Source organism: Carettochelys insculpta, chromosome 12 (genome assembly GCF_033958435.1).
Source record: "Carettochelys insculpta isolate YL-2023 chromosome 12, ASM3395843v1, whole genome shotgun sequence".
Lineage (NCBI taxonomy): Eukaryota > Metazoa > Chordata > Testudines > Carettochelyidae > Carettochelys > Carettochelys insculpta.
Genome location: NC_134148.1, coordinates 22,553,298 through 22,670,394, shown reverse-complemented (window position 1 = coordinate 22,670,394; position 117,097 = coordinate 22,553,298). Strand labels below are relative to the sequence as shown.

At 44.7% G+C, this 117,097-nt stretch overlaps 1 protein-coding gene across 2 annotated transcripts; it reads right to left on the bottom strand.

Annotated features, from left to right (window-relative positions):
- Positions 1 to 47,920: 47,920 nt before the first annotated feature.
- LOC142019702 (tropomodulin-2) lies at positions 47,921 to 105,557 on the bottom strand. 2 transcript variants are annotated; one of them, XM_075006891.1, is made up of 10 exons: positions 105,469 to 105,557; positions 85,730 to 85,927; positions 82,184 to 82,340; positions 67,734 to 67,856; positions 64,879 to 64,965; positions 59,221 to 59,351; positions 56,613 to 56,720; positions 54,372 to 54,515; positions 53,926 to 54,070; positions 47,921 to 51,749 (listed from the first exon to the last, which is right to left on the bottom strand). In XM_075006891.1, exons 2-10 carry the CDS (start codon positions 85,853 to 85,855, stop codon positions 51,715 to 51,717), a joined length of 1,056 nt encoding a protein of 351 aa, XP_074862992.1. In that variant the 5' UTR covers positions 85,856 to 85,927; positions 105,469 to 105,557; the 3' UTR covers positions 47,921 to 51,714. The 2 variants fall into 2 exon arrangements, with proteins under 2 accessions (XP_074862992.1, XP_074862993.1); XM_075006892.1 differs by lacking the exon at positions 56,613 to 56,720.
- Between the last annotated feature and the right edge of the window lie 11,540 nt (positions 105,558 to 117,097).

The following is a 117,097-nucleotide window of genomic DNA, read 5'->3' as shown; positions in this document are numbered from 1 at the left end:
ATTTCTTGCAATGAAGGGGGTTATCTCACTCATTTACATAAACAAAAGTAACTGAACCAAGATTTTAACTGGCTTCTGTATATGTCTCGGGGCTTGTGCAAACGTGAAGAGCTCCCTTATGAACTATCCCTAATTAATTCCATATTAGTGTCAGAGGGGTAGCCACGTTAGTCTGTGTCTGCAAAACCATGAGAAGTCCTGTGGCACCTTGCAGGCTAACAGATATTTTGGAGCATAAGCTTTTTGTGGGCAAAGACCCGCTTTGTCAGATGTGGTATAGCTTGTCATAGAATGCTAGGGCTGGAAGGGACCCCAGGAGGTCACTGAGTCCAGCCCCCTGCCCAAAGCAGGATTGTCCCCAAATAAGTCATCCCAGCCAGGACCTTGTCAAGCTGGGACTTAAAAAGCTCTTGGGATGGAGATTCCACCACCTCTCTAGGTAACACATTCCAATGCTTCACCACCCTCCTGGTGAAGTAGTGTTTCCTAATATCCAAACTACTCCTCTCATCTAACTTCAGACCTTTACTCCTTGTTCTGCCATCCGTTACCACTGAGAACAGTTTCTCTCCATCCTCTTTAGAGCTCCCCTTCACGAAGCTCAAGGCTGCTATTAAATCACTCCTCAGTCTTCTCTTCTGCAAACTAAATAAGCCCAGATCTGTCAGTCTCTCCTCACAGGACATGTGTTCCAGCCCCTTAATCATTTTCGCTGCCCCCCCCCACTGAACCTGCTGCAGCCCATCCACATCCTTTCTATACTGGGAGGCCCAAAACTGGACACAATATTTCAGATGTGGCCTCATCAGTGCCAAATAGAGGGGATTAACTGTTTCTCTAGATCTGCTCATAATGCTCCCCCAATACACCTTCTTGGCTACAAGGGCACACTGCTTACTCATATCCAGCCTTTCATCCACCATAATCCCTAGGTCTGTTAATCCCTCTGTGTTACGATTCATAATCCCTAGGTCCCTTTCCACTGTACTGCTGCTTAGCCAGTTGGTCCCCAGCCTATAACAATGCTTGGGATTCTTCTGTCCCAAGTGCAAGACTTTACACTTTTCCTTGTTGAATTGCATCAGATTTCTTTTGACCCAATCCTCCAATTTATCCAGATCACTCTGGATCCTATCTCTGTCCTCCAATGTATCTACCTATCCCCCTAAATTATTCTCCTATCCCCAGCTGGTCCTGGTGACTTATTTCTATTTGGTTTTTCAATTTGTTCCAAAACCTGTTCTAATGACACCTCAGTTTGAGACAGTTCATCATATTTGTTACCTGAAGAGAATTGGTCAGGTTTGGGAATCTCCCTCACATCTTCAGCCGTGAAGACTGATGCAAACAAATCATTGTTTCTCTCCAATAGCCTTTTCATCCCTGAGTGCTCCTTTAGCATCTCAATTATCCAGTGACCCACTGGTTGTTTAGCAGGCTTCCTGCTTCTGATACAGATTTTTTTGTTATTACTTTTTGACTCTGGCTAGCTGTTGTTCAAATTCTTTTTTGGCCTTCCTAATAACATTTTTACATTTCACTTAGCAGAGTTTATGTTCCTTTCTATTTTCCTCACTAGGATTTAACTTGCATTTTTCAAAGATGCCTTTTTGTCTCACTGCCTCTTTTACTTTTTTGTTTGACCACAGTGGCATATTTTGGTTCTCTTACTACGTTTCCTAAATTCCTTAATACATTTACATTAAGCCTCTGTTATGGTGTCTTTTAAAAGTTTCCATGCAGCTGGCAGGGATTTCACTTTAGGTACTGTATCTTAATTTCTGTTTAACTAACTTCAGTTTTGTGTAGTCCCCCTTTCTGAAATTAAATACTACACTCTTGGGCTGTTGTAGTATTTTCCCAGCCACAGGAATGTTAAATTTAGTTATACTGTGGTCACTGTTACCCAGAGGTCCAGACACATTCACCTCTTGGACCAGATCCTATACTCCACTTAGGACTAAATCAAGAATCTCTCATGGGTTCCAGGACTAGCTGCTCTAAGAAGCAGTCATTTAAGGTGTTAAGAAACTTTATTTCAGCTTCCCTTCCTGAGGTGACATGAACCTAGTCTCTACAGGGAAAGCTGAAATCACACATTATTATTGGTTTTTTTTGTTTTGATAACCTCTCTAATCTCCCTGAGCATTTCACGGTCATTATCACCATCATGGTCAGGTGGCCAGTAATATATCCCTACCATTTTATACTTATTATTCAAGCATGGGATTACTACCCAGAGAGATTCTATGGTGCAGTTTGGTTCATTTATGATTTTTACTTCAGTTGATTCTACAGTTTCTCTAATGTAGAGTGCCACTCCCTCTCCAGCTCGACCTGTTCTGTCCTTCCAATAAATTTTGTACCCTGGTATTACTGTGTCCCAGGGATCATCCTCATTCCACCAAATTTCTGTGATACCTACTATATCAATATCTTCATTTAATACGAGACCCTCTAGCTCACCCATCATATTATTTAGACTTCTAGCATCTGTATATAAGCACTCTTTAGCTGCCTGCCATTAAATGATGTAATTAAAAGATACTCTGTTTTACTTGAGTGTTCCTTGTCAGATATTACCTGTGTTTTATCATGTTTCCTCCCCTCCTCCTTACTAGGACATAAGTATCTCCAATAAGAGATCCTGCCCTACGAAACACCACTGTCTGAACCACATGTGCCTCTGCACTTGTCAGCTTTCCCCCAGCCCATTTTTTCAAAACTGCTCTACAACCTTTTTAGTTTTAAGTGCCAGCAATCTGGTTCCATTTTGGTTTAGGTGGAGACTATCCTTCCCTTAATCCGTGATGCTGGACTGAAAAGCAACAGCAAGCACAATGAGTCAGAGATCTCCCATTCATATTCGTAACACTGCCAGAGCATTCCAAAGGAGACTATTGTACTGCGCAGATAACTACAGGGAAATGCCCCTGAGAGTTTGACTAGAGCTCTGTCAATTTCACAGCCATGAAAGGTATGTTATGGACTATGAAATCTGCCCTCCCCATGTAGGTATGACCCTGGGGCACCCAGCTACATGTCCGTCCAGGCTGGGGAGGGATGGGAGTTGTCCTTCCCCCTGTGTGGCCACCCTTGTTAGGGAGATCAGAGCCACCTTGAGATGCGGTGTGGTTTGGACCCAATGAGGTTTGGAACCTGTTCTATCCCTGCCCTGAAGGCTGCACAGAAGTGAAGGTGGCATTCTTGAGACCATCTCCTCACAACAACTTCAAAAACTCGTCCCCCAACTATGCACAACACTATTTTGGATCAGGACTGCCATGGTTAGGGCACCATGAAATCAGAAGCAAGCATCTGAAGTTGTGAATTTGACCAATTTGGAAAACCTCTGGGTGTGAAATTGATGAGACTGCATGGTGAATTTGGCAGGGCCCTATCTATGACTGATTTAGTGGCAGTTCTGGGAAGCAGTCTGCCAGAAACTTTTGGCCATGTTGGACATCAGATTGCACTTAGGGATTCCCCAATGACCCTTTCTTCAACTGGGGTTCCCAACCCAAAAGAGGGTCACAAGGCTAGGATAGCTGGGTTGTGAGTAGGGTCACTAGCTGTCCAATTTTTCCAGCCATGACCTCTTTTTTGGTCTTCAAATCTTCTTCCAAGCAAATTTTAGAACTATTAAAATATTTGTGATTTTCCTTGGCCTTCCAATCTGGGTGGCAGAGAGCAGTGGCCACTGTCTGGACACCCAGTTCAGATGGCAGTGCTACTACCAGTTGCAGCAGAGAAGGAAAGGTATCACGTTATAATATTCCTTCTGCACTTCTGCTGCTAGTGGCAGCACTGCCTTTTGGTCTGGGCAGCAGCAGAGCAGTGACCACTGACAGGCCACCCAGCTCAGAAGTCAGTACCACCACTACCAACAGCACAGAAGGAAAATTGAGATTATGGTATTGTCTCCCCTCTTTCTGCACTGCTGCTGGCAGTGAGGTTGCCTTCCGAGTTGGTTGGCTAGAAAAAAAAGAGGCTGCTAGCAAGGTGTGCAGCTCCAATGGTAGCATCTTTGTTAGCGGCACCACAGAAAGAAGGGTGGCATGGTATGGTATTGTCACTCTTACTTCTCTGCCACTGCTGGTGGTGGCACTGACTTCTGATCTGGGTGTCCTGTAAGTGGCTACTACTCTTTGGCCACCTTGCTTGGAAGTCAGTGGTGCTACCAACAGCAGTGCAGAAGCAAGTGCAGCATGTTATGGTATTGCCACACTTCCTTCTGCACCATGGCTGTTGGAAGCAATGCTTTTCAAACTGAGGGGCCAGAGAGTGGCAGTTAGTGGCAGGTCATCCATCTAAGAAGTCAATGCCGGCACCACCAGCAGCACCACAAAAGAAGCAGGCGGGATGGTTTGTTATTTCCACTTTTGTTTCTGCACTGCTGCTAGTGGCAGTGCTGTCTTTGGGTCTGGGTGGCCACAGAGTATTGACCTGTGGTCACATGCCCAGTCAGATGGCAGCATCACTGCCAGAAGCGGCACAGAAGGAAGGATTGTATGGCATGGTATTGCCACCCTTCCATCTGTGCTGTTACTTGTGGCTCTGTCTTTGGATCTGGGTGGCTGCAGAACAGTGACCACTGGTAGGTCACCCTGCTCGGAAGTCAGTACCAACTCTAGCACAGAAGGAAGCTTGGAATAACATAGTATTGCCTCCCTTCCTTCTGTACTGGTACTGGTGGTGGGTGGCCAGAGTGTAGGTGCCACTAACAAGGTGCATACCTCAGAAGGCAGTTCTACCATCAGCAGCAGTGCAAAATGAAGTGTCTCATTGAATTTTATTGCTGCTCTTCCTTCTGCACCATTAGTGGCTGTATCTTTCCAATCTGGGCAGATTTAAAGTCAGAGCAGTGATGAGCAGTGGTGGATATGGTATTGCCTCCCTTCTTTTCATGTCACTACTGATAGCAATGTTGAATTTGGAACAGGGAGACCACAGTGTGGCAGCCTCTGGCCAGACACGTAGCTTGGGTGGCAGCACTGCCACCAACACCAGCACATAAAGGTTGGCAGGTGATGGTATTACTGTCCTTCTTCTCCACCACAGCTATTGGCCCATTTTTAAGAAGTAGGGACACCTGCAGGAGGAGTTAAATACGGCAATGTCCCTTTACAAATGGGACAGCTGGTCCCCCTAACTACCAAGAATGTTGACCCACCATTTGACCCAGCCTATAGACTGTGAAGCTGGCCAAATTTCTTGCCATGGTGGCTATATGCTGCCTGTGTTGCACCACCATATGGAAGTGTTGAGAGCACAAGTGCCCAGGAGACATTTAGCTCACTGGTTACAGGGATGCCCCCTACCCTTTCACAGACAGTCTGACAGCATTCCAAGTGCAGAGCTGGCCTTGGTTATACAATGAGTCATGCCATTACCAAAACTCTTTCAGAAGCAAACCTTCTCCAGGGACCTGCCAGGAACTATGTTGATTTTGCTGAATGGGCAAACATGCCTATCCCGCAGCACAGGTGGGTATAGTCCTGCAGTTTTCTTTAGGTTGAGTCTCAAATCAAAACAATTGACTGCACAAGTGGAGTGATAAGCTATAACTTGGGTCATCAATTGAGTGAGCAATCTGTACATAATAATCAGAAAATCAAAGCTCTTTCATGAGTGAAGCTGCCCCTTTTTGTGCAGGCACAGAGCATTGCAGATTGGACAACTTCCCGTCAGTGCAGGACTGGATAAATACTCTGCCTGGGTCTAGTATCATGGAAAGTGCCCATCAGCACAGCCACACAAAGGATGGAGAAGAGGCAATAAGCAACCTTGGTTGCTGCTGCTGGTGACTTGAAAAGAATATTGTCTTTGCCATTTTCCACCCCTCAGGCTATCATGCCATTCTGGAAGGACTGACTGACCAATGTAAGCTTTGCAGGACAGCCAAAGATGAGTAAAAGTTTCCAACGTCCATCGTGATTTACGAAGTTGCAAGCTTGAGCACAGTTGGTGGATAACGTGAGCCAAACCTGTCAAATCATTTCCCTTCTCCGATCTCCACAGGTCAAAGAAGCTGATTACCACCTGTGTGGACTGAAGATAGCATTAGGACACACATTAAATCCATAGCCAGTCTTCATCCTCTGCATTACTGGGCACTGTTTCTCAGAAGACTATTCTTTCTTCCACAGCGTGTTTGAAGAGGACACCAAGGACTGCAAATGCTGTAGGGGGTAGTGCGTACAAAAATGTTAAGTGTATCTGTAAAATGGATGGAGAATTTCAAAGCAATCCTGCAGCAAGAGGTCACCTTTGTATCTCATTTACACTCCTGACTCATGAGAGTATGTGATATGGAGGAACCTGCACAGGGGTGGATGGTGCTCTCATTAACTTCAATGGGAATTTGCTCCAAGAGGACACAAATACAGTCAAGTGTACTAGTACAGTGGTAGTCAAACTTTGCCCAAAAAAAGGGCTCCACTAGCAGATAGCCAGGAGCTGAGGCCTCAGCGTACATTTGCTTAAAAGCAGAATTGATTACACTTGCCATTGTCTTAAATACAATGTGCGGCCCATTTAGCCAACACTAGCAATGCTATCTCTCAAATCAACATAGCTATGTGGCTGGAATCCTGGTGAGTCTGTGCCTCTGCAGTACAGAGGCAGCCATGCTCAGTCCACCCTGTAAAACTGCATGGGTCACCCTCAGCCTGTGAGGCCAGGGTCGCTGCTACTGGCATAGTTTGATAGGGAGAGGATTGTCACTGCAGCAAGGCAGGAATCACAAAGATAGCCTAGTGCCCCACTCCCCCCGGCCCCGCCAGACTGTGGTTCCAGGTCGGTACACTCAAATGTCTGTGTTTTGTGTGTGTGTGTGTGTGTGTGTGTGTGTGTGTGTGTGTATATATATATATATAGCGCCATTTTATCACTTGCCAACCTTTCATCTGAGTCTGGCACCTAGGATACTAGATCGTTTACGGCTTTTTGTGGTCAATGAGCCCTCAAATGAAGAAGGCAATGGAGCAGAAGGTGGAAGTATTTGGAGGCAGCATATGTTCATTAGCCCCATAAACAATAAAGTGCTGGTCTACTCTGAGAAGCGATTTTTAAAATAGGAGAACATGTTTATTGTTTGTCAGTGAACTCCAGTCTCAATGTGCTCAGTTGACAACTAAAATAGCCTGGCTGACCTCTTTCCTGGATTCAAGAATCATCACTAGAAATGTATCCTCTCTTGCCATGCATCAGAAAGGCACACTTCCACTAATTCTTTTATGTAAGTATCTAGTCCAACATTCTGTAGTTGGATCAAAGTGACTGGTGATGGGGAGTCAATTAGAAATGACACATTTTGACATTCTGGTCCCAAGCTGAGTTTGCAGATTTGCTGTTAAACAGCATTATTTTCTTTGCATGCTAGACCAATTTAAACTGGAGTAATAGAGATGGTGGGGTGAGATTCACAAAGGTGTTTAGACACTTAATTTCCATTCCTACCAACGTGTTTGATTCTTCAAGACCTCACATCTTGTCATCTGCTCCTGTGCCAAATAAATGTAAGATGCTCCTGCATCTGAATGGTAGCAGTTTACACCCACTTTGGACAGTGGAAAATGACTAGTGCAGCAGGCACAGGGGCGAGAAGACAGAGGCTCAAGAAATGAAATAGGTTGAAAATTTTGAAGCAAACTTTCTTTGACAAAGGGAATATTTTCCTTTTCCCCGCTCCCCAGATATGGAACCCCATGATGCCATTTTACAGGCAATTTCTAAAGCAGGAATGATTTGTGAGAACTCAGTCTGAGGGGGTGCTGGAAATGTCAAACACTGGTGGTTACTGTGCAGCAAGGAAAAGTTTAAACTGTCTTTAATTTAGATTATAGTGTGATAGGTTCAATCACAGAGATCCCCTTGAAATGGTCACCTGATGGGCTGATCATATCAGCACGCCCATCTACCTACCTTCCCAACCTTTTCAGTAACATGGCACACTTCAATAAGGTGAACAATTCCACAGCAAACCCTTTTTTCAGCTGAATGGATTGCTCATGAACATCACATTTACTAAGGATACAGTCTTTCGAGAAAGGTTTGCAACACAGCAGTATATACAACAAGCTAAACAAGGATCAAATGCATTCATATTTCAAATCCACCACAGAATACACTATCTTAGACAGCGAGCACAAAGTCATTTTCAAAGTCTGCTCAACGCCATGCTAGGGGATGTTGGGTAAATGACTAACCAATGAAATTTTCAGCAGCTACTTGATTACTTGTGGGTGGGGGAGGTGGCTCTGTAGCTGGTTTGGGCTTTCCAGAGGGGTTCCTCCCCCTCTGGGTCAGTGGACAGCCACCCTATCCCACTGCCATGGGTCCCACAGGAAACCCCCAAGTCCCTAGTTCTTTGATTCCCACCTTGCCTCAGGAGGGTGAGAAGCGACAGTTCAGAAGCCCAGCCTCACTTCAGGCAGGTACTCGGGAAATTAACTCAGATCCGGACAGTGCACACATGCTCCCAATGTGCACAGCCCCTAGCTCAGGGCAAGGCAGTAAACAACCAGTCTCAGGAAAGCCTGGCCCTAGCTCAGGGTGGCAGCAAACCAGCCATCTCAATGAGCCCCAGCCCTAGCTCAGGGCAGGGCAGCAACCAAAGTTTAGCTGGGGAAATTAGCTCTGGACTTGCCGAAGGCCCAGGCCCTAGCCCAGGTTGGGGCAGCAAACAACCAAGACAGCCCCGGTCCTGGAAAAAAGTGGGGCAGGCCCAGGCCTTGGTGCAGGGCAAGGCAACAATCCAACACTCTGAGAAGGCCCAGGCCCTGGTACAGGGCAGGGCAACAAGCCAAACGGCTCAGATGGCCCAGGCCCTTGCTCAGGGCAGGGCAGCAAATCAACGGCCTTAAAAGGCCCAGGCCCTCGCTTAAGGCAGGGCTGCAGACAGCCAAGAGAGGCCAGGTGCAGGGCAAGGCAGCAAATGCACCCAGGTTGTCTCCTTGCTCAGGAGATCCCCAGCCCTATCTCACGGCAGGGCAACCAACCCAGTTCCCACAGCTCCACAATGGGCACGGACACTTGGCCTATGCTGGTGGAGATGGGGCAGACTGCCACCTGGCAGGTGGATGGGGTGACGCAGGCCCATCCACTCCACTGCATCCCAGCCCAGGGGCCCTGGTCACAGCAGCACAGTTGGCTGCAAGGGTCAGTGGGAAATTCACACTGCAACACACTGACCCATGGACCTTTAACAGTCCACACTATCCCCTGGGCCACTGCCAGTCTCCCCCATAGCACATACACAGGGTCCAGTTGACTTCTCAGGACTCACAGAGTTCCAGGTGACCTAATCCAGGTCTCCATGGTCTGTAGTTTGTGCAGGCTGAGGCCCATACTCAGGTCAGTTCTCTAGGTCCAGCTAGTCTTCTGCATCAAGCAGGTTCTGCTGGGTCCACAGGATGCCCAGTCTAGGCCTCAGCCTCATTCAGCAGATCCTCAGCCTCCCCACTTGGGAGCACAGAGCCCTCCTCTGGAGGCTCAGCCCCAACTGAGTAATCAGACTGGGGTTTTATAGTCCTGGCCCTGCCTCCTGACTTCCAGTCAGGTGACTGGGAAGGGTCAGGCTCAGTACAAAATGGCTCCCGGAGGAAAAACTAATGAAACTTCATGGCACACTTGGACAGTTCTCATAGTGCACCAGTGTACCACAGCACCCTGGCTGAAAACCACTGCTCTAGGGCACCCCATCACCCTGTCCTGCTAGCCCAGAGCCTCTGGTCTCCCCAACAATGGCAGCAAGTTGGGGTCACAGCCCATTGCAAAGTACCACACACACTTAGAGCAGATCAGCTCAAGGAAGGCTCACTCCCAGGGACTAGATGCAGCACCCATGTACACAGCCCCACTGGGATAAATCTGTCATACTCTGCACAAAAGTTGTATACAGAGCAAGTTCATAAGTTGTTCATTCCCTTTATCAATGAAAAAAGATATGCACACCTGTTGTTCCCTCCAACTATAAATTATTTACACTGGATTTAATAAACATGTTTTTATTAAATATAAAATTTAAGACTTAAGATATCGCATGGGATAAAAGACAGATCAAAGTAAATTACTAAGCAAAATAAAGCCAAATGCCAGACATGCTTAATACTCTAAGGCTTTGTCTACTCTTAAAGGTTTAAAACACAGTTATGGCCTGATTCACACTGATGCTTTACTGCTCGGTAACTTGCTGCACTCAGTGGTGAAGGGGTTCAAATCCCTGAGCCAGAAAGTTTGCTCCATGCACAGCAGTTTATTTGAGAAAGAATCACACAAGCTGTAAAGATTACATAATACACATCTCCCTAATAAGCCTCAATTCCCCAAGCATAAACCCTCAGAAACTATGTTCCCCTTATGCCGTATCCTGCAAACAAAGTAAGCATAGCTACCAGTCCTGGATGAAGACTTCACTCCCTTCAGGTGTTTGGTCTACCAAATGTCCCCAAAGCAGTTATTGGTTACCATGAGGCCTTTTACTTCAAATATCCTACAGAACTTCCTGGCAGCAGAGTCTGGACTACCCTGACCCTGTGTCTGACAGTCTCATGAACCTCTTTAGATATTAATTAGGGAACTAGCTAACATACTGTCCTCAGCATGTATACCTCCCAGTCTCAAAGGAGTCACATGGCCCCAAAATATACCCCAGGAATGCTTGATTTTCTATTTAATATATTTTAGAAGGGGACTGCAAAACAGAGACAAAAGATCAGTTGACATTATCCCTTTCCTCAATCATTCACTTGGGCTCATAGTGCAGTATCACCCAAAAGGTTAATTTTGATGTTGGTCAGCCTGGCCCAAACACGTTGATGGTGTGTTCTTGCATTTTCTTTACTTTGTGAACTGGTCAATAGGCTGACATAGTTCAAAGTCTCATGTTGAAACCCGCATAGATGGACCCTCAATTAACCATTCAAGTGCAATTTCAGTACTCTCAGTAAATTTCCACACGGTCTGATGCCGAAACTAACCCAGAATCATCCAGCTAATTCAGATGTATGAAGTCATCCCAAACTCATGTTCATCACATTCTTTCATCCCAGCTGCGGTAGTTCACAATCGTTTGGCACCATCCTGACACTGTTGTGTCCCGCAGAAAAGTCAAACATGCAGATAGATTTATTTTCAGTGAAGTGACCATCTCTGGCGTCACTGCAGTTTTCATTTTGAAAGAGCAATAAATGCCACAAATTTAACTGTAACTGGCTATTCAACAGGGCCTCCATTAAAATGTAAACAGGTAATAAACACAACAGAGGCACCTGTGCCCTGGGGAGCAGCCCATGTAACAGGGGAAAGGTAGGGGGTCGACAAAAAGAGTCACATGACCCCCAACAATGTGGGGACAAGGGACTGGCAGCCAGCAGGCAAAGCCGGGTTTGTCCAACTGCCATGAGCTGTTCATTTTGGGGATCATGTGGGATTTAGGAGCTAGCACCAGCCACTGGGTTCTCCCCCCCACCTCATTGGTGGCAGTGGGAAGCAGAGCAATCCAGCTTCAGCCTGCTCTGCCAGCTCCCAGCTGCATTGCTCCATTTCCTGCCACTGGCAGGTGCAGGGGCAATTCCACCCTTCCCCCAAGTTCTCTCCCCCGCCCCCAGCAACGAAGCCTGGGGGCCTATTGGGGACCTGGCACAGGCTGCAGTAGGTCACTCCCCTCACACTCCCTGTCAGTGGGAAATGAAGCAACCCAGCCTACACCACTCCCCGCGTTGCTTGGAATAGGGCTGGAGGAAGGGGTGGAACATCCCCCATGCTCACTGGCCTTGGGAAGTGGATCCACAGGATTGGGAGTCAGTGGAGTGGAGTGGGCTGTGGCTGAGTCGCTCCTCTTCCCACCGGTGAGTGCAGGGGGTCCCTATCCCTGCTGCTACTGCCAAGGCTCCCCCTGCTTGTCCCCCAGGCTGCATTACTTGGAAGGGTTTGGTGAAGGGGTGAGGCTGGAGAGAGGGAAGGGATGGGGCCCTGCCCCCAGGTTACAGGTAGCACAAGTAGGAGTCTCATGGGGTGCAATCGTATGACTGATGCCCCCCTTGTCTTCCTTCCAAGCAATTGTCGCCGCCATGTAAAATAGCCAGAAGGAAAGACACAGGGAAACAGAGTTCCCCCTTCACCCAAAATATCTCGACTGATATTGGGTGGGAGGACAGAAGTTATTTTAATGACACATTTGAGGGTATTTATCAGATTATTCTCTTTTAGCCTCATAAGCTGTTTATAAGTGGGTTACATTCTCCATTTGATTCTAAACAGGTCTGATTCTCCTCTGCCTTTCACTTACTGCATCCATTTACCTCTGGGCAAAGTGGGTTATAAAATCATTGTGATTTGGTATTGTTTTGCCTCTTGTTTGAACAGGTGAAAATGTCAGGATGAAGTGGCACACTGGGGTTTCTGGGTGCTATTTCTTACCCTTCTAAGGAGTTTTGCCCCTTCATTTCTTCTTATTCTCCATTTAGTAACACTCTTTCCATGGAGGAAGATCTTCTCAAACACTCTTTGAAGCGTGGGGAGAGGCAACTTAACATTCTAACATGCAAACAAAATCTCAGATGATAAGAGCAGAATTAGTTTGGAAGCTTAATGTCCTCCTCCCATCTTTTGTCCCTTGCACTTACTGAAATACTGCCCCCACATCTTGTGGGGGCCTCAAGATTGGCTAATTCATCCCACCTGCTTCCTCACTAGACTCTCTATGTACTCTTTCAACGTGTTTCTGAGTTACAGTTTCTTTTCATGGTTAGTGCCCCAAGACTCATTTAGGATCATTGTTCTTATTGAGCACTGTCTGGAAAGCCTCTCTTAGTTTAGTGAGGTGCATATGTCACTGCTAAGCTAGAGCCATCTGTGCCCAACTAGCATGTGCAGTAATTAATCATAAGTTTCCTTGCACTGTTCCAAGTCCGCTTGTGCTGTGGCAAAACAGCAGCTTTAATTTCCTTTGCAGCAACAGCTTATAATGGCAGGGTCTTTAGTTTTTATTAAACATTATAGAATCAAGATTCCAGTTCTTTTTTAACAACTGCATCAACAGTAAATTTAATCTGCTGCTCTATTTGTGTATAGGTCAGTTTTCAGCTTTGGTTTTGAAAATATTACTTATTATTTATATGAGCTTTGCATGGAGAAACATGCAATGCGTTTAGTATGTGAGGCTCTCTGTGAGCATTTGGGATGAAACATAAATGTAAAATATTACTTTTAAAATTAACTCTTCATTAAGATGGCTCTGCTGAAGGCAGCAAATACTGTACCACTGCCTCAGAAATTATTACTGCTTATTCCCAGCTCGTGGGAGCACCTTAAATCAAAGCCCTGAGACGAGAAGGTGCTGTACAGAAAATAAGACCTTCACTGGTCATTTCTACACTTCATGATATTTACACAGCACTAAGTAAGTTCCTGCAGTTCTGTCCATGCTGAGAGTTAACAAGGAACAGACTGTCTGGATTGCTGTCTTTCCCTCAGCTCTTCCAAATTCAGGGATATAAAAAAGAAATGCCCAGAAAGTTAGAGTTGCAAGTCACTGCTGAGTTTTGCAGTTTGATTATGTTGACTTTGTTTAACTTACCCCTGCATAATTTAATGCAATCATAGCTGTGTGGGTCCCAGGGTTTTAGAGACAAGGTGGGCAAGATAATACTTTTTATCAAAAATTAGTCTCTCTCACCAACAGAAATTGTTTCAATGTAAAATATGACCTCCTGCACCTTGTCTCTCAAATATTGATGTGTAAATGAAGTTCTAGTAACTATATCTGCTTATGTTTAGTGTAGAATGGCGATAATAATATTACAATAAACTCCTTCATATCCAGCAGCCCTGGGACCGGGAGGTTGCCAGATATTCAAATATTCTGGATAATAGAGAGGTATACCTAGCCATGCATAACACTAAAGAAAAACAGGACTAGATATTAAGAAACAAACAAAAGTGTATGCAGAGTTCTTTATTTACCACCAGCAGTAGTATTATACACTGTAAAATTATACTGTACTTCCTGTATTTATTTGTATTTACTTTCACTATACTGTACTTATGGAAAATGTAACTAAAATTTACTTATGGTTAAAATGCCAGTTATTTGGGAGTTCCGGATAATAGAATGCTGGACATGAAAGAGTTTACTGCAGTTACTAGTACAGGTGTTTGTTGTAGTCCAGTGTTTCTCAATTTTATTTGGCCATGGAACCCTTTTAAACTGAAAATAATGTTGCAGAACCCCATTCCCATTCTCTACACCCCAACCCCCATTTCCAGATCAACCCCCCCTTCCCCAAGCTTTTCCCCCATCTCCCATACCTGCTATCCCCTTCCCCAGGCTTAACTCTTCTCAGCTCAAAACCTGCCCTCCCCCATCCCCAGGATTAACCTGCCTCAGCCTCAAACTGGCCCCCAGGACTAACCCATCCATGATACTGGCTGGAGAGCCTATGCCGAACAACGGCATGCACTCAGCGGAAGGAAGGAAGGAAGGCTGGCATGGAGGTGTTCCACTGGTGGGGGTGTGGCCATGCAGGTATCGGGGTGAGTGAGGTTCTCTCTGCGGCTCCCTGCCCTGCTGCTGCTGAAATAATGGAACTAAATTCAGTTAGTTTAACTGACGGATTCCTCCCACCGCCCTGCTGGCCGTTAAACCAGGAGAGGTGAGAGAAGGGGTGTCCTGCTCCCTGGCCTGAGGGGTGGGGATGAGAGGAGGGGCACCCAGAGTCCCAGACTGGGGTGAGGGAGTAAGGAGACCCAGCACCCTGGCCTGAGGGGAAGTGTGAGAGGTAGGTGTACCCAGCGCCCTGGCCTGAGGGGTGGGGAAGAGGACGGGCCTGAGAGAAGAGGTGTGAGGAGGGGTGTCCAGCTCCCTGGCCTAGGGTTGGGGGTGAGAGGAGGGGCACCCAGAGCCCTGGCCTGAGGTGTGGCAGGAAGGAGACCCAGTGCCCAGGCCTTGAGGCAGGGATGACAGAAGGGGTTGCCAGAGCCCTGGCCTGCGTGAGGGGAGAGGGGGAGGGGACACAGAGTCCTCACCTGAGGGGTCGGGAGGAGGTAGGGACCCAGATCCCTGGCCTGAGGGGTGGGGAGGAGGAAGGGGACGCAGAGTCCTGGCCTGAGGGGTGGGATGCAGGTGGAGGAGTGCACAGGAAAGAGGGGACATGAGTGGAGAAGTGCACAGAACTCTTGGTCTGAGAAGAAAACACAGAAGTATTTGCTTATATATTATTTTTATAATGCTCTTGGCTGTGTGCACACACTCTCATTGCATTACTCAGTGGCTATAGGTGTGAAGTTTACCATAAATTACAGTGGAGCAGGGGATAGAGCAGGTGGTGGGGCTGAGTTTGTCTTTTGAGCCCTCACTTTCTCCCTGCCAACACTGGGCTAGAATCTCTCCCTTGGATGTTACTAGCTTCATGAGCCTGTTCCCTCTGCAGCTCCTCTTTTTTGAAGAGGCCATTGCATTTTGATATTGGTGATCAGCATGTGACATTGTGGCCTGAGAACGTAACTTGCTTCGGTCAGTGTGCATACACCCACACACTCTGCAGCAGAGGAGCATGCAGAGTGTAGCTCAGGAAGGGCACACGGAGTTGGGCCTTACACTGAAGAGACACTACTGCCCAAGACTATGTAATCCTGTCCCTGGAGCTGTGGCCAGGTAGGATTCCTGGCAATGGGTTTCCAATGGAGCCATCCAGACAGGGAGAGCCACCGTGGGCCTGGGGGCAAGGTGGGAGAGAGGACCGTCTCCCTACCCATGGAAGGGGTGGGGCCAAGAGTGGAAGGGGCAGGGGCTTAGGGCAGTTGGCCCCACACTCTTTCAGAGCTGCACACGGAACAGCAGAGCAGCGCTGCTGCAGTGTTTAAAAGGGGCCTGGATTTCCACCTGCTACTGCCAAAGTAGCAGTGACAGTAGCTGGATCCCTGTATGGTTGGTCCTGGTCTTCCTTAGGTCCTGGGGGGAACCACAAAGTTCAGGGATGGCCCCTGTGTGATCTTTTCAGTGTAGCATGAAGGGTTTCCTACAAGGAGATCCTAGCAACATCTTCTTCCTTCAGAACTGCATCCCATGGACTTTGTATCAGAGGGGTAAGGATTCTGATATCTGGGCTATATTAGGCAGGAAATATTGTTAGATATGACCACATGGAAGCCATAAATTGAAGACTAAAATATACAGAATGTAGCGGCTTCCTTAAATGTTAAACGGGCCCACTTCTTATGTGCTGTACTCAGTCAGTTACTGCTCTAACAACAGCACCTCTTGCACCTGTGTTCATCTCTTCCTTTACAAACAGTTCTACCCAATGTATTTCTGAAAAAGGCTCACGTATCTAACCAGTAGTAATTTAAGGCCGTGTCTACATGGGCGCAAATGTTTGAAATAGCCATATTTGTGCCCATGTAGATACACCCTTCTACACTTGCATTCTTCTTTTGAAAGAGGTATGCAAATGAGGAGAATCAAAAAATGCAAACGAGGTGTGAATTTGCATATTCAGTGCCTCATTTGCACACTATAATTTCGAAAGAGCGTCTTTCGAAAGAAGAAAGCCAGTATAGACGCTGCTCTTTCAAAAGTAAACCCCATCTTCAAAAGAATCCTTCTTCCCATTGTCAAAGTTTGACTCAGACTCACAATTTATTAGACCACTCTGTTTTATTAGCAAAGCCGCTCTGCTAATACATTTAGAAGTGAGCCCCCCGAGTGGGGCTTGTGTCTCTTAATTTATACAGTTTTTTGGAGAACAAGTTACAGAGAAGTTACAGACAAAAGAAGAAAAAGATTTTAGTTACCACCCTTCGAGATCCCTGAGACCAGTTACATATCTTCAATTACCTGCCACCCTTAACGATCTCCTTTAACAGCTTCCAGTTAACTTAACTAATTGCCCTTCACACCTTCCATTCTGATGCCTGCTTCTTAGACGTGCTGGCTCCATCTTAATTGCTTCTCCATTCAAAAGCTAACTGTCCCTACGTGTGCTCCCTTAGATACTTTGTAACATGTTCTGGCATGCCCTCTCATATACAATGTATCCAGCATGTCCCCTTATACAACGTTATACTTATACAATGTTATACTTCCACAATCCCCCCTTTTGGACAAGGCTATGCCCATGACCAACGACTTACTGGATTTTATACATTAATCGGGTTTTTTTTTATTACTTTTACTGGTGACATTTAACAACATTAGATTAGCACTCTGGTTTGATTCCAGGTTGAGAGGAAGTTTATTTCTCCATACCTGGTTTGCCATTTTTTAACCTTGTTTGAATAGTTTCATACATCATGGGACACGCTGTATTGGAGACAGCTGCTCCTCCCTAGATTCAGCCCTGTCCCATAACACACCCAGCACTAGTGGCCCTTTCCTTTCACCACACTTATAAGTTTAGGAACATATGTTTTTCCTAGCCCCCAAGTGTTATTTTCCTTCCATGTCCTTTTAAGTGGATAGGGTTTTTTAGCAAGCTCTGAGGAATTCAAAGGGATTGCCATGGTGGGGATACTAGCTTGTGAGTGAGCTGGGATGTGGCTGCAGACCCAGCAACTAGAAATATTTAGGATCTGGGCTATCTGCACCTGTTGTTGGATGAAAGAATTGTCACTGTTACTCTGGATTTTCCAGACCCTCAGGACACAGTAGCTGAGGATTAAGCTTCTTAAACGACACATGTTCGAAGCAGGACCCTTTCTGGTTCCGACAACCCCTTTCGAGGGAACCGCAGTCACGGTTTTACGTCCACCAGGCAGCAGGCGCTAGGCTCACTACTGCTTCTTGTTTGTTGGGTCCTGCTGTCTGCTTACCCTCTGCTTCTGGCAACCCTTACGAGAGCGCAGATTGTAAGGTATTGCAGGCTGTTCCTCTTTGTCTTCTGGGGTTGAAGCTGGTTCTGCGTGGTCTTGCAGAGGTGCTTGGTCCCCTGGAGGTGGCGCTGGCTTACACTGTGAGGCGTGGATTCATGCAGCGATGCCGGATAATTTCACTGCTGTCTGGGTGGTGAGCAGTACCTGGTATGGACCCTTCCACCGGGGTTCCAAGGCGTGCTTCCGGAGGTGGTGCCACAGGTAGACCCAACCACCAGGCTCAAGAGTGTGACAGGCAGCAGAGGTGGGTTCCGTCGGCCAAGCTGCTCGCACCTGCGAATGGAAGGAGCTCACAGCTTGCATTAACCCTTTGCAGTACTGGAGGAGCATGCTGTGAGTTAGGTTTAGGTCTGGGACTGGGGTAATAGTAGCCATTGTTTGCATAGGGCATTCCATGATGATTTCAAATGGACTCAATTTGTGTCTCTGGGATGGGGATGACCGAATTTCCATAAAGGCCAGTGGTAAAGCAGCTGGCCAGTTTAACCCTGTGGAACTACAGATTTTTGCCAGCTTATTTTTAAGCACACCATTTCGCCTTTCAACTGCCCCTGCACTCTGTGGATGGTAAGGGCAGTGCAACAGGTGGGTGACATGTAATACCTGGTTTAGATGTTGAACAATTTTTCCAGTACAATGTGTTTCCCGGTCACTAGACAAAGTGGCAGGAATTTCCTTGGTAGGGATAATGTGGTTTAACAGACATTTTGCAACAGACAATGAATCAGCTTTGCGACAGGGAAAGGCTTCAATCCAACCCGAAAATAGACATATTATAACTAAAATGAATTCATATTTCTGACACTTTGGCATTTGTACAAAATTAAGTTGCCAGTGTAGGAAAGGTGCTTGAGGCAAACCCCGGAACCCTTGTGTTACTTTTACAGATTTGCCTACATTGTGGCTTTGACAAGTAACACAAGTGGCACAGTGGCGGGTTGCAAAGGAGCTGAAATGGGGAGCCCACCACCCCGCCTTACTCATAGCAGAGACCATCCCCTCCTTGCCGACATGCGAAACACCATGTAGCAGGGCGGCTAGAGACGGGTAGAGTGAGACGGGGGGCTACAAAGGTACCGGTGGGAGATTGCCAAAGGGAATTAGAATGCAAAGAGCAACCCAAAGCACTCCAGGAGTTTTTCTCTGTTTTTGGGGCAGAATCCTGGAGCTGAGCGAGATGAGACAGGAATGGTGGCGTTACTGAGACAGAGAGGGGACCAAGAAACGCTTCTGGTGAAGGTTTTATAGTGGCGGCATGTTTTGCAGCAGCATCAGCAAGTGCATTACCTTTTGCCACCTCAGTGTCTGCCACTGAGTGGCCAGTATACTTAACAATTGCCAAGGCAGATGGTAGTAAAACTGCATACAGGAGGGCGGCAATGTAGGGGCCATTTTTGATAGGGGTATCAGTAGAGGTAAGAAAACCTCGAGCCTGCCAGAGGGTGCCAAAGTCGTGCACAACCCCAAAGGCATACCGAGAATCAGTAAAAATAGTGGCAGAGAGCCCCTCGGCTAGAAAGCAGGCACGGGTTAGGGCAATCAGTTCAGCCACCTGGGCAGAGGTCACAGAGGGTAAAGGCGCAGCTTCTATGGTTTCAGAGAGAGAGACCACAGCGTACCCTGCAAGAAGGTGGCCTTGGTCATTTCTATAACAGGATCCATCAGTGAATAATACCAAGTCAGAGTTAGGGAGAGGTACATCTGAAAGGTCGGGGCGCAGGACAGTGATAGCAGAGACAGTTGCAAGGCAGTCATGGGGTTCACCATCACTAGGTAAAGGAAGGAGGGTAGCAGGGTTTAACCGGGAGCAACGCTTAATAGTGATATGTGAGGCTGAAAGCAGCAAAAGTTCATACCTAGTGAGGCGAGCAGAGGAGAGGTGAGCAGTGTTGCATTGCAGAAGGAGAGTTTCCACAGAATGGGGAACCATGAGAGTGAGAGGAGAGCGGAGGACAAGGGACTTAGACATCTCGACCAGGCGCGCTGCAGCAGCTACAGCGCGTAGGCAAGGGGGTAAACCCTGGGCTACAGGGTCCAAGGTTGTAGAGAAATAAGCCACTGGGCGATTTCTGTCACCGTGCTCCTGAGTAAGAACCCCAAGGGCACAAGCAGATTGTTCGTGACAGAAAAGGGTAAAAGGCTTGTTATAGTTAGGTAATCCTAAGGCAGGGGCAGAGGCTAAATTCTGCTTAAGGGAGATGAAAGCAGCATTTGCTTCAAGTGGCCATGGCATGGGGTTAGGTACAGAGGATCGAGTGAGTTCTTGGAGTGGTTTAGCCAGAGAAGCATATTGGGGAATCCATTGCCTGCAGAACCCTGTCATGCCTAAGAATGTTCTGACCTGGCGTGGAGAGCAAGGCTGGGGAAAGCTAAGGATGGCTTGGACCCAAGCTGGAGAGAGTGTACGGGAGCCCTGGGAGAGAAGGAAGCCTAGGTATGTGACAGAGGTTTGGCAGAGCTGCAATTTTGTGCGAGAAGCCTTATGACCCTTGTTCGCTAAAGCTGTGAGAAGTGTTAGTGAATCAGTTTCTGAGGCAGACAGAGAGGGGGAGCACAGGAGTAAGTCATCCACATATTGGATCAGTGTGGATCCTGATGGGAAAACCAGATCAGCGAGATCCCTGGCTAGGGCTTGAGAAAAATAGGATGGACTTTTTGTATACCCCTGGGGAAGGGTAGTCCATGTATATTGCTGACCCTTGTAGGAGAAGACAAAGAGATACTGGGATTCAGAGTGAACTGGGACAGAGAAGAAAGCGGAGCACAAATCTACAACAGTAAAGTGGGTTGCATTTGGAGGAATAGACGCTAGTATTGTAGCGGGGTTAGGAACCACTGGAAAAGAAGGTATGACAATACGGTTAATAGCTTGAAGGTCTTGAACAAATCGCCACGATTTGCCATCAGCCTTTTGAACTGGGAGGATAGGGGTGTTACAGGGGCTGGAACAAGGGACAATAATTCCTTGTTCTTTTAATGCAGATATAACTGGAGCAATCCCAGCCTCTGCCTCAGGATTCAAAGGATACTGAGACAGGCGAGGCAGAGGTTTGGAATTGTCTACAGTAATCCGAACTGGGTTAGTATTTAATCGGCCCACTTCAGATGGGTGAGATGGCCATAGGGAGGAAGGAACCTGAGAGATTAGGTGCTCTAGGGACGGAGTTAAGGGACAGCAAGGGACCGGAGTGGAGAGGGAAGTTTCAGACAGCAGGGAGGCTACAGAATCACATAAGGAAGACTGAGGGATTTGCAGATAGACACCATCTGGGGAGCAGTAAATAGAACAGCCAAGTTTGCATAACAAGTCCTGTCCCAGAAGGTTTGCAGGGGTGGAATCAGAGAGGAGGAATGCATGTTCCTCAGAGAGAGGACCGACCTGAATAGACAAAGGTTTTGAGAGGGGAAAGAGGTAGGGATCCCTGTAATGCCAACAGCAGACACAGATTTTCCAGATCGGGGAACCACAGGCAAGTCAGTGGTGCGGATTGTAGAAAGAGAAGCTCCAGTATCAACAAGGAAAGGGAGAGAGAGATCATTTACAGTCAGGACACATTCTCCAGTAGGGGACAGAGGTAATAAGGGAGCTAAAACTTTCTGAGGTTCCCCAGCATCCCGTCATTGTTGGGGTGAAAAATAGGGTTGGGGATCAGCTGGAGGAACCAGCGGGGGGTTCACTTGATTTCCCATACAATTATTAGGTCGTCTTGGACACTCTTTTTTCCAGTGTCCAGGCTGTTTACAGTAGTTACAAACCCCAGTTAATCCAGCCCCCCGCCCCCTTCCGCAACCCCGTCCCTGTCCCCAGTGTGGTCTGCTTAGTCCTGAATAATGCTGTATCTGCAGAGCCATTAACTTTTGGGAGGACTGTTCCTCCTTTCCTTTTAAAGTGCGGTGGCAATGCTCTGCTACTGCCAGCAATTTGTCCATGGTTTCAGTCTCCCATCCCACACTTATTCGTTTTAACATGCTGCCTGTGGCAGGGAGAAGACCATCAACAAATGCATGTGCCAAGGCCCCCTGCCCATTTACATCGGGCTCTTGTATTTCTGAATGTTGTAGGAAAATATCAGTTAGCCGGGACCTATAGTCGCCTGGGCTTTCTTCTTGCCCTTGCTTACAGCAACGTATTGCTGTCCAGTTTGTTTTAGGAGACCACACTTTGGGAATGGCTTGATGCAGGTGCTTCCACAGAGCCATACACCGGTCTCTGTACACCGAATCTGGGCCAGTACTTTTTATGGTTGAGTGGCGTGCCTCAGCTGGCCAGTCTGCGGCAGCCAACCATTTATCATAATAACTGGCAGGAGCTAACAATTTACACAGTTGGAGGAGATCTGTCTCAGAGGGTTCATAGGTTTCACAGATTAACAGAAACTCCTCAGCAAATTTGACAGAGTTTTCCTGTGGTTTGGGAAAACCTTTAACTATAGATAAAAGTTCCGTACGAGTCCAGGGCTTATAATCCCATATGGACTCACTTTCTCCCATTTTAAGGACTCGTAAGGGTGCCACAACAGTTTGATCAGAGTCTCTCATTAACCTCCCATCAGGTTCTCTTTTCCAAGAAGAGATGTCAAGAGAATCTTTGCAGTCTGCTTTGGATTTCTTTTTCATAATATTTTGCAGAGCTGCGAGGCCAATGAGGGTATCTTCTTCACTTTCATTATTTGTAGTTACTGAAGATTTTTTTTTTTCTGATTTCTTATTTGCGCAGGAGTATGGTGGGGGTCGGGTTTGATCCAGATCATTGCACAGGACTGGGCAAAGGGGAGCGCTCGGACTAGTGGTGGGAGAGACTGCATCCAATTGAACTTTTAGTTTTTTGCTAGAATTTTTTAAGAGAGGTGAGTTTTGACTCAGTTCATCTACGATTTGCCTCTTCCCACCACTGCATGAAGCAGTCTACTTCTCCTCTCTCCAATTTGGTTTTTGGGAGGACGAGTTTGCTTTTTAAAGCGTCCACTCAATCCTTGTCCCAAGAACCTAACAGTGGCCACTGTAATTTGGGGTTCTCTAGAGCTAATTTGGACCATTTTTCAAGAAACCTACAAGAGTCCGGACCCCTCCTAAAATACATAAAATAAGCCGGAGTTCCCTTAGGGAACTGTTCTACCTTAGACTTCTGATTACCCATCCAGGAGGACTTCACACAGCACTCACACAAGAAGGAAATTCGGGCTCGGCAGAGCGGTACCCGGTGCAACACACAGAAAGGAGCCCACAGGCTACTGCCTCAACTGCCCTTGCTTTCACACCAGGGGTTATACCCAAGGTGTGGTGCGGCTGCAGCTGTGCAGATTCCACTTATTCAGACCGTGGGGACGGGGACCCCTTGGTCAGCCAGTCTCCGGACAGAGATGGCTCCCAGATTCACACACGCACCACAGGGAAGACGGATAGACACAAAGACAAGACAGTCCTCAAACCGGTTAAAGCACAAAAATAATAATTACCTGAGACGTCTGATTCCAGAAGCTGGATCCAAAGGCCCCTACCCGAACAGAGTGGGAACCAACAAGTTCAATGGCGTAGACTGCGCTGCTGCTGTGTACCTTTCTGTCTTGTGGAGGATCGCTTGGACTAAGCGTCCAGGCGCCGACTGCCACGATCGTCCTGCAAGGCAGTCAGGGATCACACAGCCTCAGCGAAGCCGCTTGCCATCTCGGTGGAACCTCCAAATTGTCAAAGTTTGACTCAGACTCACAATTTATCAGACCACTCTGTTTTATTAGCAAAGCCGCTCTGCTAATACATTTAGAAGTGAGCCCCCCCGAGTGGGGCTTGTGTCTCTTAATTTATACAGTTTTTTGGAGAACAAGTTACAGAGAAGTTACAGACAAAAGAAGAAAAAGATTTTAGTTACCACCCTTCGAGATCCCTGAGACCAGTTACATATCTTCAATTACCTGCCACCCTTAAAGATCTCCTTTAACAGCTTCCAGTTAACTTAACTAATTGCCCTTCACACCTTCCATTCTGATGCCTGCTTCTTAGACGTGCTGACTCCATCTTAATTGCTTCTCCATTCAAAAGCTAACTGTCCCTACGTATGCTCCCTTAGATACTTTGTAACATGTTCTGGCATGCCCTCTCATATACAATGTATCCAGCATGTCCCCTTATACAACGTTACACTTATACAATGTTATACTTCCACACCATCAAATAAAGGGAAGAAGGATTCTTTTGAATTTGGGTTTACTTTCGAAAGAGCAGCATCTACATTGGCTTTCTTCTTTCGAAAGAAGCTCTTTTGAAATTAGAATATGCAAATGAGGTGCTGAATATGCAAATTTTCAATTTACCTCATTTGTTCCTTACTCAATGAGGCCACGTCTACACAGCCTCTGCTCCAGATAGGTCATGGTAATGAGCAACGGGGATTATTCAAATGAGATGTGAATTTAAATAATCTCACACCTTATTTGCATATTCCCATGATATTTCGCTTCCGGAAGCTACAGAGCTGCATAGATGGGGCCCTTCCAGAAGGAACCCCCTCTTCTGAAAGCCCCCTTATTCCTGAAATGTTTGAGATATAAGGGACTACCACTATCTTCGAAAGTGGCATGGTAATACATGGCCTGAAATATGCTAATGAGGCAGGGATGCAAATTTCCCATGCCTCATTAGCATACGGTCACATCATTTGCAGTCCGGAAGACCGTCCTTCTGGACTCCAAAACACCACTTAGAAGCGTGGCTCCCAGGTGGTCTTCCGGAAGGAAGTCCTTCTTCCGGAAGCCCCTTCTTCCCAAAAATTTTTCGGGAAGAAGGGGCCTCCGGAAGAAGGACTTCCTTCCGGAAGCTCCCTGGGGGCTGCACTTCTACACTGCATTGTGGAGTCCGGAGGAAGGGTTTTCCGGACTCCAAATGATGTGACCATATGCTAATGAAGCATGGGGAATTTGCATCCTTGCCTCATTAGCATATTTCGGGCCATGTATTACCATGCCACTGTCAAAGAAAGTGGCCTGTGTAGGAACAGCCTAAGAGTTTAACTCTGAATGCAGAGTAATCACAAAAGAAGGCTGTCTTTAAAAGATGGGTTTTATATACAAATGACCTTTCCAGCTTTAAAGGAAATTTTGATCCTCTGATCAGAACAAGTGAGCTCAGAGAAGACATGCATTCAATAGCCTAATTTAAAATCTCCAAGATCATCATCATTATCACAGAAGGCTAGAAGTACTGTGGGTACAAAATAATGTTCTTATCAGGCCCATTTCATAAAGTGGTGTTTTTCCCTCATGGAAACCAACTGCATTTAATAATTTCTATAAATATTTATAAAAATGACTCAGGGACACTGCCATGAAAGTGCAAAAGGCATAGGAGGCCTGGTAGACAGGGATCAGAAGTCATTTTGAGAGTAAGGCTGTGAATTTAAAACAACCTAAATAAGAAATTTTGCATACTATATTTTGGGTGAGAAAAGACATAGATTGTAACAGGAAGATTTGTTCCTTACTCAATGAGGCCACGTCTACACAGCCTCTGCTCCAGATAGGGCATGGTAATGAGCAATGGGGATTATTCAAATGAGATGTGAATGTAAATAATCTCACACTTCATTTGCATATTCCCATAATATTTCGCTTCTGGAAGCTACAGAACTGCATAGATGGGGCCCTTCCAGAAGGAACGCCCTCTTCTGAAAGCCCCCTTATTCCTGAAATGTTTGAGGTATAAGGGACTATCAAAATAGGGAGTTCCTTCCAGAAGAATTCACACTCAGGAGGTTGGAATGTATTTCTTGGCTCTGTCAGAAACTTTCTGTGTGACCTTAGGCAGGACACTTAATTTCTCTCTGCTTCTGCTTCCAAATCTGTAAAAGGAAAATAATAATACTGCCTTTCTCTCACCCTTTGTCTGTCTCGTGTGTTAGTATTATTTATGTAATTCCTAGTACTGCCTTCCACCCATGATTTCAGCAGGGACCTCTAGGCACTTCTTATGTACAAACTGTGCTCATAAGCATATATCCTTGCCTTTGTAGCTATGGGCTTTGAACTGACCCAAGCAATTATCTGAGCTATTGAGCACCATCTGGCCGCTCCAGTGCAGACTCATCTCCTTGAAAGCTTAGTTGCAAATCATACCTGCCTTTCCTGCTGACTAATTTTTCATTGAACAGCATTGCAGGTCTTAGTAACAGAGAGGTAGCGGTGTTAGTCTGTATTCTAGCAAAACAAACCAGCTGTTATGTAACACTTTAAAGACTAACTAAATAATTTGTTAGGTAATGAACTTTCATGAGGCAGACCCTCTTGTTCAGATCTGGAGATATAACATTTCCAGTACAGCACTGATGGTTTTATAATACAGAGATTCAAAAAAAAATTGAAATAAAAACTAATAAATCAGATACATAGAACTGAAGTGGGGGAGGAACTGAAGGGTGTGAAATACTAAGTGTCCTGCCTGAGATCATTATGAATATCAAAGTTTGGGAAACTGTCTTTGTAATGCGTGAGGTAATTGCTACCTCTATTAAGGCCAAGATTCAATGTATTGAATTTGAGTGTGAACTCCAGTTCACACATCTCCCTTTGTAACCTGCTGCTAAAGTCTCTTTGTTGTAGGACGCATATTCTCGAGTCTTTTAACAGATGGCTCACTCCACTGAAATGCTCACTGACAGGTTTACGTGTTTCCAGATTCCTAATATCTGCTCTGTGCCATTCATTCTTTGGTGAAGTATTTTTCCAATTTCTCTGATATACATAGCAGAGGGGCATTGCTGGCACTTGATGGAGACACAGAAATAGGAGCCCCTGATCGTGTAACTGGCTTGGTTAGGTCCAAGAGTAACAGAGAGGTAGCCATGTTAGATTGTATTCTGACAGAATAAACCAGCAGTCATGTAGCACTTTAAAGACAAACAAAATAATTTATTAGGTGATCAGCTTTCATGGGACAGACCCACTTCTTCAGATCTTTACCAACAGATTACAAAGGGAGACATGTGAACTGGAGTTTATGTTCAAATTCGATACATTGAATCTTGGCCTTAATAGAGATAGCAATTACCTCACGCGTTACAAAAACAGTTTCTGATCTGAAGAAGTGGATCTTTCCCACAAAAGCTCATCACCTAATAAATTATTTTGTTAGTCTTTAAAGTGCTACATGACTGCTGGTTTGTTTGGTTAGGTCCAGTGATAGTATCTCCAGAATAAATATGTAGACAAAGTTGGCACCGGGGTTTGTTTGCAAGGAAAAGTTCCAGGATTAGTATTACTGTGGTATGGCCTGTGGTTGCTACTCAGAATTTTCCTGAGGTTAGGTAGTTGCCTATAGGAGAGAACAGGCCTCTCACTTAGGGCCTCTCGGAGTGTAGCATCATGTTCCAGCACAGGCTGTAGATTTTTGATGATGCGCAGTATGGTCTTGAAATTTTACAGGCCAAACCTCTTCATGACTGCTCATTTTTGATGCATATCTATCCCAGGAAATACATATCATTATTCCCCCTTGCTTGGGCTGTCTCACTGATTCCATCCTTGTAACAGTACACAACATACAGTAAACTCTTTCATATCTGGCATTCTATTATTCGGAACTCTCAAATAACCGGCATTTTAACCATAAGTAAATTTTAGTTACTTTTTCCATAAGTACAGTATATTGAAAGTAAATACAAATATATACAGCAAATACAGTATAAGTTCACAGTGTACAATACCACTGTTGTTGGTAAATACAGTAAGCTGCATACATTTTTGTTTGTTTCTTAATATCTAATCTGTTTTTCTTTTGTGTTATGCATTGCTAGGTATATCTCTCTATTATCCAGAATATTTGAATATCCAGCAACCTCTCACTCGAAGGGCTGCCTGATATGAAACACTTTACTGTATCTCTCCATCAGTAACTTCTTCCCTTGTTGGTATAAAGAGGGAAGCTTCCCATATTGAACGTTAATTCTTACAAAACAAAAAAGCAGTCAAGTAGCACTTTAAAGACTAACAAGATAATTTATTAGGTGAGCTTTCGTGGGACAGACCCACTTCTTCAGACCATAGCCATACCAGAACAGACTCAATATTTAAGGCACAGAGAACCAAAAACAGTGATCAAGGAGGATAAATCAGAAAAAAATGATCAAGGTGAGCAAATCAGAGAGTAGAGGGATAGAAGGGGGGGCGAAGGTCAAGAATTAGATTGACCTCCCCCCCACCCCTCTACTCTCTGATTTGCTCACCTTGATCATATTTTTCTGATTTGCCCTCCTTGATTACTGTTTTTGGTTCTCTGTGCCTTAAATATTGAGTCTGTTCTGGTATGGCTATGGTCTGAAGAAGTGGGTCTGTCCCACGAAAGCTCACCTAATAAATTATTTTCTTAGTCTTTGAAGTGCTATTTGACTGCTTTTTTGTTTTGATAGAATGTAGACTAGCACAGCTCCCTCTCTGTTAATTCTTACAAGTGCATAAAGCAAATGCAATGTGTTTAGCTGTCTTTACTCTAGTCTCCTAGGATTAACCACTAGAAAAGTGATTAAATATAGTCTTCCAGGAAGTGATGAGACTAAAATATATTTCTATTTAATGGACTTTGTCATGCCACTCTTGTATCTTAGTCACCTTTTTAATAGCATTCATTGCACAAATACCATAGTAGTAAATACATTAGCTTAGGAATGTGATTATCCTGTTTGTAAACCTCTAAGCTTGAAATTTCTCATTAACTTCTCCTACCTATGTTAAAAAATCATTTTAGTTGTACTTAAAATACACAATGATTCATTTTAAGGTGGTACTTATTATGTTAGGCTGTGTCTATATATGCCCCCTCCTATCGGAAGGGGTCATGTTAATGAGGCAGCTCGGAAGATGCTAATGAAGCGCTGATGTGAATATGCAGCACATCAATAGCATAATGGCTGCTGCGTGTGATTCAAAAATGCTGCTTTCGGAATGCATGCTCCCTGTGTAGATGGGGGCTTTCAGAAAGATCCCCCCTGACTTCAAAAGTCCCTTTTTCCTATTTTGTTTTATGAAGAAGGGGCTTTTGAAGCCAAGGGGAGTCTTTCAAAAGGCCCCCAGTCCACATGGGTGGTGTGCGTTCTGACAGCAGCACTTTCGAATATCACCTGGCCACAATTATGCTAATGAAATGCTGCATATTCATGTCAGCACCTCATTAGCATGTTCTGAGCTGCCTCATTAACATGCCCCCTCCAAAAGGAGGGGGCATTTATAGAACAGCCTTCAGTTAAATGGTTTCCCACTGCCTCTGCAAGCTAATACAGCTATCATTTCTCCGATACTTTGGTGGTGTACTATAGCAATTTCTTCCTGTCTTGGCATATCATGTTTTCTCATAAATTTGTCTTTTCATTCACCTCTACTACAAAATATGCTTTCATAAAGCTCATTGTGCTGATGTGAGCTGAATGAAGAACAAAGGCTAGCTTCTGACCCCTTTTATACCTGTGCAAATCCAGAGTAATTCAAGCCAGCAGCATTATTCATGATTTTCACTGGCATAACTGGGATCAGAATCAGTTTCTAAACCTTTAAACTTTAGCAAAAAGCTTTTTTCTTCAGCTGCACTGGTAGTGAACGTCCATTTCACTTGTCATTTGTGAATGCAGGAGAAGAGGTATGCTCAGCCTGTAGGATGAAGGAAGACAAAGCATCTGTAACCCTCCCTTCTGGTAGCTTTAAGAAATAGCCTTGCTTATCTCCAGAAGGAGACTCAGGGAGCAATTCCCAGCCCAAGGGAAGGCCAAGAGGAACCAAAAAGCATGAGACAGGTCAAGAAAGGGTTCTGGACTGTTCTCCCCGGAATAGCTCCTGCCATCCATCCCCAAAAGCTATGCTGTGCTCCAGGACTGGTAATTACTGCAGCCGTCAGGGGGCCCTTTCCTGCAAAGTGCAGAGTGTTCTTATTCTCGATTTCAGTAGGCATTGAAGGAGTAAGAAAACCCTCTTTCTTGCAACCTGTGACCACTCAAACATGCGCATAAAGTCTTGGAAGCCAAATAAATATGCTGTGATTCCTCCTGAGTCTTTTATCAGAGAGGTGGTTGTGTCAGTCTGTGTCTTTGAAAACAACAAGTCCTACAGCACCTTATAGACTAACAGATATTTTGGAGAATAAGGTTTCGTGGGCAAAGGCCTGCTTCATCAGCTTTGCCCACGAAAGTTTATGCTCCAAAATATTTATTAGTCTATAAGGTGCCGCAGGACTTCTTGTTGCTGCTGAATCATATTGCTCCACTGCTAGCTGAGATAGTCACCTGTGTATTTACAACAAACTCTTCCTTTACCTGTGCACTTTGCGGGCATATGGGGGAAATGGACAGTGCATGTCTCAGGATGTGGAAGAATCAGACCATAACAGATTTAGCAGTCATGTCTTTTTGACCATGTTTAAAGCCATGGCAGACCGCATGCTTTAAAGGGAAACCTAAAATGAAAGGTCTATACCCAAGTGGATCACTAGACAGTGCTGTTTATCATTGGTGGTTGGTCTGAGGGGATGGTTTGGGAACTGTGAGAGTAGCTGGCAGTAGGAAATCTAACCTGAAACGAAAAACGAAAAATATCAGTGAAGATATGGAGAGAGAGCTACTGGTGGTCTGTGTGACTGAGGAACTTTTCCAGCATGAGGTATCTGGGTGACTGAAACCAGTGTTCGTGAGATGGAAATAAAGGGTAGAGGGTGCTGTATTTTATTACTGTACATAGGTACATCTACCCACCCCTTGTGCTTAACAACAACTTAATTAATGTTGCGACTTTCAGATAAATCAGAAATAGACTTCTGTCCAAAACCAAGCCTGAAAGGGTTTAGAATAGAAGACAAAAGCAGTAATTAGGAACATATGTGGCTCTTTTGCAGTGAGCAGTCTTAATGACAGTTCCATTAAGCACCCCAAGGCGAAGATGATGAAGCAAAATGATTGTAAAAAGTGGGGGCCAAGCACTCTCCTGTCACCTGAGTTGAGGGGAGGAGGAAGGGTTTGGGCTGTGCTTCTATAGCTGTCAGTGAGGCATGTGGAATTAACATCTGTGAGGTCACCTCAAGAAGAAGCAGAAAATAAATTGCACTAGGCTTTAATTATTTTATCAAAGTGTTTCATTGTCCTGTCTCCCCCAGAGGTGGCTTGCGCACCTCAATTACTACCTGGTTAACCCATACCTCTGGGAGCTCAGCCAAGATGATAATCTGTTCCCCTTGAGCTGCTAATTGAAGATCCTCATTTTTGAGGAGAAGCTCTTTTGTGGCTAATCGCATACCTTCTCCCCGACTGCTGCTGTTCTCCTCCCTGGAACGTCCTGTCACCCTCTACTCTTGCATTCCAAAGAGGAGTTTCCATAGCACCTGTGATAACCCGCATTTCCTTTCTTATGGAGCTTTTTCCAGCTAATTATCCTGACCATGAAGGACAGATTCCACAGAATTAGCTTTCCTTCTTCCCTGTTTGACATACATTTTGCATGTCCTCTCTCAATCAGCCATCTGGGGTAGATTTCAGACCCTCTTCAGCCCTTTCCTACTGCTTCTTCCATCTGAGCACACTCTTTGTGTACATAATCCCAAGGGTTAGTGCACTGGGGGATACAGAGTTGTCATTAAGCTGGTGTCCCAGAACACAAGAATGGCAATTGTCTCACGGTAATAGGACTCTCTGCAGCATATTCCACTCCCTTTCTCACCCCTTCACCACCAAAACACCTCCTTTTTATGCCATAGCTAGCAGACTTATCTGGCATAGCTTGGGTCCTTCAGGGCAGGGGGCTGGCAGTGTGTGGAGGGGTGCAGGAGTCAGGGTTGGAGGATGCAAGGAGTATCTCAAAGGAAGGGGTTGGGAGTGCAAGAGGCAAAACAGGGGGATAGGGAGGTTAGGGGGTTCAGGGGGGTGGGGAGGGGCTCAGGATAGGGGCCAGACATCTTCTCCTTAGGGCTGGCCTGGAACAGATGGGGCCATATGGCGCAGCTGGTGGCTGTTCACTGGGGATGACCATCATGACAGGATCCGGCAGCTGTTCCCTGAGGCAGACCTGGGTGGCAGGGACCCTGCTGCTGGCCAGCAGCTGCTTCGCAAGCCTGGGACAATTGCTGCCCCCTGTGGTCATTCATTATTCTGACTGTCCTGCTATCACATTTCTCCCTTTCCATTTGATATGAGTCACATTCCACTGTCCTGACACAACCAAACTGTGACCTACTTTAAGTTAAGGTAAGCGGAAGCTGCATGTCAAATTTGGTAGTTCTAGTTCCTACCATTTAGAAGGCGTTCTTAAACAAACAGACTCACCGATGGATGGGCAGGCGGACACACAGACAGACAGATTCACAAACACTCTCAGATATATACCATATTAGCTAGTCTGTTGTGTGTTGCCAAACAAAACTAATGGCTTTGTAGGAAGCCACAGGGCTTATTATATTTAAACCCCAAACAGGTTTTTCCAGTTAAAAGTACAGTTTGCAGAAAACAAGCCACAACCAATGTGTATGGTATGCAATAGTAAATTGATGCCGGGTTTTAATCTTCTGGGGATGCTGCATGTAATGTAAGCCCTGCTCTCAGCTGTGAGCGCCCAGGCCTCACTGACATGCCTGCCTGGATGGTACAGGTGTGCATCCACGCCCACTGTATATATACTGTAGTCTCTTTCTCCTCAGCAGTCAGTGTCTTTGGAAATGGTTTCAATTTTAAAAAGAACACAATGCCATTTTGTTTCACATTAGTCACTAAACTTCCTTTTGTGTGCTGCCCCTAGCAAAAGGAAAATGTTATAATGTGGGGACATCAACTGAAAAGCTCGATCCTACAAGATCCTGTGCACCTTTGTCTCTTTCAAGTGACCATGGATCCTCAGCATCTTTGAGGATCGTGATGAATCTTTCACCTTGTGCAAGTCACTCAATCATCAGTTTTCCCAGACAGACTAAATCCCAGCTGTAGTAGCTCTGTTTCAGGCTGAATCTGCTCTGAAGAACCCAAATTATTACAGCAGTTGAAAAGACCAAGAATCCCAGCTATTTCACCTACACTGGTGCTTAAATGCAAGCTTTCTGGAGAGCTGCACAGAGCTGGGATACAGTTTATTGCAAACTGCTGGGTGTGCAGTGGAATTAAAGACAGCTGAGTGACTGGCAGCAGGTGCTGAGTCCAGAAGAACTGACACAGACCATCTTGTGCCCTGAGATACCCCTGCCCTTATCAAGAATAATGGGACCATGTGCAAGCATCAGAAGGCAGAGTTTGTACCCTAGAGTGACTGGGGACAGATGAGGTGAAACTGTTCCTGGAGCTCTCAAGTGTTGATGGAAACATTCCTTGGGAAAGAGTGTTGGTTTAAACCATAACAAAAAGTCTGGGAAGGGTGATAAAGCTGAGGGTTAGGAAAGAGAGCTTTTGTCCCTTCTGGACACCAGGATTAGAGAGAGCTGAGAAGCTGAGGCCATGTCTACACTACAAAACTATCCTGACCCGCGTTATCCTGGCATACAGCACCAAAGCAATTCGACTGTTTTTGTGTGTTCACACAATGCTGCTTCTGTCACTGGTGCTCAGCCTCACCAGCAGCACTTGTTTTGATACAGAGAGCCATGCGCTGCAAGTGCCCATCCTACTGTGCAGCATTGCCACCATCTAGCACAGGGTGTCTTGGGAAGGTGTGACAACGCCTCCCGGCACCAAACAAGTTGTACAGGGGTCACTGGGAACATGATTCCAATCAGGAGCAATGTATGAGGGAGCATGAGGAGGCACATGGCCCCCAAACAACATTGGAAGGAGGGGCAAGGGTCCAGCCAGCAGCCAGTGGGGCTAGAGTCCCTGGGCAGCCTGAGAGCTAGTGAAGGGGGGTCTGGTGCCTGCAACAGGGGTCCAGCTCCCCACCCCACTCACTGGCAGTGGTGGGGGAAATGGAGCAACATGGCCCCAGCTCGCTCTGCTCTCCCAGCTGAGTCGCTCAGGGAAGGGGCAGGACCACCCTGGCACTCACTGGCGAGAAGTAAAGTGAGCTGGGGCTGCATTGCTCTGCTTCCCTGCCACTGCCAGTGAGTGCTGAGGGGCTGGACTCCTGGCCCTGCTATCCTCTGGGCCACATCATTTGGGGGAAGAGGTAGGGTGGGGGCAGAGCAAGAACAAGGAAAAGGCAGGGAGAGGTGGAGCTTGGGACAAAGGGGGGTTGTCCTGGCCCTTGCCCAGGTGGGGTTCATGTGGCTGGTGGCCCCCCCCATACACCCCCTCACTAGCTGTTCCTGATTCCAGTCTCCTGTAGGGTAGAGGTCTCCATGCCACAATGCCCTCTGCATTCCCTAACGTTTTGTAACCTCATTTCAAAAATCCCCATGAACTAAAGCATCCCCTGGCTAACTGTGTCAGAAGCCTGAACCTTGCACTGCTCTGCACTCTTGCGATGAACATAGTGAGCACAGAGCGTCTGATCCTGTTGAATGTGCAGAGCTGTCAGAACAGCAGAGAACATGACAATTCCTTGGAGGTAGATCACTGTGGGACATTAGAAACAATCCAAAGTTGTTGGTGGCATTTGCAGGGCAGCTGCAGATGGTGCAGCACCAGTTCTGGGTATGAGAAAGAAGGTGCCCCCTCTCCCACTGAGACATGCAAAACAGCACAGCAGCATTGCTGTGGCAATTCAAAGGGGTCTGGAGCTCCAGCCACTGCCATTACCAAAGTAGCAGTGGTAGTGTCCAGAGCTCTGGTCCCCTTTGAAACATCGGGCCCTGAGGCAGCTATTGACATACTTGTGTGGACCTAACTATGCAGAGGTAGAATTAAGTCATGTGGTGGGCAAGTTACATTGACAGGAGTGAAATTTAAGCGTCAATGCTTACAGAGCTAGGTCGATGTAGGTTGATGCAAGGCAGCCTCACTCTACAGTGTACACCAGGCCTATCATGTGCCCTTGTACAGAATTTACACAGCGCTTCATTCCCAGCCATGTCCATACTCACAGCTCCCTCCCTGGAGACTTTTAATGATGGGCAAACTGCAGTATGAAGGGGTGAGAGGATGGTTCTCTCCAGATCCATGTGTGGAGGGAAAACACAAACTCTAAAATGTCTGTGTCACTGCCTCCTGGACATCAGGCACCTCCTTTCTGGGATCCGGCCTGCGGCAGGCTCTCCATAGGGCCCCGTGTCTGCATGAATGGTGGGGAAAGGACAAAGTGGCTGAGGGAGGGATTGTATTGAACACACTTACCTTGGCATGTGCTCTGCTTCAGGCCACCAGCTGTACTTACAGCTGTGTGGTGGACACCTCCATGCCTAGCCTTGCGTTTAAGGGGGATTCTAGAAGCAGTGACTTGCTGGAGGAGCCCTCTCATTAGAATGAAGGTCAGACTTGGCCTTATGTGGAAAGCCTGTCCAGCTTTCCAAGACCAGCATCTGATGAAGTGAGTCTGTGCTCACGAAAGCTCATGCTCAAAACTTTTCTGTTAGTCTATAAGGTGCCACAGGACCCTTCGTTGCTGTTGCAGATCCAGACTAACGCGGCTACCCCTCCGATACTTGTCCCCTGTTTAGTGTCTCTCCTTAAACACCAGGGCCTGCCCTCCATGGGCTAAGGGGGGCTGATTGCTGTGGGGCTGATTGTTGGCTGGCTGGTTAGACAACTGGACCAGGCTTTGCTTGCACTCTGAATGGGGTGGGAATATTAAGAAAATGGAGGGAGAGAAATCCAGCTCTTAATTAAAAGCTCCAAAATCTGGATAATACAAAGATACTGAGTTAAAAGCTCCGTTGTCATGACAACATCGCCCCCAGATGCTCTTGGATGAGTCATGCTCCCTTTACTCTTCTGCTTATGTTCAAAATCCATTTGCATATGTATGTGATGGGAGCTAATCTCTCAGCTCAGCCGTATACAGTGAGCACAGGCTGCACTGAACCAGAAGGGGGAAAAGAGAAAATATGGCTGAGAGCAGCAATAATTATAACGGAAATAAAGGTATGGCTGGTAACTGAACTTAGTCTGCCAGTGTAAGGTACCCGGCAACACAATCTAGTGGTGAGAACAGGGAATGGGGATTGAGAGAGCTGGCCTCCATTTTCAGATATCTATCTGTGCCTGTGTGAAGCTGAGCAAATGATTAAATTGCTCCATGGCTCAGTTTCCCCATCTGTACTATGGGAAGGGTACAGTGCTCCCTTTTGTGAAACCCTTGGACATCTTTGTGTAGCACTTTTCATTGAGGTGCAAATCATTGGCATGTATTAATGATCTAGACCAGTGATTTCCAACCTGGGGTCCATGGACCCCATGTTGCAGGGGGTCTATGAATAAAAAATAAAAATGATCATAGAGAATAAGTTTAAATAAATTTCAAAGTTACAATTATTATTTTCAGTGTCTTTATTGTAAAACAAGAGGAGCCAGTACTCAGCCAGCTTCCTGCCCCTCCCCACTGCCAATCCCACTTCTGGGGCTGTTGAGGTGCTGGGACTCAGGACCAGCAAGTACCAACACAAAAAAAGCACTGATTGTTTTTAAATTAAATATCTTCCAATAATGTTATTAATTGCCATCTAAAAAATCTATTTTGTGGTTCCCTTTTTCTTTTGATAAAGTGTACATAGCTGCTAGAACTGGCTTTGATGGGGGTCTGTGGATAGTTTGGAGGTGTGATTGGGGGGTCCACAAACAGTTTGGGGGTGTTTGTGGGGTCCACACTAGTGAAAAGGTTGGGAACCACTGAACTAGAAATGCCCGGAATAGTCAAATATGTTATCCTGATGCCTGTATCAGTCAATTGCATGCACAAAATACAAAGTACAAGAGAGAGTCACCTCCTTTTCTAGGGTATTTTAAAAATTAAAACTGTGTTGATCTAACAAGGATCTAGCCCTCATCAGAGGCTGTGTCCTAGGGGTCAATGAACAGCTGGACTTGGTAGTTTCCAACCATTCCTCCAAACCAGGCCATAATCCCCAGAAAATACACTCAATATTTATTGCAATGCTCAATAGCTGGACTCGACATAGGAAAGGTGAGAGGGAATATTTCCAGCCTCAAATGCTCAAAAACTGAGTCTCTGTTTTCAGTCCAATGTCTCCTCCCCACTCGTTAATTCATACTGACACATCCTGTAATCCTGTCCCAGATGCTGCTTTGTCTGGCAGAACGTACAGCCAGACCCCACTAACCTATCACCACTCCCAGCTGCCCTGAGGAATCATTTCTTCAGAGCCCAGAGAACCATAGATTGTATGGTGCTAGATGGGACACTAACCCCAGCACTTGTTTCATGTCTGGCTCTTCTTGCCTCGCTAAATGTGCTGTGCTGATTCCTTCCCAGTGTTTCTTTCCAATTAGGTGACAGTAATTAATGCTAGGTGTCAGGAAAACTCCAAGGGGATTCCATGTGCATGCACCCCAACTATGAAAACCCAAGGAGTGGATCCACTTTTATCCTGTGATAATGAATAGCAGAGAGAGCCATAATGTGGTGCTCACTTGAGTTTCCCCTTGCAGTGAATGAACTGGTAAGATTCACATGCAGCCTGGTAACAGGAAATCCATGCTCACTACTCTGCTCTAACAGCAGGAAGGGTTTATTTTAAACTCTTAAGAAGAGTTGCAGTAGGCTAGGGCACTATCGGCCCCCACAGCTCTGGGACCTGATCCAATACCCTATGTCATCAGTGGAAAGGTTCCCACTGACTGCAGTGGCCATTAGATCATCATCCATCAGCACTGCAGATTGAGAGGGGAAATTCCATCCCTCCCAAACTCTGCTGTGTGCAGAGGGTGTGATTTTCATCCTCAGGGTCCCAGCTAGCAGATAAAGCAGATTGGGACAAAAACTCCCTTTGGCTTCAGGAAGAGATTTGCCCAGTTTAGCATGGCAGGATCAAGAGTCAAACCTGGCTTGCACATTTCTTGGCAGGCTGAGCTCTCACTTACTAGGTTGAAATTTTAAGCATCCTGAAAATAGGAGCAATGGGTTGGTCAACAAAACCTAAATGAGAACCATACAAACAGCTTTGCTGTGGCCTAACTGGTCAGAATTGCAGACCCTTGCAAATCCAGATCTATGCCTGTACAATTACAGCCAAGGGTTGGATAATGGTTGTAATTATGTATGCAAGGCGTCTTTGAGGTGGATCAGCTGACTGTCGATTTTGAATGGCAGCTAACCGGACATTTGCCTGTGCAGCTGCAGTGATTGTATGCGCAGAATCGGGGTCTGAGCGGTTTTGTAAATTATCATCTTGTGATGGCAAATAATGGGCCTGATCCTATCTTCTTTGGGCCCCTGAAACTTGAAGGCCTTGTTCCAGTAAAGCAGCAGTAACGCATTCGAGTGGGAGTTTAACGTTAAGCTCATGCATATTGCCCCGGAACTCAATAGGATTATGTATGATGTTCACACTTAACGTGCAACATTGTGCCCAACTGATTTCAAAGGAGTGCAGGATTATGCTCTCTACCTCTTGATGAAGGACAGGGTTTGCATTACACGGCTGTTAAAACAACTGTCCTTTCATATGAGCACTCCAGTAAAATTATGGTCAGTTGTACAAGCAACTGTTTAACAACTAAGCACATTTGTGCACTTTCCATAATAACTGTTGAACTGCTTTTAAGATGAGGGCTTTAATACAGCAGCACCAATACACACTGGCATTTGAATTAAGGCATATCACCATTTTGGTTCTCATTAGCCTGCCCAGAAATCATCTTTCAGAAGAGGTACCCTCCCAGTCTTTGTGAGGAACATGGCAAGATTCACATGCAGGCCAGCCACAGGAAATCCACTCAGGCTCTGTGGTCTAGCAGCAGGAAGGGTTTATCTTAAACCCTTAAGAAAAGGTTCCATAGCCCAGGGCGCCGCAATGGAAGGGGGAGTGTGGACGATAACATTGCATTGCCTTTCTTTCTGTATGTGCCAGATACTGGATGCTCTTGTCTGACTTGCTTATGCATATCAGACTTTCTTTCTCTTGTACGAGCTACTGCATCAGGTCTTCCCCAGCAGCGCAGATTTGTGATGTGAGCCTGACAAGGAGAGGGGGAGAATTCAGAGCTGGGTTAACCAGCTACGGTTTCATTGACTTCATTGGAGTGTTGCTTGAGCACAGTAAACTCTCCATTTAATGGACCAATGGGGGGAAGGGGTGTCCATTGATGCCCAACGTGGTGCCCTCAGCAGCTCCTCCCGCCCCAGCGGCCCCAGCTGCTGTGGTGGCCCCAGCAGCCCCAGACGCTCCTGCAGGCCCAGTCAGTCAGGGGGATTCTCCAGCCCCAGTGGCCCCAGACGCTGCAGTAGCCCTGAGTGGTGGCTCCAGCTGCTCCAGACAGCAGCGGCTTCTCCAGCCCTGGCAGCTCTGCTGGTGGCACTGGTGGCTCTGGTGAGTTGCCCGCATTTATTTGTGGGGGAGGGGGCTGGCAGACAGTATTTGTTATTTCCGAAGTCCGTTAAATCGAGGGTTTAATGTACACCAGAACGCTGGTCTCCCCCCACCTGAGGTACCGTGTCACTCGAAAAGCACGACAGAGCCAATGGCTCAAAACAACAGCTCATTGACTCAAGTAACCTTCCTCATACAATCAGCAGCTTCATCTCACTGAGTAGCTTGTTTAGAAGGGGGTTATTTTGGAGAGATTCCCTTTTCCTTTGTAAAGGTTAGGCCATTCCTCCTCCTGTGCTCTCCCACTGGACAGAATGAAGCTAAAAATGGTCGTTGTTATTGCTGTTTTTAAGTCTGCAGGGAAGTAGAAAATAGACAGTAATGTAGTAAGGTGCTTTTTTGCCCCCTAGTGGGCAAAGGTGGGTACCAACAGTCTTTGTCAGGTGAGAAGAGGAAGGTTGTACAGGGTGAGCTTTGCCGTTGTGTGTTGTTGGTCCCGGGGAGGCAGGGGCGGACGGGCGGGGGAACACGGAAGGATGTATCCCTCTCTTCTGCCCAGCAACTACAGATTTCGCGATGTGGTTGAAATGTCCCTTAAGGTTTATTGGAAGTCTAAGCAATGTGTGAAATGAGCACCCAGAATGAGCAAGCTGCGGCACTGCGTGTGTGGACTCGCACAAAATACTAACATAAGCCCACGGAACATGTCCCACTCAGTCCTGTCCTAGCTCTGTAGACTCATTATCCCGCAGCTCAGAACTCTGGCTCAGCTACTTTGCTCAGAGGGGAACGTGATGGAGTTATTGGTAGATCCTGGGTAGCTTTGTTCATTGTTTTCACTGGCACAGCTTGACTCTCCCTCCAAAGAGCGTCTGAGAGGGGGCCAAAGCCAGGATGCAATATCTAATTTGAACTAATTGAATGGCAGATTTCAGATTCTGCACCACACAGTCCAGCTTTCAGTACCAACTGAAACCAGCAAACACCAGAGCAGCAAACAGTTTGTGCAATTGCTCCAGCCTTGTGGCCTTTTCTTACTCCCCAATGGGAGTCTCTGTAACGTCAGGCTTGATAAAATCAGGCAGCTGGTTGGAGGAGGCAGCCAGACCCTCACTAAGGGAGTCCCCCCATGCTGCTTTTGTTCACGCTTATCTGGTTTACTAGACTAGACAAGCATAGCATGAATATTTAAAGCATTTCATTGTGGCTTGTCTCCTTCCCAGCAAAACTTGGCTTTAAAATGCCACTCAGGAAGGAATGAGATGGAAGTGGGGGAGTGGGGGGGTTTTTTTGGGGGGAAGGGGTCTACTGCAGCAACCCACTCGGGTAGCTCAGTCTCCTCTATTTCATCTATAGTGGATGCTCATCAGTTTTGTGGTGAAGAGAAAGCCTGTTATGATGGAGATTTACTGATTTCTGTGCAGAGATACTGGCACCTACTGGAATTTTGGTCATTTAAAATACAAATGTTAGACTATTTATAGGAAAGCTCCATTACCCAACCCCTGCCCCAGCAGAAGTGAGAGCTGAGCTACTTTTTGGACTCCAGCCTTCAGAGGGGTTGGCAGTAACTTGTTCCTTGGCACTGACCACGGTGCCCCGAAAGCATACAGAGAAATTGAGACACACAGAGACAAAAAAAATTGACCAGTGTGACTTTAAATACCACAGACCCCTCGGCAAAGTCACATCCCTGCCTCTGGTATGTTACCTTCAAGCTACATTGAATGTTTTCTGTCAGTACAAATTGATAAATGTTTTGGCTTTTTCGTCATTAACCAAAAAGACGAGGCAGAAAGCCTGTACTGCGGTTCATGGCAGTAGGGGGAGGTGAAGTCCACAGGTAAATCCAGATTGCTGCATTCATGCTGCCCTGAATTTCACTCACATAGGAAGGATCCTGCACCCTTTACAGAGCCAAAACTTGCACTTGATTTTACTTTGACCTGTGGGTGGAACCCATATGACATAAAGCATGTAATGAAGGCCAAGCAAACCCATGCTGAGATCTTACGTGGAAATGGTTTCAATCCCTTTTTCTAATCTAGGTGAAGAATTGTCAGCTGGTTTTACATTACTCTAATTAATTTTGAAAAGCTGGAGAAATAGTGTGCAAAGCTAGCTCCTTTTATGGAGAGCTCTGAGTGAGAGCTAGAATAATCTTTGAGACCAGTCTGGTAGCCCATTCACAGCCAAAACTCGCAATAACTTCAACAGAAGGAGCCATGTAGCAGAAAGCCCTTTGCTCGGTGTGAAAGAGCCAAAGGCAGACAGCAATAGTCTTACCCCCAGTGATCTCAAACCATTTTCCACCAGCTTCTTCTTGCAACTCACTCTCCCTTGCGTGGGCTGCTGCAGTCGCTGCATTAGCTGTTTTCTGACATTACCAAGTGCCCCTCCTATAATTTTTTGAAGAATTCATCATGTCTTCTGTCTGTTTCTCTGCAGAGAAGTGAAGAAGGAGTGCCAGAATGACACAGCAGCTACGCCTTGAGATGACAGAAAGCCAGACAGATGGCAGTGAAAGCAGGCAAGGGAGTAAAGGCAGAAATTAGGTCAGTGAAGATTTTTTCTTGCCTGTCTCCTCACAGCTTGTGTCTGGGTAAATGTGTGGGAGCTGTAAGCTGTGCACTTCAGCAGCCACCCAGGAGAGACTCAAATGATGCCCTGCTGATTAGCAGAGTGCCCACAGCCAGAAGCCTGTGTTTCTACTGGTGGTGCACATTCACATATGCCTTTGTGCACATGACAGTATTTATTCTGTGCATGGACGGAAAAAATTAGAGGGAACATTGGGTGGGAGTGTCATTAATTGGTCAGGGCAAAACCAGGCCTTCAAGCACACACACCATATCTCATAGAGCTGAGAGGGACTTGAGGAGGTCATCAAGTCCAGTCCCCTGCCTTCTGGGCAAGACCAAGCACCAACCCATTCCCCCCCGCCTTCTATTTTGCCCAGATCCCTAATGGCCCCCTCTAGGGTTGAGCTCACAACCCTGAGTTTAACAGGCTAATGCTCACACCACTGAGCTATTCAAAGCTGCAGTGAAAGGGTCTTGGTAACTGCAGAGGCCTGGAGTGAAGGAATGCCCCTTAAGCCCCTTACAGTCATCTACAGGTGTGCAGTGTTTCCCATCGTTCTGTCAGAGCACAAGCCTGTGCCTGACACACCATAGCTGCGTCTACACGTGCACGCTACTTCGAAGTAGCGGCACCAACTTCGAAATAGCGCCCGTCGCATCTACACGCGTCGGGCGCTATTTCGAAGTTAACTTCGACGTTAGGCGGCGAGACGTCGAAGTCGCTAACCTCATGAGGAGATAGGAATAGCGCCCTACTTCGACGTTCAACGTCGAAGTAGGGACCGTGTAGACGATCCGCGTCCCGCAACGTCGAAATTGCTGGGTCCTCCATGGCGGCCATCAGCTGGGGGGTTGAGAGATGCTCTCTCTCCAGCCCCTGCGGGGCTCTATGGTCACCGTGGGCAGCAGCCCTTAGCCCAGGGCTTCTGGCTGCTTCTGCGGCAGCTGGGGATCTATGCTGCAGGCACAGGGTCTGCAACCAGTTGTCAGCTCTGTGTATCTTGTGTTGTTTAGTGCAACTGTGTCTGGGAGGGGCCCTTTAAGGGAGCGGCTGGCTGTTGAGTCCGCCCTGTGACCCTGTCTGCAGCTGTGCCTGGCATCCCTATTTCGATGTGTGCTACTTTGACGTGTAGACGTTCACTCACTGCGCCTATTTCGATGTTGGGCTGAGCAACGTCGAAGTTGAACATCGACGTTGCCGGCCCTGGAGGACGTGTAGACGTTATTCATCGAAATAGACTATTTCGATGTCGCAACATCGAAATAAGCTATTTCGATGTTGGCTGCACGTGTAGACGTAGCCCATATGAGCTGGGAATCCTGAGCTGGGATGTGCCCTATATCTGAGAGCTGGGCTGGGCTGGGCTGGGCTGGGCTGGGCTGGGCTGGGCTGGCCTGCATGGAGTCCACAGTAGGTCCAATTCAAAATGAGGATTACTCAAACTAGCAAGGGTACAAAGAAATAAATGGTTAGTGGCAGACACTGCCAGGGCTTAAGCAAGGTGGGTCCATTTGAGTCTAGTTACAGTGACTAGGCAATAACTTGTGTTTCTAGAGAGCATCTTACTACTTCCTTATGACCCATTCAGCCAGCAGGGGGACAACTTCTATTTCCCACTTTCCCCTCCCCCTAGGAGGTTGTGAACACCTATAACTGCTCAGCCCTTTCACTGTCTCCCTGACCTTTACGTTATTGCTTATTGCTACTGTTCTGTTATTGCTGCCACTCCAAGCCCCTGAAATGTGTCCACTGAGACAGCACCAAGGAGTCTGAGAGAACTGGAGTGACTCACATGACCCTACTGTTCACATGCTCTGACAGCCCTAGTGAGCAGTACAACCCCCACCCTGGGGCTCACGTGGGGCTGAGAACACTCCCCATGCTGGCTCCTGGCTGCCTGTACTCCCTCCTTGCCCTCCTTCCCACAACAGAACCACAGCCAGGGCTTGGAGGGATGAGGGGGGATAAGGAATTTTGTACCAGGGGCTTACTTGCCCTAACTCCAGATAGAGCTCTTAACTGCAACACAGCGTGAGTGGGGTATGTGATGAATTTGGAAGTTGGGAGCAGAACAGCCTTTGTGGCAGGGAGTTTGTTTATGAACAGAGGCAGGGGGATTAAGATAACAAAAGGCTTGTCATTAAAGTAAACTAAAGATCATCAGAGGATCCCCAAAGCATTGTTGGGCACACCAGTTAAAAGATAGGAACCAATGTGTGGGCAGAAACTGTCAGAATGGAGAGAAGTCAATAGTGGTGTCCCCCAAGGGTATTTACTGGGACCAGGGCTATTCAACACATTCATAAATAATCTGGGAGAAAGGGTAAACAGTTAGCTGGCAAAATTTTTGCAATGACACAAAATTTATTCACCATAAATCAGACTGCAAAGGGATTTCACAAAACTGGGTGACTGGGCAACACAAAGGCAGAAGAAATTCAATGTTGATAAAAATGCAAAGTACACACATGGCAAAATATAATCCCAGCTATACATATAGAATGATGGGAGTCTAAATGAGCTGACCCCATCAATAAAGAGATCTTGGAGATACTGCAGATAGCTGGCTGCAAATATCTGCTCCCTGTCTAGTGGCAATCAAAAAAAAAAAAGAGGGAAACAAAATATTGAGAATCATTAGGAAAGGGATAGGTAATGACACAGAAAATATCATATTGCCTCTATATAAATCCATGGTGTGCCCACATATGGAATACTGTGTGCAGATCTGATCACCCCATTTCTAAAGAAAATGTTTTGGGTTTGGAAAAGGTACAGAGAACGACAACAGAAATTATTTGGTGTATTGAACACATCCCGTAAGAGGGGAGATTAAGAAGACTGGGACTTTTCAGTTTGGAAAAGAGGTGACTGGGGGAGATATGACAGACATCTATTAAATTATGCCTGGTGTGGAAAAACTGAACAAGGAAGTGTTATTTACCCCTTCAAATAAAACTAGAATTAAGAGTTAATGAAATTAGTAGGCAAAAGGTTTAAAACAAAGGAAAGTATTTCTTCATAGTCGACCTGCGGAATTCTTTGGCAGAGGATGTTGTTCAGGCCAAGCCTATCACAGAGTTCAAAAAAGAACTAGATACATTCATGGAGAATAGGTCTCTCAGTGGAGATCAGCCAGTATTGGGCAGCAATCCAACACCGCCTTGTGCATATCCCTTAACTTCATTTGTCACAAGCTGCGAATGGGTGATGGGATAACTCATTCAAAGGTTACCTGCTGTGTTCTTTCTCTCTGAAGCACCTGGAATTTGCTACTGTCAGAAGACAGGATACTGGGCTATATGGGTCTTTGGTCTGACCAGTAAGGACATTTTGATGTTCTTAGATAGAACCTGGATTTATCTGCCCTTTGTTGTAACCCACTAAACCCCATTCTCCTCCCAGAGCTGAGATATAACCCAGGCGTTCTGATGGAGTCTCTCCCTCTCTCACAGAATAGTAACAGAGAAGTAGCCATGTTAGTCTGTATCCTAACAAAACAAAAAAGCAGTCATGTAGCTCTTTATAGACTAACAAAATAATTTATTAGGTGATGAGCATTTGTGGGGCAGACCTACTTCTTCAGATCTGGAAACAGTGCTGCACTGGAAATGTCCAATGTCCATTTCCAGTAAAGCACCATCTCCACATGTGAAGAGGTGGGTCTGCCCCACCACAGCTCATCACCTAATAAATTATTCTGTTAGTCTGTAAAGAGCTACATGACTGCTTTTTTGTTCTCTCCACTGAGTTAGTAACAAAGTAAGGCTACATATTAGAATTCTGAACCTAACAGTGTTCCTTATGTGACTTCCACAAGATGTCAGAACATGTTACTATCAGAGCTGAGTGAGTCTAATATTTATTTGTCTTTCTTTTAAATAGGAATTAGATACAGGGTTCCTGTCAGCGAACTGCTAAATTATCTGCCAGAAAACTAGAGTTTTCAAGAGTCTAAGTAGCTTCTAGAATCAAAATTAAAGTTGCTCCTGCCTTGACTAACCAAAGGCTTAAATGATGCCCCTGATGACAGCATTTCTGCCTTATGGCCAGCAAGTGTGGGAAGCAGGAGTTTGATTTTTCTTTCCATTTTATATTGGGGCACCCAAGCTGCACAGCTGCCTGTCAGCAAGGTTTTCAATAAGAGGGCAGATTGCAGCTCTGTTGTTGTCTTTATACAAGTAACTCTAGCCCATCATCCTGGTACTAATGAAAGCAAAATAAAATCTGTTGTGGTTGAACTGAGGGAGGATCTGTGACTATTTCATTATTAATGTCATGGGGGCAAGGTGCTGAACCTGCTGTGACAGGAACTCAAAAAGGCTTGCTCCAGCTAGTGTGAGTTGGAAAAAAAAGTGAGTTACTCAACACAGAGACTGCTTTGTCTGGAAATTTGAGACCAAACACTTGGAAAGTGTTTTTGAGATTGTTTTTTCTATTAAGAAAATATCTGTAGCGCAGGTTGGCTCAATCGGAGCTATTTCACTGCTGTAGGCTATTCCTGGAGCAGGTCCCTTGAATGTAAAACTTGCTTCCACCTTGGTCTGCCTGATGTGATAGCTGCGCACCTCACTGGGCTTTGGGAAAGAGCATTAGCTGGGAGACTGGAGGTTTTTTTTCTGGCTAGTTGTTCATATAAGGGCAGTCCTTGATATGGTTGTCTTTTAAGGTATGAGATAGGCCTGTAAGGCCAAATTTACACAGTTGTTTATTTGCCAAAAGATGCAGATTGCTGTTTAGTGGCATTTAGAGAAGCATCTGACAAGATAAGGTACCTAACTCCCATTGCCCATAGAGCATTGACTTAACATCTGCAGAGGTCTGCACACATTGGAACAAACCAATATAAATTAATAGAGGCAAATTCTGGCAGGATGACACAAAGAGGACCACTGAATGATCACAGTGGAGAGTCATAGGGCAGATGTATTCCAACCAAAACTCAAGGGGAGCCTATTCAGCAGGATCTCCATAAGAGGAGCTATGGCGGGATACTCCAAGGTGAAGTGTGGCGTATGTTTTTGATACAAGAGCCTGATCTGGCAATAACAACCACACACAACCATGAGAGACTGCTACTGACAAGAGTATCGCCACATGTAATTGCTGTGAATACAAAGGGCTATTTGATGTATCAAAATATTCTACAGAAGAAAAAAAGAACCTTGTTGTCATTGACCAGTGAGTGAGAGGTCCCGTTGCTGATCTGGTAAATTATATTGGTTGATTCTGTAGGGGATAACAGAGCTGCTGCTTAGTTTTTAGAAAGCTCTTTTTGATCATTCTGTTGAATGAGCTTTTATTTCTGCTAAGACATGTTGAGAAACTTCTGTCACTGACACAACCACAGTCCAACAAAATCTACAGTGAGAACAGTGGAAATTTGTTTTCAAAACCCAAAGCCAAGAATGTGAATTGGATTTTACATCTTGCCCAACACTGAAATGAGGAAAATATAGCCAGGGCCAAAATGAGTTCGGGACAAAACCTTCCAAAATTCTAGCCATGTTTTAACTGAGATGAGAGTTTGTACCAGTGCCTTATTCTGACTGGAACTTCTTTCTTTGAACCAATGCTTACCACTCTCTTGCATAAACCTACTCTTATAAATCACTGCTTAGTTAAAAATTATTTGGATCATAAATGCAGACCATTGAAGCTGAGGTTACAGGAAACATTGTGTGCTTACATTAAAGTACCTCACTTTGTCCCTGTTTCCCGTTTTTTGTGATAGACTTAATCTGGGAGCTGTTACCTTTGAAAGGTCAGTAGCATGTATTTTGGCCCTGCCCTTTGGCCCTGGAGTGACATTTTCAAAAGTCCTTAAATGACTAAGGGATGTACAGTCCATTTATAAAAAATGACTCAGGCACCTTTTAAAGGTATTTAGGTGCCTAAAGATGCAGATAAGCCCCTGGCAGGATTTTCAAAAGCATCTATGTGCCTAATTCCCATTGAAGTCCCGTTTACTTGGGAGACAGAATGTGCAACTTGAATGGGTCTCAAGAGCAAATGAAAGCCAGGAGTGCAAGGGTGTGGAAAGATGCTTAATTCAGTGTCTCACTGTGACATTTCATTGATAGCCACTTAGCACAGCTGCAAGCAAACACAGAGCCAATTTCCTTATGAAGGTTTATTTATAAAAGCCAAGATGTTTGGGAGTCACTGCTATATATTCTGGTGATTCCCATTCCCTTGCGTAAAATGCACCACACTGTGCACATGCAATCATTTATGTTCCAGATCAAACATTTTCTTCTAGTGTTTTGTCACATACACTTTACGTTCCTTAGTGCACTCTACAACACTGAGAACTGTTAGGCCATACATATGATCAGATTTTCCATGGAAAATGGTATAAAAATACAAACAAAACCCAAACTATCAACATGAGCAGCAATGTACAAATGAGCTCAGTTACTCCTAGTTTGTTTTGTTTAGAAAGGGGACCTCTGTGTGCAGGTGTCAGAGCTACCTGACTGAGCATATGGAATCTGCTTGGAATTGTATTTAAAAATGACCTAGTTACATATTAACCCCCTTCATACTAGCAAAGGGGATTTTTAACTGGATTCTGCATTAAGGTTAATATTTAGACCTGTTTCTTCCAGGGCCCACCTCTAACTGCACTAGATTGGTTATAACTGTAGGCAATACATATGGTCTGTCACTATGCTCACTATAAAATGCTTAAGGCTAGATCATGGCCAGCCCTCCTGTGGGTGTGCAGTTAGAGGCAGCCCCTCTCACAGTTCCCGGGCAGGCACCTGGCACCACTGCCGTCTTTGTGCTTTCCTGTGACCAAGGACTGTTCTCTGCAAGTGCTCCCTGGGGTGCAACATGGGACAAGAAGGTGCAGAAGGGAGGCTCAGTTCTGACCCCAAGCCAGCTAGCAGAGCTGGCAGGCCAGAAAAGGGATGTCATGCACTGGGAGCGCTGGAAAGCTCCATTATACATAATGCCTCCCTGATGCTTTCCTACCCCACCCCTGTGTTATATGTCCCCAGGCAACCCCCCTGCATGGGCCTGGGCCTACTTATACAATCTGGCTCTTAATAGGAGAAACTGTCAAGTTGCTAAGAATCTGACTCTTAGAAAGAGATATCTGTTCATGGGGCCTGGAGGGTGAAGGGAAGGCGAGACAAGCAGCACTTCTGGAGCCCGTTCCCTTGTTTAGCCCTCCAAGTGCAATGTTACAAACTGTAGCTGACGCCTCACAATGGCTCTGCTCAGATAGACACAAGCTGCCATCCATCACACAGACATGCTTTAGAGCTGCTGCATGCAAAACCACTTTCATTCAGATGCTGAACAGAGGCTCAAGTCCTTGTTTGTCTTGAACACACCAGACCCCATTAAAAACCAAAACTGCTTAAAAATAATTATAACTTGTAAAAAAGAAAAAAACAGCCAGATGCACACAGGAACCCCATCCCCCCAAAAAACCTGAAGAAGGGAACAGAGATGACATTAGCGTGAGCACAGATTTCTTTTTGGGCTGAAGATTGTTCATATCAGAAATCTTTGGCTTTGAGGGTAGAGATACTTGAATCACATTTCTTCCCCCATATGGGACCTGAAGTTCAAACCCCAAATCATGGGCAAGTAGTTGTGACACAGGCACATAGCTCCATTGGTTTTATGGGTGTGTGCATAAGGATATGCACTCTCAGGACCATGTGAAAGAATTCAGTTTCCCTTTTTATTAGACTGGGTGGGTTGATGTCCATTCTCAGAGCAACTCCTGCCTGGGGATGGGGGAAACCCCACTGGTAATTCCACAAGGTCCTCTCATAAAATTTCTTTCCCATCCTTCCCTTGAGGAGGGGAGATTTCTAACCTTGCACTGAGGAAGTGAGATGGCCTTGAAAGCCCCTCAGAACCCTATACTCCTCAGGGAAGTCCATCACCCACTGGTCAGCTACCAATCCTAGGCTCAGATTCTGCAAAGCACTTATGCTTATCTGGAAGTCAACAGGATTTAAGTATGTGCCCAAGTGCTTTATACAACCAGGGCCAGGGTGCTGCTGTCCATCTTTCCCACTACACCCCTTTGGAGCAGAGTTGCCATTGGTCCCTTTTACAAAAGGCATCGTTGGCATGGAGGGTGAAATTACACAGCCTGAAATAGCACTGACTTGCAGGCAGGTTTCTGTTCAGGAGTCTGCCAGTTTCTGAGGAGAATATCCCACACATCCCGACTGCTCCTCTGGCTCTACCCCCCTTCTGATTTACAGACCCCAGCCCAATGTCTTCTGTGGGCTCAAAGATGTCAGAGCACCATTTGATCCTATTCCATATTTCCCTGGCCAGAAATCTATTGCCAGCACAAAGGCAGTGTGTAGGCCAGAAAAAGGGAAGAGAGGCTAATGCCTGAAGAGTACCACAGGATGTTCGCTCTGGTTGAGCACCATTAGCTTTCTGAGAGAGTTAGTACAGCTAAACCAGTTGACAGCATCCTTCCTTAATTCTTGCATTACATTTACATGATCAAAGTGACCCCTAGCTATTTAACAGACTCAGAAATAGGCAAAGACAATCTATATAGCTAGAAATTAATGTCTGATTCTAAAGAAGTATATACAATACAATGAAATTATATTGCAAACTAAATGCTTCACACAGTCTTTTGACAATACCCCACTGACTTGGTCTGATGCTGTTGCATGTTAGGCTTAACTGTTGCTGCCCAAGTATCTTCAATGCATTCAACACAATGTACAGAATTGTGGGTTAACACCTGGTGCAGCAAAGCATTGGAACACATGCTTAAGTCGACTCTTCTTCACCAACATGTTTAAACACTATTGCTAAAGTTCCACTGGAACCAGGCACATGCTCAAGCACTCTGTTTAACAGGAAATGAGTGTTGAATCAGATGCTAAAAATGTAAACTAGGTGACTGGTGCATGTTACTTTTCTGATTAGCTATCTACAGGTAGAACTGCTGCTGCCCTGGATTAAATACTTTACTCACTCTTTAGCAAACAGGTCCTGAGAACAATTCTGTCATTATACTAATAAATGCACAGAAATACCAGAAACTTAAAAAGTCAACAGTGTGACAGTGCAACATGAGCACTGCTTGCTATACTGGCTTCCATTAATGAGATCTATAACCGTAAACTCTGCATTCTGGTTTTTAAAAAAATTCCTCGGTGGATTAGAGAAATAACAAAGTGACATTGTTAACGTATTCTAGGCTTGGCAACACTAATATTTTTACTTTACATGAGGGAATAAGAATACACACATCAGTGTAATATTGAGGACGTGATCAGCCTAACTTAAACACCTGTAAACACAGGCTTTTACAATACTTACAAGTGCACCCTGCATCTGGATCCATACAAGTGGAACCCTGATGACATCAGCGGGGATCTGTACAAGAACAAGTTCCAACAGCACAAATCTGAATGCAGGATTGGGGCCTAAGGCCATGATCCAACAAACTGGTATTGGCATAAGTTGTCCCTCTTCACCCGAGCAGCCTGCTGACTTTAGTGGAACTACTGACACACATGAGGGCTATTCACATGCTTAAGGCATTGCAGGGCAGAGTGGTAAAGCCCCATTTAATATAGAGAATCCTTTATCAATGTAAAGTGATTATTGTCAACAGAGTTTTAAAAAGGGCTAGAAAAGATTCAATGTATGCTTAGCAGGACATACTTTAGGTTGTGGATATCAGCTTCACGTACTCCAATAACACAACCTATTTTCATACACATCGAATTAAACATCAAAGTTAAAAACAATTGTAATGGTTAAAGGGAACAGTAACGGAAATGAGCAATCTTCATTACAATGAATTTCCAGTGTCTTCCTTTCTGACCAGTGGATGTTGTGAGATTGCCATTGTGTCAATTGCCTTCAATACATCTTTATATCCTCCAAGGCATGCTACTGTCGCTCTCCTTCCACTCGCTTTTTACGAACTATGCCAGGAAAATCAAAAACATTTCTCAGCATTCACTTATTAAGCAGTTGAGCACACTTCTCAATGGGACACTATTTGGGACTAGCAAACTGTTGTTTGTACTTTTCTTTTCCAGGACTCAGACAACAGAGGTGCATAGTAGCTTCAACTCCCACGAAAAATCAATGGGGGGTAGCCCATCAGTATCTTCTAGGAGGTACAGGATTATGTCAAGAACTTGCACAGATTCATAGAGCTTAAGGTTAAAAGAGACTTATATCTCTAGTCTGAGTGACCATATAACCACAGAACACAGCCCTACTTATCTCTGTACTGAGCTCAAAAACTTGAGTTTGGCTAAAGCCTATGTTCTAGAAAGGCATCTTGTCTTGATATGAAAACTTTAAGCAGTGGAGAATCCACCCTTCCCCTGGGTATTTTGTTCCAATGGTTCATTTGAGATGCCATTGTATAATGTGTTTTTCAAGACCATTTTGCTTCAACTAAATTAATAGATACAGGTACTGTGGGCTGTATGCAAGTGCTAGATCCCTCTCTTTGGATTCATTAATGTGTGATATAACCCAAAATCAACATCCAATGGCAAGAGTTTCTCTTATGAGGTAACAAAATAAGTAAAAAAATCTGTTGTTCCACATGACAACACTAGATGCAAATTGCATAGTTGTGTGCTGTCTTTTTGGGAAACAACTCTGTATGAAAGAATCAGACTTTTTGTAATACAGTTTCTTGTGTTATTAGTACTAACAACCAGGAAAATGGTCCCAAAAGGAAACATTTTAGTTTCTGCATAGATCTCTGCATTACACAGACCGTTGGATAATATGGTAAATCTTAACAAACCCACAGATCAGCACTAAAATAGATTATTTGTGTGGGAGGTGTGGAGTAGTTTAATGAAGCACAGAGCAATGACATTATTCTATTGTGCCCTGAGCAGGGTTACTCTGTGTGATGTCTTATTCCCGTCACTACATTGGAGAAGTCCCCTGGCAGCACCCTGATACTTAGCAATGCACTGGGTGATACAGGCACATAGAAGGCGTGAAAAGACCTAACTAGCTCATGGTGCTAGCCATCCATAGCATTAGTTATTCCTCATCCTGTTCAGTCTGTACTGAGCCATCAGGCCAGATCAATGCTGTTCATACTAGATGGGGTTTGATGTTATCAAACTGCACTGGGATGCCTTGTTTGTGATACTGGGTTCATGGACTCATAGAATCCTAGGGCTGGAAGAGAATTCAGGTCATCGCATTCAGCCCCCTGTCCAAAGCAGGACCAACCCTAACTAAATCATACCAGCCAGGACCATGTCAAGCTGAGACTTAAAAACCTCCAGGAATGGAGATTCCACCATTGAGTTTCTGAAGTACAGAACAAAACAGGCAGAGCTGAACCAATACTTTTCATTGCAGCATGCCAGTAATGATGATGCCTGGCTATGAACTTCCTTTAATGCAAACGTGAACACTCCTGACAAACAGACATCATTACCCCAAAACCTTGCAATACAAGTGTCTGTTGTTTTGACTCAGGTTCCAATGTTTTGCTTTTCCAGATGTGGTTTTCTGAAGTATTCTATTGGCAGGCCCAGCCAAAGAGTTAGCAGGGCCCAAAGTAGTATGATGACAATGGGGCCTGGCAGTGCGTGTGGCCCAAGGTGGCACGCTGATAATGGGGCCCAGCCAGGTGGGAGTACAGGGCCCTGAAGGTGCAGTGCCCCAGACAACCTCCTTGCTCGCCTTGTCCAAAGCCAAGCTTGTCTATTGTGTTAAACAGAATGTGATATTTTGTCAGTGGAAAACAGGAGCGCTGACTGGATGCAAAGCAGGAGAGGCAATTGTCTAAATAATAAGGATGAGAGCTTTAATCAGCTTTTATCCCTCTGGGACCATTAGAATTTCAGAAATTGAAAGTATATCATAGGACTCCATAGGCATATTTAAGTATTGCTAAAGTATCTGCACTAAAGCACGGGATGCTAGCTCAGGTTTAATAAGTCCTTGCTGGGGAAGCTCAGACTGAAGTCAAAGGACTGAGAAAGGACTCAGTAAAAACTGATCAGGGACCTCAGGATCTGGCACTACTTGATTATGTTTTGCCTACCAAATGGGCAGGATTTGTCTTGAAAAAAAAAAAATCAAAAAAGCTGATAATGTGTCACATCTTACCGAGATCATTATTTTTAGTGATAGCTGCTGCCACCCTGGTTCTTGGCCCTTGCTTTGTGAACTGGTATCCAAATTTGAGAATCTTGGAGTTCTCCTCAAGCATCTGAGCAATCTCCATCTCTACAGCTGTCCCCAGCTGCTGCCTCTGTTGGGTGACACACAGTGAAAGGCCACGAAAATGTCTACTCACAAAACACAGAGTAGTTACATTCAGTAATGTGCTACAAACCGGAGGGAGAACTTCCTCTGAGCTTTCTTTTTAGGATTGGTCAGGATTGTTTTCTGTTGCTTAGCTGCATGTGCTTGGAATGAGGTGGAGAAAGGCTGATCCACAGGATTCAGCCGTGCTCTTTGACAGATCCCAAACCTAAAATATTATAGAAGAACATATGGAACCTACCTAGAAACTAAACAAAGCAGACACCAGTGTACTGCCTGCTCCTTACCTGGTTGTCAATTTTGATCTCTGTCAGGGTTTCATTCTCTTTAAGTGCATCAATAAGGGCCAGAATGCCAGCTCCAGTGATGAAATTGGATTCTATATTTAGACTCTTCAGTGTCTTGTTCACTTTTAACATATCAGCAAAAGCCTGAAAAGACAGGGAAGCGGTGGTATGCATTTGAAATTCCAAAAGCTTCAGATAACACCAAGAATCCAAAGTATCTTTTTGAGACTATGGAACATGAAACAATAATATTTTGTATGCAGAACACTTATGAAAATTTTCTTTAAAAAACCTGTTGTCAGACCTAAATAAATAAATAAAAACCCAAACAGCAACATATACAGCAAAAACAAAATGAAGTAATTTAATCAGGTATCATAGCAATGAACAAGTAACATTCTTTCTGGTGTTAATAACAGAAAATGTATACTTTGAATTCTTTTTCAAACACTCATGGCCCACCTGTGAGCTGCTCACAGAACAGCAGTGTTCCGGGGAACACAGTTTAAGAAACATTGGTCTAGAGTACCTAGAAAAGCACTGCAAACAGAGTCAGCGAGGAAGAATCTATTCCTAGATCAGTACAGGTTGTAACGCCACTGGGTACAGCCACAGGAGGCATCTGAAAAAAACCCTCCCTGTGCAGGTCACATTCACTCCACACTGGATTGGGAAAGATTAATCCCCATTGTGGGCTGAGGAAGCCACATCCCCTTTTCTCTACTGGGCATTCTCCAGGTGCTCTGGTATCAAAAGGAACAGCTCTGCTCAGTGGATGCTGACTGTTGGGGATGAAGGATGTGCCCTACTGGCTCCAGCCAAGGATCAGCTAAAACCAGAGGCTCTGGAAGCCACAGATGCTGTAATCTGGGGTGTGCAAACTTCTTTTTGTCAAGCCCCACTTTTTGTCCCTGCAGTTAGCAGGGCCCCTGCAACCTGTCTAACGTCATTTAAGCTGACGGAAATTTCGGTTATGTTCATACGAGGGAAAAAAGCCTTTATGCATGCGTAAGAAAATAAGCATGTAGAATGTCAATACGTTGCTAATCTGAATACACAGACATGAAAATGGTAATATAGTTCAACATTTTTAATGAGAGGGATGAGCCTGAGACCCTGCAGCCAATCATGCTGCACCCCCTTCCAAAATTTCATGCCCTCCCGGGGGCCCCGACCCCCACTTTGCTCATCCCTACTATAACGCAAGCAGAGGTACCTGAGGTACCTACCAAGACTTTGCTGTGCCAAGTGCCTCTGGGGACAGCGCAGACTGGGGAACCCAGTGACAGCAGAGACGTCCAGACCACAGCAATAGGAACTACAGTAGGAAACAGCTCAAGGAAATTAGCTAGTGGCCCAGTGAGTGACTCAGGAGTTCTGAGTCATGTTTCATTTGGAATCCACTGGCCCCACTGACTGCCCTGCTACTACCAAGGCCTGAGCTCGGGTCCAGTGGAGAGGGAGGGCCTGGACTCCCCTAGCAGCACTGCCATGCCCTCCTCACGTGTGGCAGCCCCCTTCCTAACTCATTTCTGGCCACTAGGCCTCACTGCTTTGCTGTGAAAGGCAAAACTATGTACTTCAGCCATTAAGCTTTATTGACCTGGCTTCCTGGGATTCAAGTTCTGAGTGTGGCTACCTGCTAACTTTGGCCATGGGGCTGTACTGCCCACCTACTAGGGGCGAATATATGGACTCCAACCAGTGGGCCTCCCTGCTCCACTGAGAAGGGCAAAATCTTTGGACCTTGGCTGCTAGGCCATATAGCCCCAATAATATGTGTGTGTGTGTGAGAGAGAGAGAGAGAGAGAATCTACTGACTTTAGCCACTAGGCATCACTGCCCTGTCAAGAAAAGGATTTATGGACTCAGGCCTCTAAGCCTGACTGCCCTATCTCCTGGGGCAAAAGTACTTATTAGAGCTGCTAGGACATACTGCCCTGCTAAGAGGGGCAACTCTGTGGTCACTGGCCCATTGGGCTGCATTATTGACTGTAGGCACTAGGCTTTAATGTCTGGCTGCCTGGGGCCAATTTATGGATAAGGGACAATGTATTTGCTCTGGCCATTAAGCTCCATTCACCTGGTGAGAACGCCAAATATATAGACTAGGATTAGGAATGTGACAGAGCACATTCGCCCCACACTGGATGGGGCTTTCTGCAACCCTGACATGGCCTTCTAGGGACAAATGCAGCCTTACTCAACAGTTCTTTCTTTCCAAGCCATGTTGCAACTTACAATAGCAACAGGATCATTGCTTCGAGTGGCTGCGAGGCTGAACTTCTTCACGTGGGTGTTGGTTTCCAAAGCCTTGGCAAATTCCTTCAGTGTTGGAATTGGAATATTCTACATTAAGACAAAACCCAGTAAACAAGATAGCCAATCACATCGCTGGACATTTATTTTGATGATTGCTACCTTAATTAACCCTTTATCTTAGTACAACTTCTGAGCCATGCCTCTACAAAGCCCATCATGACAGAGAAAATCACTTGCTCTGCATGTGGCTACCCTTGATGTTCGTTCAGTGCCTTGAGTAAGAGTGTCAAGGCTGTCCCCAACCCTTGCATTCCGAGTGCAGAAGGTGGGGCCCCCAAGAAACCTTAAAAATACCTTGCCTCTATAGGCTTCTGCTTAAAAGCTTCCCATGGTCTCAGATTTCCTGGCTTTGGGGGGTAGCTGCCACCATCCAAGCGAGAAAAAGCCACTTTAGAAGCCAGAAAGACACACTTGCGACGTCTCCCTGTAGGGTAACCCCAAGCTCTTAACCCCACCTTAAGAGAGAGCTTGAAAACAAAGAGGAAACAAACTGCAGTCTCTGATAACTGACCGCTCCGTCTTAGGCATGTAAACACAAAACATCTTACTGTTCAGGACCCCAAAAAATCAAATCATTGCCTTAAAAAGGTGATTCTATGAATAAAACAAAGAAGACATGCTTGTTAAGTAAACTTGGTTGCTATGTGTTGCAGAGCAACTAAAAAACGTAGATTAAAACGCAGAGAATTACTTCCCTGGGATCCAGTTTAAAAGTTACAGTGTACATCAGCCAGCCTGAGAAGTCCTGCACCAAAGCCAGAATAAAAAAATAGCTTGATTGCATCTGACTAAGTATTTCCATTCTACACACATATTTTTTATTCCCAGATTTCTCTCAAGGCATGGATATTACTGAAAACGTCCAAGCATGTTTTCAGACTTAAGCCACCTGTGTATCTCTCCTCTGGCCAGACAAAGGACTCACCCAGCAGATAACTGCTTCCATTAAAAAACCCCCTCTCTCTCCCCATTGGCTCACCTGGCTGCTCCCTAACACAGGACCCACTATCTCTAGGTTTATCCCTTCCCAGGTAATTTAGTCAACTGAGTACTGGTATGTCTAGAAAAGGCATACAAGAGCTCCCTTCCATCACAGAGAGCAAAATGCAGCCATCACCTTTTAAGCAGGGAAGGCCACAGTGAAAATACATTGTTCCATGCTGTAATTCGTACTCATTTCCAAGTGCAACATGAGCTCTTGCTGTCTGTCTCCAAGGCTGAAATACTGAAGAAGGGCCATAATATTCTCATTGGAGGGCCCCCTTCTTCATCACAGGCTCCAGTGTTCCCTGTATGCTGTGCACTTGTGCAGCCACTCAGGAGAGATTCAAATGACACTCAGATGATTAGCAGAGTGCCTGCAGCTATGTGTTTTGTTTCCACTGGTGGTGCACATTCACACCTGCTTTGGTGCACATAAAAGTGTATTCCACACATGGATGGGAAAGGTTAGAGGGAACGTTGATAGGTTCCCTCTTGCAGTCTGCCAAAACCTGAGTTTGGCCCCCTGGGATGGAGCACAAAATGTATCTGTTCAATCTGGCTTTTTAGCTGGGACACAAATTTGCTGTTGGCTGCCAGGAGCTCTATTAATTGGTTAAGGATTAGTTATGGGGTGTGAGCAGTGAGCTGTGGAATGGTTTGTTGGTTATATTGTAAGATCCTGGATAGTGCTTATTTTTTGCAAATTATGCTTGTGCCCAGAAGCAATGTGATGTGGGTGAATAACCAATCCATAAAGCCTTAGTACAACATGCAGTGTCAGCTGGGGCAGGAGCCTAAGTCTTGATCTGCAATTTGACTCTGGAGGTGAGACTGTTATCAATGCTGATAGAAAGGATACAATGAATCAACTCAACAATTGTTAAAAAATTACTTACATTTTGAAATGAGAAAGGGGGCAAAAATAATGAGTGGCTGTTTGTCACCACCGCTGAGCTCAAAGCAAACACTCACAAAGCTTTGTCCGATTCCTAGATCCAATCAGTCACTCTAAACTGTGCAGCCAAAGTCTACTTCTCCAGCTCAGCGTAAGTGGGGGATGGTTGGAGTCCAAGATTCCCCACTTCTCTCTTTTCATCTGTGAGCTAATTAAATTACATCAACAATTGTGTGGTATCCCCAGGGCTGGAACTGGAGTATTTGGGGGACAGGGTTGGCTGCACTCTCTGACTTGAAGTGGCTTCCATTTTATACAAGGGTTATAGTTTGGGTCACTGGCTCTCAGCAGCTCCAGTATACAAATTAGGCCAGCTCCCTGGGTGCTCTCTGAGGTATCTGGCTTTACAAGCTGTTAAAGAAATGAAGGAAGATGAGAACTCTTACTTGGAGTTCTAACTGGCAGATAATTTGATGTCAGGTATGGGTCACCCTTGGAACTACTGGGACATTTCTCATGTGCCCCTCTTTCTCTCCCAGGTATTCTGCTCCTCCCTATTGTAAATGCAACACCACATTTGAAGACAAAGCCCCATGCAGCTACTTTCCTGCAGCAAAGAGAATGAAGCCACAACCCCAACCCAAATACCTTTATGTTGTTCAGATTGACTTCTAGGAGGGTAGGGTCGTTTGCTTTCATCCTTTGCAAACTTGCTTCCACATTGGTTGGATTAGGTGGCTCCTCAAAAATTGGCTTGACCTTTTCACCTTTGACCACATCTGAAACACAGGATCTAATTAAATATTGAAAAGATGCACATACATCATCAAAGAGAAACAGAATTAACAAAACTCTCACTTATGCTTCTCTTCTGGCAAGCTGGATGTTAATATCCTTGCTGTAGTAAATCCCATTTCTGTGGTGATTACTTGTGAGAAAAGTTCTCTCTAAATTTTTTTCTCTCCATGTACAGAATAAATTTTGTTATGTGCACCAAGGTACATAGAGATGTGTACCACCGTATATACATATACTGCCGGCTGTGGGTACCCTGCTAATCAGCTGGGCAGCACCTGAGTGTCTCCTGGGTGGCACTCAACTTACAGGGAACACTGCTTGTGAGCGATGGAGCACTATATAGGCAGGATGCTGGATTTCTGACTAGCTTTTCCCTGAGATGCTGATGCTGTTGTAGCATGTAAAGAACATTGTCACATTCAGTTGGCTCCCCCACTGTTATTAGTTTATGCAGCTATACACGAGAAAGGAAGTGCAGATAGCGTGAGGAGATGAACAATTATTGTGATACACTTTAAAATGTTTCTTTAACCAATTTGTGGGAAATAGTAAAAAATATTTTTCTCCAGGGGTCACCTTCTAGCAGACCCATTAACCTGGCCAGATAAAGGTGACGTGCAGTGAGTGGTATGAAATTCACTGTGGTGCGTGCACTGGTGTTAGACACCAAATTGTGACTAGTGCTATCCTCTGTCTCCACCACTCTTACATCTCTGTGCAGGGGCCAGCTACAAGGCCTTTCAGAGTGCAGGCCTTTCTCTTTCCTAAAGCCCTTGCAGTGTCCTTGCAAGGGGTAGGAGTCATGGGAGGGTGTGGCCACACATCACTTGTCTCTCCTCACTGGCCTGTAGAGCTCGCTTGGCATGGAGGAAGGAGTACACTGCACATCTTCCAAGTATGGTATAGATTGGGGTGGCAGGGAGATACTGGCCACAGGCTGGATCTGGCCCGCCAAGCTGCCCAGTTCAGCCTGTGAGCTGCCTCAGGCACAGCGTAGCCTGCCGCTGTTTCAAGCGGCTGCATGTAGCACTGATCCCACCCCCTTGCAAAACAGCTCAGCTCCCATTGGCTGGTTTACAGTTTCTAGCCAACAGGAACTGACAGATTTTTGCCACGGTGTGGAGGCAGCATATGAACCTTCTCCCCTGCCTCCAGCTTCTGGAGCGGAGAGTTACATGGAATGGGAAGTAGTTTTTAGCTGTCTAGGACTGCAGAGAGCCTGACTCAGAGGGCTACTGGCTGGGAGCCACCCAGGTAATTTTCCCAGCCAGAGCCTGCCTCTGGCACTCCATACCCTCCCTCTCCACAACCCTCTGTCCCCTCCCCACTCCCTTCCCTCTACCTCACATAACCCCAACACTCTGACCCTCCCCCGGTACCCACACTCCCTACCAGACCCTGCTCTAGGTCACATCTCAAACCATTGAACTCCCTTCTGCATCCCAGTCCTGTGCCCTGGATCACAACCCCCTCCTGCCCTAGGACATAAGCCAAACTCTACACCCACTCCGGCATCTCGGGCCCCTGTCCCAGGTCACAACCGCCTCCTTCACCCAAACTTCCGCCCAGACCCTGCACCTCCTCCTGCATCCCAGTCTCTCACCACACGTTCCCTTCTGCCCCCAACCTCCACCCCAAGATCTGCACCTCCTCCATTAATACCATGGAAGAGTGCAGCCCTTGACAAGTTTCCAAATTCTTGGAGTGCCGCACCCTATCAAAAATATTGCCCACCCCAGTCTAGATTGAGCTGCTGTGCTCTGCTAGCGTACTGTCAGGAGGAGTCTCTGACTGCAGAGTATCCCTTTTGCTTTCCCTTCCAGCTAATCTAATGAACACCTATTTTTCTTCACATTAAAATAAACCCAAACCCATACTGTGCCCTCATCCCCCATCACTGTCCTGAAGTGGGACCCATGAGCTACGGTGGCTCACATACTGCCTTTTCTGAAGATCTTTATGATCTGAAAGTTCTGCCTGGCTGTAGCCCCATCACCAGAAAGGAGAGAGAATGGTAGGCAGGCGGCATTGAAGGACTCCTGGGGTCAGCTAGAAGTTTTGTCCTGAGACAGAGTGAAGTGGAGGAGACTTGTAGATGACCCATACTACAGCCAGAGTACAAGGGTTTAAGTAAGTATGTACAGTGAAGATCTTACAGGCACAATCAGGTTAGTTCCATATGAGATCTGTCTTTGAGAAGGGAAGTGTGTTAGCTTATGGTACTTGACCAGTCCCGAGCTGTATCACTAGGGACAAATTCTGTCCTCAGCTTTATGTGCAAAGCTCCCAGTGCAGTTACTCTGAGCCATCCATATGCACCGGATTCTGAGGGAAGCACTAAATTTATTGCATGGGATATAAAAAAGCTATATTGAAAAGAATATTGTTATGGTCCTGCCATAAAGCCTGCAAGGGAAAATGAGCTTGGGAATATATTTATTATGTTCAGAGAAAGTGCCCGTTCCTTCTAAACAGGCAGTATTAACATCAAAGACTATGATGATGAAGCCCCTTAGCATCCATCTCCATCTCTGATATTAGCAGCCCATCTATAAATTCAATTAGCTCTTGCAAAATTGCAGCATCCACACATTCTAAATAATAAAACTATCAAAGCATGAAATGCGGTTCTCTGCCACCACTGTGATTTATGAAGACTTTGTGAGTCCTGGCTCCAAAGAGAAACAATTTTTAATGTTGGCAGCCATGTACTGTAAAAGAAAATTGTTCATTTCAGGAGATGCATAAAAATCATAGCATACAACACAATTAATATCTGTAATTCCCTAGCTTATAATGGGGGAGATGAATAATAAGCCCTGCCCACCCAAGCTGGTACAGCCAAGAAAGGAATGTGCTACTGAACACAGCTGTGTTTAAACATGGTTATTTTATAGTGCAGAAAACAATTCCTAGTCACGTCCTATGTGTTCAAAGGTGGACATTTACATATATTTCCATGGGGTGCAATGGGTGACATTCACCCTGGGAAAAGCCAACGCAGCAATGAAATCACACCTAAGCTCTTAGGAGAAGTTACGTGTTACATAAACCTTGAGCTTGATTTCACTGAGCAAATTCTAGCCTTTTTGCTATGGAGCGCGTTCAGTCCACATCCCACAGGACTTACCATATGCTTCCATAAATATTCCAGTATCAGCCTTCACAGACAGTTACTGATGTTGTTAGAGATTGCTAATAAATGCACTTGGAAAATTCACCACCTTTTGGATTCAGACTAAAAATTACAGCAACCTATTTTTGCATGTCTGACAGAATTCTACTATCCTGAAAGCCCAACGACCAGCCACTGAAGGACTATTTGCAGTGAGATCATAACCTTGTCCAAGGTATATTCATCATGTTTTACATCTTAAAAAGTTAGCAGTGATTTTTCTCCTTATGTTGTGCTCCCTGCCACTGCCTGTGAATTTTATGTTATTTCTTTAATTGAGGAACTGTTTTCTCACATTAACAATCAGCTCTTGAGACGTGTTCCCCCCTTTGGCTGAAAAATTACACTTAGTGAGGAAAAGTTATTGCTTTTGGACCAAGGAACAAAGTAACTGACAAAGCAACTTTCTGGTTGTTTAAATTTGTGACTGGAACATAGTTTAGCAAACCCACATAGTTGATATTTTAACCCAATACCACAAAAATAATCTCAAATGTATTTGAATTAGTAAAATAAGCAGTTCCATGTTCTGGGGTAGCCTGAGATTTGCTGAGCTTCGCACTGGGGAGGATTGCAGAGCTATCTCAATCTGGCTACAAGAGCTCTCTGAGTGGTTGTGTCCTGCCTACCTCCATGTCCTCATCTTGGGTGATCTCTGCTCACATGTAAGGGAGGAGATTAAAAGTCCCTGCTGACAACAATTGCTATTTTCCCAGCCCCTACAAGAAGGGAAGCTTGAGGCTTCTTGTGTAGCTGCCTCCTCCTGTGTATTCAAGCAGGAGCCCAGCACAATCTAGCACTGAAATGCACCAGCAGACCCAGAACTGGAATCCTGGATATGAACATCCCTGAATCCAGGATATGCAAGGTATTGAATCCAAACTGTGCAGTATCTCCCTAACTTTGATGACAGCCTGAGCCAAACCCTGGGAGCAAAGAACTGCAAACATTAGAGAAAGTTCAGGTCTAGATCCAAACTCTGCAACTCAGATCATCTATGATGAAAAGGAATTTATATGATTTGGGTGCTTAGGATTTGTTAACAACTAAGACTGTTATTATTTTTCCGAGTGCTTAGACCTCCTGCAGAATGGACTTAGCCATGTGCAGAACACAACAGTGAAGTAATATAGTATCATTTAAAGTGTACACTATATTATTTTTCAAGTCCAACAAAAAAGCACAAATGACAGGATAATTTCCCAAAAGCAGTAACAGGTATGACAGGATCAGCCCCACAGGAGAGAGAGGGGCCAACTCCCTTGCTAATGAGAGGCGGATTGCTGCAGGGCAATCAGGAGCAGCTGAAGGCTGTTAAAGGCCTGTGGGGGGCTTTTTAAAAGCTGCCCCAGGTAGTGTGTGTGTGTGGGGGAGAATTGACACACAGAGAGCACTAATTGCTGTGGGGGGAGGGGAACAATAGACACACAGGGAGAGCACTAATTGCTGGGGGGCGTGGATGGATGGACGGATGGATGGACGGATGGACGGACAGACAGACACACGCACACATAGAGTACTAATTGCTGTGAATGTGGGATAATTAGGGGAGGGAGCCCAGAGGGAGTATAGTTGGACTCCCACCCCAGAACATAACTGCTAGCCTGACCTCAATGAAGGGAGAGGGCTACCAGCTCCCAAGGCTGGTGAGGGTAATGGGGGCAGTTGCCACACAGGGAAAGCAGTATTCTCAAGTACCCTCCTCACAGTGCTGAATGCTGCTTGGTGGAACTGACATACTGTGAACAGTGCTAGAAACACTCTGCATCAAGTTGTACAGACCTGGAATTCTCTCACTTGTGGATAGTAGCCAGTTAGTGGCCCACAGCTGTCAGGGTACACAAACATATATACTGTGATTGGATGAGATAGTCTGATCTGCCTAATGATCACATGATAACTTCTCAGTAATTCTGCAGAAGCCAGTGTTCAGCTTACTCCATTTAGAGCTTCACGTCCATATGCCCAAGGATGAATGGAGACATAGATGCCTAGTCTGTATCTCGAAGATACAGACTAACACGGCTACCTCTCTGATAGATGCCTTAGCTTCCCATTTCAGTCCCACTCCTCTCTACCATCTCTGTAGAGCATTCCTTGCTTCTGGAGAAAGCTGTGCTCGCTGCTGGAGTGATTTGTGCAGCATGCCATTGATTGAATGATTTTTTTCCCTTTAAATGATGCTTAATTTAGGAGTGCCTCCTCATGATGACTGATGTTGGGTTAGTCCATGATTGTTCCAGTGACACTATATTGATTAGACCAACAACTCTCAATATGTATATAACTACCTAAGGGCAAAAGCAGACTGCAGAGGAAATCCGTTTACTTACTTCTCACATTTCCTTTTCCATCTTTACTGCTGGTGCCTTCTTCATCAAACTGGGGGTTGTTGACCATGTTGTGCACTCCAAGAACAGCTGTAAATATGAAAATGCCAGTAGCAGAAGCTAATGTTAATACAGTTTGCAAAAGAAACATGCCCTTTTACACATTCCAATTTAGTTCCCTAATTAGATTACCAACCAGAGAGTTGTTATTGTCTTGGGTCATAAGTGTTCATAGGTAAGGTTTGTTAACCTCTGATACTACAAGCTGAAAGTTGGGAGAAATTGACTGTAAGTTCTCTCCTCCAAGTGCACCAGCGGTGCATGCGTATGTGTCTGTAACGCATTATGCTTTTATTCATATATGCACATCATAGTCATCCTGGAATTATTTAGGTGCTAAAGTATGGAAGGGACAATAAAACATTTAAACATAATGGAAGAGGCAGCAATAAAGATTACTACAGGACCTGGAAATAGACTGATGAAAGAAACCAGACTTAAACAAAAGAGGCAGCCAAGAAATATTACCATAATACAGAGGCTGTTTCCATGGCATTCTATCAGAAACAATGTAACAGTTAGGTATCTGTGTGGACCTGGGGAATGCTGTCTATTTTGTACAGGTATCTATGAATCAAGAAAGAATACTCACCTCTTCAGTTAGCGTCCCCATACACAGACATTGAAGAGAATGACTATTTACAGATATCACATGATATTACACTGCCATTGTGAGCTATTGCAACCCCTTGGTTAGTAGGGCCATTTTAAAACCATATATTAGTCTTTATTTATGGTCCACATTCTAGTACTGTGGGTTGGGTCCTGACTACAACTGAGCAAAAACTGGAATTCCCATCCCAGGTCAAAGTCTGATATGTCTGCATTTGTTTTCGTTGAATGCTGTCCTGCTCTCATGCAGCTCCCATGGTTCTGCAGAGGGTTTGGACAGGTGTGAGACTGAGGTGCCTCATGGGAAGCGTAGTCTCACAAAAGAGCTCAGCACACAGGAGAGAATGGGGACATGCCCTTTCTAAATTACAACTCTTCTGCTGCAATGAGGCACTCCAGGCAGCTGCAATTTAATGTTGAACTGACTCAAAACCAAATGTTTCAGTTCAGTTCAACAAACTGAAACATTTTTAGATTTTCCCAGTGCATTTTTTAAAAAAAATCAGTAAAGTTTAATTTTTCCAATGGAAAATTTTAATTCACTGAAAACTGAACTTTCTGGTTTTAAAAAAAAATAATTTCCAATGGAAAATTCACAAAGTTTGTGAAAACAAGCAAACAGCCTAATGTACAGCCACATTTTGTCCTTTGTCTTTTCATTCACACTAGTGGCATCAGTGCATGAAATGAGGGTAGATTATGGACCAGAAACTTTGTAGGTACAGGTTGAACCCCTGTAATACGGCACTCTGTCATCTGGCAACATCTGTAATACAACATGATTTTAGCTCGCCAAATGATGACTTATCATGGGTGTGGCCAAGTTTCCCATGGTCCCATAAAGTTTGTGTACAGCCACAGTCCTGGCTCTCAGGGTTCTGTGCTGTTATTTAGCTGCCATTTACCCCTAAATGTCTTCTAAAAACCCAGGGAACAGTGGAAGTACTGGTAATGTGCTAGACAATCTTGACCTCCCATCATCCAGCATATTCGCTCATCCAGCACTGGTCCGGTCCCGAGGGTGCCAGACAAGAGAGGTTCAACCCATAGCATTCTTTTGTAAGATGCACATTGGATGTAGGTGGTCAGTGTTCTGTTTGTTTGAAATATGTTTGTGGATAAACAACATTGTGTCTTTTACAACATAGTGGCCGTGTCTACACTAGCCAAAAACTTCGAAATGGCCATGCAAATGGCCTTTTCGAAGTTTACTAATGAAGCGCTGAAATACATATTCAGCGCCTCATCAGCAAGCGGGCGGCTGCGGCACTTCGAAATTGACATGGCTAGCCGCCGCACAGCTCATCCAGACGGGGCTCCTTTTCCGTCTGCTCATAGGAATAAGGAGACTTCGAAGTAGTCAGGGGCCTTTCGAAAAGGAGCCCCATTGGGACGAGCCACATCAATTTCGAAGTGCCACGGCCACCCGCATGCTAATGAGGCGCTGAATATGTATTTCAGCGCTTCATTAGTAAACTTTGAAATGGCCATTTGCATGGCCATTTCAAAGTTTTTGGCTAGTGTAGATGTAGCCAGTGAAAACAGATGCAAATGTTCTGAATGCTACTGAAGGCCAAATTCTAGAACATGTTGCGCACCTCCAAAGATATTGTGGGATTTCAATTCAACGAACATGAAAAGACACTGAGGGCATATCTACTCTGGCATGGTGGTGTGAGTCTCAGCTTGAGATGACATACTGCTGCTAAGTGTCACCAAGCTAGCATGATAAAAACAGAATGTAGCAGCATGAACAGCCAACCACCTCAAGAATATCCCTAGGGTCTTGAGTAGGTATGTATCTGGGGCACTTAGCACTCCTGACATTCAGTTGTTAGCATTGTAGCTTGATGGTAGCTAGCACAGGTGCCTCCTCAAGCTGCAAATCACATCCCCAGCCTAAAGTGCATACAACTCAGTGCATTAGCTATACCATTAGAACCAGGAAGGGCTGAACCTATATTCGCACTTATGCACCTGTGTTTGCTCCACATTCTAACCTCTGCACATTTTTGAGGCTTAAATTTCACAATGACTTAAAAACAGGGAGAGTGTAGAGAGGCAGAAGATAACATGGCTTCATCAGTGTAAGACTAGCACTTGCTGTGACAACTCAAACCCCTGGTGGAAGGGCCGGGCAGTACTGGGTTGAAGAAGACTACATAATTACAAACATATTAACTAACCTGCAAGGTCATAGAGCTCAGTATCCGAGGCACTGGCCAGGGCTTCTTCTAATTCTGGCTCCAGAGTCACCTTCTCCTCGGTGTGGGTTACTATAGGCTTTTCTTTAGGGACAAATATTTTTCCTACAGGAGGAAAAATGCAAAGTGTAATTGAATTCCTAGAACATTTCATCCCCATCCTGCCCATACACGAAGGAGACCTCTGTAAACGGTATTGTATTCCAAGTATGTTTCCCCATTCATTTCTACACCTTCAGCACATTTCTACTGTATGTTGGGGTAGTTTATTTTTGTGGAAGAAAATGTCCTAAAGTCTATATTTTAGCTTGGGTAACTCCTGTGTCTAATGGCACATGAGGCAGCCCATTCTTCCCACTACTGTCTGCCTCAAGAAAGATATTTGATCCATGGTAAGATGTCTCCTTGATGATTACATTCTTTTTTTATTTATTTCTTTTACATCTTCTCTTCCCTCTTGGGGGGATCTAATCTTCAGCAAAGCTTGCAGGCCTGGCAATTGTAAGGGAAGGACAAAGGAGGCAGTTGCTCCCAGGTCTGGCATGTGTGCTGCTCCAGCTGCATTTGTCTCTGAGGGACTTGGGGGACCACTGTTGCAGTGTGGGTAGTGCTTAGAGCTAACTGCCCTTGACCCCGCCCATTCCATTCCTGGCCCTGCCCCTTGCAGGGGCTCGGAGCCAGGCCCTCTCCCTCCTTGCCCCGGGGCACAGAGTGTCTGTCAGCACCACTGATAGCTTGTGCTTCTGCCATTGGGTAACCTGATGAGATGGCCAAACCACTGTAGCCATCTCTGATTACTGAGTCTCCAGTCTGCTGCCATGTGCAACGTGATGTTTCCACACTGCTCAGACAATCTCACCAATGAATTGCCAAGTTCTTAAACAATAGGGGTGGAATGCAGTCAGCTCCTGTTGTGTACTTCTATTGTCTGCTACATTTCCAAGGCAAACGGTAGCATTGGAAGGGTGGTATACTATAGAATCTCATGGTAGTGTGTAGATGTATCTTCTTACTCTTCAGATGTTGACAAACTGGGGAAATATTCATTGGTTTGTTGATTCCTGCCATCGCTCTGTTAGTGAGCAGACCATTAGCAGATATTGTACCTCAGAAATAAATAATGTCATCAACTCATCTGTCTCTACCAGATACTCATTTGACAGGGCTGACAACGTTGTCTCCTGCCCCCATGATCTTAGTTTTCTGCGTACCAATGTAAAGTCCCACTTTGACCATTTCTGTTTTTATCATCAAGGAGGTTTTTTTTTTCATTCCAACCAAGCTGGTATCCTATTATATCCTTTGCCACATCTAAGTCTCAGGTATTTTCTCTTGTCCAAACAATCTCAGTGCTCTCGGAAGGTGCTCCATCATTGTTCTAATCACAAAATGTCGAAGTCTACAAAAATGCACAAGTGAAGTAGTGATATATACAACCATGCCTTATGCCAGGAACAACCTTAAACCTATAGATCTGAAGAGTGAAAGCCACAGGTGGATGATATTCAAGACCAATGGCAGCTTTTCAAAGAAGCAAGTGTTGATAAAGCCAGGACTACAGTGAGGGTGAGAAGATGTAAGAGAGAAGAATAATTCCAACCAGTTCACGGAGGTTTGCTGAAGAGGGAAAAGAATTGAGGGAGAAAATTCAGCAACCATTGAACTGCAGCGAGAGTACTAGGCTGCAGACAAAGGCAAGGAAGTTAAAATATCAGCCAGAAGGGAAAATGGACAGAAAACAAGTGAAAGAAGCTGAGGGGGCATACAAGACAGAGAGGTCTAAAAAGTTTTTTTCTAGAATCTAAGTAATTGACATCACAGTTCTTGAACAGTTGTGGCACTGTGATGAGGTCTAGCCACGGATATCCAGATCCACAGATAGACTTTTCTGTCTGCACAGGGCCCCATTCATAAGAACTCTACCTCTGCAGTGGACATTGCAAACCTTCTGGATAACTTCATTTCAAGAACTGACCAATGAGAAAAAGCGTTTTCTGCCTCCTGAAGAACACAGCAAAGGAAGGGGCCACATTTGTTTTAATTTTAGAAAAATTTGCTTTTGAGGGCTGTAGATCTTGTAGAATATAGTGCTTGAATTTTTCCATATTCAAAAGAGTATTAATAGAGTTGATACGCTTAATTAAATATTTTTCGTATGCGAGTGTTATTCTGCAATATAAAAAAGCTCTTAAATGCTTACTGTTTCCAGTCCGATTTTACATAACTTTAAAAATACATATTGGCTTACAAGGCAGATGTATGAGGAGGCCAGACTTGGACCCTTCTGGACACCACTAAAAATTAGACACACCTGCCACCCCAGCACAATGTGTACCATGCCTGCAGCTGTGCTTGTTCATGGTCTAGTCCCTGACCCTTTTTTCAATCTGCTTCCAGCCTCTGTTCCCCTCTGGCTCCAGACTTCTGGCTTTGATTCCTGGCTCCACCTCTGTCTTATGGCACTCATTTACTGTCTGACTCTGGCATGTGACTTCTGTTTCACTGATACTGACCTTTGGCTTTTTTCCTGGACTCTACCCATCCTGAACCCAGCTCTAACTGGTAGGCTGAACTCCTGCTTCCGCATTAGACATGGACATCCCCCATGGCCTGGTCAGCTATAAGAGGGGACATTCCTATCTGTACCCAGAAAAGTGTTTGGCATTATGCTTTTGACTAAGATACAAACAGCTATTGATAAAATCGGTACCTTGCACTGTCAGAGGTGGTGATTTTTAAGCATTCACTCTGGGCACTAACTTGTCTGGGTGTAAAACCAGGCCAGTGTTGAATGCTAATCCCATGCATGTGTGAGTCTGCTTAAGGACAGTGCTTTCTGAGGAACGGAATGGAACGGAATTCAAAAAATCCCTCTGCACAGGAACCTTGCGCTGAACAGAAGCCTGCTCAAGGGCACATAATCTGTGAAATCATCCACAGGGATGGCACTGCCTCTTTCAGGAGCCCTGTGGCTATTTTATTTAATCCAGTGTTCAACGGGTAGTCCATGTAAAGGACACTTCCCAAGGCCCATATGCTAATTCGAGGACCACAGGGCACAAACCCAGGAGTGAAGCAGATGTGTTTGCTACTTCTTCCCATGAGGTAGGACCATTATTGAAGCTTCTCACACAGGTTCCAGGGAGAAGGGGAGGATTTGATTCTCCAACTAACTGCCTCTGTATAATTTCCAGCTTTCCCAAAGGCATTTGGTCCCTTTCTGTCTCATCAGTCAATCATATGGGGAACTTGAGCTCAATTTTCCACATGTTCTCCAGAGACCAAGTAGTTTCCCTGCCACAAACCCTTGTACAAGCTACCCTAGACCCTTTTGATTCTCCCCTATTGTACACTGGCCTTTTATAGGCATTAGCAAGTATTTCCAGGTAGCTTTTCTCAAAGGCCAAGATGATCAACCTCTATGGTACTTTCAGTCTGTGACAACTGCATCAGAAGAAATCTAGGCCACTTTCATGGGGACCTGGCCAGCACTGAAAGCCAAATCACTAGCTTATGTTGTATTCACTGCTATATTCATCTGGACTTTGAAAACCTACAACTGGCATTAACTGCAGTGAATAATACCACTGATCTGATAAATCAGTGATTCCCAGTTTGCTACTGTTCATACTGCTTGTAGACTCATTTAGCCGTATAGTTGAGCAGTTCCCTCTGTCCCTTAGCCCTAAACAACTAAATTTTTACCAGGCTTTAAATAATTTCTTTGTACTGAGACTGCAGTGACCTCTGGATACAAGTGGATCTGGTCCATTTTCACTTTGAAATTGTCTCATTTCCTGCAGCTCTTGACACAGAAAATGAAATGCTGGGCCTATATCTGGGCTTTTTTGACACTGTTCCATAACAGTTCTATTTTCATTTGCCATGAATGATGCCATTTTGTCACCATAAATGAATGTTCTTCTGATATTGCTCCTTTCAATTACACATTCTTGTGCCTTTTGCTTTTCAGTAGCTGCATGCTTCTGTGACTTAAACCTTTTTCCATTACAGTCCCAATTACCATTTTTAGGCAGATAAAATATTCAGATTCATTTATCTCTTCCAGCAAGTCTGTCTGCAGCAGTCTCTGTACCGTCAGCTCCCATGAATGAGTTGAAAGACTGAATGGGCTCAGAAACTCTTGAAATGAAATTGGAGACATACAGTAAATGGTGACTGGCCCAGAAGTTCACTTCCATTCTTTCACACAAACACTTTGGTTCTTTAAAGGTGACATCTTATTATGGAAAATCTCATTCTACAGGATGAATTGCTTAAAATGCCCGCTGGCATGTGAATGATTAAAAAAAAAAACTGTGTGTTTCTATCACACATTCTACCCAAGGATCTCAGACCACTTTTAAGGCATAAATGTGTTTCACCCTAAGCACATGCCTGTTAGGTAGATATGTATCTTCATTTTACAGATGACATGATGCAGACACATCTCAGCAATATCAAAGAAAACAGGTAAGTACTAGTTTTGTGTGTGTAGTACACAGAAAAATTCTTGCAGCAAGAAATGTTTCCAAATGAAGGCATAGGCATGGGAACTAGAGATACTGGGGGTGCTAGGGACCCAGCTGCCAGCCCCACAGCTCTGCTCCCAGTCCAGTGCCTGCCCCATGTTGGAGGGGGGCCTGCAGACAGGGATAAGGAGGCTGGCTTTTAGCACCTCCATTGTTCGAACTGTTCCTGTACAACTGAAGGCAGGTTACTTTTGTTGGGATATCCACAACTCAGAACTGTGCTGATAGATGGGATCTGCAGATGCTATGGTGAAGGAAAAGCACATGCTCCTATCCATACCGTAAGATTTAAATCCTCCTATGGCCTAGCTGTTCAGATTTAGTGCCTGGCTGTCACGTGCACCCACCTGTCTTGAATCATCTGTGTACCAGGATGACCTAGAGGGACCAAAACCATATTTGCAATGGTAGAGGACCAAAAGTATTCAGAATATCTAAGTAAACTATCAGTAGAGTGGGCCACTTCAGCGCTTTGATGTTAGGTAAACTACAGACCTGGAAAGGACCTGACCCATCATCATCCATGATTAGTGATATCAGTAGGCTACTGACCTTGCACTAAGTGGCACAAACTATCAGGCAACACCCTAAACTCCAGAGATGAAATCCCAAATAAGGACTGCAGGGCTGACAAATGGCAACATATGGACTATACCTTCTTGCCTGGCCTCATCATATCCCTCATTAGAGGGACAAAAGAGCCCAGGACCCCAGAAACTGGCTCTCCCAGTTGTCCAGCTGCATAACCTCCTAGTAACACTGTGAAATCTCTCAGAACCTTCCAAATGCATAAAGCAGCATCGTTGCCATAATGACATTCAACAAGAACCTACAGACTAGGTCAGAGTTGCCATTTCAGAGACCTACATGGATACAATGCTGATGAAATAATCTTTTGAATGGCTTACAGCAAACTCAGCTTTTGTATAAGCAAAACAAAATGGGAATTTGATTTTTCTGCATCTCTCTAAACTTCTGGAGCTTTGTACCAAGCCACTTAATGTAGACCGCTTAGTGTACACCAGATGTCCTGTTGTGTGATATATATGCTCAGCTGGTACTCAGTCAGCTCCCCACCCCCTCCCACCAGCCAATCCTGGGGCTGGGGCTGCTGAGGTGCTTGTACAAAAGAGTAATATATGTAAGAAGTAATAACAAGAAAAATACACACACACACAAACATTTCTCAGGCATACGTAATGCTCAGACCGCAGCCTACATCTATTTTGTTTTCTTTCTTTAATTTTTTCTTGTTATTACTTCTTACATTTGATGAATCATTGAAAATATGAAATTCTATTTATTCTCAATTACAGAAGGCTTGAGTGACCTTTGATGTGAAATTCAATAATCTTGGAAGACTGCCTTGTATAAATTGTACACAAGATTCATATTTTCCATCTAAAGTAAAGTACTCTATCCTTTTGATGTTTACTTAAATTCCTCTCTAAAAATACACTATTTAAGATGTAATTAAATGATTTTTTACCAGCAATACACTGAATTATAAACCATAAAACTGGCCAGGCTTAATTCTGTTGAAAGCCACAAACTAGCAATGTAAAAACACCCCTACGTAATTCCTGTCACATCAATACACCTTTCCATCAGGGGCCACTTTCCCTATACTGTACCAGATTTTATCTGAAAACAATCATACAAAAAAAAGCCCCACAACAATCTTATGTTAAAAGATCATTAACGTTCCAACTTTTACCAATCAGAAGTTGTCATCGTCTCAAAAGTACCTGTCACAGGCTCTCTGCCTGGCCCCTGTCACTAAAGTCGGTCCAGTTCCACTGTGCCAGAATAAATGCCTTCAATTTCCTTCAAATGAAACCTTCCTTCAGCCAGATCGTCTATTAAAATGCTCAAACTTTCCTCTCTTACCAGCTGTTTGATAGCTGAGTTAGATTTCACCTCCCAGAAGACTATGTTAGCCGAAAGCTAGAATCCTTTAACAGAAAAACACCTACTATAGAACAGAGTTGGGCAAAATGCCCCTTTTTGTTCTGAAAATGACTGTCATTATTTTTGTTGCTGAAGTGAAACAGTGTTCTTGGCACTAGATTGATGGCCTCTGCTGTGGGGGCTGGGGACAGGGACTGATGACAGCAACTTGGTGAGAAAAGCTCATGTTTAGTCATTATTTTCCTCTCTTTTTCTTTAGTTTTTCATCTGATTGAAAAATGCTCACATTTAAACACAGAGAAAAAGTGTGACTTTTCCATGGCCTTCCCAGCACTCATCATAATGGGCCTGACCCAATGGAGTCTTTCCATTGACTTTGATGGAAGTTGGATGAGACCCAATATGAAATTGTTTGGCAAGGAGCTGGAAACATTATAAAAAACAAGGATAATGCTGAAGGACTGAATGGAAACAGCAGTACTGGATGCAAACCAATAAGCATGTGCCCAACTTTAACTACTTATATTCTGATAACATTTGAATGGTTATGTGTATTAAAATGTTTAAAACCCCTTTTTTTCTCCAGCTACAGGCAGGTAAATGTTAATAATAAACCTGTATTCAGGTAGCACCAAGAGTTAGCTCTCGAGTGAGGTTAGGGCTCCAACAGGCAAGGTATTGTACATACATACTCATAGTAAGAGGCAGCCCCTTCTGCAGGGAGCCTGCAATCTAAATGGAGGTGAAGGGACAGGCAGGATTATTGTACTTCTTTTCGACAAAGAAGATGAGGGACAAGAAAGATGATGTGCAGTGCTGAGAACAGTACCTAACTCACTTGATTGCCAGTCAAGTGCCTGAGCTGCAGGCTCACCCATTCCATTGACCAAACTGTTCACTTTTATCCTGAACACACCCCAAGGAGCTACACTGTCTCATTCCTCTGTCCTCCTAACAGATTTCTTTTGAATATGATTACAGTGAGGTGATATCGTCAACAGCATTTAACATTTTGGAACTTAATCCTGCCTTTCCTATGCATCCAAACACTCATTAACTGGCAAGTGATGCTGAGACAGCTCCATAATGGTACAAATGTGGCTGACAATTGAGCAGCTGTATTTCTGCAATGCAGTGGATTACTAGTCCTATGTCCTGAACTGGAGGATGTTGCCTCTTAAATAACAATTGCTAGAGCATCTGTCACAGATAGGAGCTAGTCCAAAAAAACCTACAGAAGGAAATATTATGGATTGCCACTTGCTGGGGGTTAAAAAAAAAATCAGGCCTAGCTATCCAACCCCCCATCTCATTGTCACTCAATAATAATGAACACCCTGCTAGTGAGCCTACCAGACTAACCAGATGTGTTTCACCTCAGCTCTTTAAAGTCACCAAACATCTGCTTTGGCAGCCTGCAAGTGGGACAAATTACAGGTTGAACCTCTCTAATCTGGCATCCTCGGGACCTGACTGGTGCCGAATGAGAGAACTTGCTGGACCATGGGAGGTCAATACTTTCTAGCACATTACCAACCCTTCCACTGCTTACTGGGCTCTTAGAAGACAGTTAAGTGTAAATTACAGCTAAGTAACAGTACTGAACACTGAGAACTGGGACTGGTGGCTAGAAACGAACTTTACGGGACCATGGGGAACTTGGTCACAACCCATGATAAGTGATTGTCTGGCTAAGTAAAATCATGCCAGATTACAGATGTTGCTGGATGAGAGAGTGCCAGACTAGAAAGGTTCAACCTGTACAAAGAGGAGGACCCTCCAAAAGCAGTACCCACTCTTTACATTCTTCAATCTTCAGTCTGGGGCCACACAAACAATACCGGGGATGATCTGGATGGGCTGAAGCACCCCCTTTCCCCAGCTCTGGCAGTCCACATGGGGCTGAAGCAACCCCCATGCACTGCAAGCAGTGGGGCTGCTCCAGCCCTCATTGGTTAACCATAATCGGTAATCCTCAGCCATTTATTGGTTAAACATGAACATCCCTAGTTTAGATAGTGATATCGCTCATGGGGCATATGTGCTTTCTGCGGCGACTGAATTCTTGGCCATCCAGGGTACAGTCCTCAAAGGTGCTGAACTCTCGGGCCCTTATTCAACAAAGCACTTAAGCATGCTCTTAACTTCATACACATGAGCAATCCCATTCAAATAACTGCTCACATGCTTAAAGATAAACATGTGCTTAAGTGCTTTGCTGAGTTGGGGTACAACACTCAGCACCTGACAGGCTCAAATTTAGTTCCTTAAAGCAATTAATGTAGCACGTTAACAAGCTAGCATGCAGTGGAGGCCCAAAACTATAATGCAAGCCATACGTTCAGTTGTTTTTGCCAAATACTGCAAGTCTCACGTAACATGATTACAGCAAGCTACAAGGCAACTCTCCATATCCTTGAGCCCCTTTTTAAGCTAATGTTTAATATTTCCTGTGTTCTGACTCTTCTGAATGATTCCCTGTTAGCTTTGGAATTTGTTTTGGCTTGTTGTATGGCATAATCAAAGCCTTATGGCAGTGTTAAACATATAAGAACCAATGAAGGCAACTAATTTCATCTTTCAGTCTCTACTTGATGCCAGACTCTTCTTTGTCAAGAATTTTTCTGACGGTAAGCTAACAAAAGAAGTCAGAAACACTGGATCAGGAAAAAGGATGGATCACAAAGTCTTCAAGGAGAAGGCGGAGGATCTGGATTTTAAAATACATCTCTTTTTTCCTTTCAGCTTGCTATAGATCTTCCATGTCAATGGAGGTAGGAAAAGTCCCCAAAAAGTTACTTGAGTGAAAGCACAGCTGCTTTGGGAGGAATGCATTTAAGTACAAGTTGTCGGTGTTCCTCCTTGAGTAAAAGTACATACGTTGCATCTAGATTGTACTCAAGTATCCAGACGTGAAAACAACCACACTTTTACTCAAGTAACTTTTTGGGTACTTTTTCCAGCTCTGCATGTCAGGGTAAGCTTTGCAGAATCCCCATAGGAATATGTAGAAATGTCACTTAGCAAGTGGACTGCTTCCTGCAAAGGTTAATCTTGAAACAATTTATTTCCTAAGGGAAAACAAATAGCAAAGTGCAAAAGAGTGACAAACCTTAAACAAAGCTTGGTTGCATTTGAATCCCACTGACATACAAACTTTGCTCCCTGGAGAATTGTACTCAATTGCATATTGGCTTCTGTGCTTCCCATTTCTAATTTTCCAGTATTGGAAGGTTCAAGATCTTAATTTTTAATTAACAGGGTTGCTTTAAAATTAAGATGAAATTGTAGGACCTGTATCTAATTTTTACTAATGCCTCTTTATACTGCTCCAAAGGTTTAAGGGGACTGGAAAGGGGGTCTAAAATTTTATGCACATCCACTTTCTGTCCCCTTTACACCAGCAGCACAGTTTAAAGAGGCATTTGGGCTTGTGATTTTTATTCCACAATAGACTGTCTCCTTGTGGAGCTATGCTGGAACAGCCATTGCAGAATAGTTTACAGTAATAGCTATTCCAGTCAGTTTCCCAATGTAGACAAGCCCCAAATGAAAAAATTAAGACTCAAGGCATTAATCTTTCAAAACAAGCATGCCATAGTTAGAAATCTGAGCCTCGGAATGCTGGTGCTAAGATCTATAGTCAGCCAGCCCTACTTGCTCCTGGCTCTTATACAAGAGTTGATCAGTATGACATTTAATAAGTTCCCCTTAAAGCTTGTAGGAAGCCCACAGATCTTGTTTACATGACAGAGGAGTGTCTCAATAACATGTTTTATTGGATTCAAATTACAGAGGGCCATATCTCACCCTCTGTGTAGCACAGAGGGAAGGAGAGCAACCAAAAAAAAAGGCAGTGAACACTGGAATAAATTCTGGCCTCATGAAAGTCAATGCGAGGAGTGTAGGCAGGATTTTCTCTGTGTGTGTGTGTGTGTATGTGTGTCTGTGTAAACAATCTCTATGGAACGCTCCTGTTAAGACATGAGCTTCATAACAGGCACCCTCCCGCAGTCCTGCATGGCAGAATAACAGTTTTAAGGTAGGCAGGTTCTTTCCTAAAGTCATGCACTTTAAACCAGCACACAAACTGGTGGACCAACTGCAAATTTCTCAGACACTATGGTGCTGAACAGGACATAATTGTCTATATTGATCTAGTTTGATAGATAAATTTTAATACAGGCTTACAGTCAGTCTTAAGAAAAGACAGCGCAGATATTTTCAAGGGATTTGGTCACCAACTTCAATGAGAGTACAGCAGAGTAGCTAACTGCCAGTTACATAAAGCAGTAGTCATGAGGTTTCTTTTCTTATGTTGTACAGAGTGAACCTCTCTAATCTGGCACCCTTAGGACCTGACTGGTGCCAGATGTGAGAACTTGCTGGATCACAGGAGGTCCATGTTGTCTAGTAGCACTACCAACACTTTCACTGCTTACTGGGCTCTTAGAAGACATTTAGGTGTAAATTATAGCTAAATAACAGCACAGAACACTGGTGACTTGAAGCAAACTTTATGGGACCACGGGAAAGTTGGCCACACCCATGATAAGTGGTCATCCAGCTAACTAAAATCATGCTGGATTACAGATGTTGCCAGACGAGAAAGTTCCAGATTAGAGAGGTTCAACCTGTAATTTGCTAAAGTTCACATTTGGGACTCATTCTGGGACAAAGAGTCCAAATGAGGAACACAAGAGAAATCTAGGGAATAATTTCCTTTGCATAAAAACACTGATATAACTTCACAATTTTAATAACCCCCTGAATCAGCATTTGTGATGTCCTTAATTTATGCTAAATAATTGAGATAAGAGCAGCTTTGTGTGCATGGGAGGCAGAGCAGCATTATTTCTGTGCTGTGGAATAGGTGAGAAGTACAATTATTTGGCTGTGGCCACACTTGGCCAAAACTTTAAAATGGCCATGCTAATGGCCAAATCGAAGAATACTAATGAGGCACTGAACTGAATATTCAGCGCCTCATTAGCATGCTGCCAGCCACAGCGCTTCGAAAGTGCCTCTTTCAAATGTGTGTGGCTCAGCGCAGCTACACAGGGGTCCTTTTCAAAAGGACTCCACACATTTCAAAATCCTCTTATTCCTCTCGTGTTCGAAAGCAGCACGTTCGAAGCGCTGCAGCCGGCAGCATGCTAATGGTAATGAGGCACTGAATATTCAATTCAGCACCTCATATGTATTCTTCGATTTGGCCATTAGCATGGCATTTCGAAGTTTTGTCCAAGTGTGGCCACAGCCTTTGTATTTTATGGAACGATGATGTTACTGAATCACGGAAACTATGAATTCATAATCAGGGTTGATACCACCAGGACACTAGTTGAATAACTGTCTATTTTTAAGAGTATCAGAAGAAAATATGAAAATGAAAAACTGCCCCATATCAGAGGGAAGAGTGACACAGTGATGGACAACACAATGGTTAGCTTTACACAGACCAAGTACAATCCCCAGTGTGGTATGAAATCCTGCACATCATGGGTAACAAGTCTGTGTAACATTTGCTCGGGGATTCAAGCAACAGTTGCTCAAATCCTCTAGCACAGACAAAAAAAATCTTACCTCTAAATCTACATTAACTAATTATTAATATGAGACGTGACGGTGTCAGAGCCAGTATGAATGTCCAGTGCACATGCCTGGGGGGGTTGATTTAAATCACCAACTTGAACAGATTTGAAATCAGCAAGCAGGAAACTTTTCTGTAAAGCATCAGTTTTAATCTCACTTTGCATTTGTACCTTTTATTTTCCTAAAGAAAGGTTCATTCTCACTTATTAAAACATATTGATCTGTAACTAAGTACACACTTTCACAAAATTTAGAATTTCCTTTAGATAACCAGAATACACGGTATCAAATTACACTTATTTAAGAAACTAGTAATCTTAACAGATTTATTCCGATTCTTAATTTTTTACACTTTCTATGTTAAAAAATGGTGAGAGAGATAAATTTTTGTTTAATAGTGATGAATTTTTAACTGTGATTTGTGTAAAATTATAGATGGACAGAAATTGGAATTCAGTTAAAATGCAGAAAAATGGCTTTCTAAAATTATTTTATTAGTGAAATGATTCTATCTTAAATATTTTGGATACATAAGAAAAAAGTTTATCAAAACACATTTTGCATTTAAAACCAACTTATTTGTTAAATAAGGGAAATATCATCTGTTGTTAGAAAATCAAACTGATTATTTCTAGTTACCATACCCTTCAAGATTTTAGAACTAGTAGATCTTATCCTTTCACACTTATTTTTATTTAGATTGGATGAATAAAATAAACTCTCCTGCTTTTGCAGGTCCCAATCTATTTTGTAACTTTGAACTTATTGTGCTGAATTTGCTAAATAATCTGAAATGAAGTAAATATTCTCTGTGCACATCTACCAAAGAGGCTACTGATATCAAAAGCTCTGGTTTAGCACTTCAGCCAACTCTGGTTCCAAGTGCTTAGCTAGTGACTTCCTCCAGTTCAATTATTTGACTTGCTTTAAAATTTTAGCAGCTGGCATTTACGATTTAATATGTTTATGAATTAAATAATTTTAGTAATCGACTTATGTCTTAACTTTACATAATTTTAATAGTAAACTTAATCCTTAATACTGGCTGCCATAGTTTCAAGTTAAAATTAGATAGGCTAGATTTTCCTTTTTTAAGCAATGTGTCCCTGATTCTGCCCCATTGAAGTCAACGGGACACTTACCTTTGACTTGAATGAGCTTAGGATCAGTCCTTAAGCCACTACAATTGAAAAACTGAATAAAGTGCTTGGAGAGAAAACAGAGACAATGTGCAATGATCTTAAATAATGCTCAGGTCTGAGAGATCTAGCTGCCATTGCCTTTGAAAAGATTTTGTCCGATGTCTTTTTATAAAAGAAAGGACAAAAATGAAATGAAATAATAGTAACAACCACCTAGCACATAAATGGCACTTTGTCTTCCAAGCACTTGTAAATAGTCATTAGGATCCAATCTTAATTCCATTAAAGTTGCATAATTTTGCCATTTACTTTTCTGTGGGTCAGAAGAAATTGTTCATCATTTAGTCCATGAGTTGGCTGGCTATCTAAGTATATACATAACTTTAAGCATGCCCCACTGAAATAAATGGAACTACCTACATGCTTGGAGGTAAGCATATGCGTTAGTAGCCTGCTTATAGGAAGCCTTAGGGAATTGTCAATATTTTCAGTTTACAGAAGAGGAAAGTAAGACAGTGATGTGAAACGAACACAGTGTACTTGAAATCTAAGCAGTTGTTCAAGGAGTGAATTAAAAGTAGTTCCAAAAGCTGCTCCTGCTAAGTCACCCTGCCAATGTTTGGGGTTTTGCAATCATGCTTTCCTGTTTTTTAAAATGTTTTTCTCTCCTCTGTGGCTGTATGACAAACCACTATAAAATAGGAATGGTGAAACTGAATATGTGCATAGTGCTGTCAAATGTCCAAATAATGCAACTGGGAAAAAGCAGTTATTTACACTAATCACTTTCCTTCACAGTGATCAGAAAGAGGGTGATATTTGAGTTGACAGTGTCTAGATATATAAGAGTGAGCCAGAATGCACATGCTTAATTGTGAGCACATGACTAGTCCAAGTGAAATCAATGGGAGTGCTCATGTGCTTTGCTGAATTGGGGGCACAGTGCCCAGCACCTTGCTGGATTGGCATCTACGTAGCTCCCCCCAAAACCCACAGAGGGACCTGCAATAAGAGCTGGGATTACCACTCCAGAGCTGTTGGCTCCCGGTCTGGTGGGTTAGACAGCAGACCACAGATAAAACTAGCATTTTATTTGGTTTGCCTGAAAAAGTATTTTTGGCTCTACGTATAACACCTACGATTTGGCCTCCCTCCACCTTCCATTGCTTAATTTCCATAAAAAGCTCCACGGCATGTAATTAATATGTTCAAATACCATATTCTTGCAGCATACATGCGGGTGAACCATTACCTTTCTTCTCCCCTGTAAAGGGCACAAAGTCTTCCCTGTCTTTGTGTTCCAGGGCTTGCTTCTCCAAGTATGAAAGGAGTCGCTCTCTGTCGAAAGGGCCCGTGGCAGCTTTACTGGTCTGGTCTTTTTGTCGTAGGCCCGCAGGCAAAAGGGCGTTCTACCAAAATACATGAGATACAGACACAGAATCAGAAAACAAGCTGCTCTGGGAGGAACCTTGAGAAGTCATCAAACTATTAAAACATAGACACCTGGGGCCAGGTTTGGCACAGTTCCATGGACATCTTTTGAGTGATGCTGATTTATACTAGCTGAGAATCTGGCCCCAGATGAAGAAGCTTTGGTTGAGCAGCATTTTGTAGAACCAGGAAATCACTGAAATATGGAGCCAGACAGAATCTAGAAAAGTCATCAAGTCCAGACCACTGTGCTGAGGCAGGACCAACTAAACTTATGACATCCCTGACAGGTGTTTGTCCAACCTGCTCTTAAAATCCTCCAGTGCCAGGGATTCCATATGTTCTTGTGGATGCCTAGTCCAGAGCTTAACTATCCTTCTAGTTAGAAAGATTTTCCTAATATGTAACTTAAATCTCCCTCTTAGCAGAGTCCCAGTTGTTATTATGGACAATGTTAGGTTGGTGGAAGTTGGCTGGCTATTTCTCACAGCCCCTTACCCTGTAGGTGCTCACAGACTGATTGCAGAGAGAATGATGTAATGTTCTGAATTTAATCTCTGCTATAAAGGACTCGCTTTTTTAAGTGGGGCTATTTCTTAGCATGACGTTCTTCCGGGGCACGTAGGCTACGTCTACATGTGCAGCCAACATCGAAATAGTTTATTTCGATGTTGCGACATTGAAATAGTCTATTTCGATGAATAACGTCTACACGTCCTCCAGGGCCGGCAACGTCGATGTTCAACTTCGACGTTACTCAGCCCAACATCGAAATAGGCGCAGCGAGGGAACGTCTATACGTCAAAGTAGCACACATCGAAATAGGGATGCCAGGCACAGCTGCAGACAGGGTCACAGGGCGGACTCAACAGCAAGCCGCTCCCTTAAAGGGCCCCTCCCAGACACAGTTGCACTAAACAACACAAGATACACAGAGCTGACAACTGGTTGCAGACCCTGTGCCTGCAGCATAGATCCCCAGCTGCCGCAGAAGCAGCCAGAAGCCCTGGGCTAAGGGCTGCTGCCCACGGTGACCATAGAGCCCCGCAGGGGCTGGAGAGAGAGCATCTCTCAACCCCCCAGCTGATGGCCGCCATGGAGGACCCAGCAATTTCGACGTTGCGGGACGCAGATCGTCTACACGGTCCCTACTTCGACGTTGAACGTCGAAGTAGGGCGCTATTCCTATCTCCTCATGAGGTTAGCGACTTCGACGTCTCGCCGCCTAACGTCGAAGTGAACTTCGAAATAGCGCCCGACGTGTGTAGATGCGACGGGCGCTATTTCGAAGTTGGTGCCGCTACTTCGAAGTAGCGTGCACGTGTAGACGCAGCTGTAATGTGCAGCAATGTGTTGACTAGATGTAACCATTAAAATGACATTCTCAACTATTTGCAGTATCTCTCTTACCCCTTATTAACTGTGTTTTTCACAGTAGTGCTAAAGGACCAACTGAGACCTATTTTGCAAACTCTGTACAAACAGAGTAATATAGTCCCTTACCTGAAAAGCTGACAGTCAAATGAAATAGGTGAAGGACAGAGGAAAGAATTAACCTCATTCTCTTTCTAATTTCTATCTACTCTTCTTGGTGTCTTTTTCTCTTTCCAATTCTCCCCCCCACACACACACTTTTTTTTTGGTTCTTTTCTATTTCCTCCCCTCTTTTTCCATCCCCCACTATTTTTATTCCAGTAGATGACTACAGGAGTCTAATATTCAGTAAATAAATTGAATATACAGAAAGTACTTGCTCTAATCTTCAGATAGAGCGCTATGAAATTGTAAATTATTAAACTTTTTTCATCTTTATTTCCCCTCCACTGTGAATCAAATATGACCTGCTAGATGAGGAAATAAATTCATTGCTGCTGGCCAGGGAGACATGTTCTCTGGTTTGATAGGACTCTGGAATGTCCTTGAATAATTTGTAGTGCCCTTGAAAATACTTTCAGGTTCCATTCCATTCTATCTTGTTCAACTTCTCTTGGTGAAAACTAGCAAACTGAGAACTATAAACGTAAGCTCCTATGACAATTTGAAAGCCTTGATATTATACGTGTGCTGACTTCCCTACAAAAGCTCCATCTGTGGCCTCAGCCCCATCTTAAAGTGAAAGGTAATCTTTTCTCCATGGCACAGGAAGAACTGTGCTTTCGAAAGTGGGGCTTCCTTTTGAAGGAATCCCATTTACACAGCTAATTTGCATTTCAAAAGCAGCACTTTTGACATGGCAAGTGGCCACCATTATGCAAATGTGTCCCTGAATATTCATAGCATCTCATTAACATTTTGATCTGCTACATTTACATGCCACTTCCAAAAGGGAGGGACACTGTAGACACAAACACTGTGAATGCCAGTTGCAAGTCTGCAACACTACCTTGCTTTCTTTATGTAGAGCTCTAGAAATATGGCTGAGGTATAATGGACTGGAGATGACTAATGTTGGGCTAATTAAGTCTTGGCAAAGCAAATTTTCCCCACTTAAAAATATGTAGGTTGGAAATGCAATATATTTCAGAAGTTCAAAAGAATGCCATCTTCAAAATCAGTGATGATTTGATTACAGCTGTGCCTAGCAGCCCCAATCAAAATAAACCCTTATTAGACTAAGCACTGTACAAACGTCTGGTAAGAGAAGTTAGAGAGCTTACCGGCTAAATAGAGAAGGGGTGGCACAAACACTTGCCCTATGTCAGACAGCACATGAGTGGCAGAGTGGAGAACAGAGGCAAGGAGTCAGAATTCCTACTCTAGTGTCTTATCCTTTAGAACAGTGTATCTTAAACTTTTTGAAACAGCAGAACACCAAACAATAATTTTTTTTATGTGGAACACCTATGAAAATCTTCTTTACAAAATTGTTGTCAAACCAAAAAAACCAAACAGCAACATATGCAGCAAAAACAAAAGGAATAATTTAATCACGTATCATAGCAATGAAGAAGTAACATTGAAGCTGTTTTTAATAACAGAATATATATACATGCACTGCATGTCGTTGCTAGTTGCTAGGCTGCCATACAGATAGGAGAAGATTACAGGAGAGGGGAGGCTAGCACAATGTTAGTCAAACTTGCTATGCTGCCAGACTACTACCACTCTCACAAGATGTAGAAATAAAATTATGTTTCAATATTTTCCATTACTGTTATCTTCATAGAAAGGTTATTTATTGTAAAACTTTGAATTATTTTTCCAAAGGCTTGCAACATACCTTCAAGATGTTCACGGAACACCGGTGTTCTGTGAAACAGTTTAAGAAACACTGGAACACACCTCACGTGTGCTGGAAATGTACATGATCCTCAGTCTCTTTTACTCCATTTTGAAACATCACTTCTGTTTCTGTCCCAATACCTACCTCGGGGTCAAGGTCATCGAGAACATGTTCCAACTGTTTCAGCTCTTCCTCTGACAGTTTGCTGAGAATTTCATCTTCATTGATATTCTTATATTTTTCTAATTCCTTTCGGAATGGCAGAGACATGGCTTCTGAAGAACGGTTCAATTACTGCTTTCCTGAGAAACGTAAACCATTCAGGAGGCAATCTTCCCCTGCCTGTTAACAATGAGAGGCTGTCAGTATCTCCTTTTACACTAGACACCAAGAGCAATTGTTTACTGAGGGAGTCACACTGGTATTGTGTTTATGGGTTAATTTAAAAAAGGAAATGACAGCTACACCTACACTTATGTTTCCAGCTCAAGCAAACATTCATGCCAGCCATCAACAAAGTAGCATGCGGAATGCAGTAGTGTACTTCTGGGGTACCTAGAAGTAACTGTGGAGTCTGGGTGGGCTTCTGCTCTGGATGGGTGGGCCATACAGCTGTTCACCATAGCCTGGGATCTCACAGTTGCATTATTATTTTTGGCAAACTAGCTTGATGAGAGAGGATAAATATGTCTACTTGAGCTGGGAAAAGTACTCCTAGTCCAAGTGTGCGTAAGAGAGGGGAGAGCACCAAAGTTCACTCTAATTTTTCCCATCCATGGGCAGAATAAGTTTTATGTGCACCAAAGCATATGGACCACCAGTAGAATCATATGGTGCCAGCTGTGAACGCTGTGGGTGCTCTGCTAATAAGTTGGGCAGCATTTGAATCTCCCCTGGGTGGCCGCCCAAGCGCTCAGCTTACAGGGAACACTGGACAGCGCCATGCCAGCCTATGCAGCAAGTATCCTAGGAACAGCAATGAGTTTTAAGACATTCTATTCTCCAACTCAGGCATTGCATGTATACAACATCAAAGGGAATCTTTGGGCCTCACATGCTAGATAGCAGAGATTATCTTGCACCTGGGAGATGTGACATCTATAGAAACAGAAGCATCTGCTTTGTTTTCCTGGCTGAAAGGAAAATATAGTAAGCATCATGTGACAATGATAAAAAAGTCGCTTCCTTCTAACACTGAACAAGGAACTTTGTTAGAATAAAGGAAGCAATACTTTCCCAAAAGCTATTCTGTCTTTTCTACACTTCATTGTAGAGTTTCTAGCTAAGACTTTTCTCATCCCATTTTGCCTGTGTTCCTAACAAGTTTTAAGAAAAAGTTCACATCTCCTGGTGGTAATGTAAGCAGCTATAGTCTTTTTTTACACTTCATTGCTGTCTGCATTACAAGTGATAACACTATCAGCAAAACAAGAAATTCCGCAAAGGCACATTGCCTATTTTAATTTAAAATGTCATTTCTGAATAATTTCACTTGATGAGCAGCTCTAAACATTCAGACTGTGGTGATGAAAACAGTAAGTCCTTATGACTCACAAGCCTCATGTTTCTAAAACTCCAGTGTTAGGTTTCAGACACTGTCCAGCTGTAAGTCATTTATTATCATGTGGCCACAACTAATAAGAAAATTCTCCTATGATTGGTATGTAGTGGCTCCCTGCCTCTGTTTGTTCCCTTCTTTCTGTCCCTGGTCACATGGCTCACAATACTGCATAATAGCTGAAGAAGGAGAGCAGCAGAAACTTATGACAGCAGAGTCCAAAATATAATCCAGGGCTCTCAGATCCCCACAGTACCTATTAGAATTCGTTCGCTCCCAAACTGAATTGTATACCAGTTGTGAAGATTACAGCTGTGATTCTGAATGTACAACAGTAAAAGGTATGGCGAGGCAACTGACAATTACGCCTCTGATTTATAAGGATGAATCCAGTGCTCTTTGTGCAATTTTACATGAGAATTTGCACAATGATATTTATGTGTGTGCAATACTGTAAATGCATGTACTAAACAGACATTTTTGTATGTAAATGCATATGTGGGCAGGTCACAATTTGTGTGCTCAATTAGCATTACTGGATGTAAAAATATAGGCACTCAAAAGCACAGAGACAAAGTTTCAATCTTTACAATTTTGGTCCATTAAGACATAAGGAAGTAATTATCTGTACTAAAATATTTATGCACAAAGTTGATAAGGCAACTAAAACATTGAATTCTCTGGACCAAAACCTTCTGTTGTCCAGTGGCAAAACCCTATTGACTTATAACCCATTTACACCAGCTGAGGGTCTGGTCCTTTTCTTGTTATTCAGTTAAAATCCTAACCAAAAAAATTCATTTAATTATAATCACACTCATACACTGTTCCCTCCTACATACAGTTCTAAACAAAAACCGAGAAATGTACATAGCAGAAAAATACATGTGCCCAATCAGCATTTTAAATATGTCTCTTTTGGCTATAGATCCAATTTCTGAATAGATGTCACTAGTCCACATACCAGAGGAGAATAATTTAGAGGCTAGATTACACATTTGAAAAACCCATAACTATATGAATATCACATGTGGGGCCTGGACCTTTTTATAAAAAGATAAAATAAAGGCAAATATTACAATAGTAATAGAATTATGTTATCACGCTATCATATGAAAGAGAATTTTTACATTATACTCCAACTTCCACTGCAATGTAAAAATATCATAAAGTTAATCCTGGCTTTCACAGTGTAACTAGTCACATATATAGCATTCCTTTAGACAGCTTAATAATCTTCTGACATGTCACAAAGTTGTGATAGTTGTAAAAATTTATTTGCTGTTAAAACATACATAGTATTAGACAATTTTATGCAAAAGTAGCAGTCCCATGGGTTTACTGAAATCATTTGCTTTTTTCCTTTTATTTTTGCTGCAGAAATCAGTGCTAGCTTTACGAAAGGCTAAGTGATTCACACTGTAACCAAAATCACTTTTTAGATAATTAAAGCATTTAAATTAAATGTGCCAAACATACTATATTTAAACTATTGAGTCAATTTCAGGCGTTGCACAGCACTTCTGTTTCATAGACATCAATGAGCCTTCTAAAAGTTTTCTGATTAAACTCATTAAACTCCAAGAGCTGTAGCTAACAGTCATTAATTGGGATGAAAAACTTCTTTAAGGAGATTACAGCTTTTTAAAACTGTATTTAGTGGTTTAAAGGCTGATTTCATTAGAATTTAATCATGTCCCTGGGAAAGAGTTGTAATTCAGAAGTCAGAATGCTTTATCAAATAGAGTTGAGGAATACAACCAGCTACAACTGTTAGGCTACGTCTCCACAGGCAGCCTCTGTCGACAAAACTGGGCTTTTGTTGACAAAACTCGAAAGAGTGTCTACATGGTTAAAGCGCTCTGTTGACAGTTTGTCAACAAACCTCAGCTGTTCAGCCGGCACTGTTATACCTCTCCTCGGTCAGGTATAACACCTCTGTCAACAGTGTTTTGTCGACAGACTGTGTAGACACTTCTGTCTACAGCGAGGGCTTCCAGTTCCCTGGGCAGCCCTGTTTGCAGAGCTTCCAGTCAGCCATTTTGTTACCAGACGGCCAGGCAGTCCGGCTACTCTCTGTCAACAGAGCAGCTTGCTCTTTTGAGCGGCTTTTATGTGTAGATGCGATCTGTCAACAGAGGTACCGCCAAGGTTTTTCTGTCCACAGAGGCTGCCTGTGTAGACTTAGCCTTAATGTTGCAGGTCCTCTATCATTCTGAGTAGCAATATTTGAAACTCAGAATGGACTGGATTGGGTAACCCTTGTTCATGTTGGTGAAGATTTGACATCTTTGTTGATAGACCCAGCCAAGAGCATAATTAAAGCTCACCACCACCTACAACTACTCAACATAATGCTCTGCAGTCTGTCAGCACACATCTACCTTTCCACCTTTTATCAATGGATGCTATTCATCTACATCAGGGTTGAGGCGCATTGGCTAGGCTGTGAGGAGAAGCTGTCATTGTCAGAGTCTATGTTCTAAGGATAATCAGAGCATGTTATTCTCCAAGATAATAAGTCTAGCACTTTTCACCAACCTCAATTCAGCACTTTCTGTAATCCATCTCTATTAAAGACAGAACTTAAGTATGTACTTAACTTCAATGGGACATAAGCATATGCTTTCAAGTACAATTCTGAATAAAGATGAATTCCTGAATAAAGATGAATTCCTGAATCAGCGCCTGAACTGGAGCATAATTTCACAGGATTTGTTTAGATACTAACTTGTTGAACATTTCTTGGAGTGATTTTCTTCCATTGTAACAATTAATTAGCTCTGAGGTAATGTGATTTGTTTTGTGAAGAGAGAAGCATATTGTCAGCTCTTACAATAGATTAGAGAGTTAATAAAAATTGCGACTATTTTATAATAACTTTTTTGGTTTAAAAATAGTGTCTAAAATTACACTGGGATCTAACCTCCCAAATGTTTGTTTCTAGTGAAAACCTCTAATTCTGTACTCTGGTGAGGAATGGCCATGTAACTGTATTTATTTTGAATACATGCCTGACACTCACAGACAAGGCAATCATGGGATAATTACGCTAGGGAGAAGGGGAAGATTTCAGGGAGCTAGATTTGGCTTTTATTTTGAATATATTGGTGAAAATCATTACTCATGCAAAATAAGGGGTCATGGAAATGCAAGAGACTCTTGTACAGAAACTGCTCCCGTTTCTTCTTTTTTTTTTTAAGTTCCAAAAACCCAGACATCAACAGTGGCTATTTTAAGTACTTTATAACTAAAAATTATAAAATCATAAAATATTAGAACTGGAAGGGACCTCAAGAGGTCATCAAGATGAGTCCCCTGCCCCCACGGCAGAACGAGGCACCTAGTAGAACATTTCTGATAGATCTATTTAACTTGCGTAGAATAAGCTCTGTGGAACAACATGTGGAATCAGGCTGGTAAGCCTGCTCAGCAGGACACAAGACAGACAGATGTGCTCCATATGCTATACTCTTCCATTCGGTTCTGATCTGTTCTATTCTACATAGGTTCTTAAACCGAGCACATCACAGTATGTTTTGGCATCTTCCGGTACTGCATTAAGGGACATGACTCCCTTTGGTCACGTGTAGTTTGTTCTCTCTTACTCTTTACAGGGGGAGAACTGTGTGCAGTGAAGTGTTTTCTTTTAGTGAGATGGGTTGTTTTTGCTGGTCCTTTCTTCCTGTGGAGTTCATTCCACAGCCTCAGACAGGCTCCAGGAAAGTTCTGTCTCCTACATAGATGAGTTTTTACCTTATTGTAGAAAATAATGTTGTGCCAGAAGATCAAGTTGTTGACCATGCCCTACATCCCAGAGCTTTAGTCAATCTTTACGATATAGGCGATCAGGTCACGAAGCACTATGAAGATGAGGACTGAGACCTTGAACTTGATTTGGTGTTCTATGGAAAGCTAATCTAAAGAGAAGAGGACAGGTTTGATGTGTTTGCAATACCCAGTGTTGCTGAAGAGTTGTGCTGTAATCATAGAATCATAGGCCTGGAAGGGACCCCAATAGGTCATTGAGTCCAGCCCCCAGCTTCAAGCAAGATCAACCCCAAGTCATCCCAGCCAGGACCTTGTCAAGCCGGGACTTAAAAACCTCTAGGGATGGAGATTCCACCAATTCTCTAGGTAATGTACTCCAATGCTTCATCACCCTTCTGGTGAAATAGTTTTTCCTAATATTCAACCTACACCTTTCCTTCTGCAACTTCAGACCATTGCTCCTTGTTCTGCCATCTGTTACCACTAAGAACAGTTTTTCTCCACCATCTTTAGAGCTCACCCTTCAGGAAATTGAAGACTGCTATTAAATCACCCCTCAGTCTTCTCTTTTGCAAACTAAACAATAATATTCTATAGCAGTTGTATAGTCACTTTGTCTTCCCCCCAACCCTCTTTGCACACAAATCTTAAGTGGTGGGGAAAGTCCTGCAAATCTAGATGGTTTTAACCTATAGATCTTCTAGGGATTGATCTTGAAAGGTGCTGAGAAACTTCTGAAGCCAGTGGAAGTTGAGGGGGCTCATAACCTCTATTTGATCAGCACCTTGAAGGATTGAGCCCTAAATGACTCTCAAATGAAGCTGCCAAGTCACTGTTCAAATATTAATTGGCGGTCACAGCACCTGGTGCAGTGAATATTATTATCACTGTTCCAGAGATGGGGAAACTGAGATGAAGAGAAGCTAAATGATCTTTCCTAGATCACTTGGCAGAATTGGAAATAGGAAAGCTGACCTCCATTCTTCTGGGGTAACTGCTAACAAACCACACAGCATATTTATTCTGCTGATGTCCTACATTCTCTGCACTCCTCCATTCTTACTTTAAATTGGAGAGGGCTCAAAAGAGATTCACACAAATGATTAAAGAATTGGAAAATCCATTTTATAGTCTCAGAGGGGTAGCCATGCTTGTCGGTAACTTCACAAATAACAAGTAGTCTTGCAGCACCTTAAGAAGTAACAAATTCATTAGGTCATGAGCTTTTGAGGGTATAACCCACTTCTTCAGTGGCTCCTATCCATGAGTTCATGACCTAATAAATTCATTGGTCTTTAAGGTGCTACAGGGCTGCTTGGCATTTTATAGTGATAAACTCAAGAAGGTCAGTCTATGTAGCTTAATCCTCTTTTATTTAAGAGTAACTTCATCACAGTATATAAATACTTCCATGAGAAACAACAAATTGATAATGGGCTCTTGAGTCTAGCAAGCAAAAGCAAAACAAGATCCAATGGCTGGAAGATGAAAATAGGGACTGAGACAAGTAATAAGGTGCACAATTTTAACTGTCAGGCTCACCGATGAGAGAAGCAAGGGGGGCAACTGCCCCACTGCCCAGAGATTCAAAGGGGCCCAGAGGTCCAAAGCAGCCCACATAATGTCAGTGCAGAATTATTAATCACAATTTGTAACAAGGAAACAATTGCCACTGATATAATTTATCATCACAAGCTGCACCAGACATTGATCAGAGACAATAAAGAAAACTAAGTTATTTCCAGTTGATATTCTCGTTTCTCAAATAGTTATGAATAAAGTTAGCATTACTTTTAAAAATTTGAAATCTAAATTATTATATGACTTCATGGGAAATTATTTCTACAACAAAGAGAGAGGATCTGTTGATGTTTCATCTTCTTTTTTTCACTCCCTAATGATTGTCTTTCATCTTATCTGGATCAAAGCAAGTATGCATTTGATTTCTATAATTAACTAGAGAGTCACATGGATACCTCTGCAACTTATATGATGCTCATTTCTTTATCAAGGGCAGCTGCATGATTATGGAATGGTGGATCTGACCTCTGAAGATCAGTCTAAAAATCAAGTTCTAGTCTAATATTACCACAAAATAACTCTCCAAGTTCTATTGACATTAGGCAGGACTAGAACAGTTGCTAGGAAGATAATGTAATGTAACATTAAACTTTCCCTAAGTGGAAAAAACCCTCTATTTAAAGACTCAGAGGGGTAGCTGCGTTAGTCTATTACTTTAAAAACAAGCAGTCCTGTGGCATCTTAGAGACTAACAAATTTACCTAATAAATTGGTTACTCTCTATTTAAAGCGACACAGTTCTTGTCAAACAGGTATTAAATATATCAATGGAAATTTTCATGATGTCATTCACAGACAAAACCAGGAACTCTTTGTTATTTTCACATGAAATGTTAGCATACTATCACAGTGGTAGGATTTCAGTTCTTACTAATAATAAAATTACCTAACAAGTTACTGTGTTCTATCATAATAAATCAGTCAAATAAAAAAGACCAGAAATTGTCCAGGTTCATGCTTATTAGTTCAAATTTGTCTTGGGGTCGAGGGGGGGAAGGAATCCATGCGTATTAAGAAGTTAGCATTATGAATCTGAATAACATTCAGCACCTTCTTTGAACTGAAAGATTGATACAGGGATATATGTAAACTCAGCAGATCAAACTTAAACTCTAAAATATCCACTTGAATTTTCAGATATGGAAAGCATTAGCACAATGTGATTTTGTTTTTTTTACATAAATGTTAACAGTTGAGCAAAGAGCCACTGATTAACTAACTCACAGCTATCAAAAACAGAAGTCAGTTATTTTCTGGCTGCACGAGAAGCCCTCTTCAAAGAACATATGTTGAGGGAATAAATATTTTTAAAGGAATACCTGAGAAATCAGTTTAGAAACTGTGGAAAAATCAGTCTGGGGAAAAATAGGTTACATCCTATAATTTATCATTTTATCAGTGTCAGCACTGTGGTCAGGCTGTACAACACAACTCAAAGCAGTTCTGTCCTGAGGGACTTGTATTCTAAAGCGCTGATTCTCCTGCAAATCCTTTCACAGTTGCTTAGTTTTTGACACACAAAATAGTGCTGTTCCTGTCAGCGGAATGATGTGAGTCAGAAAGGGGGTCCAGAATAAGACAAATCACACTGGAAGAGCAAGAGGAAAGTACCGATAGAGATTCTTTCATTTGCTAATTCCCAGGAAGGCTTTGGCAGAACTGGAAGAAAACAGAAAAGAAAAACAAAGAGGAGCCTAGAGGATCAATCCCTACAGACCTCAGAAAAGATGGGAAGGCTGACAAGTTAGCTTATTATTATATATAAACTGAAATATTCAGGCACTTAATGATATTGTTACCATAGGGACCTTGCTTAAAAAGATATCTCATATGACCATCATTCTCTTTTTTTAAAATCGGGGCCTTTTTGAGGTTCTCTTTTTTTTTTAATCCACTGTGTTTTTCACTGCTGTGCCAAGATATGTAAGTAAAGGCATTTTTTATCATACAGAGAAAAAAAGTGTAGTCAGTGAGGCCAACAGCCACCACAGGCCCTGGGGCCAGGTGGGGGGGTCGGCACCATACCTCAGAAGCGGGGCTCAAGGCAGAAGGGTGGGCCCTACGTCAGTCAGCTCTCAATGCCACCTGGACGGTGATGCTACACCCCCACACCGACACTCACTCCCAGCTGTGTGCAGTGGCACAGCAGTGCTGCCATGGCACTTCAGAGGGCCCAGAGTTCTGTCTGCGGCTGCCAAAGTAGCAGTGGCAGGCAGAGGTCCAGGCACTTTTGAAATGCCAGGCCCCAGGGCAACTACGCCTTTCCTCCCCAACCCACATTGGAGGGTCTAGGTGTAGTGTTTGTATTTCAAATTTATCAAAATAAAAAATGTATTTGGAAAAAGCAAATGCCAATCTAGAATTCTCAATACAGGCTGAATCTCTCTACTCATCTGGCAGACGACCACTTACCGTGGGTGTGGCCAAGTTTCCCACAGTCCTATAAGTTTGTTTGCAGACACCAATCCTGGTTCTCACTGCTCTGTGCAGTTATTTAGCTGTAATTTACCTCTAAAAGTCTTCTAAGAGCCCAGTAACAATGGAAGTGTTGGTAATGTGCTGGACAATATTGACCTCCCAGGGTCCAGCAAATTCTCTCATCCAGTACTGGTCAGGTCCCAACGGTGCCAGATTAGAGGGGTTCAACCTGTAGATGATGTTTTCAACAACCTGATTTTCAGAGCAATTCTTGGAGTGAGGTTCTGTCTGGGACTGGCCTAACAGTATAGTTTGGAGAGCTGCATTTCCTGGATGGCTGTGGAACAATTATCCCAGGTGTACTGCACTTCTGTTTGTGTTGCAATAATACTGCTCTTTATCATAATGAACTCAAACTCATTTATTGAGTCCAGTCTCTACGTAACTATGATTTCTGTGCTCCATGCTCTCCCCATCTCCAGCCCTTAGTGCTGCCTGGGGTTCTGAAGCACACCATGTGGGGCTCTGGTGTTGATTTAAGAGTGGAAGCAGCATCTGGGAACCCCTGGCCCTTTTCAATCGCCAGACCTCAGAGCAGTTTCCCCTTTTGCTCCCTCCCCTGTTTGCAGGCCTGCCTCCAAGGATCTGTTCTGGATGTGATTCTGACCAATATTTTCATCAATCATGTAGATAATGGCATAGAGAATACACTTACAAAGTTTGTGCATGACACCAAGATGGGCGGGATTGCAAGTGCTTTGAAGCACAGGACTAATATTCAAAATGATCTGAAAAAAATGGAGGAATGGTCTGAAGTCAACAGGATGAAATTCTATAAGGACAAATGCAAAGTACTCCACTTAGGAAGGAAAAATGAGTTACACACATACAAAATGGGAAATGACTGTCTAGGAAGGAGTACTGCAGAAAGTGATCTGGGTGTCATAGTGGATCACAAGCTAAATCGGAGTCAACAGAGTACCACTTGCTTAAAAAGGAAACATGAATCTGGGATGGATTGGCAGGAGTGTTATAAGTCAGAAACAAAAAGTATTTCTTTCACTCTACTTTGTGCTAATCAGGCCTCATTTTGAGTAGTGTGTCCAGTTCTGGGTGTCACATTTCAGGAAAGATGTGAACAAACTGTAGAAAGTACGGAGAAAAGCAACAAAAATTATTAAAGATCTAGAAAACATGAACTAGGAGGAAAGATTGAAAACTCTGTATTTGTTTAATCTGTAGAAGAGAAGATTCAGGGAGGGCATGATAGTTTTCTAAAACATAAAAGCTGGTTACAAGGAGAAGGGGAAAATTGTTTCCTTTAGCTTCTAAGGATAGAATAAGAAGCAATGGGTTTAAACTGCAGCAAGGCTGGTTTAGGCTGGGCATTAGGAAAAAGCTTTCCACTTGTCCATGAAATTAAGCACTGGAATAAGCAGCCTAGGGAGGAGATTGTAGTATCTCGATCATTGGAGATTTTTAAGGTTAGGCAAATATCTGTCAGCTATGGTCTAAACTGAGCATTGGCCTGCTAAACACAGGGTTATGAGTTAAATCACTGAGGGGGCCATTTAGGAATCTGGAGCAAATAGATTAAAAAAAGGGGGGGATGGTGCTTGGTCCTGCCAAGAGGGCAGGAGACTGGACTCAATGACCTCCTGAGGTCCCTTCTAGTTCTATGAGATGAGTATTTAAGTAATACTTAGTCCTGCCTCGAATGCAGGGGACTGGACTCAATGACCTCTTGAGGGCTCTGCCAGCCCTTCAGTTCTGATTCACACCATGTCCACTGTAGGAACCTTGCTGACAGAGGACTTAGGAGATGTCAGGGTTTGAGGTTAATAGCTTCTGTTTTAACACTTGGACAATGTTGTGGCACCATCAAAAACCAGAAGGTACTTATTGCTGAGAAGCCTTTTCACTAACCTGTACAGATTATGCCATAGCAGGTACTGGGGACGTACCATAGTAAGAAGGTGTTATAAAATGGCACATAAGATGTGTATACCAGTAATACTCTTACACAGTCTATTAAAGACAGTCTTGGAAGAATAAGTCTTGAATGATTGCAAATCTTTGTATTCTAAACTTTTCTGGTCAGGGACTATGCCCCTGTATTGTGAAGTGCCTAATAGTCTATTGGCTACTGTAAAATGAAACAATTACATTATAATAATGAGTTTTAAAAGGTTTATTTTATTCAATAATTAGATCAAAAGAAAGAAACTGGATGAGCTCTCCAGAAGAAAATTATATATGCAGACTCAAATAAAAATCAAGTAAGTTGATGATCAACATCACAAAAAGGGCACAGCACCATTTATATGCCCAAAGCTAATAGTGTGGAATCCAATTAACAAGGTGAGGATGGTGATCATATGATTATATGTTCATTTTAAAGCAATGAATTCAAGGCTTCATCTTTTCCTTTTCCAAATGAGCTGTGCTAAATTGCTCAGTTTGTCTTGTTCTGCTGATCTGATATAAGTTCATATGTCAATACAGAGAGTGAGCCCAAAAAATCAAAGGTTTGCATTTGAAAAGTGCCTTCAGTGCCCTGTGTAACACGGTGAAGCCTCCAAATGAGCCTATGCTACCTAAAATGGTTGTGAGCGGGGCTTTTTTTCCAAGTGGAACGCACTGGAACGGTGTTCCGGAGCCTTTTTTTCCTGGTGCCACCATTTTGGGAGCCATTTGCAGCTCCTGCTGCTGCCACTTCTGGATTCCTGCCCTAACTGCTGCACTGAACAAGTAGGACTTAATTGGTTTAATGGCCAGTAGATGGGATCCTGCCATTAAACCAACTAAATTGAGTCCTCTTCTTTCAGTGCAACAGTGTGCTGGGAGCTGCCCCTGCCACGCTGGACATGGGGAGAATCGAAGGGCTGGGAGGAGCCATGCAGCCACAATAAAGAGAAGACGGAGCTTGGTGAAGGAGCAGCAGTATGCAGAGCCCCTGGGCAAGATAACAGTGAATCCTGGGTTGGGTGGGGCAGTTTGGGGGTTAAGCTTGGGGTGAGGGGATGATTTGGAACTGTGGGAAGGTTAAGCCTGCGGTAGGGGGGTGGTTTGGGGCTGTGGTTGGGTTAAGCTTGGGGGTGATTTGTGGGCTGCAGGTGGCTAAGCCTGGGGTGGGAGGATGGTTTGGAACTGCAAGGGGTTAAGCCTCTGATAGGGTAGGGGTTTGGGGCTGTGGGGGGGTTAAGCCTGGGGCAGGGAGGCTAAGTCTTAGGGGTGGTTTGGGGATGCAGGGAGTTCCAGCACCATTTTTTCTATAAAAAAAGCACTAGTAATGAGCAGAGAAACTCTGTAAGCAGCATATGTTAGACTTCAAGAAGTGAAGTCTGGTCAAAAAATATTGTATTTTCTGTTGCAATTTTTTATACACTTGGAAATTAGGAAAAACATGACGTTAATCTCTGCTGTACATTGGTAGCTCTAAGTATGGTTTCTTATACCAAGTACTTGGGGCAATTATAGGCGTCAAATGGGTTTTCAGTTTATTCCTCTCACAATGATTCAAGGGAAAGCACCTAAACCCCATCCCTTTGGGATTTACCATCATAAGGTGATGATTAAGGTACCAAGAACTGTTGTTTGATGGCAAAAATCCTTTGGATTCTGCATATATCTTTACTACATCTACCCTGGCTCTTAGAAATACCACAGAGAAATCAGAACTATGGTAAATATCACAAATACCATCAGGGTTGCTGGTCACCAGTTCCTCCTGGGAGCTCTGCTGAGACACGCTTAAAGAAACTCACCCAGACACACGTTTCCTGCCTCTTTTGTGGGCTCACCTAACCCTGGAAAAGACAGCAGAGCTCTCTAAGTGCCCGTTATGGTTGCCCTGCCTTTGGAGACATCACAGCCAGTCCCTGGGGCCACGACGGCAGAGGTGCCCCTGGGCCTGCGATGGCTCCACAATGACATGCTGCAGCTGCTGCTGAACTTTCTGACAGCCATCTTCCTCTTCCTCACCAAGAGCAAGCCTGAGAGCACCTTCAGTGACCGCGCTCTTGCTGTAGGACCTGCGCCGCCCCTGCCACCCCATGCAGAGGCAGCTCTGGAGGCACTGCACCAGTTTGAACTGGTGGGACTGGCTGGTCATGGAGCAGTGGGATGATGAGCAGTGGCTCCAGAACTTCTGCATGGAGAAGGACACCTTCCTGGAGCTCCGTGCCTGGCTCGCCCCTGCCCTCTGGAGACATGACACCCAGCTGTGACTCACCATCCCTGTAGAAAAGCAGGTTGCAATTGCCCTCTGGAAGCTCACCACCCCAACAGCCACTGCTCAGTGGGCGACTAGTTTGGCATGGGGAAGTCCACCATAGGGGTAACACAATGTGGTCCCTGCCCTGGAGGGGTGGTGTCCCACCAAAGGGGGACCCTCAGGAAGTGGGGTCAAGGGTGTTGGGGTGGGGCTAGGCTGGGGGGGACCCATGCCATCCTGCTCTCATACAGCCCTGCTGCTGGGGGGTGACCTCAAAGTGGAGATTCGCAGAGGGCTTGGGAGATTGGAGATGGGAGAGGGCCAGAGACCACCTGGGACTCCCTCTCTCAAACCCTGTCATGTGTGTTCAGTCGCCTCCCTCTGCAGGTCATGACAGATATCAACATGATCCTGCTGCAGAGGGTCATTCGTCTGGGGGACCTTGACAAAGTCATGACTGGATTCTCTGCCCTTGGGTTCCCAAACTGCATCAGGGCCATCCATGGGACCCACATCCCAATCTGTGCCCTGGAGCATAGTGCAGCCAAGTACATCAACCACAAGGGCTACTTGTCTATGGTGCTCCTGGCCCTGGTCGACCACCATGGACAGGTCATGGATATGTACTTTTGCTGGGTGGGCCAGGCACATGACACCTACACATATTCCACAACTCCAGCCTGTGCTGGAGGCTGGAGTTGTACACATTTGTCTCCTGCCATGAGCTCGCGGTTGGGGATGTACAGATGCCACTCTGCTGGTGAGGGATGCAGCCTACTCCCTCATGCCGTAGCTGATGAAGCCCAATAGCAGACAGCCCGACCCCATCTGGGAACTATTCAACAACCACCCAAACTGCGCCATGATGCAGGCTGAGTGCAATTTTTGGCTGCCTCAAGGATGGGGGTTGGCTGCCAGCTGCAAGGGGTGTACCTATGAGCACCAGCCACAGCTGCCATCCACCAGGCCCATCAAGACAGGCTGTAGATCTGGGAGGTCCTGAGGAAAAGCTTCTCCCAAGGACCCCAGTAACCCTGCCCAGGGCACCCCCCCCAGTGGGGGGGGCTCATGCCCACAGCCCTATCCCATCCATACCATGACCCTTCCCTTTGCCCCCCTCACACATCCCCAACCCCTGCACAATGAAGAGGGACACGGGTGTGCTCAACAAATAACTGTGTTTTAATAAACACAAAAGAACTTTTGCAAAAAAGCCTGTGCTGAACATAACTATTTACAGGGGAGTGGGCTTGGGATAGAAGGTGGGGACTTGAAAACTTGGATGGGGTGGGCTTAGAATAGTGGAGGGAGGGGTCTCAGAACATGGAGAGGGTGTGGGAGCTGCAAATCTGAGGGAGAGCAGCAGGTGGGGGTCCAGGGCACCAGTTGGTGCAGGGTGGTGGGAGCAGCCACGGTCGGGTGGGACAGCATGTCCTGCCAGCCACTGGTGACAGCATCAAAGCAGGATGTGAACTGGTCCCAGGCCCATGACCACCACTCCGTGTCATCTCTGAGCAGGTGCTCCATGGTACCCTGGATGACCCACAGGGCAGTGCTGTGGTCCTGCATCAGCCCCTCCTGCAGGCTCCACCTACTCCTATGGCTACAGCCTTGGCCCAGCCCTCAGACAGTGCAGATCCAGCTATAAGGAAGGCAAGGAGGAAAGACGGTGAGTCACTCATGAAACACTGCCTCTGAGGCCCCATCCCCCATTGGGAGCGGCGACTAACACACCAGGGGCCAGAGATATCCCGGGAGGCAAGCTATGTATGCCCTGCACAGAAGACCTACTACACAGGGACTCTGCAGCGCCTCTGGGACCATGCTGACCACTGTGCACCCCCTCCCCAGGGAACAGGCTAGAGGCCACGGGGGGGTGTCTGGCCACGGAGGGATCCCCTCATGGGTGGCGAGTGGGCTAGGACAGCCTGGCCCTCCCCAGAGCCCCCCACACACTGAAGCTTGCAGCACTACCCGCAGCATTGGTTGCTGCCTCTCGCCTGTGGGCATGCCCATGTGCTGGGTGAGGCACTCTTCAGTGTGTCCAGGGTCAGGCCTGCACCCTTGTAGCTAGCCTGCTTCCAGCTGTGGCAGGTACTGGGAGCCTGCTCCCCACCCCGTCCCCGCAGACTTAGGGCTGATCCAGCCTCCTGTCAACCAGGCAGCAGGATACCACCCATGCCCGGGGGCTGTCTGTTGGGTCCAGGTGGCACATGCTACCGCTGCCCATGGTTCCATGTGCTGGGACCATAGCATGAAGTACCACCTGAGCCAGCCAAGTGATGCTTGCAGCACGGCCAGTCTGCACCCATCTCCCACACCCTGGGGTGTCTGACATGCAGAGTACTCACTGGAGTGACCCTTGCCCAGATCCGACAATGCCTGGGAGGTGGCCTGGCTGATGGGGACTGGGTCCAGGATGAGGATGAGGCTGTTGACCTTGAAGTCCAGCTCTGGCTCTGGTGGGGATTTGGGGCTCGGATGATGGAACTTTCCTCCTCCTCCTTCGGGGGGGCTCCTCCTGTGGTGGGTCAAGCCCCGTGTCGAGGCTCAGGCATGGGGGTGATGTGTCCTTACCCCAGAATGGTGTTGAGCTCCCTGTAGTAGGGGCAGGAGGGTAGTCCTGCTCCCGCCCCCCCAGCATCAGGCAGCATCCTGGGCCCAAACGTGGCCCCGCCTCAGTTTTTTCACCTTCACACTGACCTGCTCTAGGGTGCTGTGGGAGTGATCCCATTTGGCCATGATGGTGGCCATTCTTCTATAAATCTCAGGGCCACTGCCAGCAGCAGGATAGCATGGTGTGGTATTGCCACCCTCACTTCTGCAGAGCAGCCTGCAGAGCTGGGCTCTCAGTCAACAGCCAGCCCTCTCTGGCTGCCCAGCTCTGATGGTAGCAACACAGAAGTAAGGATGGTATAGTATAGTATTGCCACCTTCTTCACTTCTGCAGGCAGGGTGCGACCTTCAAAGCTGGGCACCTGGTCAATAGCCATTGCCCTCCAGTTGCCCAGCTCTGAAGGCAGCCCAGAAGAAAGGGTGGCAATACCCGCCCAGCATTACCTGTAAGTTGTGCTCATGGGATGCTCAGGAAAGATTCAAATGCCTCCCAGCTGATTGGCAGAGTGCCCACAGCCACCAATACGTGTTTCTAGAGGTGGTGCACATCCAGACATGCCTTGGTGCACATAAAAAATTATTCCATGCATGGATGGAAAAAGTTAGAGGGCACATTAACCATGTCTTACTCAGCCCTGGCAAAAATAATCTTGCAACTCCCTTCTGGGTCAGGATTCCCAATTTGAGATCCTCCTCCATGAAATCTGCATACTATAGGGTGAAAACATAAAGGAGACCATATTTCATGAGGGGAGACTAGATTTCATGGTCTGCAATGTGTTCTTCATGGCTGTGAATTTTCTGGGGCCTTAGCTATAAACATCCATTGGTGTCAGCAGAAAAGTGATAATCAATCATCATAATTATCAGATCGTTTTCTAAAAAATACTGGTTTCCCCTGTGCTATCCTTTCTCATTATGTGGTTTTGTGCACTTGAGTTGCCAGCCAGGTAATAGAAACCATCTGTGATGTGTACAGCTTGATAAGTACAGCAAATAAATAGCAGGAAGAGCTCCACATTGAAATACACATACTTTTAAATTATATAACAGATGATTCAGAGATGGGAGGTGCTGGAACAGATAGGACTGTTGATTTTTTCCCCATGTTAGTAACAATAATATCATAATTATTGTTCTACTCTTGCTGACCATAGCTATCTAAAGAGAGTTGCCTGTTTGGTCCGGACTATGCCTAAAATCCCCAGCCTTATAATTTCTATTGTCAGACCTCTGGAGATAATTATGGTAAAGATGAATGAACAAATATTCCTGTATATTGTGTCTTTCACAAACCAAGGTAACACAATGTAATGTAGATCAAAGTCGACCATTAAACAGAACCAAGGACAACATTGTTTCACAGGCAAATGCATGTTCTATGCACTGGATAAAGAGTACCAGTTAACTCCACCAAGGATCCAGCAGTGAAATTTTATCTGAGGAGGGATAACTACCTGATTCCCATCAGTCTAAGACCCTCCCAAGCCCCCTGAACCTCAAGCCAGGAGGATCATCAGACACAGCGAAGCATGGAATCAAGTGAAAATAAATCTGACTCCATACTTGCTTACAATTTCTGCAAACAGCTTGCAAAGGTAAGTAAGCAAAGATACCTAGAGTATGTCTGCTGGGAACTGTAAAATCATGAAGATGAAAAATGACTTGGAAGAAGGGTTGAGCAAACAGGGCTGAATATCTGCAGATGACTCTGAGGAAGTTCAGTGGGACCTGTCCAAGATAGGTGAATGGACGACGTGATAGTAAATACAGTTAGTGTTGGCAAAAGCAAGTAATTCACAGCAAAATGAATTATTTGAACTGCTCAATACTTGGCTGGCTTCTTAATTAACTGTAACAATTCAGAAAAAGACTTAACATCACTGTGAAGAGATCAGTGGAGACCGCTGCTCCATGTGCAGCAACAACCAAAGAAAGCAAACATCATATTAGGACACAAACATTTGGAGAATAACACTGAAAATACTGTAATGCCATTATGTCAATTAGTGGTACATTCCCACTATATCGTGTGTTTATGTTCCTAGCTACCACATCTCAAAAAAGAGACAGCATAAATACAGGACAGTCACAGACGACTGAGGAGAATAATTTCAGGCAAGAGAAAATTTTCATATGATGAGACATTGAAAAGATTGCAAGTGTTTATCTCACATATAATAAACAATATCATTCTAGGGAGGACTTCTGTCATTAATTAAAAAAAAAGACCTAACCTGCACAAAGTCTGCTGAATATAATGTTACCACTTGCAACATATTACATTAAAACACAATAATTTTGTGCCGTCATATCTGATAGCCATAGATTTCAGAATTTTGACTGATAATGAATAGTTACATGAACTTGTTAAGTGATTCATGGTACAAGTAGGATCAAGACCAGAATATGAATCTCACCTGTTTTAGAGTATTGGTCATACTTATTGATATTTTTTATATCCTTCTACATGTATTTATTGCACTACAGTACGTATCTTCTATGACACCAAAAGAGTTTGCAATTTATCATTCCATGGATGGCAAAAAATTCTGGACTCAGCAAAGCACACACTAAGGGAATTTTGTTAGCATAAGCTGACACTCCGGAACATATGTGGTGCTATCTAATGCCCATATGGAGGTTCGGAGGACATACATTCCTTCATCCAACACCTAGAAATATCATTAAACCAATATTGCTGAGTCCTGTCTTTAAATACATATATTCTTGATTGTTTCAAGGCAAAAGACCAGCTCTAAAGACAGTCTAATAGTCTGATATTTACTACATATAAAAGGAACTGAGCTTCAAGGAGAGGCAGATATATTCTCACTTCTATTAAATTTTAACCGTGGTTTCATATTTTCACCTTTTTTGCTTTAAATTTTGTAATACACTTAGTACCTGAAATAGGTGTTGAGAGGAAATTTAAATATTTTTTTTAGTCTTCAAATGACACTTATTAAATAATATATTGTTACTTGCTGCAGCTGTATGTTAAAGGAAGGCCATTCTGCAGAGTGATTTGAACTTTCAATTTTAAAAAAATCTACCATTTAAATCAGCCATTCTAATGTTAACACCTTACAGTACGTTGTGAAAGCTATTTGCAGGGGATTTGGGGGGAGTTTAAAAAGAAGGCATTGAAACGTTCATTGTACGAAAGCAACCGCTCCAGCATGAACACCCCAGGGGGAACTAAGGATGGTGCTTTCAACACAGAGAGATGGGATTGTTGCTCTGGTCCAGGCAGAAGGAATGTCTGAAAAGGGTTTAGACTACCAGCTCCACGATGCAAGGCGACAGCTATGGCAAGGGAGGAGTCCCTGCAAGGTCCTTTAACCGTACAATCCGACCACAGGTCCCCTTTCATCCCCTGCAGAATGCGCACGGACTCACACACACACACACACACGCGCGCCCAGCTCCGCAGTGCAATCTGCCGAGCCGGGCGGGGGCAGTCACACCCCTGCAGTCTCCTCCAGCAGCCGCAGCTCGGCGGGAGCATCCTGCGAGGCAGCCCCGCCCCGCTGGCTGCGTGCACCCCCGGGCGCTGCCCGACCGCTCCTGCCCCGCGCGGCTTCCCCCGGGATGCGGCAAGGCAGATGCTCAGCCGGGCGGCGCGCGGGGAGAGACCGCATCAGCGCCCGGTTCTCTGCAGCCCGGCCCGGCCCGCCCCGGCAGCGCGCCCGCGGCTCTGGGCGGGGATCGCCGGCTTACCCCTCTGCGCCGTCCGCCTGTCACCTGCCCCGGCCGTCTGTCCGCCGGTCCGCCCGCCCCACCCAGCGCTGTCAACAGGCGGCTCGAAACCGGCCAAGCGGCTGCGCAACCTCAATCCCAGCCGAGTGCTGAGCACGCCGGGATTCGTAGTTCGGGGGTGGAGCGGCTGCTTCGAGCACCCCCGGGGTCCCGGCCCCAGGGTCCAGCCCGCCTCCAGCTCCCCGCCCCTCCGGTCCCAGGCGGCATCCACCTCCCGCCGCCACAGGGCCAGGGACCCCCGCCTACCCCGCTCTATCCTCCTCCCCCGCCAGCACAGGGCTAGGGACCCCCCACTGCCACCCCCGCCCCCACTCCATCCCCTCCCCAACCAGCACAGGGCTAGAGACCCCCCACTGCCATCCTCACCCCTGCTCTATCTCCCTTCCCAACCAGCACAGGGCTAGGGACCCCCCCACTGCCACCCTCACCCCTGCTCTATCCCCCTCCCCAACCAGCACAGGGCTAGAGACCCCCCACTGCCACCCTCACCCCTGCTTCTATCCCCCTCCCCAACCAGCACAGGGCTAGAGACCCCCCACTGCCACCCCCAGCCCCTGCTTCTATCCCCCTCCCCAACCAGCACAGGGCTAGGAAACACCTCACACATTCTCCTTCCTCCACCACCTCATGTCTAGGGACCCCCCCCCACTGCCACCCACATGCCATGCTTTATCCCCTCCTCCATCTGTCACCACAGGGCTAGCCCCTGCCCCTGCAATGATCTCTTCCCTCCTCACTCCACCATAGGGCTAAGGACCCCCAACTCCCTCCTCCCCCTGCCACCACAGGGCTAGGAACACCACACACATGCTCTCTCTCTATCCTCTCCTTCCTCTACCACCACAGGGCATTGCCCTCCCCAACGTCACTCTCACCCCATGTTGCATGGCCCCTCCTTCCATCACAAGACAGGGCCTTCTCTGCCCCCATTACCTCCCCATACAGTATTCCCTCTCTATCTGCCACCTCAGGGCTAGGGACCCCCACCATGATTTATCCCTGCCTCCCTCCATCACCACAAATCAGGGCCCTTCCCACCCCCACCCTATTGTATCCTCTCTCCCTCCACCGCCACAAAACCAGGAACCTTCTGCGCCACCCCCATGTCCTTTCTCCATTCCTTCCCTGGACCAGGGGAGGGTCTCTCTTCCCCTTCTTCCTCTCTCCCTCTTCCTCCACAGTGTCCCTCTATTCTTTCAACAGCCAGGTTACTCTCCTGGATCCAGTCTTCTATTACTCACCCTGCAGAATCCCTTCCTCTGACAAGTTTTCAGGCTAAGATCACTCCCCTTATACTTCACTTTTCACACAGCATCATCCTTTTCCCTGCCCAGTAAGTCTTCTCTATGCTAAAGCAACAGCTAATGAATACAGTAGGGATCGGCCGGTCACACCTGCATGGGCATATTGCCCCAGCGTAGAAACTCTAATTCCAAGTGGCCAGTTATGCACCTCACTGACCACCTGGATGTGAAGTCAGTGCATCTGCACACACAATCCTGGCACCATGTGCACAAATTCCGGGTGCCTAGTTTCCCACATGCCATTAACAGCTGGCTCAACAAACACAAATTTTATCAAAGTTAAAATAGCCTCCTACCCAGCTACTAGGGCAGTGTCCTTGGCTCACTAAATACCTGACTAAACAAAAAGGTCTTGCCTGCTTCTGGGAGCTGCCAAAGCCTGCAGTGAAGGACTGCCACAGAGAATGAATTCCAGGGGCATGTGTGCTCCAGATAGAAGGTTCAGCCTCCACTCCTCCAGAAGTGAGTTTCAAAATCCAACCATAAAATTGGTTTAGTAGATGTAACGAGAAAAACCAGACAGAACAGAGGCAAAGCAATCCCTGAATGCTTGGTTCCCATCCATTTAAGACTAGTGCATAAAGAACAACTTGAAATATGCCTGGAAACTAAAAAGTAAATGACGCAATGCACAAATATTAATAGCTCATGGCAGATTCCTCCACTCAAGATACAAACATCACTGTATTCTGTATTACCTGAAGCTTCAAGGTGTTGTTCAGGAATAGCTCCAGCTGGACCACATTGCTGTGTAGGCCACTGTTGCAATGTTGCTGGCACAAGTCACAACCAGCTTTAGATGAAAGAAGGCTTTTATCATCATTGCTCTCACTTGAGAATCCAAGAGCAGCAATGACCCTAGCATGTCCTCAGATTGTGAACCATCCAGGATGACAATGCTCTGACATAAAGGCTACATCTACAATCGAATCATCTGTCTCCAGAAGTAACTGTCAGAAGAGATGTTCCAACAAAACTTCTGTTGACAGATTGTGTCTACACATGAAACTGGATTGATTTTTACCTGCTCTGTTGGCAAAAGGGCCCCCTGGAGCATCTATGTGGCTTTTTTGTAGAAAAATTTTGACACCACAATGCATTTTGTTGTGTAGATGCTCCATGAGTTTTGTCAACAAAACTCTCTAGTGTAGACGTAGCCAAAGATGGCAGCACTGTGGTCCCAGTTCTTTTCTCCAGATGGTTGCTTTGCCTGCTAGCATCACTTCCATCTTATCGTATTTAATCTTTAGCTAATTTCTGTCAACTACATCCCCACCATTGTCTGTTACTAAGAAAGAACTAGAAATAGTATATATGTTTTCTCCTGGGGAATAATTTTCCATCAGAAATGCAGTTTAATCTAAACTGAAACATTTCATGTGAACATGTTGATTTTTGACAAAATGTTTGATGGGAAAGTGTCAAATGAATCATTTTGATTCTCTTATTTTGTTTTGCTAATGTTAAAATCATTTCTTTTTATAACTTTGTCTTATCATTGTTCCATTTCAGTGAAACTTTTATGTTATAATAGTTACTTTAATATTATGTTATTTGTATACAACACAGAAGCCTTGTATAATTCATAAAGTACAAAAAAGTTGAGAACAAAAATTAGACAGTATCTTATTGGGAATCTCAATGATGACTGAATCTGGTGCTATTCTAAACAAAAAGAGCTCTCACCAACACTTGTATGTGTTTTCATTATTCCACAATTATTCAGACATTATATGTTTCAGAGTGACACACACAGAATACCAATTCTGGAGCCTTAGTACACGGATCTCTTAATATTGTATATTATATTTAATAGTTTATCATGTAATGTTTTAACGTTGTTTATAAACATATCAATATTACAACAAAATTTGATATACAGCTTCATCTTATCATAACTTAGAGCAACTGAAGGGCTTGGTTATACCAGGAAAATAGGGTGTACCTGGAATGGCATTGCTTCTCTAAATGGAAAAGGGAAAATCACCAATCAAGCACAGTCCTCAAAACTGGCATAACTCAGCAAAAGTTGAAAGAGACTGAACCAAGATGAGCCAGAAAAATAGGGTGAACCTGGAATAGGATTGTTTCTCAATAAGCCTTATAGAAAAGAGATAAAATGGAGAAATTTAGAGTAGTGCTCTGTTCTGGCACAGCTAAATCAATACTTAAGGATTGAAAACTAGAAGAAAATGTTATTGGAAACCAAATTGACTATGGCCCTTTTTTGTTAAAATATATCAAATAAGAGTTTACAGGGTTGAATTAAAGGACATTTGATGGAATTCTCATATTTAAAAAATTACTAAAATAATTGAATGGAAAAAGTTTCAGAATCTCTTTTTTAAAAGAAATCCCATATGAAATAACTCAGAAAATAGCACTGTATTTTTGAAAAATACAATTATTTGCATAAAGCCTGTATATTTTCCTTTGGTTTAAGGAAAAAAAACCAAAACTTTAATTGAGTTAAGGACCTGAGCAATGCTAAGTAAATCTAGTAAAATTATAAAATAATCTGGTTTTACTACACAAACATAGATCCAATAAAACTATTTTGGGAGAAGTTGGGGTAATACCTAACTCTTAGAAAGGCAGTTGTGTTAATGGTTAGAACAAAGGAGTGGAAGCAAAAGCTCTCTGGGTTTTAGTGAGGCAGACACACTGGGTACTAAGCAGTGTGTGCTGAGCAGCTTGATATTGGACAGTGGGTGTTGATCATACATTTGTATGTTGAGCACTGGATGGGGAGCCAGTCGTGGCAGAGCAGTCTGAGCCACTGGACTACTCATGAAGGTGTCCATGTGCTTCATAACAATCTGGCTGGAAAGCTAAACCTGACTTCAGCTCACTGAAAAGCAAATGCTGGATCTGAGCTTAAACTTCCTGTGCAGATAGAAATGCATCTCTGAAATGGATCAGCTTTAGCTTCACTACATACTCTGGCAGAGACCTCAGGTGCAAGTGGCAGGATCTTTGGTAAGAAGGAGAGATAAATCTCATTCATGACAATGTGCAACCTTGGGCGCATCAGTAACTGAGAGGTGGCTGTGTTAGTCTGTATCCTAGCAAACGATACTGTTCCTTGGGCATAACAGTCACTCTGTTTGGGAATATACTAGTATGCTAAAAACAGTGTTTACAGAGACAGTCACTTCCTTGAAACTCCACTTCCCCAAACTTCAGATTAAATCAACCTCAGATCCAAACCAAACCACTCCAACACTTCCCAGAAGAAATGGGCCAAAGCCAGAGCCATTTATCCAACATCTCTCCTTTCTCCCTGTCTTAAGCTATTTGGATAAAATGGGAGGCAGATCTGAGGATCCTTAGTTTTAATTATTTGTGTACCATGCTAGAGTCAATTGGGGGAAACAAATTCAAATTCCTTCAAAATGAACAGAGGTGGGAAAAGTACTCAAACAAGTTATTTGCATTAAAGTGCAGATGCTTTTGCTCTGGATACTTGAGTACAGTCTAGATGAGATATGTGTGTGCATGTGCACGTGCCTGCACCTCCTTTTGCTTCTGTATACTTGAGTGCAATCCAGATGTGTGTGTGTCCGGGTGTCCAGGGGACACCAGTGACTTGTACTTAAGTAACCCTCCCCCCAGCAGCTGTACGTTTATTCAAGTAACTTTTTGCATACTTTTTCCACCCCTGGAAATGAATAACTGTAACATAAACAGTGCTTCAGATCTAAGATGATGTTTGTCAGTGCATTTTGGATTAGGTTTTGATGTGATGTTAGATTATAAGCATGTTGTACCAAGGGTCATATTCAGGGCCAGTTGAGGTGTATGGTTGGGGCAGGCTTTTGTTAGCCATGCTTGTGGCTGGATTTTTTCACTTAAGGATGAGGTTTTCACTAGGATTAATCTGGGACCTGGAAGAACTAGGTGGAGGGAACTGGAAATATGCAGAGGTTCAGGACCTGGCTACAGCCTGGGAACAAACTGGATACAACACTCCAAAAGACAAAAAGAAACATCACTAAATCCAGGATGACATCATACTTATTCCAACACAGATAAGCAAAAATATGAAGTATCAACAACAGTGCAAAGTTAACTTAACATAAAAGTTACTCTGTCACTATTTAACTTCACGTTTGTTTAAACTGTTTGAAGTTTCAACTTTGACCCACCTATTTGTCCCACCTTAACATATTTCTGATAAGTTGAAACTGCATGGGTTCATTTGTACATAGAAATACACTCCCATAGTGATTTTCCCTTTCCCTTGGGTTCTGTTTTTGCCAATAAGTTACTTTTGTATCCTTATAGTTACAACTCTGACAGTCCAGGGCCTCTTCACAATTTATTTTTCAGTGGTTTGGCTGGAGGCAGTATTATTCCCCTGTTTGACAATGATTTTTAATTGTTTCTTTTTTTCTTTTACATCACAAATAGAATTTGCAATCACAAAATGAGAAACATAAGAACCAATCCTAATCTTAAAAATAAAGTGATACACAAAATGGTATACTGAATACATTGCACATATGCAATCATATGCCTAATAAATGCAGATATACACATGTCGGTATAGGGATATAATTACTGCCCTGAACCATGTTACGTAAAGGCAAGTAACACCGTATGTCTGTATTTTCATTTTTTTATTGTATGTTCTGTACTGCAGAATCATTCTTAGTTTTCCCAACAGCTTTAACTTAGAATTCAAAGATACCCAACACAACCAAGAAACCCAATAGCTGTTTTGCTGCAGGTTGCCAAAGTATCTTTGCATGAGAGTACTGAGACTGATTATCTTTATTGGTTGTATTTATACTACATGAGAATCCACACAGCACTTAGCTATCAAAAGTATGTCTAGAGTGTACTAGGCACTGTCTAACTCTTGAGATGGATTGTTTGGGGCCAATGCATTCTTCAATTGTATCAAAGTGGGTATTTACAAGAGATTTCAACAGCAAATGAAGCCCTTGTCTGCTCTGCACTTTCATCCTTAAAACGTTGCTAAGGGGTGTGAGAAAACACTGCACTGCACCTGATGTAGACAATGAAGCACCTCATTAGCAATGGTAAGTTGTGGTCAAGAAAATCTCTCCTGGCAACAAAGAATGACTGTACTACATGCTGTACAATGGTGTAGCTGTAGTACAGCCACACCGCTGTAATGTGTGCAGTGTGACGTAGCTGAGATGCTTATAAATTGTTTGCTAAATAATTTATTACAATATTTTTCCAGATATTGAAGTTTGATTGATCTATAATGTCTTGGGTCCTTTTCTCTCCCTTCTAAAGGTAGGAACTACGTTTGCCTTTCTCTAGTCCTCTGTGATCTAACCTATCCTTCAGAACTTCTTGAAGTTAATTGCTGCTGGTTCCAAGATTGCTTTAGCCAGTTCTTAAGTATCCCTAAATATCAAGGATAAGATTCTGACAGAATATGGACTGCATATCAAGGGAGCAGAGCTAAACTGTTTTCAGTAGCAGATTCTTCAGTAACACATGAAACTGCTCTCAGCCTGAGCTTAGCACCTTTCAAAAAGGTTATAAGGCACTTCTACTTGTTCACCTCTTCTTTCTTTATAGACCTACTCTGCTGACCATATCCTCTCCTGTCTCTGTCCTTTCAAACCTGTGATACTTAAGAGATTCATCATGTATTCTTTGTCTATACATGCAACTTGGTTTTTTGCCTTAGTCTCAGCCACAGACGTTGAATGATGATACTGCAGATCAGTTCCACACAAACGCCTGTAAGAAGTAAATAAATGACTTATCTAGTTCTGGCTATGCATCTTCCTTGTATTGCCATTGGCTGTACAGAGCTGTGATGGAAAGTCTGACTGTGTTGTACAATGTCTCCTGTTTTGTCTTTGGGAGCATGCAAATCATTTCAGGGAGAGCGCAAGTCTCAATACTGTGCAGACCTTCCCTGTGCTATGCTTTCCACACCCACAACAATCTTCAAATATTGTTGTTTATTTCAAACTCTGAAACAGGAATTACACTAATCTTTTGCGGGCATTATATTTGACTTTTGACACATACATTAGTCTGTCAGCTTAGAAGAGGCCTACATTCAGAGGACTGAAGGAATTTAATATATTGAGAAGCATTTGTGATAGTACTCTTGTCCTTATAAAAGTCTCTTCAATTACCCTTAGGCTGGGTGCCAGAACTACTGAGATTTGCTTTGTAGGTCTCTCAGCCAGAGCATTCACAAGCGAAACACAGCTATTATAAAACCCAGTCACATCACTAGCTGAACACTCCTAACCTTGTAGCTGGGTACACAAAGGGTGTTTTATACTGTGAAACAAAGCACCCTTAGATTGTCTCATTTTTACATATTTAACTATTCCATCTTAAGTTCACACCAAGAGGAAGAAACAATCTTGATTTTAATAAAGTACCCAGAGGAAAATCCAGCTCTTATTAAAGTCCGTGTGAGTTTTGACATTGACTTCAGCAGAACCAGGATTCCATCCGCTACCCCCCATTAATGTAATAGTTATTTTAGCTATTTGAAGTGAAGTATTTTATCATAGGATTTACATATGCTCTTTTACACAGAGTCTGGGTCTACACTAGAGGGTTCTTTCAAAAAAGCTGGGCCATTTTCCAAAGAACCAGTGGAGCGTCTACACACAAAAGGTGTTCTTTCAAAAGTGAATCAAAAGAATGTGGCCCTTTTTTCGGAGGCGCTCTTCTGCTCATGGATCATGAACAGCGCCTCCTTTTGAAACAATCTTTTCAAAGAAAGCATGTGTGGATGCTCTGCCAGCCCTTCTTTTGAAAGAGGGGGTCCTTCATGGCACCAGCCAGCTGGGGTATAGAGATGCCTTGGCCAGCACTCACAGAGCTCAATGCCCCCTGCATCCAGCCACACTCAAGGCACAGGGAGCCCCAGAGACACCATGGCAGGAAGCTGAGAGTGTGATGGGAATAAGCACTCGAACTGCTGACACCCACACCCTCTCAGCCACCCCTGCAGCGACCAGAGCCAGCATGGCCGAGAGCCAGCCACTGTGCAACCCCCAGGGACTCCCCACTGAGCCAGCAGAGGGGTCCCAGAAGCCAGTACCAGTCTGGATAAGAAGACCACTCTCCTGGACTGAGCCAGAGCTCAGGGACTTACTGGGGCTCTAGCATGAGGACATCATCCAGACAACCCGCGGGAAGAGGCACAATGTGCCCATCTATGGGCAGCTGGCCAATGGACTGAGCACCCATGGACACTCCAGCTGCACCTTGGAGCAGGTATGCTCCAAGGTGAAGGAGCCACGTCAGGGCTATGTTCAGGCAAGGAATGCAGCCACGCACTTGGGAACAAAGCCGGCCGCCTGCCCTGTCTACACAGAGCTCCATGCCATCCTTGGAGGCGAGGCAGCTTCTCCAACAGCATCCTCGACACAGTAGTGGAGGAGCCCCCTGTGGCATCCAAGAAGGAGCTAGTGCCACCCCCAGACCAGCTGGGACCCTCCACACAGAGCCAGACACCGAAGCCCCATCAGACAACAAGTCAACCAAAAGGACCTTGGTCATTGCTGTCCCATCAGAGTCCTCCAGCCAGCCAACCTCCACCTGGGTGTTTCCTGACATCACCCTGGGACCCTCCGGTAAGTGCTTGGCATGTCTCACATCCCTGGCCGGGGACTGCCTGCCCTTGCCATGGCTGGAAATGGGCCATTCACATGGGTGACAGCCTGACCCTAGATGTGCCACTGAGGAATGGCCCTCCTGGCCCCTTTTTCCCACAGCTATCCCTCTAATCCTCAGCCCAACGCCCCCCCTCCAATGCCCCTACCTCTCCATGATCCTTGCCCCATCCCAGCCTCATGGCTCTTGGCCCCCCCACCACCTTGGATGACTAAGACCCCTCCAAGCCCCTGTCCAAAGCCCCCCCATTATACATAGTTCCCCCCTGTAAATAGTTGTGAGGATGTTTTACTTGTTTGCAAAGTTTTAGTCAATTTAAGTAAACTGTTATTTTTCCACCCCCATGTCCCTCAAAGTTGTGGGGGATAGGGTGAGGGGTATATGGATGGGAGGACTCATAGGGGGATGGGGTGGGGGGAATGGGCAGGAGGGATCATGGGGGGCTGGAGTGGAGCTGCTGGCTGGGGAGCCTGCAGTGAGTGCCCTGGGAGGGGTCATTGGTGCTCACAGGTGAAAGCCTCTCTGTGGGCCTCCCCAGTGTGGAGCCCATTGCAGTAAGCTTGGCAGTCAGGGGCTTTGGCAGGCTGCTTGTAACCAGGGCTAGCCTCAACCACTCACGCCTGGAGGAAGGTCTCCCCCTTTGCCTCGACCAGATTGTGAAGGGCACAGCACAGACCTTGGGGACATGCTGCAGCTTGACATCAAGATGTGTGAGGAGGCACCTGAAACTTACCTTCAACTCCCTGAATGTACACTCGACTGGGTAGCATGCCTGGGTGAGATGGGTGTTGAACTACTCCTGGGACGGATTGTCGTGGCCTGTACAGGGCCGCACGATCCAAGGCTGCAGGGCATAGGCCGGGTTGCCTACCATGCACAGGGACATGGTGACATCCCTGAGCGCAAGCTCCTGCTGGGGGGATGTAGGTTCCCACCATCATCCTCCCACAGAGGCTGGAGTTGCGGAACACCCGTGCATCATCAGCTAAGCCCAACCAGCCCACATACATGTCCATGAACCGGCCTTAATGTTCCACCAGGTCTGCCAGCACCATGGAATGGTAGCCCTTGCAGTTCACGTATCGGCAATGCTGTTGTCCAGGGCTCAGATGGTGATATGGTGCCATTGATCATGCTAAAGCACTGCGGGAAGCTGAGGGTGGTGAACCCTGCAATGGCTGCATCCAGGTCCCCAACATGCATGAGCCTCCAGAGCAGCACCTGGTTGATTGCTATCATGACCTGTACGGAACAGTGAGTGAGCATACTTGTAAGTGTGTAAAGGGGTGCCCCTGCCCCCTCCCGTCTCCTCTCCCCTGCCTCCTCTCAGCCCCCCTGGCACTGGGCTTGTGTGAGGGTGGGGCATCATGGTCCCGTCGGGCTAGCCCTCCCCACCCCCCTGCCCTGCCCCCTCGCACCCTCTTGCCTGGCAGTTCCCTCCCACCTCCCCATGTCAGGCCAGTGAGTGACACATGTCTTACCTCCATGAGGACAGCCCTGACTGTGGACTTGCCCACCCCAAACTGCTGCCCCCGGAACAATAGCTGTCTGGAGTAGCCAGCTTACAGATTGTGGTGGCCATGTGATTCTCCAGGGACAAAGCAGTCTGCATCCATGTATCCTGGCATCAGAGGGCAGGGGTGAGCCAGCTGCGGAGCTCCAGGAAGGTGTATTTCTTCATGCAAAAGTTCTGCAGCCAGTGTGTGTTTTCCCACTTGGCAATGACCAGTCGGAGCTGGTGTGGCATCTCCAGAGACTCCAGGTGGCCTTGGTGGTGGGGTGGGGTGGCACAGCTGGGGCCATTGTGGGTTGGGGGCCCATATGACACGGCTCAGTCACCAGAAGAGATGGATGGCTGCTAGGACAGTGGCCAGGAGCCCAGCCAGGTTGTGCAGGCAGGTCCAGGGCTGCAGTGGGTCCACTGCTGTGAAGGCTGAGCTTCAGGACCCTGCACAGGCTCTGTAAAGCTGTGTGCAGCAGGGCAGGCCTCAGTAGCTGTGTCTACACGTGCACACTACTTCGAAGTAGTGGCACTAACTTCGAAATAGCGCCCGTCATGGCTACACGTGTTGGGCGCTATTTCGATGTTAACATCGACGTTAGGCGGTGAGACGTCGAAGCCGCTAACCCCATGAGGGGATGGGAATAGTGCCCTACTTCGAAGTTGAATGTCGAAGTAGGGACCGTGTAGACGATCTGCGTCCCGCAACATCGAAATAGCGGGGTCTGCCATGGTGGCCATCAGCTGAGGGGTTGAGAGACACTCTCTTTCCAGCCCCTGCGGGGCTCTATGGTCACCGTGTGCAGCAGCCCTTAGCCCAGGGCTTCTGGCTGCTGCTGCTGCAGCTGGGGATCCATGCTGCATGCACAGGGTCTGCAACCAGTTGCCGGCTCTGTGGATCTTGTGTTGTTTAGTGCAACTGTGTCTGGGAGGGGCCCTTTAAGGGAGCGGCTTGCTGTTGAGTCCACCCTGTGACCTTGTCTGCAGCTGTGCCTGGCACCCTTATTTCGATGTGTGCTACTTTGGCGTGTAGACGTTCCCTCGCAGCGCCTATTTTGATGTGGTGCTGTGCAACGTCGATGTTGAACGTCAACGTTGCCAGACCTGGAGGACGTGTAGACGTTATTCATCGAAATAGCCTATTTCGATG

Excerpts from the sequence above, each read along its gene's own strand:
- LOC142019702 (XM_075006891.1), bottom strand. The coding sequence starts at position 85,855 with ATGTCTCTGCCATTCCGAAAGGAATTAGAAAAATATAAGAATATCAAT. Across the intron at positions 82,341-85,729 it reads TCGATGACCTTGACCCCGAG|AACGCCCTTTTGCCTGCGGG; the intron begins GTAGGTATTGGG and ends GTATTTTGGTAG. Across the intron at positions 51,750-53,925 it reads CACTAAAAATAATGATCTCG|TTCGTAAAAAGCGAGTGGAA; the intron begins GTAAGATGTGAC and ends TTCCTGGCATAG.